General features: G+C 48.3%; 3 protein-coding genes and 1 long non-coding RNA gene across 11 annotated transcripts; 2 read left to right on the top strand and 2 right to left on the bottom strand.

Moving 5' to 3' along the window:
* Nucleotides 1–16,832: 16,832 nt before the first annotated feature.
* On the top strand, nt 16,833–37,306 carry PHC1 (polyhomeotic homolog 1). Of its 3 annotated transcripts, none has more exons than XM_084638880.1 (15): nt 16,833–17,028; nt 21,928–22,087; nt 22,823–22,933; nt 24,307–24,384; nt 25,315–25,464; nt 26,511–26,666; nt 27,961–28,459; nt 28,863–29,629; nt 30,783–30,930; nt 31,169–31,377; nt 32,108–32,222; nt 32,833–32,941; nt 33,701–33,851; nt 34,433–34,664; nt 35,089–37,306. In XM_084638880.1, exons 2-15 carry the CDS (start codon nt 21,974–21,976, stop codon nt 35,241–35,243), a joined length of 2,994 nt encoding a protein of 997 aa, XP_084495006.1. In that variant the 5' UTR covers nt 16,833–17,028; nt 21,928–21,973; the 3' UTR covers nt 35,244–37,306. The 3 variants fall into 3 exon arrangements, with proteins under 3 accessions (XP_084495006.1, XP_084495005.1, XP_084495007.1); XM_084638879.1 differs by lacking the exon at nt 16,833–17,028 and adding an exon at nt 17,085–17,523; XM_084638881.1 differs by lacking the exons at nt 16,833–17,028; nt 26,511–26,666 and adding an exon at nt 17,085–17,523.
* Nucleotides 37,307–43,370: 6,064 nt separating this feature from the next.
* M6PR (mannose-6-phosphate receptor, cation dependent) lies at nt 43,371–52,834 on the bottom strand. The gene is made up of 7 exons (XM_084639803.1): nt 52,374–52,834; nt 48,367–48,540; nt 47,614–47,783; nt 47,418–47,527; nt 46,835–46,965; nt 46,124–46,250; nt 43,371–45,455 (listed from the first exon to the last, which is right to left on the bottom strand). Exons 1-7 carry the CDS (start codon nt 52,403–52,405, stop codon nt 45,333–45,335), a joined length of 867 nt encoding a protein of 288 aa, XP_084495929.1. The 5' UTR covers nt 52,406–52,834; the 3' UTR covers nt 43,371–45,332.
* A 592-nt stretch (nt 52,835–53,426) lies between these two features.
* Nucleotides 53,427–68,398, top strand: KLRG1 (killer cell lectin like receptor G1). 6 transcript variants are annotated; one of them, XM_084639918.1, is made up of 6 exons: nt 53,427–54,244; nt 58,508–58,715; nt 61,309–61,413; nt 62,264–62,415; nt 64,520–64,623; nt 67,703–68,398. In XM_084639918.1, the coding sequence occupies exons 3-6, from the start codon at nt 61,359–61,361 to the stop codon at nt 67,812–67,814; spliced, it is 423 nt and encodes a 140-aa protein (XP_084496044.1). In that variant the 5' UTR covers nt 53,427–54,244; nt 58,508–58,715; nt 61,309–61,358; the 3' UTR covers nt 67,815–68,398. The 6 variants fall into 6 exon arrangements, 5 of the variants coding, with proteins under 5 accessions (XP_084496044.1, XP_084496043.1, XP_084496042.1 ...); XR_014713090.1 differs by lacking the exon at nt 58,508–58,715 and having other exon boundaries at nt 62,264–62,425; XM_084639917.1 differs by lacking the exon at nt 58,508–58,715 and having other exon boundaries at nt 53,428–54,244.
* A 16,979-nt stretch (nt 68,399–85,377) lies between these two features.
* LOC311526965 lies at nt 85,378–97,294 on the bottom strand. Its single transcript, XR_014713208.1, has 3 exons — nt 97,215–97,294; nt 96,788–96,845; nt 85,378–86,001 (listed from the first exon to the last, which is right to left on the bottom strand). It is a non-coding gene; the product is annotated as an uncharacterized lncRNA (long non-coding RNA).
* Nucleotides 97,295–102,682: the final 5,388 nt, after the last annotated feature.

Raw genomic sequence — 102,682 nt, 5'->3', positions numbered from 1 at the left:
GCATATGCCCCCATTCTCCCCACCCCAGGTCAGGCTTCCGGCAGGACTACATATCTCATAATGCACCTGCAGTCATATAACTCTAATGATGCATCACATGGCTCAGTAAGATGGTCACCATGATGCATTATGGAAGATATAATCGGTCAAGGGTTCTTGCCCCATAGGGAGAATGGGGGCATATGGAGCCTGAACAACAATTCCTATGAACCTCGATGCAGCCTTATCATAAATATAAAGGGAAGGGTAAACACCTTTAAAATCCCTCCTGGCTAGAGGAAAAAACCCATTTCACCTGTAAAGGGTTAAGAAGCTAGGATAACCTCGCTGGCACCTGACCAAAATGACCAATGAGGAGACAAGATACTTTCAAAAGCTGGGGGGAGGGAGAAACAGAGCCTCTCTCTCTGTCTGTGTGATGCTTGTGCCGGGGACAGAACAGGAATAGAGTCTTAGAATTTAGTAAGTAATCTAGCTAGATTCTGATTTCTTTAAATGGCTGAGAAAATAAGCTGTGCTGAATAGAATGAATATTCCTATCTGTGTGTCTTTTTTGTAACTTAAGGTTTTGCCTAGAGGGATTCTCTATGTTTTGAATCTGATTACCCTGTAAGGTATTTACCATCCTGATTTTACAGAGGTGATTCTTTTATTTTTTCTTCAATTAAAATTCTTCTTTTAAGAACCTGATTGCTTTTTCCTTGTTCTTAAGGTCCAAGGGTTTGAATCTGTGTTCACCTTTGCAAATTGGTGAGGATTTTTATCAAGCCTTCCCCAAGGAAAGGGTTTGGGAGGGTTTTGCGGGGAAAGACGTTTCCAAATGGTCTCTTTCCCAGTTATATATTTGTTAGACATTTGGTGGTGGCAGCGATAAAGTCCAAGGGCAAAAGGTAAAATAGTTTGTACCTTGGGGAAGTTTTAACCTAAGCTGGTAAAAATAAGCTGAGGGGTTTTGTCATGCAGGTCCCCGCATCTGTACCCTAGAGTTCAGAGTGGGGAAGGAACCTTGACACAGGGCCAATGAGACCTGAATATCTAATGTTAAAAAAGAGGGTAGGGGATGGAAACCTTAAAAAAAGAAAAATGTTTCTCAGGTCTTCTCTGTGCAGCGTAAAGGAACACAGCAAAGGCACAAGCACAGCTCTTCCTTTCCTTTGCAGGTCACTCTTATACGTAAGAGCAAACAAAACACTGGAGAACAGACTGCTGGGCACAATACTGCATTGGCCAGTTCAAGGGAAAGGATGGACAAGACAGGACCTAGCAGAGCTTTCCAAACTCTAATTTCCTATATTCTAGAAAAATACTGTAGGTCCTACAAAAACACAGCTAGTGTTCATTTTATAATTTTTCAGTTTCTAAAACCACATTCTGGCTGCTCTGTGAGAGTGGGACCCCTACCCCATCATAGTGCACCCTTATGGCTGGTGGTTTGTAGCTTTTTGTGGGTGGCAGACAATTCTGTGGTACCATGTGTCCCTGCCTGAGAGCCATTCTGCCTTCTCCTGAGCATGGAAACAACCCTGAAGACATGTAGCACAGACGGATGGATTTTCCACCTCCGTTTGGTGGAACTCAGCTCTCTGTGGAGCCAGACTCTGCAGATGGAGGCTATTCTGCTGACATGGGGATTGGTGGGGGAACTAGTCTTTCATGTTGTTCATAGTATTTACCCCTTCAGTCACTCAGTACCAGGGGCTTTTCAGGCATGGCCAAGTGGTACAGGCAGTGAGGCTGCTAACAATCCTCTTCTCCTCATTCCAGCTACACTGGGAGGTGTGAGGGCTCTAATGTGGTCCTAATGGAGGTAAAGATGCTGTCTGGTTTTGTTTCCGTCAAGAGCTCTCTCAAAGAGGTGAGCCACCATCTAACTTGTGAGACAATTCATAGGATAAAGTGACCCTCATCCTCTCCTTCCCCTTTCCAAGCTGGGGTTTTGCCTCAGCTGCTTTTGGGAGGGTCGTTTTTGGGGAGAGAGGGCAAGGAAAAAGAGAGCAGTAAAATGGGGGATCAGACTCTGATGAACCAATTACTGGGGAAAGGGACAGATCATTCCAACCAATTGTATTATATTGATCAACTGCCAGGTGGTGTCACATGTAACATATTTTACTTAAGCTCACAACAGCCATTCCTGGCAGTTCATTAAAACAAATAGCATTAAAGCAAAATAAAGCCTCTTATAGCAAACACATCTGGTGTATCGCTCCGCAAAGGAAGCTCTGTAACCAGTCCATACCTGGTACAGAAGCCTGACCTGCTAGTAGCAGTCTTGCAACCTATCATGTATGAGGTGTTCAGAAGTAAACTAGTGCTAGAAGAGAACAGGAACAGAAAGAAAACAGCAACAAAGATTGGATGATTGATCATATCAACAATGCCCTAGACTGAATTTCAGCTTTGATAGAACTTCAGAATGAATAGACTGGAAGCAGTATTTTCCAAGATTTCGCATTGCTACAAAACTCCACCAGGAAATGGGAGATACTCAGATATCTTCTTTAATTTGTGCTATGGGGAAGGGTTCTGGCTATGTTTGATGTATACTTTATACCTTAGAGAAATATGGTTTGTGATAGAGCATGTTTACCCCAGAGAAGTCAGGAACCAAGAGAAAATGTAGAATGTTTTATAAGAGCTTTGCATGTATTTGCTAACAACTGTGATTTTGGGACTGCAAAACATGAAACTATCAGAGAGAGGCTAACAATTAGATTAACAGACAAAAGCCTCTCGCAGCAACTACAATTAAAGACAGACATCACTTAAATCTACCCACAACTGTACAGATAGCAAGCAGTCTGAACTAGCCAAAGAGCAAAACAAAAGGCAGGTCAACTTGAAAATCATGAAACTAGGTTAGAAGCTGTAAACACACACAGCATGAGTGCTAAAAGTTGTTACCATAAAAGCCCTCAGGCTATGAAGAAATTCCAGGCAAACTACAGAGCCTTTCACAATAAGTGTACAAGATGTGGAAAAATTTGTAGCCCACAGGTGTACATCTAGCCAAAGGCACTAGATGTAATAAAAATGCACAAAATATGGACATTTTGCAGTGGTTGCTGTACTAAAGCAGTCAGAGAGTTGATTCATATTACAGACAATCAAGAGGGATTTTTTCTGAGATCTATTGTGTGATGACACAGAGCCTTACTGGAGAGTGAAAATGAATACCCATAGAAAGACTATTGACTTTAAAATTGAGTGAGGAGAAGATGTAACAGTCATCTCAGAAGGGATTTACAATCACCTTCAACCCCTCCCACAGCTGAGATCACCTGACCCAGCTCTGACTAGCATAGGAGGTATTCTGAACTGCATGGGCCTGTTCACCATAGAAACGATTTATAAAGACAAAAGCTATATATTCAGAGTGCACCTGATCAAAGGATCAAAGACCAACAGCCATAGCAGCAGCAGCATGGCAACCATGATGGGCCTAGTGAGAAAGGCAGAAGAATTTTGGCAGAAGAGGATTGGATGATACTGGACTTTTGAAAGGCGATCCAGTACAAATAAGCTTAAGAGACAATGCTGAACCATACAGTGTACAAACACTTCTACCAGACAGACCTTGGAAAAGACTAGCTGCAGATTTATGCAAATTCAGAGGACATCATTACCTAATTGTAGTGGACTATTTTTCCAGGCATACAGAAATAATGTACTTGAAAGACACACAATGGTGCAATGTTATTGAGAAACTGAAGTGCATATTTGCTCATTTCAGCATTCCAGGGCAATTTGTGATAGACCATGGGCCACAATTCACTGCAGCAAAATTTAAGTCATTCTGTACAAAATATGATTTTGATCATATTATTAGCACCATATTGCTCACAAGGGACTGGAAAGGCTGAGGGAGCTGTACAGACAGCCAAGAAAATCCTACAGCAGGAAGATCCATTCCTTGCTCTTCTGAGTTACAGATTGTCAAGGTTCCTTCCCCACTCTGAACTCTAGGGTACAGATGTGGGGACCTGCATGAAAACCTCCTAAGCTTACTTTTACCAGCTTAGGTTAAAACTTCCCCAAGGTACAAACTAATTTACCCTTTACCCCTGGACTTCCACTTCCACCACCAAACTTTATCTGGGTTCCTGAGAAAATGTAGTTTGGACATGTCTTTCCCCCAAAAATCCTCCCAACCCTTGCACCCCACTTCCTGGGTATGGTGAGGATTTTTACCAAACCTATTTGCATAGGTGACCACAGACCCAAACCCTTGGATCTGAGAACAATGAAAAAGCATTCAGTTTTCTTACAAGAAGACTTTTAATAGAAGTAAAAAGGAATCACCTCTGTAAAATCAGGATGGTAGATACCTTACAGGGTAATTAGATTCAAACATAGAGAATCCCTCTAGGCAAAACCTTAAGTTACAAAAAAGACACACAGACAGAAATATTCATTCTATTCAGCACAGCTATTTTCTCAGCCATTTAAAGAAATCATAATCTAACACATACCTAGCTAGATTACTTACTGAATTCTAAGACTCCATTCCTGTTCTGTCTCCGGCAAAAGCATCACACAGACAGACACAGACCCTTTGTTTTTCTCCCTCCTCCCAGCTTTTGAAAGTATCTTGTCTCCTCCTTGGTCATTTTGGTCAGGTGCCAGCAAGGTTACCTTTAGCTTCTTAACCCTTTACAGGTGAGAAGATTTTTCCTCTGGCCAGGAGGGATTTTAAAGGGGTTTACCCTTCCCTTTATATTTATGACACAGATCAACACCAATAACAGCTGCTGGATATAGTCCAGCATAACTTCTGATGGGAAGACATCTCAGAAATACTATTCCACCTTTGGAAAAGAATCTAACTCCAAAGTGGCCAAACATGAAGAGAGTAGCCACATTGGATAACTAGGCTAAAAGAGTTTATGAACACTTTGGCAACAGATGACACTCAGAGAACTGCTGGGTCTAGAACCCAATAACCCTGACTGTATCAAACTGGATAAAGAAAAAGGATGGACAACTCCAGCTGTCCTAAAGAAAAAGAATTCAGCACCCAATCATATGTGATTGAGATCAACAGTGGAGAGTTCAGCAGAATCCATCAACATTTATAGTTTGTTCCTCAGAAAGAACAATCAACAGAGCAAACTCTACAGGTGACAGATGCAGATCAAGAATAGTCAAAAGATTCTGAACTGACCAGAGACAATAGTTACAACTAATGGATAGCCATATGACCAAGTTGTTATATGTTTGGGTTGTGTAATTAAAAAACCAGTACAACTGAGAGATACTAAACAGACTGATCCATAATGAATTTTAAAGAGTGTGATAGTGTAAATTTTGTAAATGGTAGGAACATAGAACTTAAAGGGGGAGATGCAAGGGAATACTAAACTGTATTATACTGTTCAGCCATTAGGTGGCTCCATGTATAATATACTTAAGCTCAAAACAGCCGTTCCGACTCCTGGCAGTGCATTAAAGAATCATATAGTGAATACAGCTGGTGCATCTTTGGGAAGGGAGCTCTGTAGCCAGTCAATATCTAGTAGAGAAGCATGCCCTGCTAGTAGCAGTCCTGCAATTTACCATGTACAAGATGTATATGACAGACATCCAGTTAGGGAGTTTGGTTCAATGACACATCACACCATTGTAGAAGTGGCATTCTTAGGCTTTCTGGGGTGGTCAGAGACGCTCCTGCAGTTGGATTGCACACAGAGCTAGTCTTGAAACAACTTTATTGGCAATAGGCAGGAAGAACAATGAACAAGTTCATCTTGTAATGTTCTATAAACATCTAGAGAGGCCATTGTGCGGATGTTGTTTGTCTAACAATGCCCCTTTTTCACTAGATGAAGATTGATAGTCTTGTGGGTAAAGCCCTAGACTGGAACATGGCTGAGCTGCATTCTATTCCTGGCTCTACTGCACACTTCCTGTGTGCCTTGCACAACTCACTTAATTTCTCTGTGTCTCAGCTCCCCATGTGTATGTAAGCAGGATCTGAATGAATTCTCCTTGGGCCCTGACAGCTAGCTGGGTGGGGGAGAGACTTCAGGAGCAAACTGTATTTACACGAACACACCTACTCTGCTTAGATATCCAGCAGATAGAGCGGTGTTGCTCAAAATAATCAACTTTGGCTAGTATTGGGTTACAAATCACTGCAGTACTGAATGCAGGGGTAGTGAAATGCTGTTACCAATGTTGTTGTAATTATTGTATGAATACAGGGAAGCAGGACTGTGATTCACCTGTCCCAAATGAGGGGGTCACCCTCAGCCAAAAGGACTTCATTAAGCCAGGGGCTTGAATGCCAGAGCCTTGTGAAAGTAAGATGGGTGAGGACAGGTATCTCAGTCAGGAGGTATGGATGTTCTCTCTAGGGGTCCCTGGACTGGTTGAACCTATTTTCCCCCGCCGTTTAATGAAAGAGCTAAATAGGATTTATTAGAAGCCTCTTTGTTATTTTAATTGCTCAATCAGAGCTGAAATCAGTTGTGATAGGGCAGTGTTTTTGCCCAGTTTGCAAAAAGCTGAAAATCACTAAGAGACTGATGTGCAGAGGTCAATAGCAGAGAGGCAGGTGGCAGCAGAAGGTGACTGATAGTCGGTCACCGAACAAGTTGCTGGTGAGGCAGCAAGCAGAATGAAGGGGTGGCCAGCGGAGAGGAACTGCAGCTGGTGGGGTGGCCAGCGGAGAGGAACTACGGCTGGCAGGGCGACCACCCAGAGCAAATGCTCAGATGGTGGAGCAAGCAGTGTGCCTTCTTCCTGGGGTGGGAGGTGAACTCACACAGATGCACTTCTGAACCCTGGGTCTTCACTGCCCGAGGACAACCACTGTGAGTGGGGTATGGTGAGGGAACAGAGAGGAGCACAGAAAAGGAACTGTGGTAGTAGAACTCAAGAATGAGGCAGAAGGCAGTGCCCCACACACTTTGGGCTGGGTCTCCTGCTCACAGTTTTATGATTATGAATCCTGCTTCTGGCATTTTTACTAATTAGTGTCAGGTGACTTCCCTCCTTTCATTAAATGTTTCTTTTCTGTACTCAGACTGTGTGCTTCCGAGTGGGGAAGTATTGCCTCTCAGAGGCACCCAAGGGTGGTGTGTAATTTTCCCAGCTTACTAGGTGGGGGCTCGAGCCAGTTTTGTGTTATATTGTTGAAAAGGAACCCCTAGATATTGAACCTGGCCCCAATTGCTGCCTGCTCCACCTGGCAGAAGGGTTACATGCAAAAAGGAATATTGCCTTTGTATCTTAGAGGAGCGCCATGAAATGCAGAAGAGTGTTTTCAATTAGAAAGGAGTAAATGAAAGTGTCTGGCTATCTTGCAGGATTGGGAATACGGAGCCTTTCACACTCTGGGACCCTGGTTCCAGTCTACTCCCAGATCAGGGGCTCTGACTGGCTCACAGGGAATGGAAAATTGAGCCCTTCACCGCTAGGACCCTAGTTCACACTCCACATCTGTAGCTTTTCCTCTGAAAGTTGTTGGATAGCCTGTGTGCCATGAGCTGCTGGTTCTCAGTAGGGTGTTTGTGTGAGTGTGCTTGTGGAGATGTATGCTTGAACTCTTGCCAACGTTCCTTTATTTTCTCCGTAGATGATGTAATGGAAATTCACTTTCCTTCTCTGTCACTTGCGGAGCCACAAAACCACCAATCAGTGATTCCACCTATAGGTCAACAAACTGACCAAAAGTACCTCAGAACTGCAAGATCCTTTTTCCCCCCTAATCTGGTATGCTGCCTTCTATACAGGAGTCTTAGGTCTGGTATCCCACCTTCTGCCATAGTGGATCAGACTGTTGGGGACACTGGGGCATGGCCACTAGGTAACTCGAGGGGATGGAAGACCACGAGTGTCGATGAAGCCCCCTCGCACTAGGCCCAAGTGTCCTTGCCCCCCCACCCCCCGCCTGGAGGCACTTGCAGCAGTTATGCTGAGGATCTGCAACAATATGTTGCAGAGTCAGAGTGCTTGAAACTAAACAAGGCCAAACAGGGCAGATATGGAAGAAAAATGCTGAATAAAGCAGCTTTATGTATAGTTTAACAAATGATACAAAAAACAAGGGCACTAGCTGGGAACTGGATTGGCTGGCTATATGGATACTTAGGGCAGCTTGCTATTGGATAAGTATGCTGAAGAAAGGATGTATAAAAGCTTGTGTAACTTCCTGCTCTGGCTGCAGGATTTGAGATCTTATTCTCCCTGTACCTTTTTGCAGCTGCAAATAAACTTTTCTGCTTCTCCACCCCGTTGTGATTATTGGGTGTAGCACACCGGGTAGCGAACCAACCCCTGCTGTTGTTTTGCCTCTTGGCACTGGGTGCTGGCAACAGCTTTTGGCATCCCTGGGTGGGCGACGAGGCTGCTATTTAGCCTTGCCTGGACCCCTCCTGGAGGTCAAGGATTGCGGTGAGAACCGACGCCCAGCGCACACCGGTGAGTTCATCAGGGGCCTCGGAGGAGACGCGATTTGATCGACCCCAGAGGGCACAACGGTGCAACGCACTCATATAGTGGAGAAGCAGCTGTGGACGACGGTGAGGAATCGGTCCCTTGGATAAGGTAGGAACCTTTTGAAATCCGGATTGTATGCTCTGTTGGAACCTGGGGACACCCAGAGTTACCCTGTAGGTATGGGACAGGGACAGAGCTCGGGGGTTAGGGCACAGTGTACGCCCCTAGAATGCATTCTAGCAAACTGGAAGGTATTTGGTGTGGATCCAATGACTAAGAGCCAATTAAAACGATTTTGTACACTTGACTGGCCTCAATATCAACTAGAGGACCAGGAGTGGTGGCCACCAGGAGGGTCAATTAATTACAACACGATCCTTCAGTTACTCCTGTTCTGTCAGAGAACAAGGAAATGGAATGAACATATGTATGCGCATTTGTTTCTGACTTTATGTACTCGACCAGATATTTTACAGAGCTGTAATCTGACTCCGACTGGTTCGGTAGCAGGTAATGTTAGTCCCCAGACCCCCACCCCCACTGTAATGGCAGAGCCGGTGTCCCCTTCGGCCCCTACACCCACACCTTGTAAGTCCCCAATGGTTGGCCTATACCCCTTAATCACCAAAACTAAAGTCGCCCGGTCTGGATCGGACAGGCGTCCGGCCACGACTATGCAGTTTTATACTCATGTGCCCTTTAATCCTGTGGATTTGGCTGCTTCCAAAGCACAGGCAGGAGAGTTTTCCACCAACCCAAGCAGGTTTATATCAGTCTTTGAGGGGTGCCTCAGTAGTCACAAGCCGGACTGGGGTGATTGTAACATCCTCCTGCGAACCCTATTTTCTGAGGTTGAAAGACAACAGGTTGTGTCCAAAGCAAGGGAGGAGGCGCAGAAGCGGTACGACCAGGATCGTATTAATGTCCCTGACCCGGATGCACAAGTCCCCCGAGCAGACCCCAGGTGGGATCCAAATGATCATGGGGATATGACCCACCTTACCTCCTATAAGGAGTTGCTTTTGCTTGGACTCCGTCACTCGGCTGTCCGACATAATAATTGGGCAAAGCCATATGAAGTAATGCAGGATTTAAAAGAAAGCCCAGGGGCCTTTCTACAGCATATTCAGGACACAATTCGACAGAACACTAATGCAGACCCCGATGATCAGGCAACTGAGTCAATTATTAAGGGAATTTTTACGAGCAGAGCAGCCCCTGATATTAAGAGAAAGTTACAAAAAAAGGAGGATTTAATGGGCATGACCATGGCACAAATCTTAGAGACTGCAAACCGAGCTTATAGTCTGAGAGAGACAGAGAAGGAGAGAAAGCAAGTGAGACTGATGGTAACAGCGGTACAGGCCGGCACTAAGGGAAGTGGCCGGGGAGGAAGGGGCCGTGGACGTGAACGTCCAGGCTTGCAGGAGAGACGACTGGGTCGCAACCAGTGTGCCTTGTGTCGACAAGAGGGACACTGGAAAAATGAGTGCCCAAAGAGGAAAGAAAAGGGGGGTGCCTCTATGATGGCGATGATGGAGCAGGAATAGGGGTGTCAGGGGAGACGGACCACCCTACCCCCGGAACCCCGAGTAAAGATGCGGGTAGGAAACTCAGAAATAGATTTTTAGTGGACTCTGGAGCGGCACGAACTGCTGTAAATCTACCCCTTCAGTTGCCAGTAGCAGATTCCCTTACTGTGGTGGGAGCCACAGGCAGGGACACCAAGTGCCCAGTGTATGCCCCAGCAGAATGCGCTTTGGGAAACAGGACTATATCCCACAAGCTGGTATACCTCCCTGAGTGTCCAACACCTCTGCTGGGACAGGATCTTCTTTGTCGCCTCGGTGCCACCCTGCATTTTACTGAGGATGAAATAACCCTTACCTTACCCCCTGAGAATGCATGGATCATGACCCTTGCAGTTGAGCCCTCAGCCATGCAAGCCCCAGAATGGAGCCCATGGGAAGACCAGGTGTACCCCCTCGTGTGGGCATCAGGAATTCCAGGAAAGGCCACCCACCAGACCCCCATTACTATTCAGCTCATACCAGGGAAAGTCCCAGTGCAAGTAAAACAGTATCCAATCAAGAGGGAAGCCAGAGAAGGTTTACAGGAAACTATAGATCGATTCCTAATGTATGGTATTCTCTGGGAATGTCAGTCAGCCTGGAACACTCCCATTCTACCCGTAAAGAAGCCTGATGGCACGTATCGGCTGGTACAGGACCTAAGGGCTGTCAATGAACGGGTTAAGACTTTGCACCCTCTTGTCCCTAACCCGTATATCTTATTGGCTTCTATAGGGGGACAGTATACCCATTTTTCAGTCCTCGATCTGAAAGATGCTTTCTTTACCATCCCAGTTGCCACCCCGTCACAGGAGATCTTCTCCTTCGAGTGGGAGGATCGAAAAAGGGTTAAAAAGCAACTTTGCTGGACGGTGTTGGCTCAGGGATTTAAAAACTCCCCCACCCTCTTTGGCCAGGTTCTGGCCAGGGACCTAGAGGAGTGGGATAATGAGGAGGCCCTCCTTTTGCAGTATGTAGATGATTTGTTAATTGCCACCGTGGGCCAAACCCCTTGCCTTAAAGCCACCGTGAGCCTCCTGAATTTTACTGGACTCCGGGGATATTGGGTAGCACGGAGTAAGGCTCAAATCGCCCTCCCAGAGGTACGGTACCTTGGGTTTCACATACGGCAAGGGGAGCGTCAACTTTCAAGCGAAAGAAAGGAAGCTATCTGTCAAGTTCCTACCCCAAGTAATCGTAAGCGGCTCAGGGCATTTCTGGGTATGGCAGGCTTTTGCAGGATATGGATCCCAGAGTTTGGACTGTGGGCTAAACCCCTGTACGACTGTGTAAAAGGATTCAGAGTAACAGCCGTGTTAGTCTGTATTCGCAAAAAGAAAAGGAGGACTTGTGGCACCTTAGAGACTAACCAATTTATTAGAGCATGAGCTTTCGTGAGCTACAGCTCACTTCTGAGGAAGTGAGCTGTAGCTCACGAAAGCTCATGCTCTAATAAATTGGTTAGTCTCTAAGGTGCCACAAGTCCTCCTTTTCTTTTTGTGTAAAAGGAGCAGATCATGACCCCTTCTATTGGACCCCAGAGGCTGACAGGGCATTTAAAATCCTGAAAAGAAAACTGATGGAAGCCCCGGCTCTGGGCCTGCCGGATCTCTCTAAGCCATTTCAGTTGTATGTACATGAACGAAAGGGGGTGGCCCTAGGAGTGCTCAAACAGCTGTTAGGAGCATGGAGACGTTCAGTGGCTTATTTTTCTAAGCAACTGGATCAGGTTGCAAAGGGTTGGCCGGCATGTTTACAGGCGGTCGCAGCTACTGCCCTAGTGCTTGAGGAAGCGGAGAAGCTAACATTGGGAGGAGTTATGCAAATCTATACTCCCCATATGGTCCGAGCCTTACTGGATGCAAAGGGAGGGCTTTGGCTCACCCAGGCTCGGATTGCTCGATACCAGGCTAAGCTCTTAGAGAACTCTGAAGTCACCTTACAGCCTTGCCCCTCCCTTAACCCAGCCACTCTCTTGCCAGAAACAGAGGAACAAAAACATGACTGTTTAGAGATCATAGATGCCCAATACTCCAGCCATCCGGATTTAAAGGATGTACCCCTCCCAAATGCAGATTATGAGTGGTACACTGATGGTAGCAGTACTGTAATAGATGGGCAAAGGAGGGCGGGTTATGCTGTTGTGACCCTCCATGACACTGTGGAAGCTGAAGGTTTGCCTGCTGGGACCTCTGCCCAGCTTGCCGAACTAATAGCCCTGACCCGTGCGCTTGAACTCTCAAAAGGAAAGCGGGTCAACGTTTTTACTGATTCAAAGTATGCTTTTGGTGTGCTACATGCTCATGCTGGCCTATGGAAGCAAAGGGGAATGCTGACAGCCCAAGGCTCCCCAGTCAACTATGAGCCCCAAATCCTCCAGCTCCTGGATGCCGTACAACTTCCCTTGGGAGTGGCGGTGGTTCACTGTAAAGCCCATCAAAGGGAGGATCAAAATGTGGCCAGAGGTAACGCCCGGACAGATAGAGAGGCTAAGCGTGCTGCCACCCTGCCATCCCCTCAGACTGAGAACGCCCATATGCATGCCCTTATCCCATCAGTAGGAGAGCTTCCAACCCCTCAGTACTCTGGGGAGGAGAGACAGCTAACTGACAAACTCGGTCTCCGGGAAAAGGAGGGATGGCTCCATTCCCCGGAAGGGAAGGTCCTCTTACCAAAGGGCCTGATCCGGTCAGTGCTGCAGAAACTACATCAAACCACTTATGCTGGCAGGGAAGCACTTATCCAGCTAATGGGAAAATACTTTATCACTTCTGGACTTCGACCCCTGGCTGCCCAGTTACAAGCGGACTGCTTAGTCTGCCAAAAGAATAACCCCCAACCGGGACATCCTATGCCACCAGCTGCCCTAGAACCCACTCCGGGCCCCGGACAAGTGTGGCAAATAGACTTTACTGAGTTTCCTCGGACCCAAGGGTTCAAATATCTCCTTGTCATAGTGGATCGGTTCAGCGGGTGGCCAGAAGCCTTCCCATGCCGTAATTGCATTTCCAGAACAGTGGCCCTCAAGTTTGTTAAGGAGATCGTTCCTCGCTTTGGACTCCCCCTGTGGATGGAATCTGACAACGGGACACATTTTACGTCAAAAATCATTCAAAGCATCTCACATGCCTTATAGATCCCCTGGAAACTCCATACACCCTGGAGACCACAAGCCAGTGGTGTAGTGGAGCGTACCAATCAGACCCTTAAACGGCATCTCTCAGAAGTGTGCCAAGAAGCCTCACTGCGATGGCCTGATGCTTTGCCCCTCGTCCTACTTCGTATCCGCATTCTCCCTAAGGGTAGATTAGGGCTTAGTCCCTTTGAAATTATGTTTGGAAGGGCATGGCCTATGAATGGCACTCCGGTTCTGTCAGGGGAATGGGAGCTGGGTAATGTTTCTTTGTTACAGTATATGTGTTCCCTGTCTGCTGTTCTCTTGTCTCTTCACAGGTATACCAAGGATTCCCAGCCTCTCCCCTTGGACTCTCCCGTCCACTCCTTACAGCCCGGTGACTCTGTGCTTGTTCGTACCTGGAAAGACAAGCCTCTCCAGGAAAAGTGGAAAGGACCCTATACCGTCCTGCTGGTCTCCCATACAGCGGCAAAGATTGAGGGACACAAGAACTGGATCCATCACTCTCGTCTGAAGGCAGTACCCGCCCCCTCGTCAGCAGAACAGTGGACCGTCCAAGCTGCTGACTCCTCATCTAGTGACGATCTCGGGCTAAAGCTACTGTTTAAAAGACACAAATAGTGGGCACCTTAACTCTAAAATGGGCCCACCCAGGTACTGGAGACCCTGGGTTGGGAAGACTCTGGTGATAATTAATTGGGTAACATTGTTGTTCTCTGTATTGGTATTTCCAAACTGTGCATATCGGGAGCATAACTCCTTTGTTTTGCTTGCGCACCATGTTGCTACTTTAACAAACCAGACTGATTGCTGGGTATGTGCTCCAACTCCACTGTCCCCCAAAACGGGAATGCCCCTTGACATGCTGCCCCTGACCCTAGCAGAATTAGCCACCACCAAAGAGCAGGAAAGAACGGACTTGCCGTTCTGGAATAAGACCTCTTCACAGCAAGCCACCTATCAGGACCAGGAGTATTCAGTTGCAGTACTCACTGAGGGAGTATTATGTTTTACCCGAAACCAATCTGATTACTATGGGCGTCCTGTGGGAAAAAGCTCTTGTGTTATTACACAGTGGGCTGATTGGTATTGGATAAAGGCCAAAAGGGGAGGACAGCAGTATGCGTGTAATGGTTCCTCCCCTTTTAGGAAAACTCTTACAAAAAAAAAGGGTTTGGAAATATAACTTGCCGTCCAGTTAATATCTCCAATGTAGCAAGCTAATGGTGGGTTTGTAGTGGTCCCTATGGCGAGTGTAATTTGAACGGCACAATTAGAAACGTCCCCACTTGTACCCAATCAGGAGGATGGGATGCCCCCTTAGGGGCATATGAACTGTTGGGAAAAACAGCTTTAAATATCCCAGGAATCCCTTTAAGAAACAGTCCTTACTGGGCCCTACAGGGTCACTATTTTGTATGTGGCCAAAAGGCTTACAAGGTGCTGCCAGCCAACTGGACAGGTAGCTGTTATATAGCTCATGGAGTTCCTCATCTGTCAATAACTGCCACACTGCCCAAAGGAAAGATTAGAAATGCCCGAGACACCTCTGTTGAGTCACGAGAAAAGACCCTGCGGCGACTGACTACGGCATTGGAGGGCAATATGAAGAATTCCCTCACAGCCAAGAAGCTTGTAGGGTGCTCTGTACTGGGAATAGCGCCACTGTTTTCTGGGCCAGCCATGGCATGCATAGGCCGCTATACTGTAAGGCTGCAAATGGTACTTGAGAAAGTTGCCTTAGAGTTAGAGGACTCGGTTAGTGATTTAGGGTCAGCAGTAAAAACATTAAATAAAGAGGTACAGCAGCTCAGGATGTTTTCCCTCCAAAACAGGCTGGCTTTGGACTATCTCTTGGCATCCCAAGGAGGGGTTTGTGCCCTCGTTGGGCCCTGATGTTGTGTATATGTAAATCATAGCAGTTATGAAATCTATGAAAAGGTGGTACAGGCTGAGACCCATGCCCGAGCCAGAGCACAGGTTGCCTATACTGCCCCAGAGAGTGATTGGTTGCAAACCTTGTTTTCAGTCTGGGGTTTGTCGTCTTGGCTTGGTGGTTTATTTAGCCTGTTATTGAAACTTCTCTTTCCTGTATTGCTTGTATTAATGGTATTATGCTGTGCAGTATCATGTGCCAGGACCCTTTTGCAAAAGTTAATAAGTCATTCTCTTCAGGGCTATCACAAAGTGCTTATGCAAAGTCCTATTGTAAAGAAATAAGTAGCCCAAGTGAGAAAACTCAGAGCCAGGGCTGTTGAGTGTTCTCAAAGGAGGGAGTTGTTGGGGACACTGGGGCATGGCCACTAGGTAACTCGAGGGGATGGAAGACCACGAGTGTTGATGAAGCCCCCTCGCACTAGGCCCAAGTGTCCTTGGCCCCCCCCCCGCCTGGAGGCACTCGCAGCAGCTCTGTGTACGAGGCCCAAGTGTCCTTGGCCCCCCCCCGCCTGGAGGCACACACAGCAGTTATGCTGAGGATCTGCAACAATATGTTGCAGAGTCAGAGTGCTTGAAACTAAACAAGGCCAAACAGGGCAGATATGGAAGAAAAATGCTGAATAAAGCAGCTTTATGTATAGTTTAACAAATGATACAAAAAACAAGGGCACTAGCTGGGAACTGGATTGGCTGGCTATATGGATACTTAGGGCAGCTTGCTATTGGATAAGTATGCTGGGAAAAAGGATGTATAAAAGCCTGTGTAACTTCCTGCTCTAGGTGCAGGATTTGAGATCTTATTCTCCCTGTACCTTTTTGCAGCTGCAAATAAACTTTTCTGCTTCTCCACCCCGTCGTGATTATTGGGTGAAGCACACCGGGTAGCGAACCAACCCCTGCTGTTGTTTTGCCTCTCGGGACTGGGTGCCGGCAACAAGACCACTGGGCCGTGCAGTTGACCACGGTTCCTCCAACAGTGGGTATACCTGATCCTTCAGAAGAAAGGCTTAGGCCAAGATTTTCCAAAGTGGAAACCTAAAGTGAAGCTTCTAAACCCCGTATTAAGTTGCCTGATTTTCAAAGGTGCTGAGTACCCAGTAGCTCAGACTGGCCTGAGTGTTAGCCTGAAAACTAGGTCACTTTTAGGATTCCTCTACCCAGGCCACAGCAGTGAAGCTCCCAGCCTGGGTCAACACACTCCAAGGTGCAGGGCTCCGGCTCACGCTCTCACAGTAGCTGTGTAGCCGGCGCTTTGAAGCTGTGGCTCGGGCTGGGACAAATACCCAGTTTTGCCCAAAGAGTCGGGCTGCCCCGGGCTGGGTTTAAAAAGGGGACTGACTGTCTTGGCCAAAAGGGGGGCGTAATGGGGGGCGGGGTGTGTCGGAGTCAATTTTTCAAGGCGTGGGGTTGCCAATACTGGGTCGGGGGGGGCAGCCCATTGTGTGTGTGTCGGGGAGGGCCATTGAGCCCAGTTCATAGCCGGCCGCTCCAACCAACCACTCTGTCCACTCCAGACCACAGCAGTCTGTCCACCCAGCCCCGCCCCGCCCCCAGCCCTCCAGCCCCCCCCCCCGCCGGCCTCAGCCAGGGCTCTCGTTTCCATGGTAACAGCAAGCAGCCGGGCGCGAGGGTCACGTGTCCCGGAAGCGCCCCCTTGTGGCCGGAAGTGACGGCGCGAGGCACAGGCAGCCCCGGAGGCCCCAAAAAAAAAAAAAAAAAAAAAAAAGAGGGGGGGAGGGGGAAATAAAAATAAAAAAAGGGAAAACCCCCCCAAACGCAGGACGCGGCGCTGGCGGGGCCGCCCGGGCCCGAGCTGCGGCACCCCCGCCCGGCAGACGGGCCGCTGGGAGCCTTCCCCGGGGGCCGGCCGCGCGGGGCTCCGCCGCCGCCCCATGAGGAGTGCGGCGCCGCGCGGAGCGGGCCGCTGGGCGGGGATCAGAGGTAACAGCCCCCCGCGGTGCCTGCCGGGCCGGGCCCCCCGCGCCTCCGGCTCTGCTGCGCCCGCCCCCTCCCCGCTTTGTGCCTCCGGCCCCCGGAGGCCCCCGACTCCTCCGAGGCCCCGGCCCCGACAGCCTCGGGCAGAGAGGCGGCGTGGGGCCGGCGGCGGGGATTTGCCTCCCGGGAGCCGGCCTGTCCCTCTTCCCCCGGCCCGCGGGGGCTCAGGCGTCCCGCTGTGTCCGCTCTCCGCCCTTGCCAGGGGAGGGCCCCACCCCGCTGCCCGGCTGTTTTCTGCCCGGCGTTGAGGTTGCGTTAAAAACAAGGGTTCACCCCCAGCCCTCCAGGACGGCCCGGAATCGCCCCCTCGCTTAGTTTCCCGGAGACGGAAGCAGTTTGGCCCTTGCCCCCATGCAGAGCCCAGCTGCGGTCATTGGGGCTGTGCCCAGGGTTAATGGGCTCACCGGTCCAGTTGCAGACTCAGTCCTGCAAACACACAAGGTGGGTAACTTCGCTCATGGGAGCGGTCCCCGCACATAAAGTGACAGAGAGACACAGGTAAGCTCTGGAACCGGCTTCCAAGGGCGGTGATAGAACCTCCGTCCTGGGCAGTTGGTAAGACCAGGTCGGACAAACACCGGCCAGGCATGGTCTAGGTTTACTTGGTCCTGCCCCACTGCAGGGGCTGAACTAGATGATCTCTCAAGGTCCCTTCAAACCCTTCATTTCTGTGATTCTGTGTGTCACTGTTTGCAGGATTGGGCCCTAATTTGACCCGGCGGGTTAAACTTTTCTGTAAATGGCATACATAAATAAACAAACTCCATTGAAATTCTCTGGCAGAGGAAAAAAGTAACAAAACAGTAAAGGTGAAAAATAAATGAGCTCTTCAAAACTGATAACGTTTTAATTAATTCGGGTGTTAGTGTGGCAAGTAAAGATATTAGGATTCAAATATATATGTATACCTTGAAGTCAATAAGAGTTGTGCATGTGATGATCTACAGGATCTGGGTTGTTGATTTTTTTTTAACCCAACAGTTAAAATTTCCAGTACGGGCTGCTTATGGCAGCCTCTTGTCTGCCATGGGCCAAGTATGATCTTTACCTGTTGCTGTCCATTGCCTCTGATCGCACTCTAATGTTTTAGCTTTACTCTCCTTCTCTTAGGTAACACCAGATTCTAGTGTAAGTTTTGTTCCTGAATTGATTACTTTTGATTTTAAATATTTGTGTAACCTTATTTTTCTTCTCCACTCTCTGCCTCCAGCATACTGCAATTAATTTCCCCTCACCTTAACTGCCTCTTTCTCTGCTTTGGGACTGTACTGGATTGTTCTCTCTGGGTGGGTGTGGGAATGCACGGGTAGAATCAGACCTATTTAATGGTTTGTCAGAGACCTCAGATGGCTGATAATTAATGAAGATTCTCCTTTAGTTGACATGGTCCCATGCTTTTAGAGCAGTTCTATCCCTGCTGTTGCTATGATGCTCTGGATGGTCATGATGTGCAACATAGTGACATCCATGACATCCTAGGTGATCACAGACTTGTGTCAAACATATATTGTATGGCAAAACTCCTATTGACTTCAGTGGGAGCAGGATTGGGCCCTGTGGGATAAATTCAGACCTAGTATAAGCAGGTCAATTGCTGAGTAAGAACTGAAGGGTTTGGCCGGTAGAATTCAGAGATGCAAATGATCCATGAGACTAAATTATGTGCATTTTCCCACTCTGTCCATGTGGAATTATTCCCTACAATATGCAAGCAGTGAAGTAAAACTATAGGTTTTGTTGTTCAGTAGGCCCTCTCCTGCATGCTAACAGTTCTCTGTGCTCCCACGTTATCTGCCTCTCAGACCCACCGCACAGTGATCCTTGCTCCTCAGTTTTGTGCTCTCCACAGGATTTGACTGGTGAGGCTCTGTCTGCTCTGCATAGATTTTCAAAAGTGACGATTTGCTTATATGGCCCAGTACTCTAAACCAAAAATATTTCTTGCCTGATGTAATGAGCAACCAGAAGTTGGTCCAATAAAAGATGTTACCTCACCCACCTTGTCTCTCTAATATCCTGGGACCAACATGGCCACAACAACACTGCGTACAACATTGGCTAGAGAGAGAGACTTTTATGGAGCTCCCTCATCTCTGGCTGTGTCCCCTACTATCTGATTGTCATATGTGTTTCAATCACTAGAATGCTGCAGTTCTTCAGAAAGAGCTGCGCAGGTCACAGTATACGAACCACTGGTCTGGGCAACTAAATACATCACTGATGGATCTGGGATTGGTTGAATTAAATCAATGCTATTTAAATCACAGTGTTTAATCGTGATTTAAATCAGCAAGCTGGAAACTTTTATTTAAATAATTGATTTTTAATTTTGTTTTGAACTTGTACTTTCTAATTATTTTCCTAAAGAAAAGTTGATTCTCATTGGTTGGTAACCATTAAAACATGTTGATTTTTCAGTTAATTATAGCCTTTACACTTAATTTGCTATGCTTTGTTAACCAGGAGGAGACTATATCTAGACACATTTATTTAAGCTAATTTATAGCTTAAAATACACTTATTAAGATTCTTAATTTTTACCATTTTTATTATTAGACAATCATGAGTGGTGCTTTTATTTACTAGATTATTAATTTTTTTACTCATAATTTGTGTCGAGCTCTTTTTAGGTGGAAATTGAAATTCAGTTAAAGCACACAAAATCAGCATTTTAAAATTGTTTTTGTTTTATCTAACTAACAATCTTAAATGTGTTAGATACATAAAATCAAAAGTTGATCAAAACATGTTTTCCATTAAAAACTCATTATTAAATAAAGTACATACTATATTCTGACCACGACTAAAGCTCGTAGGTGCTATGATAAATCAAAGAAATAAATTGGTAGTGAACTGAACTGATTGTTTCTGGTCAGAATATTCTTCAAGATTTTACAACTAGCAGATCTCATTCTCTCACACCAAGTTTAAATTCATATTCGTATTTTATTTATAAATTGGAAGAGGAAAACCAAGCTTTTCTGCTTTTTCAACTCCTAATCAGTTTCTTAACTTTCAGTGAACTAGTCATTGAACTGAACTAGTTGAATCAAAAGTATAACTGGGTTAAAAAAAGAATTAGAAGAAGTTCATGGGGCATAGGTCCATCAATGGTTATTAGCTGGGACTGGCCAATGGGATGGATCATTTGATAAATTGCCCTGTTCTGTTCACTCACTTGAAGCATGAGGCACTGGCCACAGTCAGAAAACAGGCTATTGGTCTGAATGGACCATTGGTCTGATCCAGTATGGCCATATCTTATGTTCTCATGAATAAACTGAAAGGAAGAAAATACTCTCTCTTTACATTCAGAAAAGGCTACTGCTGTCAAAATCCGGTTTACAGTTCAACAAACTCTTGTTCCAGGTGTTTAGCCAGTGACTTCCACCAGTTATAGTGGTTGGATTTCTTTAAAACTTCATCAGCAAATGTGTACTACTAACAATTTAAAAAATTAAAAATAATATTAATTTATTGTAGTATGTTTAGGCCTTAACATAAATTGTCATAATTTCAGATTTAATTTTAAATAGGTTTATTTTTTAAAAGAAAATGTATTTACTTAAAATGTTTAAAAATCATCACTTTTTGTGTCCTCCCTGGATGGATCTTAAGTGACTGCTACATGTATTGTGATAGATAATACCCTGTGATTATACACTTTGGATTGGGTAGGGGCACTAGACCACAGACTAGGAAGGTGTGGGGAGATGGTTCAGGACTGGCATAATTCCTCAGCCTCTCTGGTTTCCTTCAGACATGCAGAGCCCCCATCACAAAATCTCCTCCCATTACCCAGTCAACCCCTATCTCCTGCTGCTGGAAGCCCTCTATGATCACTCAGGCACATCTTCCCCTTTTGTGAGAAACCCTTCTTGATCCCCTGGATGAGGGCTTTCCATTTCATCTGCCTCCCTGTTGATGGAAACCCTCTCCAATTCTTCCCATCCCCCATATTAGCATGACCTATCTTTCTGCTGTTGGAAAATCTCTCTGACCCTCAGAAGACCTCCCTTAGAAACCTTTCCTGATCCCTCTGACATGCATTCTCCATGTCACCCATTTCACTTCCTGCTGGTAATCCCTTACCACTCCATGTTCCTGACCCGATTCCCCCTGGCTGTGCATTCTCCACACAACTTTTCACCCCCACTGGCAGGTCCCAATCTAACAGTTAAATCAGAAACGATCAGGGGTTACAGCCCAGCCACAAGTGTATGTCTGTGAGCAAGAAGAAAGAGCCAACCTGAGTGGGGGACCAAGCCAAGAAGGGAAGGGTTGCATTTGGGTGTTTTCGCAGCGGGATAATGGAACTGGGAAGAAGAATCAGCTGGGAAGGGAAGACCGGTTACTAGGAGCACAATATTCTTTTCCTCAGTTCACTTATGTTTGAATGGAGATGAGGGGGTCAGGTAATTGAATAACTGAATAATATACAACTGGTATTTTCCTGCCTTTATAGGAGTTTAGAGCTTGCTATGTAACTGCCTATTACAGCAGCAGCATGGCCATAAATTGTGGAAATTTGTTCATTTCACTTAAACTAATCGTGATAATAAATGACAGTTGTGTTTAAACTGAACTGTGGGCCTAACCTCTGGGTAAATTGAGACTCTTTTCTCTCAGTGCTGCAAGGCAGAATTGAGGGGCATCAACAGAGCTGAGTGGGGTCCCAGTACTGGAATAGCAGGGGGGCTGAAGGACAGGACTGAAGGGCACTGGCAGAGCTGTGTGGGGAACTCAAGACTGGCATATTTAAGTTAAAAAGCCATCCGTGATGCAATGAAATACTAGTTTGGTTCTTTTGTTAGTGTGACGTGGTTTCTAATTCTCTCCATTTAGGTCTTGAATCAGTCTCCTCTGTTTGAGATCCCTGGGACCTGTCACCATGGAGACTGAAAGCGAGCAGAACTCCAACTCCACCAATGGGAGTTCAGGCTCTGGAGGAAGCACTCGCCCTCAGATATCTCAGATGTCTCTGTATGAGCGACAGGCAGTGCAGGTGAGGAGCTAGCTGTGTTCTGAGTTGGATGGGTGAACAAGAGGGTGTAGTGAGAAGGGTCTTCTACATCCTTCACTTTGTATGCCCATTCACCTGGAGTGGGAGTGTGATCAGAGGGTTGGCATGTTTCAGACTTGGGCAGATAAGGGTTGCCAAGCCTGGCCAGACACTTAGTCCATGTAGTCCAGTATCCTGCTTCCATTTTTACTGGAGCAGCCATTGTTTCATTTTTAGTACAGCGTGCAGCCTCTTATTCTATTGAATCACATTATTGCACAACTCTAATCTCGGAGCAGGCCATTGGTTCGTTTAGTTCAGTGTCCCAGCTCCTTTGGCTGTATTAGAACAGCCATTGGTCTTTTGTGTCTGGTACTCTGCCAGCACTGGGTCAGAGCACTTGTCCACCTAGTTTAGCATGCAAACTTCCAACTTCCTGGAGTTTATTAGGTCTAGTATATGAACTGGAGTACATCTGAAGTCCATTGAATCATGTATCTCCCTTTGGCTGTACCAGCTCAGGCCACTGATCCACCTACTCTGGTGTCCTGCATCCTGCTCACATAGCAAATACTGTGGCTGATGGCCCCACTACATCCTGGGAACTTTGGATGATATTTTTTTCCTTGTAGCAGTTCTTTAGATCATTATGCCTCGCTCTTACTGCACCCCATGGGCACATGGTGTGTGGTGGCATCTGTTTTTTTTTTTCAGAGTTGTTTTCTTCTCTTTCTCCAGGCCCTTCAGGCATTGCAGAGACAGCCCAATGCAGCCCAGTACTTCCATCAGTTCATGCTCCAGCAGCAGCTCAACAGTGCCCAGCTCCACAGTCTGGCAGCTGTCCAGCAGGTGAGTTGTCATGGGACAGAAGGAAGGAATCTTCTGATACTTAGATAGTAAACCTTTGGGAGCCGGGGCTGTCTTTTTGTTCTATTTGTACAACACCTAGCATGCTGGGGTCCTGCTCCATGACTATAGCATCTAGGCATGACCGTAATAAAAATAATTATAAACTGGGGGCTTTGTGGAGAGATGGAATTAATTTTCAAGTAAAGAAGAGAGCTTGGATAGGTCCTCCAGGTCTCCATTGGGAACATATTGCTGGGAGTCACCTCACCAGCCCCTCATCCCCTTTAAATATGAAATAGATTATAATGGAGACAATGGATGCAGGTACATTCTGAAATGTGCTCAGGATGGGCAGTGACTTGCTGTTTTTTCTGAGCATATAGGTAGCCCTTTCAATGTGAAATTTCAGAGTCAGGTTTTCTGCCCTTTGTATTTTCTCTGTAATTTTTGCTTGGTTTCTTTTCAAACTTTGTTAATAGGAAGTGTTAGTAATCTGTCTCTGGCTAAAATTAGTCCATAACAATCCAACTTTTCTGTTGACTGATACCTTTTAAAAACCACTGTCTGTCTACACACAGGTTAGTAGTGAGATGTATCTTGAGACGATCTGGTGCAACAGGGAATATATTCTTTTTTTTTATGGAGGTTTATTTGTTTTGCTGTTGGACACACAATGTTCTCCATTGGCAGGTACATCTTTCAGTCAGATTGATCCTACATTGCAAATGATTTTGTGTGTGGTGGCTGACAGACTGTTGCACTTACTGGCAGATAAATTCTTCCTCAGCTGTGGCACGTCTATGGGAATCCCTGTTTCCTACCCTCGACATAGTGGGGAGGAGTACCTGGGAAGTGGATACACACAAATCTTAGTTGTGCAACAGTTCAGGTTGCTGTCCACAAAACAAATTCAACCCAAAACCACAAAGGTAAAGAAATGAGAAGTGCATCACCTAATAGTACATTCCCTCTTTTCCTCTATCCCCAGACACACAATTTACCAGTATCACAATGCCATACGCCACAGAACCCACACACCACAACCTGAACTCTACCCTCCATAGAAGCCAATCTCCCCATCTGCAACATAATGAACTACAACACCGAACATCCATAGCTAATACTGGTGGGGAGAACAGGGTGCAGTCGGAAGAGTGGGTTGAGGGGATAGAGTTCAGGTCGCAGTGTGTGGTATGTGGTGCTCCAGTTCCCTGGGGTTGGGGAAGGAGTTGTCATAGTACAGAAGGGAGGGAATCTGCTGATACTTAGATTGTAAGTGTTGGGACTGGGAATTCTTTTTTGGCTAAATGTTCGAATTGGATTAAAAGGTTCACTGCAGTTGCTCATTCTCTCCCTCTATCCCTTTCTTACAGGCTACAATTGCAGCCAGCAGGCAGGCAAGCTCCCCCAACACCAGCACCCCACAGCAGACCACCACCACCCAGGCCTCAGTAAGTAACTGTCCTCTTCCCTACATGCATCCCCTCTTCCCTTCAGAACTCAGTCAGCCAGCAGCACACAACCACTGGGGATGCCAGGAAGCCACAGGTTATGGCAGGAAACTGTCAGCAGTAAGCGTTTGGGGCACTCATCATTATGTGGGGGTTACAGAATTGGGAGAGGGGTAGACCCCTTGGTAGTGGAGGTATCCACAGCTGGAAAGGTAAAACTGATCTCTTGTGATTGGGAGAATGGGGATAAAGTCTGTTAGGGTGAGGAAGGGATCATGGCTCATGGGTGGAGAGAAGAGGAGTGATGAGCAGTAGGCAGCTGGATGAGTCCTGCTGGGGAGTAGGGGAGAGTGCTGTTTGGGAGGAGGTCAGGAACTTGTGTGGGATTGAAGAATCAGGGTTAATTGGAGGGGGAGAGAGAGAAATGGGGTGGCCAGCAGAAGGCTGGGGGAAACTAGTCAGAGGCTGGCAGTGTCTGGAGAAAGGCCCCCATTCCTTCATTAGGCTTTAGATCCTATTAGTAGCAGTGTTTGTGTCCATCATTACGAGTTTGATGGTAACTGGATGATGTGCAGTGTGTAAGTGGGTTAGTGTCCCAACGCTGTGGCTGACTTCGGATTCCAGAGCCTCTTGGAACAAGGGCTCCTACCGTGAGCTGCTGAGGCTATACTGCGATGGGGACCAGAAACAATTGCTTGCCCCACCCAAGGTATTGCTGCTGGAAAGGGAGGGGATAATGGTGCCAAAAGTCAGTCTCTGTCATTCTCTCCCTGATCTGTCTAGTTCTGTTTTTTGGAAACAGGGAAAGGCTGGGCCTTAAAATGCCAGTTCCTGCTGTTCCCCCTGCGTGTGTAGAGGGAAGGGGGCTGGGCCTCATCTCTTTTATCCCCATCTCTTCCTGTGTGATTTGGGGCTTTTCTCTGTTTTAAGATCAATCTGGCCACTACATCGGCCGCCCAGCTAATCAGCCGCTCACAGAGCGTGAGCTCTCCCAGCGCCACCACACTTACTCAGTCTGTGCTCCTGGGGAACACCACCTCGCCGCCTCTCAATCAATCACAGGCCCAGATGTATCTCCGGGTAAGAGACATGTGCACACAACATGCCCACACCTGCCTTTTGCTCAGTCCAGTGCTCTGTCATATGGCCACCAGAATAAATCCCTGACTCTGGACCCAGTCTCAGGCTCTGATATAGCAGGACAGGGAATGGGTTTGATATATTTTAAGCTTTAGGTTGGAAGGCCCTAGTTTCTGGAACTACCACAGGTTTGATTCTGAGCAGAGTTGACTCAGCGTTCCAAGGTAGATGTACTGAGTTCAGTATGCTCTACTGTGTAGGGAGTGCTAGTGGATGAAACCTTTAGGAACCAAGCTGTCTGTGCTTTGCATGGATGTTGAAGATCCCATGGCACTTCTCATTAGAGTAGGGTACATATATGAAACATAGATCCCCTCCTCTCAGCAAATCTCAGGTTCAGATATATAGATCACAAAAATAAATTTCTTCCACTCTACCAATTCTGGAACAAATATTTATCTGACAAATTAATCTCTTCAGCCACTGCCCGGCTCAGGTTCATAATTCAGAATTAATGTCTTCCTCTCTTTCAATTCTGGGTGCAGAGATGGGTCTGAAAAAATGTCCTCTAAACCAGTCCTGGGTGAGGCTATACATCAAAAATTAAACCCCCTTTTAGGAACTCTGGGGTTCAGTTATAATAATAATTCTCCCTACTCTCCACCAGTGATGGACTCAGGTTATAATTCTCTTCTTTTCAATCACTCCTGGATGTACATCTCAAATAGATATCTGCCTCTCAACCAGTCCTAGACATACATGTGAAAATGAAATTCTGGTCTCTTAGCCAATCCTGGACAGCCCTTTGGTAAGCAGTCCAGCTGTGCGTGTGATGGAAGAGAGCTCCATAAGGAAGCAGTTTCTGGTTCCCAGGTTCCAAGGGCTGCAGTCTGGATCACAGGGTTGGGAGGGTGGGTGATTTTGCAGTGTGTGACACCCCAGCCCAGTGTTGCTTTGTAATTTGTTTGCTTGTGGTTCGCTTTCTTTCTTTCTCTCTCTCCCCCTCCACTCCTTCCTCCTCCACATCACCCAACCCACCCCCACAGCCGCAGCTGGGGAACCTGTTGCAGGTGAACCGGACCTTGGGCCGCAATGTGCCTCTTACTTCCCAGCTCATCCTGATGCCTAACGGGGCCGTGGCTGCTGTCCAGCAGGAGGTGCCACCCGCTCAGTCTCCCGGGGTCCACACAGACACAGACCAGGTCAGTGATGCCCCCCTCCTGGGGTTCGCACTCCCAACCCTTCCCCCACACGCACACTCACCCCACTCTCGGATCTCTGTCTCCAGTTCAAGCTCTCCCTTTGTAGAAGGCTAACTCTGCTCTGCCTGCCTTTCTGTATCCTTGGGCCCCCTGTGGACAGTGGGGTCTGCAGGCTCCATTCTCTCTTCAGTGTGTTATTGTGCTGACTTGTCACTTCCAGAGAGCAGGTTCATTTCCTGCCTAGTTTTCTGGGTGACCCACTAGTTAGGTCATTTCCATCTTCATGACTGTTTGTTTGGTTACGTTGAGTGAAACAAATTGGTGGATTCATAGTCCAGTTCCTAGTGAGGCAGGTGCTCCACAAGAAAGAGCCCTTGCCAGTATTAATACTGATTGGTCCTGTTCCCTGGCCATCTTAAAGAGGCCAAGGATTGACTAGGCCACAGAGGCTGGGCTTTCCCTTAAAAGGTTTCCTTCAGGTCAAGCAGCATGGATGCTCCCCACCAGTTGTCTTGCCCCATCCGACCATTCTGGGTATTTCCAGAGGCCTTTTTTTGATCCCCTGAGCTCCTGCCCCACTGCAGCTGCTTCACATCTGTCTTGTCTGCTGTTTCTTTGGAGTAAAGCCAACCGCGATCACACTTGCAGATAACATTGCAATTGGAGGGGGAGTGAGCATAAAGGATGGCAGCACCAAAGTGCAAAGAGAACTGGAGAGCTCAGAGTGGGCTGCAAACAATGAGAGGAGATTTGGGCCTCCTGGGTGGAGTGCCCTGTGCCCAGGGAAAGGAGATAGGCAGCCCAAAAGTAAAAAGAGATTTACTGAGCTGGAAAGGGGATCCCAAGGTGCTATAGACAATGCTGAGGTGAATCCCAACAGCTCGAAGGCCAGGCAGACGCATACAGAGGCCGTCCCATGCTGCTCATGCAGTCTGTGCTGTTAGAACCTGCTATTCTGAGAGAATGGTGCTATTTCAAGTTCCCTTCAGAAAGTGCCATGAAATCTTTAACTTCCACCAGAGCTGGGGCAGAAGGGTGTTCAGGTTAATGTCTTCTACGAAGAGATGACCCCTCTAATAGTGTAGCACTTTCAGTATTTCTCTGAAGTATGGGCCAAATCTGAGTGCAAGAGGCTAGAGCCCATGGACTGACTGACTGACTTTGCCAGTGGAGCCAAAATGGACTTTTTATGGTGTTTCCAGGCTCCCTGCCTCTCTCTGTCAAACTACAGGGAAATACATGAGCATCATTGTAACCTAAACAAATGGGTTGTTTTGTATGTGTGTGTTTCTAGGTGCAGAACTTGGCTGTGAGGAGCCAGCAGACCTCAGTCGTTAATGCCCAGCTGCAGAGCTCTGCTCAGAAAGCAGCCCTTCCAGGAAACTCCCAGGCTTCGGGCCTATCACAGGCCACAAATGCCAGCCAGACCTTGGCAGTGGCTCAGGCCTCTTCTGGCAACACAGGCCAGTCCCTGAATCTGAGCCAAGGGGCAACAGGCAGTAATGGTGTCTCTGGGGGCGTGGTGGCAGGTGGTGGGAGCCAGGCCACCACAGGGGTGGGCCAGGCAGCCTCGTCTGGCCTTGGGGGCAGCTGCCAGAGGAAAGGCACTGGGGTGGTGCAGCCGTTACCAGTAGCAGCTGCCCAGGCAGTGACAGTGAGCCAGGGGAGCCAGACAGAGACAGAGAATGCAGCGGCAACAAAGAAGTCTGAAGCAGACGGTGGGCAGCAAACCGTTGGCATGAACCTGACTAGGACAGCTACGCCAGCGCCCAGCCAGACCTTGATCAGTTCAGGTAGGTGATGATCCAGCCTTTACCTCCGCTTCCTCCGTTTCCCCCTTGCTCTTGCTGTTTAGCTCCCTAACTCAGCTCTGTGACCAGGGCTGACCCTTGAAAGTCCAGCAGTGGGAACTTCCCACACATACCTCCCCTCCAGCATGCTCCCACCAAAGAGGTCCCTCCCCAGCCAGACTGAGAGAGGAAGTCTCTCTCAGCCTCTTTAGTCCTTGGCTTCTCTGCTGAAACTACCAAAAGTGGGGCTAGTTGTGGTGGTCACTTGTAGAGAGATGGGTTGGAACCAGTGCCCCAGAGGTGAAAGGGTCTGTATCCCACATTTCCCACTACCTTCATCTCCTGCTGCCCCTTTGTTGTTAATGCTGTGCACTCTCCTTTTCTTCTCCCCTTCTCTTGTCTCTAGCCACATACACACAGATCCAGCCCCACTCACTGATCCAGCAACAGCAGCAGATTCACCTGCAGAAGCAGGTGGTGATCCAGCAGCAGATTGCCATTCATCACCAGCAGCAGTTCCAGCACCGCCAGTCCCAGCTCCTCCACACCGCCACCCACCTCCAGCTGGCCCAGCAGCAGCAGCAGCAAGCTTCACCTCTGACCCAGCAGCAGCAGCAAGCTCCGCCTCCCCAGCAGCAGCCTTCGCCTCCACAAAATCAGCAGCAGGCTCAGACCCTTGTGGTCCAACCCATGCTGCAGTCACAGCCTCAGCCCATACAGCTCCAGCCAGACAGCCCCTGCCAGCCAGCCACCAAGTCACCTGTACCCATTCAGTCCAAGCCACCTTCAGCCCCCATCAAACCACCACAACTTGGGGCTGCCAAAGTGTCAGCAGCGCAGCAGCCCCCACCACACATCCCAGTGCAGGTGGTGGGGAGCCGGCAGCAGGGCTCAGCCCAAGCCCAGGCACTGGGTTTGGCTCAGATTACCCCTACGGCGTCGGCCCCCCGGGGTATGCCAGCAGTGGTCCAGCCCGTCTCCCAAGCCCATGCCACTTCCCCATCATCCCAAGCTCCTTCTGCCACAGCTTCCCCCCAGGAAGCCCCTCCCCTCACAACTGGAGTCAACTTGGCACAAGTTCAAGGCACGGCCCATGTGGTGAAGAGCACGGCCTCGTCCCCAGTCATGGCTCAGGTGCCTGCAGCATTCTACATGCAGCCTGTCCAATTACCCGTAAGTGATGCCAATGGGAAGGGGAATAGGATAGGGGTTCTTTACCTTCCCTTCTAGGGCACCAGTTTCAATCCAGCTGCATGCCAGTGAGATGAGATGGGGATGAAGCTTTTCCCCTCTAGGGCACTGATTCTAATCCAGCCGAGGAGTTAGTGACCAATAGTCATTCTCTCTGATATGGCGATTCAGTAGCCTTCATGAAATGAGTTGGAGCTTAGTCCTCCCCAAAACGGGGCAGGTATCTGTCACAGATAGCATTAACTGGCCTCCTTATTGTCAGTCTTGGCAGAGGGATCAGGGGCAGAATGAGCCACAGAGCCTGAGCTCCCCTCTTCCCACTAGATGTGGGCCTTTCCAGGTCAGAGACCCTTTGTTGTGTTGTATCAGCCTCTAAGATCAGGCCAGCTGTAGGCCTTTTAGGATCCCCTGGTGGCAGGGGACTTCCTATTTTCCAGTGGTCCCTCAAAGAAAGCAGTGGGGGTAGCTTTCGCTATCTTCATAAGGCTGCATGGGTCCCTGTCTCAGTGTTCACAGGGACTTCATTTGGGGATCTTGCTGTGCGCCCTACTGCAGCCCTGTTGATTTTCTGTGGGTTTCACCAGGGTAGCTAAAGGTGGAATTTGGCTCCGTTGTTTCTAAACTCTGCTGTCAAGACAGTGAGCTTCTGTGACAGCTCCCAGATTCTGCAGCTCTCTGTTCCCATCCAAGACCACCACCGTATCAATCCCTGCTCACTTGTGGGAGCAGACTGGCCAGTGACCAACCTATCTGGAAACTGGCAGATGGCTGCCATTCCACCTCCTTCTTATGGGGCCCATCACCACAGACTGGGGACATTGTGAGTCACTGTGTCATGGCGCTGCTAAATCAGTGTGGTTGACGTAGGAGGAGGAGATGTAGAGCACCAAGATGGTGATGGCGGCAATGGAGATGTCAGTGTTGTGATGTTGTTGTTCCCTAATAGGAATGCATGGCAGCCTAGATCCATGGTGGTGGGGAACATGAGGGATTGACCATGGGAAGGAACCAGGCTGGAGCTGGAGGGTTGAGGAGGTGCTGGCTATTTCCCTTCTGACCTTTCGTATGTGTTCTGCTTTTCCCTGCACTTTGGGTTCCACTTCTCCCCTTACACGTTCCTGGTCCTCCCACACAGGGAAAGCCCCAGACCTTGGCAGTGAAGCGCAAAGCAGAGTCTGAGGAGGAGAAGGAGGAGTTGCCCAGTGCCACTACACTCCTGCCCGCCAAGTCGTCTCCTGTGGCAGAGAGTCCCAAAACCATGGAGGAGAAGAGTGGCTTTGGAGGTGAGTGGGTAGAGAAGGGCTCTGATTGCTCGGTCTGTGGCCTGATGATGTAAAGCAGAGGGGCATGGTGATGGACAGGACACAGGCTAGATGGGCCAGTGATATGAAGTCGGATGGTGGACTGGATGGGCCAAAGGTGTGGACTGCTATAATATAGCTGGCAGGATGGACTAGATGGGCCAGTGGTCAGATCAGTTGTGGTGAGTCCTTTCTTCCTTATGAGCTTTTATTCTTCCAGAGAAATCTGAGCCTGTCCTCAGCACAACTCCAAATGTCCCCACAAGTGAAGCAGCGTCCGTCACCACCACATCTTCCCCTGCCCCTACCCTGGCAATGGTGTCACGACAGACTGGAGACTCCAAACCCCCACAGGCCATCGTCAAGCCCCAGATCCTAACGCACATCATCGAGGGCTTTGTCATCCAGGAAGGGGCAGAGCCATTCCCGGTAAGAGCCAGGGTCCACAGGGGAAGGAGTCAGAGCCGCCCTGGGGAGAAGCTGCTTTTTGTGGGACTGGTATTCTTCCATCACTGGAGAAGTTTCTTTCCCCACCCCTCTCTCCCCTGCCCCCCAGGTGCAGTGACAAAAGAGGGGAAGGGAGGGATTTGTGCTGTAATTACCAGGGAAAGAGGCAGAGGGATTAAAGGCAAGTAGATAAGTGGGAGGATGGAAGGCAAAGTTGGGCTGGCTGGTTTCTCCAAAGGTCTCTGACACAACGAATGGGACAGGGAATGTCAGCGGGTTCTTCTCTTTAGACTGACTCATAATACAGGGAAAAGGGGGCACTGCTGCTCGTAAAGAGCTGTAAATTTAAACCAGATAAGGGAAATACTGCTTCATGTGGTGTGTCACTGTCCTTTGGAACTCGCTGCTGCAGGATCATAGAATCATAGGACTGGAAGAGACCTCTAGAGGTCAGGATATTCAAGGCGAGTGGTTTAGCAAGATTAAAGATCAAGAAGAGCATCTACAGTGATGGTGCCAGGATACAAATAATCAGTATGTCTGGCTTCTGAGCAAGCACTGGACACCAGCTGGCTGGGTCAGGAAGGAATGACCACTATGTGGTTCAAGGTCTCCCCTTCTCAGTGAGCTCTGAGAAGGATTGGGGCTGGGATCCCTGCTGGGGGCAAGGAGCCTCACTCCCTGACTCAGTTCACTTCTCCACCCTTTGCAGGTTGGCTGCTCTCAGCTGCTGAAAGAGTCTGAGAAGCCACTCCAGGGAGGGGCTCCCTCCGGGCAGAGTGAGAACCAGTCCAGCAACTCCCCAGGAGGAGATAGTGCAACCCTGGGTGAGTCTCAGCTCCAGGGAGCCTAGCTTGTATCAGGAAAACAGCTTTTCGGCCTTCTCTTGTTTCCTCTTCCCATACTTCACAGTTGGTGGTGGGTGCTGCTCTCTCCTTTCTCGAGGGACTAGGAGCATGATGCTCAAACTCGGAGATCTAGGGTCTTCATTTCTTGGGTTTTGAGGGAGGGAGGGAGAGAAGAGTCCTTACACACTAACTAGAGATACTTGGGCAGTCTGGATCCTCTCTGCTGGAAGCCTGGAGGTTCCAATGCAGTGCAGAGCCAATAGGGAGGGGTGAATTGAGGGGATTCCTGCCTTTGTGTGGAGGATAGGGGTGTCCATGCGTGGCAAGAGGGGAGACTCTAAGAGGCATTAGGAGAGGAACGAACCTCTCTGTTTTGCTCATGTCTTTGTCCAATCCTTGTCGTCAATATCTCAGTCAGTGGGGTTTCCATCCCATCCCTCAGGGAGGCTCTTCCACAGCCTAATAGCTCAGTAGACTCTCCCAAGAGAAATGGCTGAGATTGCTGAGTGACTCTCTTGTTCCTGGTAGTAATTGGGGGCAGGGGGGTTGTGTGATTTTTCTTTGGTTGTAACAAAGGATCTCGCTCTAGAGCTGGACAAGAAGACAAACCTGCTGAAGTGCGAGTACTGTGGGAAATATGCCCCAGCCAATCAGTTCCGGGGCTCCAAGAGGTTTTGCTCCATGACCTGTGCTAAAAGGTAACACCAGGCTTTATCCCCCTCCTCTCTGACTATACTTCCCCCACAGCTGGATATGTTCCCTTCCCCAAGTTACATACAGTGCTCATTCCATCTGGACCTCCATGCAAGAACTACATTGGCCAAGTTGGGAGCTCTGTGTGCAGAGAGCCTGCTGGATTGGACCTATAACTTGGATAGTCACTGCTGAGCATCTGTCCACGATTAATCCTTCGGGGTGGTGGGTCAGGGTGTTGCACCTAAAATGCTCTTGACTCCCCCAGGAAGTGGGGTGAGGGAATTGTTCCTACACACTGAAAGAATTCTCTTCCCTCAGCAATGGTCAAGTCTACAGCTAGTTAGCAAAGGCCTGTTAATAACACTCTGCTGGCTTGTGTTAGCCCTATGGGGCCTGGAAGGCCCAGATCTGGAATGTGTGTTTGGGGGTGGGCCGTGAGGGGAGGGAAATGTGGGAAAATCACGCCAGGAGTTGCTGTCCTGAGAGGACACAACCCAGAACATCTTGCTTTCTCCCTCTGGAGGGAGGGGTCTGGTTGGTCCATCAGCTGCTGAGTTAGTGCAGGATTCTGTGGTCTGAAAATGTTGCTTGTGCTAAAGGTCAGCACTGCTTCCTTTCAGGAGGAGGGCTGGAAGAGGGGGGACAGACCTTGAAATCCGATGGCAAAGAGGAGTCAGTCACCTTCTGTCCCCATCTAGGGGAGGGAGTAGGAGATGAGCAGGACTGTTTCCTCACTGCTTGTCTGCTCTTCTTTGTCTCAGGTACAATGTGAGCTGCAGCCATCAGTTTCGGCTGCAGAGGAAGAAGATGAAGGAGTTCCAGGAAGCTAACTATGTCCGTGTGCGTCGGCGTGGACCGCGGCGCAGCAGCTCCGAGATCGCCCGAGCCAAGATCCAGGGCAAGCGCCATCGGGTGAGTACACAGCCCCATTTGCCCTTGTCCTGCCAGACCTCGAGCCTGGCACGATGGAGCATTACCTTACTGGAGGTGTTGTCTTTTGTACCCTGGACATACTCGGTCCCCATCACAGTACTATAGTTGTGTCTGCTGCTGGAACTGCTGGCCCCTCAAGCCCTGGATTTATTCCTTTGGTTGGGACTAAATCCAAAGTCCTGGCTACTTGTGGGGCTTACGCCAAGATCCGCTGGCACTTTGGCTAAGAATCGGGTGTTCTGTCCTAACTCATTCTGCCTCTCTAAGTCACTCCCTCCTCAGAGTTCGAGTACTTCTCTCCCATGACAGTGGTGTGATGTATGGCACTGCCTGTTTGAACAGTTGTTGCATTTCACCCCAGAAGTGGCTGCATTGGGATGAGTTATCCCTGCTTACACAGTGTGTGGAGAATGCACTGCAGAAGAGAAACTGCTACCAAGACCCACTGAGACTGCTCATTCTGTCCAGTTTCTCAGATTTCTCCAGGCTGCTCTTGATGTTAATAGGTTTCTTTTAACCATCTTCCTTTTTCTCCTCCCCCACTTCCCTGGTGCCTGTAGGGGCAGGAAGACTCCAGTCGAGGCTCCGACAACTCTAGCTATGATGAGGCTCTGTCCCCCACGTCCCCAGGGCCCTTGTCAGTGAGGGTTAGTCATGGAGAGCGAGACCTGACCAGCTCCAACATGGCCCCACCTACTCCAGACCTACATGGCATCAACCCAGACTTCCTGTCCAGCAACCCCAGCCGCTGGAGTGTAGAGGAGGTGTATGAGTTCATCGCATCCCTGCAAGGTGAGGCCAAGCTCTTGTCCTGTCCTGTCCCCTCCCCTACATGTGTGACCCAATAGAGCACGAAGGGCTAACAGCATGTCTGACAGCCAGGGGTGCAGGGTGCCCAGCATGGAAGCTTGGGATGTGGGGAGCTGGGTAATCCTTTCCTCATTCTTCTTGCTTCACTCCTGGGGCTTCTAATTGAAGCAGACTCTGAGGCAGTGCAGTCAGATCCTTTGTACTCCCCAGCCTACCAGGAGAGCAGGGGCCAGGGCAGATGAGTGGGGCAGATTCTTAGAAACACCCCTTCCCCCCCCCTTTCTTGCTCACCAGGATGGCCTGGGAGACTGGAAGCAGGAGTCCATTTTTAATGGAGTGGGAGTGTGTGAGTCAGAGACCTGTCTCACTTGGCCTTCTCTCTTGCCGCCCCCCGCCCCCCCGGCAGGCTGCCAGGAGATCGCAGAGGAGTTCCGCTCACAGGAGATTGATGGCCAGGCCCTGCTGCTGCTTAAGGAGGAGCACCTCATGAGCGCCATGAACATCAAGCTGGGACCTGCCCTCAAGATCTGCGCCAAGATCAACATCCTCAAGGAGACCTAACGGCCTTGGTGCCAGAGGTCTCCCTTTCCCCCAACCCCAGTGGAACCACCTGCCTCGGGAGCGTATGGCTGGGGGAATGGGACCATTTCCTATGATCTTGCATAACAAAGGAAAGAAAATGAGAAAGGAAGTTTTAAATGAGTGAAACTATCACTTGGCAGCCTGTGTCTTGGTCTCTTAACGGTGCTACAAGGGGGAGGAAAACTCCCACCTGGGGCCTTGAAACTTTTCTTCCCTTCATGAAGTGCATCTCGCTTTCTTTTAAATCCTTCCCCCCCATGGAGAACCAGAGAAAGTGAAACTCCTAGAAAGGGGGGAAAAAAGGACATCCTTCCACCTCAGAGGCTTCTGGAAGTAACCAGTTTTTTGCGGGGGAGGGGAAGGAAAGCTGAGCTGGCCCCTTCCTGCCACAGTGGGGCTGCTAGATCCTCAGTTATTTCTTTTGAATTTTTCACCATACCAGGATGTGATGCATGGAGTAGAACCTACCCAGTGCAGCTGCCTTGCTTATCTGTGGGGGAGGAAAGCTAGTGAATTCCAGATGTTAGGAGAGGTTGACAGGTAAGAATTAGCACTTAAAGTGCCACCTCCCATTCCACTTTCTTAAAGCCTCCTAGACTATGGTTCTGCGTTGGGTTTAATAGCCATCGTGGCATATGTACCAAACCCTGGAGGCCCAGGGCAAAAGCAGTTGCTTTGCTTTACTGTCTCCTTTAGCGGTGCGGCTTGAAGGCTGTAAATGTTGTAGTAGCTGCTCACTCCAGATTCACCCCCATTGGGCCAGTAGAAGGGGGTTTAATTAGAGCACTTCTGCCAAGGAGTTTGGAGAACAAGGGGGAGCATTCATTTTGGGAGCCCTGCAGCCTCAGGGGTTTGTCTCTCTCCCCAAGACTGGGACGTTACTTACGGATCCAAAGCAGGAGTTTGAGTGCTAAGGCTCCAACCTGTTCTATGGGACTTTTCATTTTAGTGTTCTCTTTCAGTTTGTATTATTTTGTATCTCTTCTCCACTCTCCTCAGGAGAGTGTACGGGACAAAGTTTCAAGGGGCAGGACTGTACCCATCTGCCTCGGGTCTCTTATTTTTGGTTGTAAAACAAATATTTCTTTTCCTCATAAAAAGAATGCTTCAAAAACTGCTTAATTCTGCATCTTAATGACATATGTAAACAGACCTGAGCAAAAACCTAAGCTTTTCTCCCCTTTTAATTCTACACTTACTGCCCTCCTCTACACAAAAAGTTGGTAGGCAAAATGCAATACTTTGCAAACTTGTTTGACAGCTTCAGAGGTTCCAGGCTCCACTAATGGATCAGGCAGAGCTCCAGTTAAGGAAGCTTCTGCTTAAAAACAAAACACACATCAAGGAAACTTCCAGAAAATGTGAGAGATAAGGATGAGACTTGGTTGCTAGAGTGCAGTAGGATGGGAGTTTCAAAAGTGTCCGACCCTGACCTAACTCTGCTCCTGGGCTGAATGCTTTTGGAAAACGCATCCCTAATGCTCAGCAGTGAGTAAATTCAACACTGGGATTCGTTCTGTGCCATGTGTCTCAGCCCCACCTGCTGTCTCTGCATAAGAGCTACTCGCATAAATAGTCCGATGAAATGTAAGTCTGCTCTGTATACATGAACAGCAATGGCATGGTGCTGCAGGAGGGCCATATTGAGAGAGTCCTCCCAGCCCCCCTCCATGCGTGATGCTAATAAGGTCTGCTAGGATATGGTTTTATTACCCATCTGATGGCTGTAGCTAAAAGGTGTTCTCTCTGATCACTAGCAGGCAATTGCATAGGTTACTGGAGGGCTGTTGGCCTGGCTGAAAGTAATGAAGCTACACCATAATTGAGTAGAAGGGCTGAGTCTTGCTCTTGTATATAGTAGTGATTTTGTGAGACTTTGGTCAAGGGTATGTATCAGAGTTGCATTAGAAAAGGGGACCGCAGTGAGGGAAGGTGTTTAGAGGAGGGAGGACAGGAATTGAGGGTCAGTGCAGGAACCTTAACTTGCTTACAGTGAAATACTGAGTTTGAATTTTATAATTAAAATTCTCACTTGTTTGGAAGGGAATTTCTGTAGGTTTTATTTACTTATTGAATACAGGCCTCAAGAAACCAGCACTTCTTGTGACCCATCTGACTAAAACACTGGATAACAAAGCACATGGCCCATATTTTGAATACTCAGAGGTTAAAAGCTGATCATAAACTCAGACTTTAAGGTCAGAAGGGACCTTCGATCATCTAGTCGGACCTGCACATTTCAGGCCCCAGAATCTCACCTACCCCCTCCTGTAATAGACTTATAACCTCTGGCTGAGTTACTGAAGTCCTCAAATCATGGTTTAAAGACTACACGTTAGAGAATCCACCATTTACCCTAGTTTAAATTTGCAAGTGACCCTTGCCCCATGCTGCAGAAGAAGGTGCCAATCTGACCTAGGTGAAAATTTCTTCCTGATGCCATATATGGCGAGTGGTTAGACCCTGAGCATGTGGGCAAGACTTGCCAGCCAGACAGCTGAGAGAGAATTCTCCATAGTAACTCAGAGCCTTCCTGAGCTAGTGTTCCATATCTGTGCTAGCAGTCACAGATTGACTACATGCCATTGTAGGCAGTCTCATCCTACCATCCCCTCATAAACTTATCAAGCTCAGTCTTGAACCAAGTTAGGTTTTTTGCCCCCACTGTTCCCCTTGGAAGGCTGAACTTCTCTGATGGTTAGAATCTTTCACCTAAATTCAAACCTAAACTTGTTGAAGGCCAGTTTATATCCATTTGTTTGTGTCCACATTGGCACTGAACTTAAATAATTCCTTTCCCTCCATGGCATTTTCTCTCTACAAATGCATCAGAGGTGCATCATATCTCCTCAACCTTCTTTTGGTTAGGCTAAACAAACAGCCAAAAGGTAACTTCTCCATTCCTCATATCATCCCTGTTGCCCTTCTCTGCACCTGTTCCAGTTTGAATTAATCTTTCTTAAACATGGGAGACCAGAATTGCACACAGTATTCCAGATGAGGTCTCACCAGTGCCTTGTATAATGCTACAAACACTTCCATGTCTCTACTGGAAATACCTTGCCTAATGTACCCTAAGACTGCATTAGCCTTTTTCACAGCCACATCACATTGGCAGCTCATAGTCATCCTGTGATCAACCAATACACCTTGGTCTTTCTCCTCCTCTGTCACTTCCAACTGATATGTCCCCAACTTATAGCAAAAATTCTTGTTAGCCCCTAGGTGTATGATTTTCTACTTTGCGCTATTAAATTTCATCCCATTTCTATTTCTCCAGCTTACAAGGTCATCCAGATCTTTTTGTATACTTTTCTGGTCCTCCTCCATATTGGTAATACCTCCCAACTTTGTGTCATCTGCAAATTTTATTACATTCCCACTTTTTAGTGCCAAGGTCAGTAATAAAAATAAGAGTGATCCCTGAGGAACTCCCTTAGTAACTTCCCTCCAGCCTGACAGTTCACCTTTCAGTATGACCACTTTAATCAGTTCCTTATCCACCTTTCAATTCTCATATTAATCTCCATTTTTTCCAATGTAATCATTTCCCATGTGAAACTGTATCAGATGCCTTATTGAAATCCAGGTAGATTAGATCTACTGCATTTCCTTTGTCTAAAAAAATCAGTTATCTCAAAGATCAGGTTGGTCTGGCATGATCTACCTTTTGTAAAATCATGTTGTATTTTATACTAATGACTGTTAAGCTCTATATCCTTAACTACTTTCTCTTTTGGAATTTGTTCCAAGACCTTGCATACAATTGAGGTCAAACTAACAGGCCTGTAGTTTCCCCAATCACTTTCCCCCCTCCTTTCTTAAAAATAGGAACTATATTAACAATTCTTCAGTCATAGGGCACAGCCCCTAAATTTACAGATTAAAAATCCTTGTTATTGGGCTTGCAAATTCATGTACCAGTTCCTTTAATATTCTTGGATGAAGATGATCTGGGCCCCCTGATAAATCCTATTAAACTGTTCGAGTTTGACTTCCACCTCGGATGTGGTAATTTCTATCCCTGTATCCTCATTCCTGTTAGTCACTGTGCTACCACCTCATAGCACTTCATTAAAAATTGAAACAAAGTATTTGTTTAGGTGTTGGGCCATGCCTAGATTATCTTTAATCTCCACCCCATCCTCAGTGTTTAGTGGTTCCACTTTCCTTGTTTTTTTTTTTTTATATGGCTATAGAAAGTTATACTACTGATTTTAATTCCATCTGCAAGGTCCAACTCTGCTTGGCTTTTGGCAGTTCTCACTTTATCTCTACACTTTCTGACCTCCAAGAGGTAACTTTCCTTGCTGATCCATCCCACCTTCCAATCCTTGTAGGGTTTCTGCTTCTTTTAATCATCTGTTTGATATCCTCGTGCATCCAGCTTGTCTGAAACCCTTCCCTATGAAGTTTTTCCTTTTGGGATGCAGGCTTCAGACAGTTTTGCAACTTTGACTTAAAATAATTCCAAGCCTCCTCCACCATTCAGATTCTTGTTGTCCAGTCCACTTCCCTAACTAATTCCCTTAAATTTTTTAAAGGTAGACCTTTTGATATCAAGGACCCTAGTTGCAGACCTATTTTTGTTTATCCTTCCGTTTAGTTTAAACTGAATTAGCTCATGATCATTCAAACCAAGCTTGTCCTCTACAACCAGTTCTTCGATGAGCTCCTCATTGCTTACCAACACCAAATCTAAAATGGCATCGCCTCTTGTTGGTTCAGCAACTATTTAGTAAATAAATTGGTCAGCTACCACATCCAGGAAAATCTGGGCCCTACTGTTATTAGTGTCACTTGTCCTCCAATCTATATCTGGGAAGTTAAAGTCTCCCATAATCACACAATTTCCAGTAGTATTTATTTCAATTAAAAACATTAGAGGTCTCTATCCATATCCAAATTAGATCCTGGTGAGCTGTAGCATACCCCAAGCACTATCCCAGGGGAACCTCTAATAGCTTTCTTCCCCAAAAGTGATTTTGGCCCAAGCGGACTGTCTTATCCGTTCCATCATTTCTAATTTCTTTGCAGTCTACCTCATCATTAATGTACAATGCTACTCCATCACCCTAGCCTTTATTTCGGTCTTTCCTGAACAGCACCTACCCTTCAATATCTGTACTCCAGTCACGACAGTTTTCCTTATAGTATCTGGTTTCACCACCAGCAGTTCTAGTTCCTCCATTTTGTTACCCAGGCTCCTTGCATTGGTGTACAAACATCTTAATTGTTGCTGCTTGGCTTCAGCCACATTCCTTGCCTGATTGGATACAGTCATACTGCCAGTATTGCTTATCTGACGGATATCTGCACTGTCCTTCTTAATGTCCATTCTTCTACCCACTGCTGTTCCTTTAGCCATTGCAGTATCCTTTCTTACTTGATTTTCCTCCCTCTCAATGTTAAAATCAGACATGGAGATCTCATGAGCATCTCTTGGACAGTCTCCCCTGAATTCCTAGTTTAAAGCTCTTTTAATCAGTTGTGCCAGCCTCTGTCCCAGAAGTCTATGTCCATCCCATGAGAATAGTCCTCTGTCCAAGGATGCCTTCCAGTGGTTAAAAGAAAAGGAGGACTTGTGGCACCTTAGAGACTAACCAATTTATTTGAGCATAAGCTTTCGTGAGCTACAGCTCACTTCATCGGATGCATACTGAGAAGTGAGCTGTAGCTCACGAAAGCTCATGCTCAAATAAATTGGTTAGTCTCTAAGGTGCCACAAGTACTCCTTTTCTTTTTGCGAATACAGACTAACACGGCTGTTACTCTGAAACCTTCCCATGGTTAAACATCCCAAAGCCTTCCTTATAGCACCACTGCCTGAGCCATCTGCTGATCATCATAATCTTGTCTTTCCTTCACTCTCCTCTGCTAGAGAGGGTCAGAATCCCACTGAAGATCACCTGAGCCTCAGTTTCCATAAGCATCTTTTCCAGCCTGGCATAGTCTCCCTTGATACATTTGTGTGAATCTAGCTGTATCATTTGTTCCCACATGAAAGACAATCAGTGGATTCTTTCCTGCTCCCATTAGGATCCTCCTCAAACTCAGGTCCACATCCTGAGTCTTAGCTCCTGGCAGACAGCATACCCTTTTGTTCTCCAGATCAGCTCTGATGACAGGTCTGTCTGTCCTTCTTAGTAGGGAGTAACCAATCATGTAGACCTGCCTTTTCCTGGTTTTGGTGCAATTCTCTGGCTTTCCTCCTGTTCTTTCTGGCTGCAAGTCCTCTTGTCTTTTATTCTCCCTTGCAATCTTCTGCGAGTCAACCTGTATCCTCCTGAGGCTCTGAGTATATCCATTGGCTCTTGCCCTCTTCTTATAGGACTAGCCACTCTTCTCTTCTTCCTTGCTCTCCCTCCTTCAGTTTCAGCCTGCTGTGCCCCTTCTTCATTTTCCAGCTCAGCAAACCTCTTCCTGAGCTCTATTTCTTCTTCACAAGTTGGTCTTTTCTTCTGCCTGGTTCCTATAGTTGCATGCTTCCACTGGCCACTTTTTTCACCCAGCAGTCTTGCCTCAGAGTTCTTCAGGCCAGCTTCTATGTGCAAGTCTTAACGTTTCCCTTCAGCCTCCTCTTGCCTTTGCTCCATCAGCTGCTCAAATCCTCTTCAAAACTCAGCCATATTTTTCACCTGCATCTCCAAACTTCAGATCTTCTCTTCCATCAGTTCTATAGCTGGCACTTTATACAAATGAAGCTCTTTTCAGGTACCTGCTCCAGGATTATGTACATCCCATAGCTTCCATATCCAGTCACCATCTTTGTCTCTTCCATTGCTTGAGTTACTACCACTGTGGCCTCTGTATCTGCCATAGCCTTCCTGTCAAGGAAAAAGGAAAAAAAAAAAAAAAAAACACCCTACACCCTCCCTCCCCTAAACTTCCACACAAACTCTCCCACTTACAGCTCTGTTTGCTGGCTTCTGTGCCAGTGGCTGACTGGTGTCAAAGGCAAAGTGAGACAGCATTTAGCAAGTTCTAGATTTGTGATAAAATTCATCAGCAACTAATGGTGACAGATAAGCCCATCTTACCTTGTATGGCAGGAAGGGGAAATGACATGTTTCTAGCCTTCTCTGCTTGGAGATCTTCAGAGGAGCCACCTTACCCAGGGGTCAAAGTGAAAGCCCTCAGTAGGGTTCAAATGCACTCTTATGCTCTGCTGTGTTCCACTCTTGTATGAGTAGGAGATTTTTTTTTCTCCTTCCCCTCTGGCAAGCATCAAAATGAACTGTCATCAGGGAGTGATAAGATCCTCCCTCTTTTCGTGCAAAAAATAGTAGACCTCTCCAGTATCACCATAGGGTCTATAAGTGAACACCTCACTAGTAAGTACTAGCTAGTTTCCACTTCTAAGCTACTGTGGCAGGCTTTCTGCAAATTGAAGCATACAATGTGGCATTGGTTACCTGCCATTCACATTTAAGACTTTCTTCCAAACCATAACTACTTGAGTTTATGGAGGTTTTTTGGACAGTTTATATTCTGGAGCACATGGCAGGGATGAGAAGTGCCAATACACTGCATGGCATGCACATCCCTCCAATTCAGCCTGTGAGGGGTCTGCTTAGACCTAGCTAGGAGGCAGAGCACAGGATTCTGGCAGTCATGGGTTCCAGTTAAGGGGATGGTGCCTGCTCCGAGCAATCTATACAGACAGCAGCTTGGGCTTAGCTGAAACAGAAGGGACCTGAGTGAGAAAGTCACTCCCTTGGCAGAAAGCTGCTCTTGGATTAATACAGGGCACCTATGCTAGCCATGTTCTTGTAGCTCCCACTACTGGCAATGAGTCTAGGATCCCAAGCCGCCCTGCAAACCTGAACAGTCAAGTTATAGCCCCTTCCCAGCTCTTCTAGGGATAAGTAGATGAAAAGCTATGCCTATGCTGGAAAGTTTTAAGCCAGATCATTTATATCACATTTAAGGTCCATAATACAAACACAGCCTCTCTAACCTTAAATTTACAACATTACAGGAGGCAGGTTGGGTTCGCCCTCACTTGGTGAAGGGGTGTCAGAGGCCTGGCACTGAACATCACCCCTCTGTTCACTCACATACTGCTCCCATCATTTCAAAAGCACCAATAAAGAGCTTAGGGGGTATTTTTGGGTCATTTTATTTTTAAAGTTGTGTTTTTGTACAAAAAACATTCATTTTATTTAAACACCAACATGAAAAACAGTAACAGAAAAAGTTCAGTGACTTCCTATTTCCCCATCTTATGAAAAGATTTAGTGAAAGTAACAAAAGCCAAAGAAAGTAGGAACTACATTTGCCTGCTCCAATCCCAGCCAAAGGGGGGAAAAAAAATAAAATCTGCTTTCTTCCCCTCAAACCCCACCTCCCCTGCCCACTTCCTACTGGGCAGGCCTCCCTTCCAGAGAATAGGGAGCATAAGCCTCATTCCTTGCAGTCTTTGTTTTTTTTCACCCTACAAAAATATATCCCCTTTCCTCAAGTGGTTCAACTGTGTTCTCTACTAGATAGCTCTCTGCCAGCCAGTCCCCTGGGGAAGCAGACTGGCTTATTATTCTCTGACAAAGGTTACCCCTCCCACGCCCCACAAAAATGAAAACAAAAAAAATCAAGGTGCCTGAATATTTCACTGACTTCATGAATCCTATAATGGTCACCTGGAGCTGCTGGTCTTCCAATGGGAAGAGCTCCAGTGCCCCAGAAAACTGCAGCTCTGACTTCCCCAGCCAGCAGGGGCCACAGAAGCACCATCCTTGTGGCACAACTGAGCAGGGATAGAAACAACCCACAGTCAGAGCTGACCTGTTTTATCCCTATGGCTCTGAAAGAGTGAATCTGACAGCTCACCCAATAGAGGGCAGTGTCACATCCAACCCAGTCCACCTGCTCATTGGAACAGCACAGGGCCTGGCTTTGCTTTCTCATTACATTGCTTTTTAATGTAACAACTGGAGACAGTTACCCTGGTGTCAGCATTTGGTACAGCAGTGCTCTCTTAAATGTGTTCCCCTTTTAAAAGTAAAATCTAGACTATTTCACAGCAAAGCAATTACCATACTAACTTACACCATAATTTCCTAGAAGGACATAGTCAGGATCACAATCTTAAAAATTCCTCAACTGCATTAGCAGTAACATCTCTACTTAGGGAAACCCTGTAACAGAAATCAAGTGACTCTGCTGTCTTTAGGCTCTTGCCCTCACCCTGGAAGTCAGTTTCACTTTCAGGTTCTTGCTCAGCAGCATGTCATTATATTTGGCTTCCCAGCAACCAAGGAGGAGGTTTAAAGAAAGACACTATTTCCCTTGACCATTTTCAATAGGAAAAAGTCATGAAATCTTCCTGACCCCTTCCCTGTTCAGTGAAACCGAGGTTATTTGGTGATGGCCCTTTGCGATAGCTAAAAGAAATTGGCCTGCACTGTTCAATTCAGGCTACCATCAAGAAAAGGAAAGACTGCCAAGTGGCTATTGCCTGCTCCAGCCCTGCTAAGGATCTGGCTAGAGGGGAGAGATCCCGGCTATGATTACACGGGGCAGAGGGAGAAGGCAGGCAGTGAATGCTTTGCCTGTGTCACAGCACGGAAGCGAAGAAAGCAGAAAGTGCATTTAAATAATTAAAAACAAATCCAGTGTTTCACAGATTGAATAAACCTTACAGAGAAGACACAGAAATGCTCCCCCTAATCCTAGCTGTTTCTACATCAGGATTCCCCCCACCCCATGCCCACCCAGGGTTTCTCCCTAGATCTCATTGAGGGGACTCCCAGGCCTGCCGGGCACTGAATGCTGGATAAGCACTTTTGCCATCTCATAGCCGCACAGAACTCTGGGTAAATACCATTCTTCCCAACTGCATAGCACTCTGCATAAGCCAATCACAGCATTACATTCAGAGGACCTGCCCCTACGGCCAGTGCTGCTCTGAAATAGCAGGGGGATGACACACCAGCTGTGGAAGAAGCAAATCATTTAAAGAAAACCGGAAGAGTAGAGCGTGAAAAGAGAAGTGGTAAGGTAACACCTAGTTAAGTGAATGGCCGGGGGAAGACGGAAAGAGAAAAAGAACTGATGTCTAATGCCTGATCACATTGGTAGCAAATGGTCATCCCGTTCTTCTGACTCCTCCCCCAGTTGGTCATCGCCCACACCACGGTATGCAGCTGGCGCATTCTGGGGCTTAGACCGGCAGATGAAATCACAACCGTCCTGCAGAAACAAGTTGTTGTACTGGGATCAAACCACATGCAACAGATTATGCTAAACAATAGCAGTCCCTCTCATGTTTCTCCTGTTCTGTTCTCCTATTGCACCCATCACTGAAGTATCTGAGAGATCCCAGAACTCTTTACAAAGATTAAATACACAATGCCTGTAATCCTGAATCCAACCACTTCTTGGGTGGAACATGGTAGCTGATTTATAGCACCAGGCAACATTATAGTAGGTCAGTAAGTGAAGAATAATATCTCTGACTAGAACTGCTGGGAGCAAGTTTTAGGGAAGCAAAGTGGAACTTTTCCCTGTTGGAATTTGGCCAGACACTGAGGTTACTCTCTCCCCATGTGAAAAGAATTTCTACGCCTGGGCAGGACCTCTGGTTTACACAGCAATTGCAGGATGGTACCTTCCCCAGCATTAGCACCATGGTGGAACATTAAGGCCAGCAATGACTCAAAGGGGAGAATGCCACCCTCAAATGAGTCATCTGCTTCCTGCTGCACCAGAGTTCTCTTTGGGAGGTCTCGCATCCAAGAACATAAGCATAAAGCTTGTGCAATCTGACAAAAATCATAGGCCCCGAGTGTGGGGCAGCTGCCCTTTTCTTTTGCCTTACAGCTGGGCTGGACTGGGGATCTGTACTGATTTTCACTTACCGCCATCAAGTTGCCGAGATCCTGCCAGAAGGTAAAATGTGGGAACTGCTCCATGCCCTTTGCTCCCACTACCAGGCGCTGGTAGAGGAATCCCCCAATGATATAGACTGCAACCAGCGAAGCAAACCTGGAGGAGAATGTTGAAACAGGAGTGTGAGAGGAAGCTGAAGGCAACCTCTCCCCAGCTGACTGTCTACCTCCAATTGGGAGTGGAGCCAACAGCTCTGTACGATTCAGAAAATGGGGCCATAAATAGCAGCTGCACCTGCAGAAAAGGTACCAGGGCTGTCGATCAGCATGCATAAACCCATCCCCAGCATTGCCGAGAGGAAGTGCTGTCTCATGGTTAGCACAGGGGTCTGGGAGTTAGGACTCCTGGCTTCTAGTCCCTGCTCTGCTACTGACTTGCCGTGCGATCTTGAGCAAGTCTCTTCTCTCCGTGCCTCAACTTCTCCATTTCTCCTCCACTTCTTCCATCTTCTTAAAATGGGAAAGGATAACGTTTCCCTCTCTCACATGATGAGAATTAAGCCTCAGAATACCCCAAGATCTTGTAGATCAGTGGATGAAAAGCCTTACTCAAGGGCAGAGTTACAGCCAGCATTGGCCACGAACATGCAAGATAGGCCAGTGATCTGTTCTGGTAGGTCATGTGCTATGTTCCTAACAAGTACAGAGGCCTGGAACAGACATGCTCCTGCAGTAACTCACGTGATGAGCAGGATGGACCCAATGCTGAGGTGGGAGTCCTCGGGTGGGCAGGCCAAGCTGCTGTCCATCTCAAAGAGGTACAAACATTCCTGCTCCTTTTCCCGCTCTTCTGATAGTAAGGTAAAGCCGCTCTGGTTGGGTGGGGGTGGGGAAGAGGAAACATGTAGCAGGCTAGACACAAATAAGTCCCCCTACTTGCACAGATGCTCCCAGCTTTGCCAAAGATTCCAGTAATCCCCCGACTCTGGGATTCTCACACACATGGGGAGGCTCCCAGCTGACCCTGGCCTGCCCCCTCCAGAGCTCTCCCCCAAAGCTGTCCCATTTCAGCCACTTCTAAAATAAGCCACATACCATCTCCTTTTAGCTGCCTGCTAAGCCAGTCAAAAGGCAGCACAACCATTACTGGTGCAGAGACCCAACACCCACTGGACAGAAGAAGTAAAACCCCTCTGGCCGCTCCACAGCCTCCCCACCCACAGCGACACCCTCCCCCACTCTCTCTTGGATTCACTCCTGCCTCACAGCCACACTCTCCTCTTCAGCCTCTACACCTGCCCCACAGTCCTCCCATGCCACTCACTGATAGAGTCTTCCGGTTGCAAGAGATCATTATCATGGCCTTCCTCTTCTCACCATGGCAGTGGCTACCATACGAATCCCCTCCCTTATAAATCAGCATGATCCAGTCACCTGCCAAGGGAAAAAACAAAGAGGACTGCAGGTCAGGAGTGAGGTGGACTGGCAGAGCTGGAGAGGAGGGTTGAGGGGAGTCTTACTTCCACTGAAGACCTGTGTCTCATTGATTCTTCCCACCACTGTGTGCTTTTGGTCCTTTAAATTGATCTGTACCAGGCCTGATTGGGACAGAGAGCTGTTGACCTCTCTGCACACCCTGAACGTGTAGCTGTACTTCTCCTCTGGGCTCAAGCTCACGGTGCAATCAAAGCTGTGCGAAGGGGACAGATAACAGATAACTGCTTTATTGAATCCCACACAGGTTATTAGATCTTTAACATTCAGAAATGCCTCACCACACTGTCTCCATTTCTAAGGCCCACTTACAGCTTAAGCTAGGCCTTGCCTTTCAGGTAAGCTCACTTGCTCCCTACCTCTCCACTCGTGGGGCCTCTGGAAACTGAGCTCCTCTGTTGACCCCAGAAGAGGTAGAGCCTGGACAGCAGCAATGCAAACTCCTCCCTTACCATCTCACTCTTGTGCCAGGAGGCATCCACCTCTATAGGGAAAAGGGAATCCTGCCACTGTGTCCCATTCAGTCCACAGAGTGACAGCCAAGACTGCCATGAAAGGAGCCTGTTAGTGCTGATTGTGCTGGTGATTCTGTGATGTGGGCTCCTTCCCACCAGGAAACAGAATGAGATCCATCAAATTTGTCTCACCCAGGTTAGTTACAACCAGTGTCCCATTCTTCAATGCCCTATGAGCCATTCACTCTCTCCTGATCTGGGTCTGACTGGACAGGGTCCAGATCCCAGTCCCTGCAGTGGGCCAGAGGGTTGCATGCACTGTACCTCCCGGGCATCAGGGGTTCCAGCTTCTTCAGTAAGGCCTGTTCTCTTTTCGACTCTTTGTCCTGATCTCCTACTAGGTCACAGTGCTTCTCTTCCTGATCTGCCATCGCGACCATGACCAGGGCCACAAGGACTAGCAGCGCAGTACAGGAACCACAGTGAGATGGGAACATTCTGTATACGTGCCGTTGCAGAGAGAGAGAGAGGCACAAGAAGGATTAACACTTAAACACCTCATTCCCACCCCAACACACAAACCTCAAGGTCTTCTTCATTCATAGCTTCAAAGGGGAGGAGCTGAGGCCCAAGAATATCTCAGAGATCCTCAGGAGACTCCAAAGCCCTGCCTTGGGTACAGCCAGGGCCAGTTTGAGACCCACAAAACCACTGGCCCAATCTGCAAATCTTCCTTGACTTTACATTGGGGTAGTAAGATCTTGCTGCTGAGTGCATCAACTGACACTCGCTTGGCCAGAACAGAACCCAACATGCTTTAGGCTGGCCAGCTATTGAAACCAGGATCAGTTTCAGACATAAGCCCTATTTATTGTATCCCAAAGGGGCATCTGTCATCAGAGACAGACTTAGTATCATTCTAATCAATTGTCTTTGCAGCTCTTGTGTAAAGAACTTGTGGGGGACAGTGACTAGGATTAGTCAGGCTTTGTCTATTTCAAGCTCCTTAATCCTAATAATTGTATTAATTTATGTTGCCCTTCCCTAGCTCCTTTCCACCGAGAATCTGAAAGTATTTTATAAGCACTGAGTTTCACAAGGTCAGGACTGGCATCCCTGATTTACATATGAGGAAACCAAGGCACAGAGGTGACGAGTGTAAGGTCACATAAGTCAATGGCTAAGATGGGAATAAAACCCAGAAGCCCAGGTTTCCAGTCATAGAATCATAGAATCTCAAGGTTGGAAGGGACCTCAGGAGGTCATCTAGTCCAACCCCCTGCTCAAAGCAGGACCAATCCCCAACTAAATCATCCCAGCCAGGGCTTGGTCAAGCCTGACCTAAAAAACCTCTAAGGAAGGAGATTCCACCACCTCCCTAGGTAACCCATTCCAGTGCTTCACCACCCTCCTAGTGAAAAAGTTTTTCCTAATATCCAACCTAAACCTCCCCCACTGCAACTTGAGACCATTACTTCTTGTTCTGTCATCCGCTACCACTGAGAACAGTCTAGGTCCATCCTCTTTGGAACCCCGTTTCAGGTAGTTGAAAGCAGCTATCAAATCCCCCCTCATTCTTCTCTTCTGCCGACTAAATAATCCCAGTCCCCTCAGTCTCTCCTCATAAATCATGTGTTCCAGTCCCCTAATCATTTTTGCTGCCCTCCACTGGACATCCTTCTTGTAGTGTGGGGCCCAAAACTGGACACAGTACTCCAGATGAGGCCTCACCAATGCCGAATAGAGGGGAACGATCACGTCCCTTGATCTGCTGGCAGCGCCCCTACCTATACAGCCCAAAACGCCGTTAGCCTTCTTGGCAACAAGGGCACACTGTTGACTCAGATCCAGCTTCTTGTCCACTGTAACCCCTAGGTCCTTTTCTGCAGAACTGCTGCCTAGCCACTCAATCCCTAATCTGTAGCAGTGCATGGGATTCTTCCATCCTAAGTGCAGGACTCTGCACTTGTCCTTGTTGAACTTCATCAGATTTCTTTTGTCCCAATCCTCTAATTTGTCTAGGTCCCTCTGTATCCTATCCCTACCCTCCAGCATAACTACCTCTCCTCCCAGTTTAGCATCATCTGCAAACTTGCCGAGGGTGCAATCCATGCCATCCTCCTGATCATTAATGAAGATACGGAACAACACAGTCCTGTGTCTTAATCATAAAACATCCTTTAAACATTGAGCTAATTGCTCAGAGAAACAGACAATGACCTTGCCATTCAATAGCAGCCACACAGTCGATTTCCCTTTCCAACCACAACTCCCAGCGAAGATCCTAACATTGACAGAAACTGATTAATACACTGACCCAAAATTTTATAAAAATCAGGCTATGGCTACAAAAACACGAAGAAGTTAACAGAAGGAAGGGCCAGCCTGTTGACGAGTGAAGTTACATGAGGGTTATAATGAAAGCCACACTGAAGAATTCAGAGTTACAAGGTCTGTCACTAAGGACTATCTACACTGGAGTGGTACTGAGAGCAGGAGGGAGTGGCTAGCTGTCCAAGGATGGTATTCAGGGTCTTGGATGGGAAGCATACTTGGTGTGGCTAACCCTTCTTGCCGCTCACACTGCCACAGCTACACTTCTGCTTTTAGCACGCTAGCTTGATCACAGTTATCATGGGTATGTCTACTTGAGCTGGAAATTACACCTCCAGGTTTAGTGTAGACATACCCTAAAGCTTGTAACTATCGTGAGACCTCTTAGATCAGGGTGTATGGTCGACAAATAAATCTGAAGAGGTTATTGTATAAAAGAGGAAACTGAGGCACAAATAGCTTGTGACTTGCCCCCTACAAAGGCACACAACAAGTCAGAACCAGCACAAGAACTTGTGGTTTCCTGGCTCCCGTGCTCAGAACACACCTCTCTCTCAACAGTAGAAAAGACCTTTCTGGCTGGCTACCTTGTACATATTTAGTTCATGTGGTTGTCAAATTGAAAGTGATATAAAAATACTGGCGCCTTCCAGTACTTTAGCATCCCTCATGCGGCAAAGACCTCAACATGCTTTGAAGACTGCATGTATATGGGACACCCTCCTACAGCTGAAATGCAGCCATATCGGATGGAATATAGTAGCCATGTAACAGAACCAAGCAATGCTATACAAGAGTTCAGGACAGAAAGCGAGGACTGAAACTGCTGAGGGGAAATTTAGGAGAGACAATCCAGTGATCATAGCTAGAGTTCAGGCAGGACACAGTATCAACAATGAATGCACAAAAGGCCAGGTGCACACCTAGTGTATCCACAGCCTGCAGCAGGCTCATCCTCGGGGCGAGTTTGGCCCAAGGATTGATTTTGAACAGGCAATAGTTTCCATTGTCAAAACACTCAAATTTAACCAAGTTCCTCTATCCCCACCAGACTGTTCACTTCAGGTCTGTGTCCCCTTCTGATTTATAACAGGCAACACAATTAGTTTCCACTTTTGCTGAGATGGAAAGCCCAGGGCCAGAGCCACTCATGGCCATTAAAGATTGTGTGACTTCTTTTGGCCACAGAAGGGGAGCTAACCACAGTGTTTTGGTCAAATTCCAACTTGGATGATTATATCCTTTCTCCTTAGACACCCCCTGAAGATTCAACTGGATTTGGAGTTCTGCTTTCTTTCTAGACACAAAACTCAAATTGTTGGGTTCTGTTGCCATGCGGCTATTCAGCTGCTGAGTACTACCCCAGAGATTGCTGCATTTCAGTAACTGGATAATTCTGTTATATAAGGACTTCAAAGTGTGTTAGGATCCATCCAATATCTGGATTTAGGAGTCTTCAGTGACCTTGTCCTCTCCTCTCATTAGTTCTTTCTCCTTTACAAATTTCTTCCATCTCTCTCCTCCATCCCAAGTCAGGAGATCATGGTGGTGTTTCTTCCATCAGTATTCACCATATTCTCATATAGGAGTGGACAGATGGCCTGACAGCCAAGTCCCTTCACCCCCAGAATGGGAATCTGTACAATGGGTACCTAGCAATACTCTCACACAACAGCAGACCCCAAGGCCCTTGTAGTCACCTCTCCAACCACAAATTGGCCACTAAGATCAGTGGTGCTGCTGAAACTGCATCCCAGTTCACAGCTGTAATAAAGTAAGGTTCAATTGGCCTAAACTGTAAAGGGCATCCTGAGAGCACTTGGGATCCCCCAGCCACACATCCCCAACAGCCAGCCTCTTATTGCACCCCCAATACATTGCTCAGCCCATCCTCTCGACATCCACCCACCCACAGGCTTTCACGACCCCCAATAACACCACCACTGACAACTAACAGATGCTGAAAACAAATTACGGGGGGAAAGGGAGAAACTCACCTGACACTGGGACAACGAGGTAGGTGTGGCATGAAGTATCTGCGAGGCTGCACGTCACACCGTTGCTACCCAGACACCGGTGTCTGCACCACCCACCCACCAGGCCACGTGCCCTGCCACTACCTCCCGCGGTCAGCCCCACGCAGCCAAGTCGTGCCAGCCCAGCCCAGCCCAGCTCAATGATCCGCACGCTGCCCGCGCCACGTGCGCCCACCCTGGGGAATCCCGTGGGCCGCCCGGCCTCTACCCACCTAATGAATTATTAACAAAAGCTCATGAATATTCATCACGCATAAATTAATAACTAATTAGGCCCTCATTAACTGGAGCGGGAGCCCCTTCCCAGGCGCGAGTATCAGTGGGGGAAGGTCTCCCCACCGCTACCGCCTCCTCGCTCCCCACCAGCCTGCCCGGTGCCTCCCTCAGTCCCCCCGGTGATCCGGAAGCAGGAAGTGGGTAAGGGGCGGGCGCTAAAGCTAGGCAACAACGCGGGGCCTCAGGCCCCGCCCCTGATCAGTTTCCCCAATGGCATATGAGAACGGCAAAACGTGACTCGGCCCCGGATACTTTTCGCCCAATGAGAGGTGGGGATAGAAGGCGCCTGGCCCCCAGAGCTCTCCTCATCCAATTAATGGGTGACGGTTCCAGAGCAAGAACGACGCTGTCTCCCCTTATTTGTCCAATGGGCTGGGAGAACGACCACGGAGGCCCCGCCTACGACTTCATCTCTTCCAATGAATAGTGGAATTCAAAAATTGGCACATGAGAAGATCCAATGAGCGATGAGAGTCACAGAAGAAGGACCCACCCCGCAAAATGCTCTCTCCCAATGGCAGCTCAGGGCTGGTTACCGAACATAGCCGCACCCCGGCCGCCTCCCGAGGCTGGCTCACGAGACCCTCACGCGCTCCTCGCCCATCATCTGATTTTCCCACCACCGCCACCCCCCACGCGCTGGGAGAAGGCGGGCGCGGTGCCTGCTGGGAGTTGTAGTCCTGAGACCCCGCTGCTCGCTGGGCGGCTCTCGAGCCCGAGCGCGGGGGGGGGAGATGGTGGAAGCCCCCGGGCCGTGGCAGGCCCCGCCCCCTGGTTTCCCTGCCCGGGGGTCGCAGCCCGGGCGCCGCGGCCGGGTCCCCTACGCGCTGCGACCGCCGCGGTTCCTAGGGGATGTGGGCTCGCGTCTCGCCTCTGCGCCTGGCCGGGAGCTCGCGGCCCTGCCGTGCGGTGGGGAGCCGGAGCTCCCCGCGGTGACCCCTCAGGGCTGCACCTGAAAGCCAGGGGGAGCCGCTGGGAACCTCTCCTGGCCGAGCTTCGGGATCTGCCCTGGCTGCCCACAGGCCTCTACATGGAGAGCAAGCTCTTGGGTGTGAGCCAGGCTTAGTCAATAGGCCGACCGTGGGCCAAATCCGGACGGCTGGACGCTTTGTAATGGACTGCAAAGTCCTTTACTTCACTCACGGTGGTCATTATTGTGGCGTGAAAACGTTTCTCTGGAGTCTGGACCTCGACTATGCCTTGACCAAGAAATCTGGACCTTCACAAAAAATAATTGATTCCTCCTGGATAAAGACCTCAGTGGCCTATGACCAGCCTCCCTGAGGGATCACCCCTATCTCTGCCTTACTGCCACGGCTGCAGTCCCGGGGGCACTCCAGCGGAGCCCCCTAGTTAGGAAAGAGGGGGGTGGCTGGCAGGGCGCTCTCTCTGTGAGGCTCGGCGTCTCTGGGATCTCCTCCCCCTCTTGGTCTGAAATAGTCAGAATCTGATTATTTTCCAGGCACGCTACAAACGACACCTGTTTGATAAGGTTTTTGGAGAGGGCTGAGTGTATGTGTCTTAGACCGTGAAGGGGAAGCTTCTGTAGGTGGCTGGTAAGCTTCTGCTGACGTGATCATTTTAATGTTGCTGAGGTTTGAATTGTATTAATGAGTGTTAAGGCACCAAGGGACTTGGATAGGCATCTTTATAGTTATTTGTAAATTTAAGTAAATTATATCTACACTAATGGCTCACAGATACACCTCTCCACTGTTTCCTGTCCTAGCTAAAATCTAGGCTGGTCTGACATCTTCTCATGGACTTTCAGCCATCGGCTGAAGCTCAACATGGCCAAAACAAAGCTCTTAATCTTTTCCCTCAAGCCTCTATCCTCCCTTTTTCACTCACGATGGATTACGCCACCCATCCTCTTTGTCACTCAGACCTGTAACTGAGTGTCACCTTTGACTTGGTCTTCTGTCTAAATCAGCGGTTCTCAACCCGCAGGCTGCATGCGGCCCAATTAGGACACAGCTGCCGCCCAGTTCAGCTGTGTGCTAAAGGCTGTGGGTTCCCATCTGCTGTGCTGTGTGGTGGGTTGTTGGCTGCCACTGGCCCCGCAGGGTGGAGCTCGGGGTCCGAACAGCTGGCTGCTGCCTGGTCCCCCACACAGCATATGTGGCCCATAATGATAAATAGGTTGAGAACCACTGGTCTAGATACTCACATCCAAGCTGTATCTACTGCTTGCTGGTTCTTCCTGAATAATGTCTTTAAGATCCACTGTATAGATAAACTTCACCTTATTTCATGTCTCAACTACAAGTTCCTCCTCTCTGGTCTTGAGAAACCACTTTTTGTTCCACTTACCTTCATTCAAAGCATTACTTGTTTTATCACTTTGACCATTTCCTCCTCCTCTGCATCCCTCCACTCTCTTCCCCGTCTCTACCGCATCAAACACTATTTGTCTTCCCTTTAAAAGGCCTTCATGGATGAGTTTCACTTTTATCTGTCATCTCATATACACTTTTGAGATGTGACTGTTGCCTCTGTTCTGCCACTGATTCCAGCTTTCATTGCCCATTTGCTGAAATTGTCAATTTTCCAAGAACAACTTTGCACTTTCTACCATGCTGCCCCTTATGCCTGGAAAGAGCTCTCTGTAAAAGTCTACAAAGCCGCCACCTTGTCCTCCTCAAATCTCCTCTTAAAACTCATCTTGGCTGTGTTGCCTCCAAAGTGCTTGGCAATGATTAGGCAGTTGGTGTACTGGTGACTGCTGCTTATTACACCGATCATAATAATCTGTTTCCTGGTACTCCCTCTGTTTTGTATCAGTGTATTTGTTCTTGCCTCCATTTAAGCTACCCCTTCCTTGAATTCATTTATTTCACACAGCTAGAGGTGGAGGCTGCCAGATTGCATGTTTTTCTATTTAAATGCAGCCTCAGGTTTCCTGTTTTGCCTTATTCTGAGCTCTTTCGCGCAACAGCCTGATTCAAACTGCTTGCCATACACACCTCATCTTGGCATGGAGGTAAGCTGGGCAGAAACCTCTGTGGCTGAAATGAGTGAAGAAATAATCTATACTTCTGTACGGTTTTCACGGACACCGCCAGTCTGTGCCAACGACGACATGACAAAGAGAGGTAAGCAAGCCAAATGAAATTGGTAAATCCCAGAGCAAAGGCTCTGTCATATGGTATCTACAGGAGTTATGGCAGAAATGTTTAGAGCTGGCCATTGATTTTGGGTGTCCAGCTTGAGACATCTTGGGTTTGATTTTTAAAAGTGCTGAGTACTCACAACTATCGGAAATCAGCGGTAGCTGAAAGAGCACAGCATCTCTGAAAGTAAGGCCCCTAGTAGGATTCTCAGGTTTGGCACCTGAAATCTGTAGCTTGCTTGAACTTCACTGCATGACAATAGACTGGAGAATTTAAGCCTATGTAGATGAAGGTACAGATAAATTATTGGCATATATGAATCAAACATGAGTAAGGGAAATGATCTTTTAGATCATCCTGTCTGTCTTCCAAGGGCGAGTGCAAGATTGTTCCATGTGGCATATTATATTTTTTCAGTGTTTTCTTCAGTCTAGTTTTAAAAGTCCCCTTGTGACAGAGCTTCCATCTCTTCTCCTAAGAGACCATTCCACAGCTCAACACATCTCACTATCAGGAAGGTTTTCCTGGAATTCGTCTTATATTTTTCCTTCCATAGCTTCCTCTCCCCTCTTGCAGTTTACACCCTTCAGATATTTGCAGGCTCTTATGAAGTCCCCACCTTAGTTGTGATTTAGTTAAGATTGATTTTTAGCTCTCTTAATTTCTCCTTATAATTGTTTCCTTCCAATCCCCTGATCATTTTTGTTCTTCTCTGAACTCCCCCCAGTTTGCTTATGTCTAATAATGAGGTGCCCACACTGAATGTAATATTCCAGGTAGGATCTCATCAGAACTGTGTAGAGTGAGGCTATTGCTTCACTGTCTCAAGAAGAGATCATAGAATCATACAATATGAGGGTTGGAAGGAACCTCAGGGGGTCACCTAGTTCAACGTCCTGCTCAAAGCAGGACCAGTCCCCAACTAAATCATTGCAGCCAGGGCTTGGTCAAGCCTGACCTTAAAAACTTCGAAGGAAGGAGATTCCACCAGCTCCCTAGGTAACGCATTCCAGTGTTTCACCACCCTCCTAGTGAAAAAGTTTTTCCTAATATCCAACCTAAACCTCCCCCACTGCAACTTGAGACTCCTCGTTCTGTCATCTGCTACCACTGAGAACAGTCTAGATCCGTCCTCTTTGGAACCCCCTTTCAGGTAGTGGAAATCCCCCCTCATTCTTCTCTTCCGCAGACTAAACAAGCCCAGTTCCCTCAGCCTCTCCTCATAAGTCATGTGTTCCAGTCCCCGAATCATTTTTGTTGCCCTCCACTGGACGTTTTCCAATTTTTCTACATCCTTCTTGTAGTGTGGGGCCCAAAACTGGACACAGTACTCCAGATGAGGCCTCACCAATGCCCAATAGAGGGGAACGATCACGTCCCTCGATCTGCTGGCAATGCCCCTACTTATACATCCCAAAATGCCATTGACCTTCTTGGCAACAACGGCACACTGTTGACTCATCCAGCTTCTCATCCACTATAACCCCTAGGTCCTTTTCTGCAGAACTGCTGCCTAGCCATTCGGTCCCTAGTCTGTAGCGGTGCATGGGATTCTTCCGTTCTAAGTGCAGGACTCTGCACTTGTCCTTGTTGAACCTCATCAGATTTCTTTTGTCCCAATCCTCTAATTTGTCTAGGTCCCTCTGTATCCTATCCCTACCCTCCAGCGTATCTGCCTCTCCTCCCAGTTTAGTGTCATCTGTAAACTTGCTGAGGGTGCAATCCACGCCATCCTCCAGATCATTTATGAAGATATTGAACAAAACCGGCCCCAGGACCAACCCTTGGGGTACTCCACTTGATAGCGGCTGCCAACTAGACATGGAGCCATTGATCACTACCAGTTGAGCCCGACAATCTAGCCAGTTTTCTATCCACCTTATCGTCCATTCATCCAGCCCATACTACTTTAACTTGCTGCAAGAATACTGTGAGAGACCGTGTCAAAAGCTTTGCTAAAGTCAAGAAACAACACGTCCACTGCTTTCCCCTCCTCCACAGAGCCAGTTAGCCACAGATGCTTCTGTGTATGCAGCTAAAACACACGTTCCTGGTGCCTGTGGCTGTTGCCACATGCCTAGATATTGATCTGTTTGAACAAAGCTGCTATGGGAAACTTCAAATATCCACCTGCCAGTGAAGTCTCACTTAGTTGGTAGGAAACCTCCTTGATTTTGGCTATGTTTTCTGGCTGTGTTTCAAGTCCAATACGTGGGAGATGGGGATTGTACTGTGTATATTTCAGTTATATGTTTGCAGTTTCTCTTTTGTTTCAAAATCTCCCTTTTCACATTGTCCCCTGCTGAGCCAAAACCAGAGGAACAGAAAAGGGGAAGCTTCTCTTCAAACCCATATCCCTCTGCCTCCCCAGGAAACAGCATCTGGTCACTGTCCACTTCATTTGGAGAAATGAGGTGATCTTTCTCTGGGCTGAAGCAAGGCTGTTACTACCTCTTATTGGGTCACATCTTGTCATTCCCTGGGGAACAATGCAGTTCACCACAGTCAACTCTCCAAGAGCTTTGTCCAGTTCTTGTTTAAATGTCCTGCCTGTAAAAAGGTTCCCTCCTCTTCCTAGGGGGAGACTCTTCTCTAGTTTCACAGGTTCCTCGCTGTTAGGAAATATTTCGTGATTATTCAGTGTGAGATTTCCACCTCTTGTGCAGGTTCATCTCATGGTGGTTTTTCCCCTTTCCCCACACACAGCCTCTCTCCTCATGTGATACCATAACAGTTGAGATCAGCAGAGGCCCTCAGGCCGACAGCAACTTGGTTCAACGGGGCAGAACTACAGGCACTAAGTTCTCACGGAAGGACCCTCGACTCTGGAGTTTTCTTTCCTCCTTAGTTGGATGGATCGTGCCAAGACTCAGGTTCAGCCAGTATGCACCAGTGCGGCATACCAACACTGCTTGTATGCTGCTACCTTATTCTCCAAAATTCAAGTTTTCATGTGTTTTAAAAAGTCTCTATCTGTAATGGTTGGTGGGGGAGATACACTCAGCTCCTGTTTTCAAGGCTACTGTATGCAGTGATCTCTATCTGTGTTTCCAGAATCTGAAACAATAACTCTGTGTCGTGTGAACTGCCCTATTTATCTCAGTGGGAGCCAAGCCAGATACACAAGGATAACAATGGTGACATTTCAAGTATTAATTATTTCATTGCTCACCTGTTGAAGTCCCGGGGAGGTGGGCATGCACAAACCTGCCCGCAACAGAAAGCATGGGCAGTGCGTGAATCGCTGGCTGGGGGAGACTAGCCGCCAGCCCTGCCCCTTCTGCCGGAACCCAGAGTCCTCCCACTGTGGCTGCTGGCCCCTGCCCCAGGCTAGCGCCCCCAGCCCTGGAGGGAGGGAGGGCAGTGTCACCACAGGTCCCCCAGCCCTGAAGCACCAGGAGGGAGGGAGGCCGATGCCACCGCAGAGTGGGAAGCAGCAGGAGGTTTGGGGGTGGAGCATGGGTGAGCCACGCCTGTCCCTCTCCCAGCCTGATACCCGCTGCCCATGGCTAAAGGCCCTTTGCCCAGGCTAAGGAGAGGAGCCACTGAACCCAGGGCTCAAATAATTGTGGGTGACGACAAAAGAAATCAGCTCACTGTGAGCATGTAGGAAAGGAGAGGGATGATCCTATTATGAAGGTCTGTGCAATCTACTGTGAGTGATTGATTGGCCTTGGGAGAATACTGTCACTTTCCCCAGTCAAGAAGGGGCCAAACCTAAGGAGCCTAGTGGAGCCCAAGGGAGCATCTGACCCCCTCCCACCCCCTCCAAAGGAGAGCCAAGCTCAAGAAGCCCAGTGGTGTAATGTGCCTCACTTAGGAGAAACCAAACACGCAGAGCCCATGGGTGTCTTTGCACCACAGTGAGGGGGAACCAAGCCCAAGGATCAAGCATGATCACATTTTGAACATCTATACAATTGACTGTGAGTGAAGTCTTGTGGCTGAATCTTGGAAGGGTACCAGAGCATTTATTTTGGTTTGTTTCCATCTGCCTCCTGGATCCTGAGTCTGCTGACCTTGATAGTCTGGTTCAAGGCCTTTTAGCTTCCCCAACTTTTGGGGAAGAGGCAAGATTAGGAAAGTGTATGTGAGTTCAAGGGATATTGATAACTTATTGGGACTAACTGATTAAGGCAGATGAACTTATAGTGATACATTTATTTCTGATTTGTGATTCTTTCATTGTACATGTGCCAAGAGCCCAGTGAGAGGGACATTTAAAAGTCAAAATAATAACATAGCCAGCACAGCTACAGTTTGGGGAAGATGTAACCAAGCAACAGTACCCATCACACTTTTATTTTCGTCTTGCCTCATTCATATTGTGCTGAAATTAGTTTTTCATGGTAGCGGGAACTTTGGTTTTGTGGGAAAGATGCAACGTCTGGACTGGGAAGTTGAGAGAGGAGGGTCCGGGACACACTCTGTTTTTGAGAAGGAGGGAGAGAGGGAGGAACTGAAAAGTTTGGACAGGCGACCTTTCAGAACTGTGAAACCAGAATTCAGTGTTAAATGTGAGCAGAGATTTATCTCCTGTTTGAGCTATTTTCTGTTTATAGTCAATGTGTGCAAAAGATTATGTGATGGATGTGGAGCTCTCCCTTCCCTCCTAACATCAGGGTTTGCAGGATTTCTCAGGCCCTCAGACTGAGTCCAATATCTTGAAGCACTCAACAGCCACACTGTGCTAGTAAAACTATAATAATAATAATAATGAATTGTTATCCAAAGGTCTCCTAGGCATTGTACAGAGATGAACGAAGACATGATCAATGCCAGAGGAAGGGAGTAACTTTTCCATCTGAAACTCCAGGAAGAATTCTAGAGAGGCAGAATGTAGGTATATGATTAGGAACCTGGGCAGGATGCTGAGATTAAAACTACCTACTCAGGCAGAAGGTACCAGGGCATCTTTAAATCAACATGTGGAGAAGGTCTTATTTTTACATTGTATATGAAAAGTAGCGGCTCCAGCAGCTCAAATTCATTCTTCAGCACCACAGTGGAACATTGGAGTCAGTAATGATTCTTCAGGAACAGCGCTTCTTGTTGAGTCACATGCACCATCCCCGTGCACACAGTGTCCTAGCTGGACTCTGAGATATTGGGGTCAGTTCTGTTTCAGAGGAAGGTGCTCCCTTACCAGGAGTGCTCCCTGCTGCAAAATATCCCATAGCACTGTGCAGGGCTGTTGAGTTCAGTGTTGTGGAATTACTGATGCCTGGGTTTTGCAGATGTAGGTAGCCATTTCTGGGTATGGATATATTATTAAAGGAACTATAGGGAGATGTAAGCAGTGCGTCCATTTTGGGGTATAAAATCTATAGCCTTCTCTGTAGCCATAAGCTGTTTGGGACAGGAATGCTGTAATTGTTGGACCCATTTATAAATTATTCAGTACTGTGTGTGTACAAGCCTAAAAATTACAACTATTAATGGGGATGCATAGTCAGGTAGGTGTACACACCATACATTTACCATGGTTCCTGTTTTCTCTCTTCCAGCTCCCCAGCGCTGGTCATGTGGCCTGTGCAGCTTGGCTGTAGGTGTTGGGATGCTGAGCACCCTCCTGGTGATTGCAGTGGTAGCGTGGGCGGTTTGGAGGATTGGTGAGTGACCAAAGAGACATTGATGTGAACTACCTGAGATCACAAGATGGGAGATCTGTTCTCAATTCACCTAAGCAGAGAAGGCAAGATTCTGATTACCATTATACTATGGCAAATCGGGAGTAACGCCACTGGAGATACTCTAGCTTCCTGTAAAGGAAAGCAGAAGCTTGCCTGCAGCTTACTGAGGTCACCCGCTATGGAGACCCCAGAGGATCTATCCTAGGCCTTGTTTCCTAGTTAAAGGAAGAACAATGAAATATAATATAAATAAAAATATAATAATTTTTTTTCCAGAAAAATGAGTCTTAAGACAGTGAATTGAGAAATAAAAGTATTGCTGGTATGACCTTCTGCGGGTAGCATGCACAAGAAGGTGTTAAACTCCATATGCATATGCTGCAAGCTGCTATAAGCTGTAGTCACACCTATTCCACTTCTCATCCTGTGAAACGATCACACCCACAGTATGTCGTGACCTTTTCCCCTGTGTTTCAACCACACGCAGTGCCTGTCTTGCTTTCAGAGGGCTAAATTCTGCTCTCACAGGACTAAGTAACTGCAGCCACTGAAGTCTGTGGAGTTATCCCCGTGTCAGAGTGGTGCAAATTACACAAAGGGCCTGTGATTCCATTGCCTTGTATAGCCATTTATACTTTTATTCCTGACTCTCAGGTCCCTGCCTTAATTACAGTCCATCATTTCCACATGGCTGTCATGTTCTACCTAAGGTGGCTACATTTCCGCAAGCGGATGTACAATCCTGGCATGTATCCAGGCTATAAAATGCCCTAAAATTCTTCAGAGTGAATAGAAATAGAGAAAAGTCATTATTATGATTCCTTTGCAGATAGCTCCTATCCTGGATGCCCTGACCAGTGGTTGGGTTACAGGAGCAGCTGTTACTACTTCTCCAAGATAAAAAAGGATTGGAATTCCAGCCAGGCATCCTGTTCTGCAGAAGGATCACATCTCCTGATGATCAGTGATGCCAAGAAAATGGTAAAAGTCTGTCAGTATCATTACATGAGGCTCTTTTGTTGTCTTGCAAATGCTTCTGTGATTTGCCCCCAGTGCATGCTATCATGCTGACACCAATTTACTATAAAGGAGAGAAAAAACCTTGATTATAACAATGTTTCACAGGAGGCTGACATTTTCAGTCTACATCCAAGAGGCTCCCCTGGGGAGGTTATGATCAGCAGTCAGAGAAGGATGTTGCATGGGAGCCTTTTTGCATCCTCTGGCCCGTGTCTCCTTTCCCCCGCCCCCGCCAATAGTTTCCACTGATGAGAGTTAGCTTAGCTCAGCCAGTGTAAGCAACTGAACACAATTGTATGGGTGATACTGGGAGCCATCTGTAAGGTCTTTCACCTTCAGGTGCCAGGTAGGGGGCACAAAACTGATGACCATGAGAGATTTCAGAGTAACAGCCTTGTTAGTCTGTATTTGCAAAAAGAAAAGGAGTACTTGTGGCACCTTAGAGACTAACCAATTTATTTGAGCATAAGCTTTCGTGAGCTACAGCTCACTTCAGAGTTTCAGGCACCAGGCAAACTAGGCAAAGCTAGTTGGGACTCTTGCTTAAGCAAATCCTGACCACAGTCCTTGCTGCTGGGAGCCGTCCTCAACCCCTGTACGACCCTCTACTGCCAGAAAACCTCCCTAACCCCTCGGCTGAAAGTTCCCCACCCACTTCTCAGTTTCTGGGGCCTCCCTTGATATCTCCTGTCATGAGTTCCACATACACTGGATTTTCCTTCTACAAATCACCCCTGTACTCCAGCCACGTGCTACTGTGTTCCTTATGCTGCACAGGTTGTGACCCATAGGCTCCCTTTTGCTGAAAACATTCTTTGATTTCCTGGAGATGTTTCCCAATCTGGCCTATCTCCACATGGCCAGAAGCCCTCCCTGGTGCCTCCAAGCTTCCATTCCCCAGGAATCTCTATGGCTCCTCCTAGTCCCTTGCCTCACAAAGACACTTCATTGCTGGAAGATGTCAGCTTTGCTGTTTGCTTCTTTGCATCACCATTCCTGGCAGCAGGAGGCATGGTGTATTTATTATGATTTAGGTAGAAACCCAGTGGGGCAAATTCATTCTGAGTGATTTCCTCAACTTTTGTGGATTTATTCCAAGGCGGAATTTATTGTGTACAGTTATTCTTTCTATGAACAATGAACACAAGCTCAAAGTCAGACAAATGGAAATGAAAGCCTGTAGGGCAAGGGTGGGCACACTATGGCCCGGGGGCCGCCTCCGGCCCTCCAGACGTTTTAATTTGGCCCTCAAGTGCCCGATGGAGAGTGAGGTCCGGGGCTTGCCCTCTCCGGCGCTTCAGCTGGGGAGTGGGGTCAGGGGCTTGCCCCACTCTGCGCAGCTCCCAGAAGTAGTGGGATGTCCTCCCTCCGGTTCCTACGCGTAGGAGCAGCCAAGGGGCTCTGCATGCTGCCCCCGCAGCTTCTTAAGGTTAAGGTCCTTTCAATTTTTACTGAAAAATTCCCAAGTTTTACAGAAGTTATTATTTAGCTTTTATTGATTTTTTTCATCCAATTTTTGGCCACTCAGGTACATGAAAATACTGATTATCTTAAGAAAATCCAGTGCATTCTATTAGTTGTGTTTTATGTTAATAATAAGTTAGTCTAAGTGTAAATGTGAGGCTGTTGGTCAACGTAAAGCAATGTGGTAGAAGATACGCACGCGCATGCACGTGTGTACATATAGTCACAAACTGTTAATGTACAGTTCATTAAATAAACCACAACATTAAACTGCTTTTACTTTCAATACTCTTACTTTTCTCTGTTACTTTTTTTTCTGTCCTCCTGTCCCCCCATATTAACCAGGATATTTATGCAGAAAACTGTCAAGTTTAATTTTTTGCACTGATTTTCACACATTTTAGTATTTTTGTAATAAACAGAGAGACATTCCCAGGAAATTTAAAACGAAATAATCACTGAAAATAAAGGTTCTTGAGAATAGTTAGGCTCAGCTGGTATATTTTGCTCCCTGACATTTGATCGCTCTGTTTGCCTATCAGGACTTGAATTTTCCTGTTGATTTTGATTAGTTCCTTTGTCCTTCCCCACTCCCTTCTAGGACCTGTTCTTGGGAATGCACCTAGATTCCCACTGGATTGGTCTGAGGAAGAGCAAAGGCACTGGCTGGACCTGGGAAGATGGCTCAAAACTCAACAATACAAAGTGAGTTTTTGATTTCAGTTTTTAAAAAAAACAGCAGCACTCGGAAGAGCTAGATCCTCAGGTACTAACAGTGTTTATCAGTCCTTACCCAGGCAAACCTACTGAGGTACAGGTACAGTACCATAGCTATGCTGGCATAACCCCACAGTGCAGATGCACCCAACACTGAGGGAAGCGTTTATCCTGTCAATGTAGGAACACAATATTCCTGAGGGACGCACAGGCGCTGACTTTCTTCTTTCCGGATGGTTGCTTCATCCCTGCTCCACCCCAAGGCCCTGCCTCTACTCCACCCCTTTCCCCAAGCCCCCACTCTCACTCTGCCTGTTCCCGCTCCTGTTCCGCCACTTTTCGCGAGCATGCCCTGCCTCGCTCCGCCTCTTCTCACCCCCCCCCTCCGCTCCCTCCCCCCAGTGCCCGCTGCCGAGCAACTGGTGGGTGCTGAGCACCCACGTTTTTTTTTCTATGGGTGCTGCAGCCCTGGAGCACCCACAGATTCAGTGCCTATGGCTAGGTGGACAGAAGCATTCTTCCGTTGACCTAGCTGCATCTACACCAGATGTTAGGTCAGCATAGCTATAGCGCTCAGGGGTTGTGGATTTTTTTAATCTCTGAGTGCTGTAGGTATGTTGACCTAAATTCTAAGTTTAGACCAGACCTTACGCACTGTCAAATTCTGCTCTACTGCCATCAGCATGACTCCAAGGCCATTGAGCCTTTTTCTCTACTACTCTGACCCAAGACCCTCTTAATGCCAACTGGCAAAGGGGTGCAGAGGAGCTACAGGGAACTCCTGGGTCTGGTCTTTTCATTCTAGTTCACCAAAGAATGTCATGTGAGGTCTCAAATAAAAGCCAATGTCACACTGGTCATCCTATATAATTATGAAGCGAATACGAATGTTATGTAAGGAGTTATGTAAATACATTAAAAATCAAGTTCTTATAGACTTTGTCTAGGGACTGGTCACTAGCAATAACAGGTTTTCTGACAGACAAGAAATGTTTATCTATATGGCTGTTTACATGTTAATTAATTATTGTGTGGTTCACAATGGGTTTCCTCTTATCAGTCTAAACTGCATGTTAATCATAGGACTGGAAGGGACCTGGAGAGGTCATGAAGGATTGTAAAACATGACAGAGAAAAATAACAGGAAGAACCACACAGTGGAGTAGGGGGAGAGAACACTATCTTGAGGTGCACATCAAAGGTTTACTCTTCTGTATTTGGGAGACAAGACAACAACATGTCATCCTTCACCTAGGAAGTAAATAGATAGCATATTTGCTTCATGAAAGAGGGGTCTCGTTCTCAGCTAGGCTTAGTTGAAAACACTGGAGAGAACTGTGGTTGAGACACTCTTGGTTAAAGAAGCTTATAACTTGTTAGTTAAGTTTTGTCTCTAGAAAGTGTGTTATGATTTTCTTTTGTATGTAACCATTTGTTTCCAATACTCATACTCACTGTCACTTGTATCGCTGTGCTTTGATCATAAATTTATTCTTGTTTTCACTCTAACACCACAGCACTGAGATATATTTAAGCAAAATGCTGGTCCTGAGTTGAATCTGACAAGCTGCTGTGTACTATTCCTTTGGGAACAGCAGGCCTGGTAATTCTGTGAGTGTCTAGTATACTGGGGCTGGACACTTCAGGGAAGGCTCAGAGGACTTGGGGACTATTACTAACCTGTAGAGCAAGAGTGAGGCCTGAATGGTGTGCTTATGTTACCACAGGCTGGTGGTTTCAGAGAGCTAATCCACAGCAGGCACAGGCAAGACTGCCTCAAGCTAATGGCAGGTGGTGGTGGTGAGGTACCTCACAGCCCTGGGTATTCCTGGGGTGCGTGACAGCCACTTTGCACAGTATGATGTCATATATACCTATGAAAAGTAGCTATAAAAATCTTACAGCTCTGAAACTGATGTTAACTGCAGCTCTGTAAATCAAGAATTATTCTACTGAAATGAATAGAGTTACACTGGTTACAGTCTAGAGTCCCACTGCTGTTAAACTGGTTTAAGTCAGATCAGAATCAAGCCCTACTTTTCTGATTTGGGAGCATTTCACACCCACTTTGCACTGGTGCAAGTGGCACAAAAAGTTCAAGGCAGTGAAGAATTAGGCCTAGTCTAAGCTTAAAATTTAGGTTGACATAGCTGTGTCAAAAAATCCACCCCACCCCCCAAGTGTCGTAGCTTTGCTGACCTAAGCCCCGCTGCCAGTAGGTCAACAGAAGAATGCTTCCATTGACCTAGCTACTGTCACTCGGGGAGATGGTGTTCCTACACTGGCATAGCTACGACTATAGTCTCCATAGTGTAGACCTGACATAGGCCCTTTGGCGTTAGTAAAGTTATTCTGGATTTACACCAGCATAAACCAGCATTTGAGCCTTCATTTTTACTCATTCAGTTGCCTGAAAAAGGACCTCAGGATTTGGCCCTGGGACTTTATTATAATGGCAGAACACTTTCCCTCTCTCTAGCACCTTCTCAGAGCACTCCAAGTAATGAGCTAGCCTGACACCCGCTCTGTGGGGGAGCTCAGCGTTGGTATTCCTATTTTGCAGATAAGGAAGGTGAGGCCCAGAGAAGCAAGCCAACATGCACAGGGTCACGCAGTGTGTCACTGACAGAAGTAGGATGAGGCCCTCATGACTCCCCATCCTATGCTATACTACTTGACCAGTTTCCCTTTGGAATTCCAACTTCCATGTTCTAAAGAACGCCTGGAAGGAAATGGTCTCTCGCTGAGGCTCCCAGCTTTGCCACTCTCATCCTGACCCAGATGGCTCCTGGCATGAACACACACACCGCTCAAGTTGCTAAAGTTAATTCACTTCACCGTGTCCTTGTCTAGTACTGGCATGGGTATCATGATGATAATGGGCCAGGGGGGTTATTCTATATATGCAGTCTCTATTAGTGTTCGTTTTGGATTCAGTGACAGCTGCCCCTTCTGTGGCTGTTCCTGTCACCTCCCCCTGACAAGGCAGAAAACTCTTTATGGTTGCCTGTTAGTGATGACTCTTACTATTTCTCCTCAGTCTGTGTTCTCTGTGTCTCTTTTGCAGGGTCATCTCTAACAGCCCCGTGCAGGACTGTGGCGTCCTGTTGCAGGGTACCCTCCAGGCCTCCAGTTGTGAAGTTCATTGCCCGTGGATCTGTGAGAAATCCCCGAAGTAACCACCTCCTGCACTTTCCCACAGAATAGTCTTCACTCATACCCAGCCAATGGATCCGGACCGCAGCAGCGCATCCAGACATGCCTAATCCTTGTTCCCAGTGGGGCCAGGCTGGTGACGCTCCTAGGAGTTTTGTGTCACCATTGCCCTCTGTTGAAATGAGTCAGAATTGCACAGCCATGTAGGAGACTGAAATCTGATTCATGGACTCTCAGTTCCCTGAGGCTGGAGCTCTGAGGATGAGTTCTGTGCAGAAAACCTAGATCCATTTTCAGTCCTCATCTTTCAGGGCTGGGAGCATTGCAGAGACCTGCTGACATTATCTTTGTTGCCATGGAAAGTTTTGAGTGTGATTCCGAGTCTTAGTTTTTCTCACTCTGCCCCAGTGCGTAGGTCATTAGTGTGACAGAGGCTGGGCCCAGTGACCCCTTAGGGTTACACTTCTGTGTTGCTGATCAGATGACAGACTTTATTTTTAGTCCACGTTTCTCATTTCTTTGGCACCAGGAATGCTGCAGAAACTGGGCCTTCTGCCCCTACTGAATTGTTCTCTACTTGCTGTACAGTAAACTAGCTTCCATTGCACTCCCAAAATCTGTCTCTCATTTGTGCCCAAGACTAGGAGTGCTGTGAAAGGAACAGAGGAAGGTGAAATGAGAATGTGTCAACCCAGAAATAAAAGTATACTTCTAACTCCAATATTTGAGGTGATGCGTCGGGGGGGGGCATGCAGGATCAAATACCCCTGCAGTAGCTGCCCGGGAGGGGAGCGGGGCAGGGCCAGAGCTGTAGCAGAAGGGGCTGGACTAGAGCCTCTTCCGGTCACGCTGGAATGCTGCCCGGTGCAGCACAGCAGCTCCTGGAAGAGTGCCTAGCTGCAGCGGTGTTGGGCTGCTCCCCACCCAGGCTTGGCTTCTGGGGACAGCGGCCGAGTGAGCTGGAGCCCCCTAGCCATCAGCATATTCGACCACTGTCCCCGGAAGCCAAGCCCGGGGAAGGAAGCGGGCAGGGAGCACGGGGGCCCCGGGCTGGGGGAGGGGAGGAAAAACTTGGGGAGGTCACGTGTCCTCGCCTTTAGCTTGTTCCCCCTAGTGTGGGGAGGCACCAATCTATGTCCAATAGTGTAATGAACCAGCTAGTCTGTGTCTGTATCACCACTGTCCTCTTTTGGAGCAAATCAGAACTGTTCAGCAATATATGAGATTTGGAAGGATTTGACTTTTATTGGTAAATGTTGGTAAACGTTGATTTCACTGTACACACAAACTGATGAAAAAATATTTCCATTGATAATCAAAATTTACAGAGGCAAAGTAAGATAAATGCTACTTGAGACTTATTAGAGTTTGATTTATGGTTATTTACTTTGTGTATTTTGACTTGTGATGTTGACAATTTGTGTTTTAATGGTTATACAGCTTTAACTTTTTGAATTTCAACATCTACTGTCATTAAATATTGCCTGACTCCTCCATAATTTGCCACAGCTATAACATTTAAATAGTTAAAAGTCTAAAATAATATTTAACATCAATATTAGCCATTGAAATTGTAAAAGAATAAAAATCAAATTCTGCCAGGCCTAATTACAGTCCTCCTTTAGCTTGAGTGGTTCAGGCCTGTACTTCTGGGGTAGTTATTATTTAATAATCGCGTGTATTATGGTAGTGCCTTGGGACCAACTACGAATGGGCCTCCATTATGCTCACCGCTGCACAAACGCAGAGTAATAGATGGCCCTGACGAGCTTACAGTCCAAGTGGGCTGTAATCATGGTCTTTTTGAGGTTCAGTACAGGTAAGTCTATTAAGTGTCTCTGAAGCGTACAGGTTTTCTAGTTACATGACCCAGATGTGTAACAACTTGATCATCTGGCTATCCATTAGTTGCAACAACTGGCTGTGGTCAGTTTGGAATCCTTGAGTCATCATCGTCTTCTGCATCTGCCATCTGTACCATTTGTTCTGTTCATCGTTCTTTCTGAGGAACAAACTTTAGATGTCAGTGGTTGCTGTTGAACTCTCTACTGTTGGTCTTGATCACATATGAGCTGGGTGCTGGATTCTTTTTCTTTATAACAGCTGGAGATGTCCATCCTTTTTCTCGATCCAATTTGACATGAACATGGTCACCAGGTTCTAGAGCTGGCAGCTCTCTAACTGAGTGATGTCTGTTGTAAAAGTGTTCATAAGCTTGTTAAGCCTTTTTACCCAACTTACCTACTCTCTTCATGTCTGGCAACTTTGGAAATAGATTATTTACCAAAGCTGAACCAGTAGTTCTGAGTTGTCTTCCCATCAGGAGTTGTGCTGGACTATATCCAGTAGTTTGTAATGGTGTAACTCAGAAGAGCAAGAAATGGATCTTTCTGCTGTAGGATTTTCTTGGCTGTCTGTGCAGCTCTCTCAGCCCATCCAGTCGCTTATGGGTAATCCGATCTGCTAGTAATATGATCAGAATCCATCATAATTAGTTTGAAATGACTAAAATTCTACTGCAATGAATTGTGGCCCATTGTCTGTCACTAGTTGCTCTGGAATATCGATGTAAGAAAAGGTGTACTTCAGTTTCTCGATAACCTAATGACAGGTAATATCTTTCAAGTACATTATTTCTATATACTTGGCAACCAGGTAACAAAGTCTTGAGATATACCAGGACACAATCCTGAGACATAGTTCAGTCATGATTTCAGGGTATGTTCATAACAACATATAATGTTGCTATGTGTATTTTGCCATGATATTACTGATCAGCAAGTTGAGTTCTTAAATGATATCTCACAAGGCATACCTTGTACAGACATTTTTACAATAGTGTGTGAACACGGGGGTATATTCTGTCACAATTCCTCCCTTACAAAGCTGTAGTAGGGTCACCGTTGGCTGCCCTGGAGGCTGCAGGTCAGGACCCTCTTTCCTGGCTAGGGCATCTGCCACCATGTTTTCTTTTCTCTTTATATGTACAATATCCATATCAAACTGTTGGAGTATGAAACTCCAATGTAGAAGCCTGGAATTTGAGCTTTTAGTTTTGTTTAACCAGATTAATGGTGAATGATCCATTAAACCTCGAACTTTCTATTAAAAAGATAGGACCTTAATTGCTTTCCTGCCCAAACTATTTCATAACATTCTTTCTCTGACAAAATAATTTTGTTCAGTAGGTACCAATTTTTTTCTTAAGAAAGCAATGGAGTGTTTTTTGTCGTTTTCCCCTCTCGGCATCAGTACAATGCCTAGACCAATGTCTGATGCATCTGTATACATTTCAAACATTTTGTCAGAATCTGGACTAGCTAGAACAGGCTTTTCAGAGAAGATTTTATTACCTTATCAAAATCCTCTTGACATGCCTTTGTCCATACAACGTTGTTAGGCTTTGTGGTTTGTTTTTTTTATAGATCTGTGCCTGCAGGTACAATGTCACTGAACTCATACACAAACCTTCTGTAACTGTTTATTACACCTATGAAAAATTAGACCTGTTTTTTGATTTGGGATACAGGTCACTTTACAAAATGGTTTCAACTTTCAAGGGATCAGGGGATATTTGACCTCCCCCTGCCCAGTGTCCCAGATAAGGAACTCTGGCTGCTTCAGTTTTGAACTTGGAGGCTCTTATAGTTAGGCCTGCCGCTTTGAGCTCTGACAGCACAATTTTTAAGTGTTTTTTTTTTGTGATTAGCCCAGGCGTTGCTAAACACTGCGATGTCGTCGGCATACACCCTTGCAAAGCTCTGCAAACCATTTAGCACTTTGTTGACCAGCCTCTGAAACGCAGCTTCTGCATTAATTAAGCCAAATAATAATATTGGGAACTCGTACCATCCCCTCTCAGTGCTGAAAGCAGATTTTTTTCTGGGTACCTTATCTAAAGGAATTTGCCAATAACCTGTAGTTAAATCAAAAGAGCTGAGATATTTAGCTCTGCTTAAAATGTCCAGCATATAATCAATTCTATGGGATACACATCTGGCACTGTGACAGTATTGAGTTTTCTGTAATTAACACACAACATTGCAGCGTTGTCTGTCTTAGGGACCAAGACCACAGATGACGCCCACGAGCTGTCAGATTCTTTAATTACTTCCAGATCTTACATGCTTTGTATAGCTGTATGAATTTGTTCCTGCACCTTGCCAGTGTCCCTGTGGGGTCTGCTGGGAGGTGGCTGTGATCCTTTCTGTAATGAGTCAGCAAGTGTGTCTTCCCTGACTTGTTAGAAAACACTTCTGTGTGTTCTTCCAGCACAATCAACACCTCTGCCCTTTCAACTGGTGTTTAATGCACTGCAGGTATCAATGCTTTCCAGAGAAGTCAGTTTTTGGCCTTCAGCCATTAAATCAATGAGGTGGTGTGCCTCAGTTTTCCCTTCTACACAGAAGATCATATTAACCATGGCTTTCCTGTTGTGATAGGCTTTGTCTGTTTACATGTAGTAGCTATGGGACAACATTACCATGAAGCTTTTTAACATGATATGTATCTTCATTTACCTCTATCACCTCAAAAGTTCCTTCCCAAGAATTTTGCATTGTGTATTTTTTCACAGGGCTTAATACCAACACCAAGTCTCCTATTTCAGTAGAATGCTTACAAGTATGTTTATCAGACCACGCCTTTCGTTTGGACTGACTGTCTTTCAGGTAAGTTTGAACAGCATCCTTCATGTCTTTTAACTCTTTTCGTAATCTGCAGGTCTCCTGCAATAATTCCTCACATCATCCTGTATTGCTGGCCGGTAGAAATTTTTCTTTTACCTTCATGGGTTCTCTGTGCCCCAGGTGACCAGTAAAAGGACAGTCATGTGCTAGCAACATTAATTCCCCATGGTGCTGGGCAGGCACAACCAACTGCTTATAGGGCTGCCCAGGGCTTTTGTTTTTTCCCATAGGAGCCTCCGTGTACAATCCCCCATCTTCTTCAAAAACCTCCCCCCCACCCACCCTTTTCCTTTCCTGGGGCTTCCTTTAGGACACACTCTCTTATGCTCTCTAGAGTGGGGTGTACCCCTTGTTCAACTGCAAAACACTAGTAACTGACAACACAGCTGTCCACCCTTAGCCCCATGGGCATGCTGCTTTTCTCTGCATTGCAGGAGCCAGCCTCAGCCCCTCCCATACATGGCAACACACTGTTTCCTTCTGTTGTAGAGGAGTTAGAGTAACCTCTCCTTTCCCCCTTCCAGTTTCTGAGACTTTATCACTCCCCTCTGGGATCCCAGCACAATATTTCTAGAGCCCTTCACGGACTGCACGGATACAAAAATTTGGATCTGCATCTGAACCGCATCCAAGAGAATAAACTTGTATCTGACCTGTGATCCACACTCTGTTTTTTTTCTATATTTGCATCTGCATTGCACTTACACTCTATCTCTCTGTGCCTCTCTCAGGAGGAGCATCTGTGTGCGTGCGTATGTTCTGTATAAGAAAGCACACTTATTATTTTTAAACATCAATCTGATTATACAACAGGTATCAGAACAAATAGCCTTTTACATAAAAAGTAATAAACGTCTCAAGTCAATAATTCTCAAAATCACAAACTAAACTGTAAAAAAGGCAGCAGCCTATTTAGCTTGTGCTTTATAAAGTCGTCACACTTTAGAACTCAGCAATCCCAGTTTTTTTGCACCAGTCATTAGCTCTTTGGCTAAAGGTTGGTTTTCTCCCTGGAGCGGTTCATGTGTTGAGGAAATTAGCAGTGTGTTTCCATCCAGATTCCTGCCCTTCTCACTGAGGGTTTGCAGTCTTCTCCCAATAGCTGGAATGTCAGGGGCTGAGAAGGGAGCCTTCGCCTCCTTGTCGTGCAGCTGTCAGTCTCCAGGCTTCCTGCTCAGCACTTCTTGCTGTGGTCTGCAATATTCCATTGATTTAAAGCCCCACTGAGGTCTCAATCAATAAAGCTGTTTCCTGCATGTGGTGCAATGTGTTGCTGGTGATGTTGAGGAAAAAAATGCCATGAATACTAGTTCCTCAGGCAGGCTGCTTGGGTTTTTTAATTGATCGCAAAGCCTCTCCCCGCCCCCTTCCCCCCCCCCCTTTGTGGTTAGTTGAGGGGATTATCTGCATCACCCAGTGTGAGTTGCTGATAAAGAGGTAACTGAAGGTGATGATACTCTAGTCTAAATAGTCCATAGGGCAAGGGACAGGGAGTCCATTCTCCCTGTGGAGGCATGCAAGGGGAATACTGTCATAGGGCTACAGTGCTTAATTTGTGCTGGAACTGAGCCCTGGCACCTCTTGACTTGGCAGGTCATCCTCTGCACCTCCCTAGAGTGCTGGGGGGGGAGGGGGTGCAAAGAGTGATGACTGGTGCTCCATGACTCCAGGTCAGTTTCCACACATGGGCGCGGGGGGGTTGGGGTTGGTACAGGAGGGGATCAGGGATTAGGGGCAAAAGTGGCACAGTGCAGGAGTGAGGGGCACAGGAGAGGGATGAAGATGCTCTCCAGCCACCCAGCCAGTGCTTAATTTGTGTGGGGCTAAGCACTGCAGGGCTATCTACCAGCCTTGAATTGCAGGACTTAGTCTTAAATGTCTTCCTAGGGATAGCTGATTTTCTTTGACATGTTACTGTGTAAAAACATTAAACCATCCACTGTTTTTGGTTTAAGTGAAGTATGATTCTCATTGTGTGATCAGAGACTGAGAAGCCTGTCTTGGACAGTGCACTAAATGCAATGATGGAATGCACAAACCGTGCAACTCGATTGAGAAGGGGAAATTTTGTTTGTGTTGTCTCCAGCAGTTGCACATTTTCATTCTTTGTCATCTTCATCATTGTCACTTCCACACTTGCTATCCAAATCCTCAAACTCTGTATGTGACCATTTTGCCTCCTTTGATGATGATGTCTGTGTAGCTGATGAAAGAAGCATAAGATTCTTTGCAGGAATATTTGTCTCCTGCAAAGAGACAGGCTTCTTGGTCCCTTGATAAACTTCCTGTCTCTCCTCTTCACTGAAAACTTTCATCTCCTTCTTTCATGGGTGCAGGAAAACCGCTACTCTGTGCATAGGCTTGATTTCAAACTTTTCAATGAGACACTGCAAGACTTTGGATTTGAGTTGACTTAGACTATCTACATCAGTGGTAGAAGGATGGGGATGCTTTTTCAGCCTTTTGTACCAAATGGACACCAAGTGGAGAGTGGACTGTATGACTGCTCTAGCGCATCTGACGCTTCCTTGAAGGGTTGCAGGAACCCTATTAAGATGCTCAAGGTGCTGTGGTCAATGCTATCAATGAGCTGAGCATCCCCCTTTTCTGTCAAAATTTCATATATTCTGACCGACTGCGCCTCAATTGTCTTAAACATGGCTGGGTGGCTGTTCCATCATGTTTCTCCATCACCTTTCAGAGACTTTTGCAGTCTGCTTTGAAGTCCAGATCTCCCTAAATAAGTAACGAGATTTCGGCTTGCATTGATCAGTTTTGTTCTTCTTTGAGTGCTTGCTCATATCAATTCCAATTAGGTGTGCGCGCGTGCTGCTTGCACCACTGTCGGAAACTTTTCCCTAGCAGCTACCCATGGGGCCGGCCGTGGAGTGGCACCGGTATGGCACTCTATACACGACCCTGCCTGATCCCCCTTCAGTTCCTTCTTACTGCCAGTGACAGTTGTTGGACACTGGTCTCTTGCTTGCCAGTGTCCCACTAATACCTAGCTCTTCTGTTAATCTCTGTATATAATTACCCATTGTTAGTTAATAGTTCTGAGTTGTTAATTGTAGTCTCGTTACTTAGTGCGGTGGGGGGGCTCCCCCTCGAACACGCGCCCTGCAGGGCCTCAGGGCATGCCGTCTCAGGGCTTCAAACCATGTAGTTCATGGGCTAAGCCTATGCCCATGGGCAACCCCCACGACTCCTGCCTCCGGTGTCTGGGAGAAGCCCATCAATCGGAAAAGTGCAAGATCTGGAAGGCTTTCAAGCCTCACACCAGGAAGGAGAGGGACTCATGGAGTCAGCCCTCCATCTGCAGCAGGACCCGGCCCTGAGCGCCTCGGTGCGGAGCGCTCCTCCTGCAGCACTGTCTGTGGTGCCGAGAAAGGACTCGGCACACCAACCCAGGAGCTGCCAGTCCCCTGGGTCCCAAAAGTGTTTTCCCCAGCACCGCTCTCATTTCCTGGCTGTCCGCAAGAAAAAGGCCAAAGGGAAATCCTCCCAGTGGGTTGCTACGGTTACTGCACCCCCGGAAGGGGACAGTGCAGAGGACGGGCCTATGGCCTATCGCAGGCCCCTGTCTCTCCAGGAAGCCCTACTCTCCTGGACTCATAGCGGCTGCATGTGGGGGAAGTTATGATGCCTTCCACCCCGCACACCTTTGAAGCAGCTAGGGGGCTCATTGAGATGATGGCACCTAAATCTCCCACGGTGAGGGGATAAGCCTCCACTCCCTCAGAGCATGGCACCGTCTAGAGGAGGCAAGCCTGCCATGTTGGGTCCATCTGCCCGCCGACCTGGATTTTCACGCCGCTCTGAGTCCCAGTGCCACTCCGAGTCACGGCACTGCGCCTATGCTCTGCACCGGTTTGATTCACGGCACTGGTCCCATAGCCTCGACCCTTGGAACCACTCCCGTTAGAGGTGGTCATCGGCGGATAAGTAGTGGTCCCACTCGAGGTCCAGGTCCCGTTCTGTGACCTCGCGGCACCGTTCTGAGCACCGGCCTCAGCCTGCATGCTGTTCGCCTTCCAGGTGTCACTTGACAGACCGGCACCGCTCCTTATCGCGGCACCGCTCCTTATCGCCGCAGTGGTCCACATCACGGTGGCGCTTCCCGCTTCGGCACCATCCTCAATTGCGGCACCGCTGTACATCACGGCACCGTTACCCGCCTCGGTGCCACTCTACGTCATGGCACCGCTTCACACCTCGCCATCGCTTCCCGCAGTGGCACTGCTCAGCATCATGACACTGATCGACATCACAGCACCGTTACACTTCACGGCACGCATCCCACCCATTGGAGGAAGATGTTTCTCCAGTGCAGTCTCGCTCCGCTCCCCCTTGGCCATCCCACTCAAGGTCACTCTCCCTCCACTCAGGCAGGGCATCAGGGTCATCTGAGGCGCCCAGATCAGGGCAGGGGAGCCTAAGGCAGGACGCTTTGTTGCCCCAGTGGCCGTCCCAATGGCAGTTCTGGACCCCTTGGGTGTATCATCAGGCCCAGGGTGCTCCTCCTGGTATTTCACACCCCCTCCTCGGGATCTTGCCTCCCAGAGGCAATTCTCAGCCGCCCACCCGAGGACCCTCTGCAAAACTCAGACCCAGCATCATGTTTGCCTGCCGAGGCTACACCTGGTGCCCGTGAGGACCCGGTCCCTACAGATCAAGGGGCCACCATGGAACCGGTCCTACCAGTGGCTTCCTCCTCATTGTCCCCCGATGAAGCGGTGGCAGGCACCTCAACATCTGGGCCACCTCCCGTGGATTACAGGGCCCTGCAGGAAATCCGCCGACGAGTAGCCCTGAATACGAATCTTCAGGTGTAGGAAGTGGTGGAACAGGAGTACCCAATGGTGGACATCCTGGCACGGGGGGGGCCCTCTACAGTAGCCTTACCCATTATAAAAACTATCCAATCCAATGCCAAAACCATTTGGCAAACGCCTGCCTCCATCCCCCCTACAGCCAAGGGGGCCCAATGTAAATACTTTGTTCCCACTAAGGGATATGAGTCTGTCTTCACCCATCCTCCCCCATGCTCTCTCATGGCGGAGGTGGTGAATGAAAAAGAGAGGCAAGGTCAGCAGGCCCCTGCACCCAAATCAAGGAAGGCTAAACGGCTTGATTTGTTTGGAAGGGAAATTTATTCCACAGCGGGTCTCTCTCTCAGGATCGCAAACCAACTCATGGTCCTGAGTAGATACAACTACAACTCATGGTCCTCTATCCTAAAATTCAAGGAGCTCCTCCCCTCTGAGTCGCAAGCGGAGTTGGGGACCATCGCAGAAGAGGGTAAAGCTGTTGCCCGGACTTCCCTCCAAGGCTCCCTCGATGCTGCAGACTCTGTGGCGCATACTCTGGCATCCGGGATTGCGATGAGGTGCAATGCTTGGCTCCAATCCTCTGGTCTGTCCCCTGAGATCCAGCAGACCCTACAGGACCTTCCCTTTTATGGCCAGGGCCTATTTGCCGAGCAAATGAATTCCAGGCTGCGTAGCCTAAAGGACTCCTGCAACACAATAAAGTCCCTTGGCATGCACACTCTGGCAACCCAAAGGAAGCCCTTTAAACCGCAGGCCACCCAGCAGCGGTCTTTTCCTCCTAGGCCCAGACAGGACGTCTTTCGTAGGAGAAGTAGATACAATGGCTGCAAGCCATTACGTTCTCCATCTGGGTAGGGCCAAGGGCAATCCAAACCCCCTTTGGGCCCTAAGTGCCCCTTTTGAAGGTGCGCACGAGGACAGAATACCAGTTCATAACCCGGTTTTCTCCCCTCCTTTCTTGAACCGTCTATCGCACTTCTACCATGCACGGTCCCTTGTTATGTCGGACCGATGGGTGCTTGGCCCGGTAGAGGCGGGATATTCTATCCAATTCTGCTCTTCCCCACCCTCCCATCCTCCTTGCCTGACCCTCTTTAGGGACGTCTCTCATGAGCAACGTCTCATCCAGGAGGTCCAGGCTTTCCTCGTCCTAGGAGCAGTGGAGAAGGTCCCTCAGGAACTCAAAGGCACTATGGTGGTGGCTGAATCCCTGCGCTTTAGGCACCGGGGTTCCTTTTTGCCCACCCCAACCCACCTTGACCTTAGTCACAGACGCATCCGCACTGGGCTGGGGAGCGCATCTGGGAAGCCTGACAACTCGGGGCCAGTGGCAAGTAGAGGAACTGGCTCTACATATCCACGTCAAATAACTCAGGGTGATCCGCCTCGCCTGCCAAGCTTTTCTGACTCGCTTGCAGGGCCACTACATAGCAGTGTTGATGGACAACACCATGGCTATATTTTATATAAACAAGCAAGGCAGAGCCCGCTCGTCTCCTCTCTGTCAGGAAGCCCTCCTGCTGTGGGATTTTTGCTTAGCCCACTCCATCCTTCTCCAGGCTTCACACCTGCTGGGCGTTCAGAACGTGCTGGCGGACAGTCTGAGCAGACACTTCCTCACACGAGTGGTCAATTCGCCCGGACATCATTCACTCAGTCTTCTGCAGTTGGAGGTTTCCCCACATCAACCTGTTCACCATGCGGGCCAACAGGAAGTGGCCAACCTTTTGCTCCTTCAGCAGTCACAGCCCAGGCTCAGTCGCAGGTGCATTCATGATTCCATGGTCCGGACAGCTGCTATATGCCTTCCCACCATTCCCACTGATCCACAAAGTGCTTCTCAAAGTCCGCAGGAACAAGGCGGATGTCATTTTGGTGGCCCCAGCCTTTGTCGGTCCAGTCACAGATAAGTCTACCTCTCACTCCTGACCTCATTAAACGGGACCACGGTCGCCTTCTTCACCCAGACCTTCAGTCTCTCCACCTCACGGGCTGGAGGACCCGTGGCTGAATCAGGCAGAGCTTGCCTGTTTGGATCCGGTGAGGCAGGTACTTCTGGAAAGCTACAAGCCGTCTACTAGGGCCACACACAACGGGTGAAATGGAAGAGGTTCTCCAGCTGGTGCCTAAAGGACCAGGGTCTGGTGTTTGGTTCCCTCAAGGTCCACCTTGTGGACATCTTGGCCTTTCACCCAGGCGATTCTGGGTGTTCCGTGTTCGTTCACCCCATTGGGGACGTTTCCTGAAAGGCCTGGAGAAGATACATCCCCCAGTGAAGCCCCCCCATCCCGGTCTGGGATGTTAACCTACTCCTCTCCCGCCTCATGGGCTCTCTCTTTGAGCCTTTAGCTTCTTGCTCACTCCTCTACCTGTCTTGGAAAGTAGCTTTTTTGGTGGCTATCACCTCAGCACGACGCGTGTCTGAGCTGAAGGCCCTCACCTCTGAGCCGCCGTACATGATCTTTCATAAAGACACGGTACAACTTAGACCTCATCCAGCTTTCCTTCCCAAGGTGGTGTCCCTCTTCCATATTAGCCAGGACATCTTCCTGCAAGTCTTTTATCCAAAGCCACACAACAGCCTTCAGGAACAACAGCTGCACTCACTGGATGTTAGGAGAGCATTCGCCTTCTATATCGAGCGCATAAAGCCATTCCGAAAGACAACCCAGTTGTTCATCACTATACCAGAGCAGATGAAGGGATTGCCAGTCTCGTCCCAGTGTATCTCCTCCTGGATCACAGCTTGTAACCGCACCTGTTAGGATTTGGTGAAGGTTCCTCCGCCTGCCATCACAGCTCACTCCACGAGGGCACAGGCCTTGTCGGCAGCCTTTCTAGCCCAAGTATGTCTCCAGGAAATCTGCAGGGCTGCGATGTGGTCTTCTGTGCATACTTTCACGTCACACTATGCCATCATCCACCAGTCTAGGAACGATGCGGCCTTCGGCAGAGTGGTACTTCAGTCGGCAATACCTTGACTCCGACCCCACCTTCTAGGTAAGGCTTGCAAGTCGCCTAACTGGAACTGATATGAGCAAGCACTCGAAGAAGAAAAAACGGTTACTCACCTTTTGTAACTTGTTCTTCGAGATGTGTTGCTCATATCTATTCCATTCCCCCCCACCTCCCTCTCTGTTGGAGTAGCCAGCAAGAAGGAACTGAAGGGGGGTCAGGCCGGCTGGGTCGTATATAGAGCGCCTACCAGCGCCACTCCAGAGAGCTCCACAGCCAGTCCGATGGGTAGCTGCTGGGGAAAAGTTTTCAGACAGTCACACACCTAATTGGAATAGGTATGAGCAACACATCTCAAAGAACAACAGTTACAAAAGGTGAGAAACGGTTTTTTACTGCTTCCTCTTTCTGGTTTTCTGGTGTGGTAGTGTTCTCAAGTATGGTGTTTATAATGTGCATTAAGTAACTTATTCACACATAGGACTTGAGGGCTGCAACCACATTTGCTCTCCGGTCCATAACGAAAGCCATCTGGTTGGTAATGCTATGTAAAGCAAATCTTCTGAGTGCTTGAGTAACAGCTGAAGGAATATTCTCTGCAGTTTTTGGTTTCCTGCTCTCAAATTGAGCCACACAAAGCACCTGCTCCGCATTCTGAACTGTTGTGACTCTATGTAATGAACAGTTACTCCCAAATACTACTTTCTGTAGTCATCCCTCCACAGATTGAGGGTAACTCCCTCACCCACTGTGCCAAGAATGTTTTTCAGCTCTGTGGAGATTTTTCTTTTTTCTTCTGTCACAAGTGCAGCATGCCAGGCTAATGTTGTGGAATGTGGTATTAGCACACATGTATCCATTTGACCATATTTGACACCCATGTTAGTGAAACATTGAGACTATGCAAGGAATCCCTCGCTGCTGACTATCTTGAAAGGTCTTATGTCTGTTTCTATAAACGTAATTAATTCCTGAGTCACAGTTGTCTTCAGGTCTTGTGTGACATTCACCAAGAAATCTGTCACTATCTTCAGAAAACTGAATCCTGACTCCAGTCTACGTTTTTATTTAAATAAGTTTGAAGCACCAGTTTTATGGCTAGTAAAAGCACAGACCTTTTTGCATGCAACAGATGAAACATATCCAGCCACAGTATCTCCATTTTCATTCATAAGAAATCTGAATGTATTCCAAATGGATGATTTGCCTTTCTCCTTTCCCTTCAAACTGTATGCACCAGCACTTAGTTTCTTTTGAATTTCTTTCTCTTTTGTCTTTTCAAACACAGAGTTTGGAATCTTTTCTGAGGGCAACTGGCAAGGCAGTGCAGAGGAGTGACACAATGATTATTTGAATTTGTGCTGACGAACTGACACCACAATTAAAAAAAAAATCAAACTTTCACCAGTATTAGCTGAATCTGAATAAATGGGGTGCATGGTATGTAACACAGGGTGCATGGTGCACAGTGCAGCATGCAAGTGAATTGCATAAAATGCGTTACACCATGGAGGTTAGGGAGCAGTATATATGGTACAAAGCTGTCTCATTCTCATTTCCCTTACGCAGAAGTGGTGTGGTTGCTGCATGAAATGGGTTTCTAGGTTGTATGTTCCCAGTTGCAGAGCTATGTTGAGATACAGCGAGCATCGCATAATGAGAGGTTTGTACTTCCACCTTCTCTGGAAGTAGGATCCCGAAGGCAGGGAAGCAGCTGGCTGAAGCTATGGCTTCCTGACTCTCTTTGCAGAAGCAGCTACCACCCTCTCCAACTGACCTGATCAGGCAATAATGACGTCTTTTGAGGAGAGGGAGGCAGATGCTTCTGCAGCTATGGCTTCCTGACTTACTTTGTCTCCCCTTTGTATATGGAGGGAGAGGGAGTATAGAGAAACGGGAGGTGATTGATCAAGACAGGCAGCAAAATTCCCCATGCTCTTATCGCCGCAGTTTGAGCAGCCAAGCAGTTTAGGAAACCTCTCCCAACTTCGAGACTAACCAATTTATTTGAGCATGAGCTTTCGTGAGCTACAGCTCACTTCAAAGCTCATGCTCAAATAAATTGGTTAGTCTCTAAGGTGCCACAAGTACTCCTTTTCTTTTTGCGAATACAGACTAACACGGCTGTTACTCTGAAATCTCCCAACTTCGTGCACCTTGGCTAAAAGTACAGGAATCTTATGTCCTCCTACTGCCAGAAGCTTCACTTCTTGGTCAAGTAACATGTCACTCTTTTGGACCACACTTCCCTTGACCAGAGAGATCTGTGCAAAGATTATTTACTCTGGCAGTTTTAATAAATTTCATATCTACTCCCACAGGGTCAGTCCTCACAAAACTTGTCAAGTGGACTGTAGGTACTGCTGGAGTTTGTGTGTTTAAGGACAGTTGTATTAATATGGGTTGGAGGGGGGTTACTTTCTTTTAGCTTAGGGTATGTCTACACTACGGAATAAGGTCGAATTTATAGAAGTCGGTTTTTTAGAAATCGGTTTTATATATTCGAGTGTGTGTGTCCCCACAGAAAATGCTCTAAGTGCATTAAGTGCATTAACTCGGCGGAGTGCTTCCACAGTACCGAGGCTAGAGTCAACTTCCGGAGCGTTGCACTGTGGATAGCTATCCCACAGTTCCCGCAGTCTCTGCTGCCCATTGGAATTCTGGGTTGAGATCCCAATGCCTGATGGGGCTAAAACATTGTCGCGGGTGGTTCTGGGTACATATCGTCAGGCCCCCGTTCCCTCCCTCCCTCCGTGAAAGCAAGGGCAGACAATCGTTTCGCTCCTTTTTTCCTGAGTTACCTGTGCAGACGCCATACCACGGCAAGCATGGAGCCCGCTCAGGTAACCGTCACTGTATGTCTCCTGGGTGCTGGCAGACGCGGTATGGCTTTGCTACACAGTAGCAGCAACCCCTTGCCTTCTGGCAGCAGACGGTGCAGTACAACTGGTAGTCGTCCTCGTCGTGTCCGAGGTGCTCCTGGCCACGTCGGCTGGGAGCGCCTGGGAAGACATGGGCGCAGGGACTAAATTTGGAGTGACTTGACCAGGTCATTCTCTTTAGTCCTGCAGTCAGTCCTATTGAACCGTCTTATGGTGAACAGGCAGGCGATACGGATTGCTAGCAGTTGTACTGTACCATCTTCTGCCGGGCAGGCAAGAGATGAGGATGGCTAGCAGTCGTACTGTACCATCTTCTGACGAGCAGCCATGAGATGTGGATGGCATGCAGTCCTTCTGCACCGTCTGCTGCCAGCCAAAGATGTAAAAGATAGATGGAGTGGATCAAAACAAGAAATAGACCAGATTTGTTTTGTATGCATTTGCCTCCTCCCCTGTCTAGGGGACTCATTCCTCTAGGTCACACTGCAGTCACTCACAGAGAAGGTGCAGTGAGGTAAATCTAGCCATGTATCAATCAGAGGCCAGGCTAACCTCCTTGTTCCAATAAGAACAATAACTTAGGTGCACCATTTCTTATTGGAACCCTCCGTGAAGTCCTGCCTGAAATACTCCTTGATGTAAAGACACCCCCTTTGTTGATTTTAGCTCCCTGAAGCCAACCCTGTAAGTCGTGTCGTCAGTCGCCCTTCCCTCCGTCAGAGCAATGGCAGACAATCGTTCTGCGCCTTTTTTCTGTGCGGACGCCATACCAAGGCAAGCATGGAGGCCGCTCAGCTCACTTTGGCAATTAGGAGCACATTAAACACCACACGCATTATCCAGCAGTATATGCAGCACCAGAACCTGGCAAAGCGATACCGGGCGAGGAGGCGACGTCAGCGCGGTCCCGTGAGTGATCAGGACATGGACACAGATTTCTCTGAAAGCATGGGCCCTGCCAATGCATGCATCATGGTGCTAATGGGGCAGGTTCATGCTGTGGAACGCCGATTCTGGGCTCGGGAAACAAGCACAGACTGGTGGGACCGCATAGTGTTGCAGGTCTGGGACGATTCCCAGTGGCTGCGAAACTTTCGCATGCGTAAGGGCACTTTCATGGAACTTTGTGACTTGCTTTCCCCTGCCCTGAAGTGCATGAATACCAAGATGAGAGCAGCCCTCACAGTTGAGAAGCGAGTGGCGATAGCCCTGTGGAAGCTTGCAACGCCAGACAGCTACCGGTCAGTTGGGAATCAATTTGGAGTGGGCAAATCTACTGTGGGGGCTGCTGTGATGCAAGTAGCCCACGCAATCAAAGATCTGCTGATATCAAAGGTAGTGACCCTGGGAAATGTGCAGGTCATAGTGGATGGCTTTGCTGCAATGGGATTCCCTAACTGTGGTGGGACCATAGACGGAACCCATATCCCTATCTTGGCACCGGAGCACCAAGCCGCCGAGTACATAAACCGCAAGGGGTACTTTTCGATAGTGCTGCAATCTCTGGTGGATCACAAGGGACATTTCACCAACATCAACGTGGGATGGCCGGGAAAGGTACATGACGCTCGCATCTTCAGGAACTCTGGTCTGCTTCAAAAGCTGCAGGAAGGGACTTTATTCCCAGACCAGAAAATAACTCTTGGGGATGTTGAAATGCCTATAGTTATCCTTGGGGACCCAGCCTACCCCTTAATGCCATGGCTCATGAAGCCTTACACAGGCACCCTGGACAGTAGTCAGGAGCTGTTCAACTACAGGCTGAGCAAGTGCAGAATGGTGGTAGAATGTGCATTTGGACGTTTAAAGGCGCGCTGGCGCAGTTTACTGACTCGCTTAGACCTCAGCAAAACCAATATTCCCACTGTTATTACTGCTTGCTGTGTTCTCCACAATATCTGTGAGAGTAAGGGGGAGACGTTTATGGCGGGGTGGGAGGTTGAGGCAAATCGCCTGGCTGCTGGTTACGCGCAGCCAGACACCAGGGCGGTTAGAAGAGCACAGGAGGGCGCGGTACGCATCAGAGAAGCTTTGAAAACCAGTTTCATGACTGGCCAGGCTACGGTGTGAAAGTTCTGTTTGTTTCTCCTTGATGAAACCCCCCGCCCCTTGGTTCACTCTACTTCCCTGTAAGCTAACCACCCGCCCCTCCTCCCTTCAATCACCGCTTGCAGAGGCAATAAAGTCATTGTTGCTTCACATTCATGCATTCTTTATTCATTCCTCACACAAATAGGGGGATGACTACCAAGGTAGCCCAGGCGGGGTGGTGGAGGAGGGAAGGAAAATGCCACACAGCACTTTAAGCACAGCACTTTAAAAGTTTACAACTTTAAAATTTATTGAATGACAGCCTTCTTTTTTTTGGGCAATCCTCTGTGGTGGAGTGGCTGGTTGGCCGGAGGCCCCCCCACCGCGTTCTTGGGCGTCTGGGTGTAGAGGCTATGGAACTTGGGGAGGAGGGCGGTTGGTTACAGAGGGGCTGCAGTGGCAGTCTGTGCTCCAGCTGCCTTTGCTGCAGCTCAACCATACACTGGAGCATACTGGTTTGGTCCTCCAGCAGCCTCAGCATTGAATCCTGCCTCCTCTCATCATGCTGCCGCCACATTTGAGCTTCAGCCCTCTCTTCAGCCCGCCACTTACTCTCTTCAGCCCGCCACCTCTCCTCCCGGTCATTTTGTGCTTTCCTGCACTCTGACATTATTTGCCTCCACGCATTCGTCTGTGCTCTGTCAGTGTGGGAGGACAGCATGAGCTCAGAGAACATTTCATCGCGAGTGCGTTTGTTTTTCTTTCTAAGCTTCACTAGGCTCTGGAAAGGAGAAGATCCTGTGATCATTGAAACACATGCAGCTGGTGGAGAAAAAAAAAGGGACAGCGGTATTTAAAAAGACACATTTTATAAAACAGCGGCTACACTCTTTCAGGGTAAACCTTGCTGTTAACATTACATACATAGCACATGTGCTTTCGTTACAAGGTCGCATTTTGCCTCCCCCCACCGTGTGGCTACCCCCTCAACCTTCCCCCCTCCCTGTGGCTAACAGCGGGGAACATTTCTGTTTAGCCACAGGCAAACAGCCCAGCAGGAATGGGCTCCTCTGAGTGTCCCCTGAAGAAAAGCACTCTATTTCAACCAGGTGACCATGAATTATATCTCACTCTCCTGAGGATAACACAGAGAGATAAAGAACGGATGTTGTTTGAATGCCAGCAAACATACACTGCAATGCTTTGTTCTACAATGATTCCCGAGTACGTGTTACTGGTCTGGAGTGGTAAAGTGTCCTACCATGAAGGACGCAATAAGGCTGCCCTCCCCAGAAACCTTTTGCAAAGGCTTTAGGAGTACATCAAGGAGAACCGCGAATGCCAGGGCAAAGTAATCCTTTCACATGCTTGCTTTTAAACCATGTATAGTATTTTAAAAGGTACCCCTTCTCCGCCTGCTGGGTCCAGGAGGCAGCCTTGGGTGGGTTCGGGGGGTACTGGCTCCAGGTCCAGGGTGAGATACAGTTCCTGGCTGTTGGGAAAACCGGTTTCTCCGCTTGCTTGCTGTGAGCTATCTACAACCTCATCATCATCATCATCTTCTTCGTCCCCAAAACCTGCTTCCGTATTGCCTCCATCTCCATTGAAGGAGTCAAACAACACAGCTGGGGTAGTGGTGGCTGAACCCCCTAAAATGGCATGCAGCTCATCATAGAAGCGGCATGTTTGGGGCTCTGACCCGGAGCGGCCATTCGCCTCTCTGGTTTTCTGGTAGGCTTGCCTCAGCTCCTTCAGTTTCACGCGGCACTGCTTCGGGTTCCTGTTATGGCCTCTGTCCTTCATGCCCTGGGAGATTTTGACAAAGGTTTTGGCATTTCGAAAACTGGAACGGAGTTCTGATAGCACGGATTCCTCTCCCCAAACAGCGATCAGATCCCGTACCTCCCGTTTGGGCCATGCTGGAGCTCTTTTGCGATTCCGGGACTCCATCATGGTCACCTCTGCTGATGAGCTCTGCATGGTCACCTGCAGCTTGCCACGCTGGCCAAACAGGAAATGAGATTTAAAAGTTCGCGGTTCTTTTCCTGTCTACCTGGCCAGTGCATCTGAGTTGAGAGTGCTGTCCAGAGCGGTCAGAATGGAGCACTCTGGGACAGCTCCCGGAGGCCAATACCATTGAATTGTGTCCACAGTACCCCAAATTCGAGCCGGCAAGGTCGATTTAAGCGCTAATCCACTTGTCAGGGGTGGAGTAAGGAAATCGATTTTAAGAGCCCTTTAAGTCGAAATAAAGGGCTTCATTGTGTGGACGGGTGCAGGTTTACATCGATTTAACGCTGCTAAATTCGACCTAAAGTCCTAGTGTAGACCAGGGCCTAGAGCACTGATTTTTCAGGTAGTCAGTGACGTTACATTGGAAACACCTTCTTGGACCCGTCTCCTTTACAGGAAGTTTGTGATGGCGATTTCCAGGAAAGGAATGATTGGGGGGGGGGGGCTGCCCAGGCTCCCAACCACCCTCCTGCCCAGGAATAAAATAGGATCCCCCCTTTACACTGGGTTTGTACCCCTCCTTGTGTGGCTTGCACTCATTGAACATCTGGGCTTGCACAAAGGTATCAGCCAGAACAGCCATAATTTGCACAGAATGTAAAGATTTATCCTATAATATATTCCTAACCACCGTCAAACCCCGTTACCCATTTTCTCGTTAGGTCACACATAAGCATATTCACTATGACTTATGCCAGCACTTTCCTTGAGATTCCTAAGTCTCCACTCTGGGGAGATCCACACTGCTGCAATCAATGCAGCAGGGATTGATTTAGCGGGTCTAGTGAAGGCCTGCTAAATCAACGGCAGAGCACTTTCCGGTCAACCCCATATTTCAGCTCTCTGAGAAGAGTAAGGGAAGAGCATCTCCTGTCGATGCAGTACAGTGAAGACACCAGGATAAGTCAACCTAGGCTATGTCAACTCCAGCTATATTATTCATGTAGCTGGAGTAGCATAACTTAAGTCGCCTTACCCCCGTGGTGAAGACAAGCTCTAAACTTTACCATACACAGTTCAAGAGTAATTTGAAACCTTTTCAAAACAGCTTTTTAAAATTCAGAATATCTCAAAGCTTCCTCCATCTGCATTTCATTGAACACATTCAAAGCTTTACCAGAGAGTTTTGCAATCAGTGCGGGGATGTCCTTAGAACCTCACATAGACTTTCAAAAGTGGCAAGGTTTTCAGTGGTGTTGCCGGCACCCGGTGCCGAGAGGCTGAACAACAGCTTGAGTGGTTCATTATCCGGTGTGCTACACCCAATAATCACAATGGGGTGGAGAAGCAGAAAAGTTTATTTGCAGCTGCAAAAAGGTACAGGGAGAATAAAATCTCAAATCCTGCACAACAGAGCAGGAAGTTACACAGGCTTTTATACATCCTTTTTCCCTGCATACTTATCCAATAGCAAGCTGCCCCAAGTATCCATATAGCCAGCCAATCCAGTTCCCAGCTAGTTCCCTGATTCTCTGTATCATTTGTTAAACTATACATAAAGCTGCTTTATTCAGCATTGTTCTTCCATATCTCCCCTGTTTGGCCTTGCTTAGTTTCAGGCAGTCTGACTCTGCAACATATTGTTGCAGATTCTCAGCATAACTGCTGTGTGTGCCTCCAGGCGGGGGGGGCCAAGGACACTTGGGCCTAGTACGCAGAGCTGCTGCGAGTGCCTCCAGGCAGGAGGGGGGCCAAGGACACCTGGGCCTAGTGCGAGGGGGCTTCATCAACACTCGTGGTCTTCCATCCCCTCAAGTTACCTAGTGGCCATGCCCCAGTGTCCCCAACAGTGGTAACAGTCTTCAGTGCAGTCTGTTTCCTTGTATTCAGGGCACAACTTGTCCGAGCTGAGGATTCCTTGAGTGGAGGGAGAGGCTGGTGATGGTGGGATCTGTCCATTTTTTGCCATCATGTCCAGATTATACTTCCTCTCCTCCTCCTTTACTAGGGTCTCTTTCTCTTTCAGCTCCATGGCTTATAGGTGGACAGCTTACTGCTGCTGCTCTTCTTCTTGCCTTTCTCTGGCTCTTAACTCTGTGTGCCACCTTAGGTGGTTTTCTTTGTCTCTCTTTCTTGTTTGTCCAACCCGCCCAACTGAAGCTTTGCAGTTGTTTTTCTGGGGCTCATATTCATGCCTTCTGCTTCTATTTCTGACCATAAGCAGCAGGTATAATAGGCCAGGGCAGGCTAAGCCTCCTCTGGTTTAGCTGCGGCCAATAGACACTGGTTGCAGGGTTTGCATGGGAAATTTTTGCTTATTTTTATGCCCCTATAGGTTCCAGGGTGGCTGAGGAGGCTGTATATGCTACTCAGCTTCTTGGGTTCATCAGTAATCTCCCTGGACTCAGCTTCTTCAGGAAGAGATGAGCTTTTCCCACAGGGTGGCTTGAGGTTTCAGGAGGGGGGGCACAGTGTGGCTGAGGCGGCTTCAGGATGGTGTAGGGCTTGGGGGTCCTCCGGCCACGAGGGGGCTCAGGTCAGGATGCGGGGGGGAAACTCAGGCAGAAGGGGTGGGGCTGGGGGGCTCCACCCGCCGCCCACGTTTCTGACACTGGTTAGTATGTGTCCACAGCATCCATGTATGCTTTTAGGTCATCTTTGAGCTCACAGATAATTGAATGCAATGCTGAGCTCCATGACAGAGTGTCTGCTACTACCAGATTTTTTCTAGGAATGTATTTATCAATTGGGTTAAATTGCATTAACTTTAGCAATAGACCTTGCCACTTCAGCAGTTGTTTGATCTAGATTTGTTCCACTGATGAGGATTACAAACAGTTGATGGTCTGTTATCGGTATAAACAAATCCAGTCCACACAGATATCCGTAAAAGATCTCACATGCCCGTGCTCTTGCCAGGCACTTCTCTTCCATCTGTGCACGTCGTTTTTCTGCTTCTGTGCAAGAGCAAAATGCAACTGGTTTCCACTCAGAGCCATGTTGTTGTTGTTTAACGAGGCGTTCGCTTGCCCTCGCAACAGATCAGCCAGAGGCCCCTTCTGAGTGCAATTTTTATTTTCAGTGTCAGCTCCCACCACCTTCTGTTTACAGTCTGCTCCAAACCAGCAACCTGGGGGATAGCTAGCTTCTCCAGCCAGCAGGGATGCACAGTCTTTGACTCGACTCGACTCGACTCGACTCGACTCGACTCGACCCGACCCGACCCGACCCTTTCCTTTCCTTTCCTTTCCTTTCCCTTTCCCTCCCCCTCCCCTTCCCCCTTCACTTCCTGCCTGCCTGCCTGCCAGTGTTATATAGACCCCTGGCTAATAAGGCCCACAGGTGCTTCTCTTCTAGCAATTAGGTGTGGCATGCTCAGCCATCCCCAGTTAATGTTTCTTAATTGGAGCTGGGCTAAAGGGGCCTGGCTCAGGACCTCCTGGCCAGCACCCTGTTACATGCCTCCCACCTTAAGAACCGCTAGGTCCAGCCGACCTCGGCCCCTCCGCCCGGGGGGCTTCTCCGGGGAAGTTCCCCGCTCTTGGCCAGGCGATCCCCGGCATCCTGTCCTGGGGTTTTCTCCCTCCACCTCCCACAAAACGTACACTGCACGGGGAGTGGCTGCCCCCATAGTTCCGCCTCTGCCCGCAGGTCGTCACACCAGTCGCACCCCAGTAGGCGTCCCATCCCCTGTTCCCTCTTTACTTTTGGTAGGGGGTCAGGATCCATCCCACTGTCCTGTGGGGCCCTCTGAGCCTCAGTTTCCCCCACACCACTGGGGGTCCCATCCCTGGAGAGCGGTATTGTGGGGTGCTCTAATTGTCCCCTCTCCCCTTCCATGGGGCTCAGGCTGGCTGGCTCGCCCGTACATCCTTCCCACGGGTCTGCTTGCTTTGGGCTCTGTTGTCTGGGGCTTCTCTTCTTTGCTATTTCTGGGACTTTGCTCATCTTTCCCACTTGGGATCTTCGGTTCAGGGCACCCCTCCGCTTCTTTCTAGGTAGTGGGCCCCAGTTCCTACCTAACACCACAGGGTATGGTAGCCCCTCTAGCACCCCAACCTGCTTCCATTTGAAGCGGTCCCTCACTTTGAGGGGCACCTGGGCCACCGGGCAGGATCTCTTGTCCCCATGGATACACTCGAGGGCCATTCTTGCCCCTGCGATCAGCCAGTGCGGCTTTACCAGTCCCCTCTGTACAAGCGAACAGGCTGATGCAGTATCTATCAGCCCTGTTTGGGGGTTCCTCCCAATCCTCACTGGGATGGTGGACAGTTTCTGCCCACCTTTTCATCCCCCAACTTGAGTCCAGCCACAAAACTCAGCCCACCCACACTCCATATCAGGGCCATCACGTTTTGTGTGTCCAGGTCTCCCACACTGCCAGCAAACAAGTTTGGCGGGCCTCTCAGGTGCTCCTTGGGGCTCCCCCTTTCTCTCCGGGCCTTTCCCGGAAAACGGTTCCACCAGTTTCTTCCCTGACTCCTTGTCTTTCCGGGGTCGGTCCTCCCTCTGGGGACCCTCTGCCTCTATATATTCCTCGGACAACTTGACAGCTGCCTCGAATGTGACAGGCTGGTGATGTTTCACCCAGACGTGTATGTTCTCGGGGAGGCTCTGCAACACTGGCTACCGAAACTACTCCTGCCTGGAAGGTGGCTCTCCTTGGTCTGTGGGGAGAGGAGGCTGTGGGAGACTCAGAGGCGATCATGGAGTCAAATCATTAATGCAGAATCATGCTCTCTCTAGCACTAGGACCACAGTGGCAGGCAGGCATGATGGGCTGCTGCTGGAGGGCAGTGGGTGGAAAAGAGACTTGTGAGGTGCTGTGCAGAGCCAGGGAGGGAGGTGGGGGCAGATGTCAGGTGTCCCCCTCCCTCTGCCATTGTACCGGTCTCTGCTGAGCTGGGGTGGAGGAGAGGGGGACACTAGTTATCTGTGCACCAGCTTTTACCTCAGGATTGGTTGCTTCTGGCTGCTGTCTGAGCAATGTTCCCTCTAATTTTTTACATGCATGCACAGAATGAATTTTATGTGCACCAATATGGAGGTGATGTGTAGCAGGGGTGGGTCGAGGGGTTCCGAGTGGGGAGAGGGCTCAGGGCAGGGGTGGGCAGAGGATTGGGGTGAGGGCTCTGGCTGGGGGTGCGGGCTCTGGGGTGGGCCCAGAGATGAGAGGCTCAGGGCTGGGGCAGAGAGTTGGAATACGGGGCGTGATGGCTCCAACAGGGGGTGTGGGCTCTGGGGTGGGGCTGGAGATGAAGGGTTTGGGGTGCAGGCTGCCCCGGGGCTGCAGTGGGGAGAGAGGACTCTCCCCAGCCCCCTCTCTCTCTACAGCAGCCCAGGGCCAGAGGAGAGGCTCCTCTCCCCACCTGTTTAGAGGGAACTTAGGTCTGAACTTAGAGACAGCGTGTCGACACACTGACTCCCGGAACACACACTCACATACACCCCCCCATATGCTCTCTCACACTCCCCCAACACACACTGTCTCTGTCTGTCTCTCTCTCACACACACCACCTCTGTGGGGTTCTTGTGTTACTGTTCAGCAGCGTCAGTTTGGTCACGTTACCGAGTGCTACTTGAAAAAGCGATTTTAAATGGGTTATCTTTCACCCCACACATCAGCCCCCGGCTCTGCACAGCACAGCAGTCTCTCTCTTCCCTCTGCCTGCCAGTCTATGGTTCTGTGTTTCCCTGCGAGTTCCCCCCCCCTCCCCAGCCGCCTCAGCCTCAGCTCTGCGAGCTCTCCAGGCGGAGGAATGTCAAAGCCAGGCTGCCGCCCCCCCCCTTCACCTGCCCCTCCGCAGCAGCGCTCTGCTTGCCACTGTTCCCTAGAGCAGCGGAGAACAGGAGGATTCCACGTTCCTGATTTGCTCTTTGCTTCTGGAGCAGAGCAGCATGCTCAGCTGTCAGAAATTCCCCGAGCTGAGACCAAAACAGTGAACAGGCGGTCACGGCGGCATTGTGGAATACTGTCGGCATAACAAATGGCAGCATCTACCCTGAGGCTTTGTTGCTTTAAGTCTGCCACAAAAAGGCTTTATGCCTCTCACCGAGGTGGTTTTATTTTGTTGGCAAACCAGCAGAGTTTTGCCGCCAAACATAGCTTTGTAGTGTGTACGCCTCCCCCATTTTGTCAGCAAAAGGCGGCTTTTACTGACAAAAATGAGTAGTGTAGACCAGGCCTCAGGGTTTTTGCAGGAACCCTAACTTTTGACTTACCTGGCTGGTGTGAGCTTAAATTCTTTGCATTCATAAAGATTTTGTACGTGTAACTCTAGCCAGGACCTCAGTGAGAGCTGAGCTGGTTTGATGTGCCAGAAGCTACATTCCTTGTTGTTCCTCATGATTTTGGTGATCTTTGTATTCCTGCTTTGGGATTGATATTGGAAATGAAAATCAAATGCTTTTCAGAAGCCCACTGTCAGCAAATCACTGGACAATACTTTGTATTTCTCTTTGTTGTACTATAACTGAAGTAAGCAGCAGTGAGGAGTATTCAACTGAATTCACTATCAAAGTTCCCTAGTCCTGTATCCTATGTTCCTGCATCTGGGCCTGTGCACTGCTGCTTCACTCTAGGCATCCTGGCACGGTAGCGTAGCTAGGGGGGGAAACAGGGCAGCAGCCCTTCCCCCGCTGAGCACAAGTGGCGCCTTGTGAATGTCTTGGCGCCTTTTCAATTTTCCCCTGTTGAGGGAACGGAGGGAGCGATCCCTCTTACTCACCCGGCGGCGCCCCGGGTCTTCGGCGGCGGGACCTTCACTCACTCCGGGTCTTTGGCAGCACCTCGGCAGCGGGAAGACACCGAGAGCGAGTGAGGGCCTGCCTCCGGAGCGCCGCCGGGTGAGTAAACGCGCCGCAGTGGGTGGCGCCTTTTGTTTTTGGATCTCTCCCCCTGTTCCCTCCACCTGGCTACGTGGCTGTCCAGACATCTATCTCCTGCTCCAGCCCCTGTGCGATCTTCAAACCAGGGGAATATAGGTGTTTGCTTGCCGAGCTTGCAAGCGGGGCCTGATCCAGTAGCCAAGCTCAGAAGCCATCTACCAGATCGGGCCATGTTCAAAATGAAGATGATGGTGCTGCCACAACTGCTGCCATTATGACTTTTAACCCAATGGTTGGAGCACTCTGCTGGGATGTGGGAGACCAAGGTTCAATTTCCCCCATCCAGCTTGAAGAAAGGATTTGAACATGCGTCTCCCACAGCTCAGGAGAGCGAACTAATGAGTGGGCTGGGGGATGGACTGATGTGAGGCTTCCTCTGTCTCTCCTGTTGAAGCTGTTCCACTCTTGATAAATACGTAAATGGGCATTGGGCCAAACACAGTGAGCAAGAATGACACTGCAGCCTGGTGGTTTGGGCAACCATCTGGGAGACCAATGACTCCCCGTGGGAGTTAGGTACCCTAGGTACTTTTGAAAATCCCACTAGGCATCTGTCTGCATCTTTAATTGCCTAAATACTGTTGTCCCTTTTTGACCCGAGTGCTAAGTCATAGACTGGGGCAATACAAACTGGTGCCAGTCAGGGATTTCTTTGATGCAGTTTTGTTTGCTCACAAGTAAGTGCAAAGTCCTGTGTCTCTGAACGCAGAGGAAATGAAATAGCAGGAAACAGCCTCTTTTGCCCAAAGCCCTGAGAGCCCTCTTTCCATCTGCACCTTTCACTCAAAAAAAATCTCTCCCCAGGTTTCTTTCAGGCTCAGCTACTGTGCTTTCAGCTGCTCCTCCCAGCTCTCTGTCTCTCCCCCTCTGGTCTTGTCCTTTGGTTCCCTCACTCCCTCCTACCCCCCAGAGGCCTGGTATACCCTACAAAGTTAGATCTAATTAACGTGCCTCGCGTCAGCCTAGTTGTGCACATATCTACACTTACATTTGTCTCCCATCGATGCAAGCGCCGTGTTACAGTGGTGCAGTAACACTACTTCCCTGAACGGCATTGAGCCATAGCTGACGTACTGAGGTTGACACAGTGTGAGTGTAGACCTTGTGTTAAGCAGCTGTCTCACAATGCCTAGCACTGGCTGATCTTTTCACAGTTGCGAACTCCACTGCCCAGTGGTCGTGAAGACCGGAACTGCCTCCTCTTGAAAACCCCGCAAATTTTTGAAATGCCTTTCCCTGATTACCCAGCATGGTGACCTCACCTAGCAGGTCTCCATTGTTTTGTGCAACTACTCAGCCAACCAGGCTGACTACAGGCTCAAGGTGCACTCTAGCCTGGAGCAGACAGGAGATATTGGCTCTCCTGGGCCTGGGGGGAGAAGAGGCTGTGCAAGCACAGACAGTTATGGACCAGCCATAGAAATGTGGACATCTATGAGCAGTTTGCACAGGGGAGGCAAGAGAAGGGGGAAGACTGGGACCAGCCGTAGTGTCACTTGAAAGCAAAGGAACTACATCAGGCATACTAGTAGGCCAGGCATGCTACCAGTTGATCCACTGCTGAGCTACAGACCTGTCACTTTTACAATAAGCTGCATGCCATCCTCAGCGGAGACTCCACCATGCCCCTGCACACCTCCATGGATACCACTGAGGAGTGTGAGTCACAGGCCCCTGGGGTGAACTGAGAAGATGGAGAGGGAGGAATAGGAGGAGGAGGGAGGGCATGCCAATGTAAGATCCATCTATGCTGCAAGCCAGGACCCATTTTTGACTCCACCACAGTCCGGTCCGTCCTAAGAGTTGAGCATAGACAAGCCCTATGCAGGGGAAGGAATCATAGAATATCAGGGTTGGAAGGGACCTCAGGAGGTCACCTAGTCCAACCCCCTGCTCAAAGCAGGACCAATCCCCTTCCCCAATCCCCCAAGGAACCTTGAGTAAGTATGTAAATTTACTTCCCATTACAGTGATGGAGCCCCCAAGTTAACAGGACACAGCTATCGACTTTACATTAATTTACTCACACAGGAAGAGGTAGCAGTACAACTGAGGCCTGGTCTACACTGGAGAGGGGATCGATCTAAGTTACGCAACTTCAGGAAGTCGATGTACTTCGATCTACTTACCGCGGTGTCTTCACTGTGGTAGGTCGACTGCTGGCGCTCCCCCGTCGACTCCGCCTATGCTTCTCGCTCCGGTGGAGTTGACGGGAGAGCGCTCGGCGGTCAATGTATTGCATCTTCACTAGATGTGATAAATCGACCCCCGCTGGATTGATCCTTCCGGAGGTAAGTGTAGACATGCCCTAAGAGAGGTGGAGTTGCTATCTGGTTTGCATTTCCCTGTAGAGTTAGGCAGAGGAGGACCATGCAGAGCAGTTTGTTTATGTACCTGTACATGTCCCTTGAATCCTCCTGAGAGATCTCAATGATCTGCAATCCTGTCTTGAAGGTTTCTAGGGATGGCAGCCTTATTTCTTCCTCCACAGTAGGACACTTTCCCACACCAGTTAGCGATAGGTAAGAGCCATTGCAGCACACAGGCTAGTAGAATATGGGCTTAGGCAGCTTTGAGATGCCAGCAGCAGCTTTGCTCTTTCTGCCTTTGTTACTGTGATAAATAAAGTGGTGGGGTAGCTCCCTTTGATGGACACCCAGCCAGCCAGTTAGCTGTAAAATCTCTCTTGGTAGTTGTTCTTTACTTGCTTTACCTGTAGAGGGATAAAAAATCCCCCAGGTAAAGAAAGAAAACAAACACACAAACCTTTGGGTCCAGGAAGGAGCACTTGGGTACCCTCAAGCCCTTTCACCCCAGGGAATAGCTGAGAAAAAAAACAAAGGAAATTAACTGTGGCTACCAGCTAATCAAACAACATGCACAAACCTCTTAGGACACCAAAAACACAATCCTGTTCTTAAAAAAAGGTAAATTTTATTAAAAGCAAAAAAGGAAAAAAATACATCTGGAACTTAGGCTTTTTGGTAGATCTTAAAAGAAACAATTGCAAAAAATTAAGCACCCAAAATAGCTTTCTTGGAGGTTCAGCTTAAAGGTTACAAGCAAACAAGAGCATCAGGAGTTAGCACAGAGGAGATCCACAAGCCAAAATAAGAACTAAACCTGATAGCGTCTAACTAAACATTCCCTATCCAAATGATTTCTTCTAGATATGGAAGATACTTTTTCATACCTGGTTCAAACCTTTACACAGCATTCCTGCTTATAGCATTGCTGCTCCATGTTCCTGCAGCCCAGAGACACACGGAAAGTTTCTTTTCCCATTTTAAAAAGTTCTAGCCTTCCCACTGGTTCCTTTAGTCAGGTGCCCACTTTTTTTTTCTTTACCTGGGGGACTTTTTAACCCTTTACAGGTAAAGCAAGTAAAGAACAGCTACCAAGTGGGATTTTACAGCTAACTGGCCGGCTGGGTGTCCATCAAAGGGAGCTACCCCACCACTTCATTTACCACAGTGTCAGTTACCTACCGCTAAAATCACCACTGTCTGTGGAAAATGGTTCCAGTATTCAGTGCCATTGGCCTATGCGCCATAGTTTCATGCAGATAAACAATTCCCTCCTCGTTTCCCTCACCCCTGGTGGGCCATGCTCAGCATGGCTGGTGCAGTGACTGGCACCATGCACAAACACTCCAAAGCAGAAGTGTCAATTAGCATGACTGGTGCAAAACTTTAGGGGAGCAAGGGAAGGGAGTTCTGAACTTTAACTTCTGCTTTCCTTTGTGACTATAGTGACAATGGTACCTCTGTGTGTTTTTTCTGTACCTGCTGCCATTGTGATCTTGAGGGGTTCCGCCTCCACACCCATGGAATACCTGAGCCAGATAAGGAGGAGAAAGAAGAGGACTTGGCATGACATGTTCCAGGAGATTGTGCAAGCCAGTGCTGCATCAGACTGTGAGCAGAGGGCCTGGAGGGTGAACATTGAACACAACCTGGAGAAGGAAAGAGCATACTGGAGCAAGGCCTAGGAGTCCCAGCAAGGAAAGGAGACGGAGATGGACAAGGACATAATGGGGCTTCTCCGGCAGCAAACACAGATGCTGAAGACTCTTGTTGACCTACAGGTTCAATGATACTGGGCTTGCCTCCCACTGCAGTCCATGGAGAACTGCACTGTAGCACCTCCCTACACCCCCCTCAACATTCCATGTGGCATCAGGAGCTGCATCCCTACCCCTGCCACTCCGCACCATGGGGAACTATGAGGACAACCACAGCTTCACACACATTGACCTGTCAGAGTCATGGTTGCTGTATGTGTAGCAAAAATGGACATGAATAATCTTTCCCCTTGTTAAGTTCTCTTCCATTCATTTGTTAAGTTTTAATGTATTTGCTTTTATATTGCAGCATATGTTGTGAACTAGTAAAGATGAGTTATGTTCCAGAAAATAGAACTTTATTGATTAACAAAACCAGAGCAAAAAAAAAAAGTGTGCAGAGTTCCTACTGGTATTGAAAGCACCCACTTACTTGTTATTGTGCACTGTGAAACAAGTCATAGGATCAGTGACAAACAGTGTAATAAACATAAATGTACAAGAATCACCACACAGTTCCTAACAGGCCCCAAAACAGTAGGGTCAGGCAGAGCAAAGTACACCACAACATTACTGTGGCTCACTATTAAAGTGCTCTTTTAAGGTCTCCCTCACCCACATAACTCCATGTTGAGCTCTTTTAATAGCCCTTGTGTCCGGCTGTTCAAACTCAGCAGACAGCTGCTCCACCTCCACCCCAGCAGAAACTTTTCCCCCTTTGCCTCACAGATATTGTGCATGACACAGCAGGCATCTATAACCACTGGAATATTTTTCTCCCAGAGATCCAATCTTGTGAGTAAACAACACGATCGTCCCTTTAATCTACCAAAAGCATGTTCAACTGTCATTCTGCACCTGCTGAGCTGATAGTTGACTCTTTCCTTGCTGCTTTCAGGGTGGCCTGTGTACAGCTTCAGGGGCAAGGGGTAGGCTGGGTCCCCTAGGATCACTACTGGCATTTTGACATCACCATTGGTAATCCGCCAGCTGAGAGAGAAAGTTCCCGCTTGCAGTTTTCTGAACAGTCCTGTGTTCTTAAAGATGCGAGCATCATGCACCTTCCCAGATCAACCAACACTGATATTGGTGAAGCATCCCCAGTATCAACCAACATTTGCATAACCATAGAAAAATAGCCCCTTCTGTTGATGTACTCTGTGGCAAGGGGGTCTGGTGCCAAAATAGGGATATGTGTGCCATCTGTCAACCCACCACAGTGCAGGAACCCCTTTGCTGCAAATACATTTACTGTTTCCTGTACATGACTGAGAGTCACAGTCCTGTGTAGCAGGAAATAATTAATGGCTCTACACACTTGCATGACTGAGGATTTTCCAACTTTGAAATGATTTCCCATTGATGGTAGCAAGCTGGCATTGCAAGTTTCCACAGTCTGATCACCACTTGCTTCTTCACTGTCAGGGCAGCTCTCATTCTGGTGTCCCTGTGCTGGAGGGCTGGGGTAAGCTTGGCACATAGATCCAGGAATGTGGCCTTTTGCATCCGAAAGTTCTGTAGCCACTGCTTTTCATCTCAAACCTACATTATGAGGTGATCCCGTCAGTCAGTGCTTGTTTCTTGGGTCCAGAAATGGCAGCTGCTCCACGAACACCACCACCAATCTTGAACCGATTTTCACTGTATCCTACAGCAATCTGTCCTCCAAGAAATCGTCATGGTCCCTGCTGATTCATTTTTTCTTGTGGCTCTGCAAATACCAGAGGATTGTGTGCCCTCTGCTTGCTATGTTCATGACAACAGTGGAGAGCTGTGTGGGTTCCATGCTTCCATCAGAGATGGACAATGAGGAGGACCGCACGAGTACATGGGATTTTTTTAAAAAGGCACAAAAATTCCGGACTGTGGATGATATTAGGGGGTGGAGAAAGTTGTATGCTGGAAAGTTGACCCCTTGCTCCTAGTCACCTCTGTGCACCTCATTGCTGCCCTACCACGCACTGCCAAAACTTCCCAGAAGAGTGTGCAGCACACTGTGCCCTGACACAAGCGCTCCTGGTGAGTGTGTCCAGCACTGACGCAAGGAGCCAAGTGTACTCGGGCACCAGCTTTAGGGCATCTCTACACTTGCAGCAAGTGTGGTGAGGATGCTTTATGCCATAAAAAACCCACCCCTGCGAACGGCATAAGCTATGTCGGCGGGAGAAGCTCTCCCGCCGACATAGCACTGTGCACACTAGCGCTTATGTCGGTGTAACTTATGTCACGCAGGGAGGTGGAATATTCACCCCTCTGAGTGACATAAGTTTTGCCGACACAGGCGGTAGTGTAGACATAGCCTTGTACTAGCTGTGGTGGCTTTATGCTGATGTACCTTGCAAAGCTTGTAGTGTAGACATGGCCACAGACACATAAGCTTACTCAAAACAACGCTCAGCCAAAACTACTAGGCGGGGTGACACAAACCCTTTGGCCTAGGTGGGGCTTACGTTTACAGTTATGTTAGCTGAAGGGTGAGTTCACACCTACCAATCTCCATGGGGTTTTAACTTAACCCATAACAAGATCTCTCCCAGCTCATAACAAGATCTTTAAATACCTGGTGTTGAGCCACTTTTGAAGATGTTACTCTAAATCCTATTTTCAAAAGTCACTTAAGCACCTAAACCCCACTGATTTAGGGGCCAAGGAGCCATCCAAGAGCTGGAGCAGAGAGATGCTCTGGCCACCCCCATTTCCAAACCCAGCCAGACCCCCTACCCAAGCGGCTGCAAGGTGGAGTGTCAATGCTATTGTGTGAGCTCTGCTCTACACAAGGATTCCCCTGTGATGGGGGATGTCCAACAGGGCAGATCCTCCAGGCTTGCAGCTCCTTTGTGCCAGCAGAGCAGTGCAAAGGGACCCGAAAGGCTCCAGAATCGGAAGGGCAGACCAAATAAGCAGTGATGTGTTTATTTCCTGTTTCAAACTCACAATTTTAAGCCAGCCTGATGATTGGGAGTGGAGTGCAATTCACGACTTTGGAAGGCATGTGTTTGGTAACACCGCTTGTATGGCTCTCCCACACTGTCCTCACCACAATTCCCGCCTCTCTGCCCGCCCTTACCATGATGATCTGTGACACCCGTGGGCTGATGAGCTTCCCATAGTTTGTCACAAAACAGCTCTCCCTTGTGGCTAAACCAGTGGCGGATTACCATATGGGCCGACGGGGACCGTGCCCAGAGGCCGTAGCCAATTCGGGGGCCCCGCAGGAGTGGCTGGAACTCTGGCCCCACCCCCTGCTCCTCCTCTCTCCCCCTCCTCGCTCCTCCTCTTCTCCCTGAGGCCCCGCCTCCAGCCCAGCGGGAAGCCTGTGGAAGGGTGGTGAGCAATTCCCCCCACCCCCAGGCACAGCTGGCTGAAAGCTGCTATCTCAAGCCTGAGTGGCCTGAGTGCCCCCCATGCCGGACCAAGGGCTCCCCCTGCTCAGCATGGTGCAGCACTGGACCGAGGGGCCCCCCATGCGGGGCTGGAGCGAGCCCCTCTCCCCACCCCCAGCCCGTGCAGTACAGAGCTCACCTGAGCCCCTCTCTCTTTCCAACTCCCCTCCCCAGCGTGGAGCGGCTCTGAGCCCCTTCTCCCTTTCCCCCTCCTCCCCCAAGCTCCTTTTTGGCAAAACAGGTCATTTGTCCCGTTTGCTCTTGATAACTGGTAGTAGCCGCCTCTAGCCTAAACTTGCACAGTTGTCAGCCCAGCAGCTGGCTCAGTAATGGAGCTCAGAGCTCTACTTGTCAGGCGAGTTTGCCTGCCAGTTTCCCCCTCTCCCTGCCCTCTCCTCCCCTCGATGTTTTAGGTGGTGGGGGGGACAGGGAGAAGGGGAAAGTGGGAAGCACACTCCCCTGACAAGTGCTATGGGCATAGATGACCTGTTGATGATAGTGTGGGGGCATAACCCCAGAGCAGCTGGAGTCGTGCCCCCTCACCCTCCTGGCAGCCCTCCCCCTTCCAGAAAGCAGCGGCCCCTCAGTCTAGCTCCCAGTTGTTCTTCTGCCTCTCCAGGCAAAGTTAAAGCTGGGTTGCCTCCCAGCTGCTCCTCCACTCCTGCCTCTCCTTGCCTGGGGCAGCTCACTGGCTCAGCTGCAGTGCAGGGAGTAGGCCCGGACGCACCATGTGATCGAGCAATCTGGGAGGGCGTGAGACCCTGATTTCCCTCCCCCCACCAGCATTGCCTCTGGCTATGGGAAATGCACAACTAGGCCATTCAAACCACCTTAGCTCTGCCCTCTAGTCACTCAGTTGGATCATTAGAATGAGCCTGGCATTTCAGGGTTTGCAGTCCCAAAGCAGATTAAACTGATTTTTAAGAGTGATTCAAGGTTCCTTTTTCTTTCTCACCTTGTGTAACTACAGGGTAGAGTGAAGATTGTTTGGGGGCCCTAGCTGTGTCCTTCTGATCTAAATATGTTTGGTTTTCTTTTAAATGCAACCTTAACTCAGAATTGCTTGGCTTTATAATGCTTGTTTTTCGGATAATCACTCTATCCCTGTGAAGCTTTCCCCCTTAAATTATGCATACACACTTCCCTTTAGCATAACTAACTCTTAGCATAGCTTTTGTTTGAGACTATGACTCAGAGGAGCATTCATGGTGCCAA

This window comes from Lepidochelys olivacea, assembly GCF_965140295.1.
Source record: "Lepidochelys olivacea isolate rLepOli2 genome assembly, chromosome: 1".
Classification (NCBI taxonomy): Eukaryota; Metazoa; Chordata; order Testudines; family Cheloniidae; genus Lepidochelys; species Lepidochelys olivacea.
Note: the sequence above shows the minus strand (reverse complement) of the source record. Positions and strands in the feature narration are given on the sequence as shown.

Coding starts and splice junctions, on each gene's coding strand:
- M6PR (XM_084639803.1), bottom strand. CDS start 52,405: ATGCCACACCTACCTCGTTGTCCCAGTGTCAG. Junction 48,541..52,373: donor CCTCGTTGTCCCAGTGTCAG/GTGAGTTTCTCC, acceptor GCACGTATACAG/AATGTTCCCATCTCACTGTG. Junction 47,784..48,366: donor GAACCCCTGATGCCCGGGAG/GTACAGTGCATG, acceptor CCCTTCGCACAG/CTTTGATTGCACCGTGAGCT.
- KLRG1 (XM_084639916.1), top strand. CDS start 55,558: ATGTTTTTCTATTTAAATGCAGCCTCAGGTTTCCTGTTTTGCCTTATT. Junction 61,414..62,263: donor GTGGGCGGTTTGGAGGATTG/GTGAGTGACCAA, acceptor ATTCCTTTGCAG/ATAGCTCCTATCCTGGATGC. Junction 62,416..64,519: donor TCAGTGATGCCAAGAAAATG/GTAAAAGTCTGT, acceptor ACTCCCTTCTAG/GACCTGTTCTTGGGAATGCA.
- PHC1 (XM_084638880.1), top strand. CDS start 21,974: ATGGAGACTGAAAGCGAGCAGAACTCCAACTCCACCAATGGGAGTTCA. Junction 24,385..25,314: donor CCACCACCACCCAGGCCTCA/GTAAGTAACTGT, acceptor CTCTGTTTTAAG/ATCAATCTGGCCACTACATC. Junction 30,931..31,168: donor GGAGAAGAGTGGCTTTGGAG/GTGAGTGGGTAG, acceptor TTATTCTTCCAG/AGAAATCTGAGCCTGTCCTC.